The 121,918-nt window shown below is 52.3% G+C and overlaps 3 protein-coding genes across 20 annotated transcripts; 2 read left to right on the plus strand and 1 right to left on the minus strand.

Moving 5' to 3' along the window:
- The first annotated feature begins 969 nt into the window (after window positions 1-969).
- ARHGAP27 (Rho GTPase activating protein 27) lies at window positions 970-82,713 on the plus strand. Of its 4 annotated transcripts, XM_050935068.1 has the most exons (18): window positions 970-1,535; window positions 2,534-2,771; window positions 3,021-3,075; window positions 27,665-28,546; window positions 55,441-55,872; window positions 56,201-56,428; window positions 58,477-58,590; window positions 59,256-59,323; window positions 60,057-60,144; window positions 63,514-63,618; window positions 67,814-67,912; window positions 68,739-68,838; window positions 71,911-72,036; window positions 72,274-72,372; window positions 73,298-73,375; window positions 76,129-76,263; window positions 78,519-78,624; window positions 80,470-82,713. In XM_050935068.1, the coding sequence occupies exons 3-18, from the start codon at window positions 3,064-3,066 to the stop codon at window positions 80,645-80,647; spliced, it is 2,850 nt and encodes a 949-aa protein (XP_050791025.1). In that variant the 5' UTR covers window positions 970-1,535; window positions 2,534-2,771; window positions 3,021-3,063; the 3' UTR covers window positions 80,648-82,713. The 4 variants fall into 4 exon arrangements, with proteins under 4 accessions (XP_050791025.1, XP_050791024.1, XP_050791026.1 ...); XM_050935067.1 differs by lacking the exon at window positions 970-1,535 and having other exon boundaries at window positions 1,934-2,771; XM_050935069.1 differs by lacking the exons at window positions 970-1,535; window positions 3,021-3,075 and having other exon boundaries at window positions 1,934-2,771.
- Window positions 82,714-97,175: 14,462 nt separating this feature from the next.
- Window positions 97,176-115,794, plus strand: TMEM98 (transmembrane protein 98). 4 transcript variants are annotated; one of them, XM_050935094.1, is made up of 7 exons: window positions 97,176-97,463; window positions 105,537-105,742; window positions 107,404-107,535; window positions 110,090-110,123; window positions 110,827-110,942; window positions 111,735-111,794; window positions 115,328-115,794. In XM_050935094.1, the coding sequence occupies exons 2-7, from the start codon at window positions 105,561-105,563 to the stop codon at window positions 115,536-115,538; spliced, it is 735 nt and encodes a 244-aa protein (XP_050791051.1). In that variant the 5' UTR covers window positions 97,176-97,463; window positions 105,537-105,560; the 3' UTR covers window positions 115,539-115,794. The 4 variants fall into 4 exon arrangements, with proteins under 4 accessions (XP_050791051.1, XP_050791052.1, XP_050791054.1 ...); XM_050935095.1 differs by having other exon boundaries at window positions 97,176-97,394; XM_050935097.1 differs by lacking the exon at window positions 97,176-97,463 and adding an exon at window positions 99,352-99,435.
- Window positions 115,795-115,878: 84 nt separating this feature from the next.
- On the minus strand, window positions 115,879-120,262 carry LOC127040646 (uncharacterized). Of its 12 annotated transcripts, XM_050935090.1 has the most exons (8): window positions 119,632-120,045; window positions 119,174-119,255; window positions 118,965-119,134; window positions 118,039-118,286; window positions 117,792-117,900; window positions 117,636-117,719; window positions 116,934-117,025; window positions 115,879-116,670 (listed from the first exon to the last, which is right to left on the minus strand). In XM_050935090.1, the coding sequence occupies exons 5-8, from the start codon at window positions 117,806-117,808 to the stop codon at window positions 115,949-115,951; spliced, it is 915 nt and encodes a 304-aa protein (XP_050791047.1). In that variant the 5' UTR covers window positions 117,809-117,900; window positions 118,039-118,286; window positions 118,965-119,134; window positions 119,174-119,255; window positions 119,632-120,045; the 3' UTR covers window positions 115,879-115,948. The 12 variants fall into 12 exon arrangements, 3 of the variants coding, with proteins under 3 accessions (XP_050791047.1, XP_050791044.1, XP_050791045.1); XM_050935087.1 differs by lacking the exons at window positions 116,934-117,025; window positions 117,792-117,900; window positions 118,039-118,286; window positions 119,174-119,255 and adding exons at window positions 117,082-117,134; window positions 117,283-117,335 and having other exon boundaries at window positions 115,879-116,646; window positions 119,055-119,134; XR_007771486.1 differs by lacking the exons at window positions 115,879-116,670; window positions 116,934-117,025; window positions 118,039-118,286; window positions 119,174-119,255 and adding exons at window positions 117,038-117,134; window positions 117,283-117,335 and having other exon boundaries at window positions 117,636-117,900; window positions 119,037-119,134; window positions 119,677-120,045.
- Between the last annotated feature and the right edge of the window lie 1,656 nt (window positions 120,263-121,918).

The following is a 121,918-nucleotide window of genomic DNA, read 5'->3' on the forward strand; positions in this document are numbered from 1 at the left end:
TACATATCTAGGAAAACTTCCTAACTTCAGATACGACAGTAACACATGTAATCCAACAGAATCATAACACTCAACAGATCATGACTTCTCAAATGGTACCTCACAAGGCAAACTTTGTACAAAACACATCCTAATCCTATCACAGTGGTGACTCGGGGTGTCCAAGGTGCTATTTGAGGTACAGAGCATCACGTCCTCTCCTTGACACTGTAACAGCAGATTTCTCCTGCCTGTGATGGTCCTGCTGGAGGGCTAGTTTCTTCTGCAGAGTTTGAGGTGACTGGGAACCTGTTCAGTCAGCTTTAAATCGCCACAGGGAAAGTCTCCTGCTCTCTGTGCTCCTGCGTGTCTCTGAGCGCCGTGCTGGTTGTACTCGCTCAGGGATCAGCGCACGGGGATGCAATGAGAAACCCCCACCCCAGGTGAGAAAAGAGGCTGATCGGAGTTGGCTGGACAATGGAAATAACTTCCCACTGTTGTTGTTTTTTTAATTTGGTTTTGGGAAAAAAATCTTGACTCGGGACAAATGGCTTGTGGGAAGGAATGTCCTGTCCTCAGCCCTTCCTGCCCCGTGTCAGCTCGTCATTGCTCTGGTCCTGTCTCCCCAGCTGCCTCTGGGGCGGCCCTGCTAGAACTCTGCACTCTGCTGCCTGTGGGGCCCGTGGGGGACCAGGGCCAGCTGCCAGGGAGGGGGGGGAGCGGTCAGCTTAGAAGAACTAGGAGCCGTAGGCTGGAGGGGGACCTTGGGGAGCCTGCCCCTGCTAATGAACCTTCCAGTGAGTGGGACTGGTGCCTGGCTGGGTGATTCTGCACATGCAGCCTCATCCCTGCTGGCTCAGACACCCCCTTGTTTGAATGGCTTTACGTTCCCCCGAGTTCTGAGTCTGATGTCCCCATGCTGAGGCCGATCTGGCTGGGTTGGTGGGTTGCAGCGGCTTAGCCACTGCCGTGGCTTTGGAGTGGGTGGCGGGGAGTGCCCAGGGGTTGGGTCCTCAGTGCAACAGAGCAGTGGCCGTGGGTTGGGGGTGGCTGGAGAGGCCTTGTGGAACAGGGGAGGGATGGTTCCTGGCTCCTCTCTACCTGCACGTGGCTCTGGGGACGCTGCGCCTGGGTCACATGTTAAGTGCTGGGCACCAAGACATGGACGGGAATGCCGAGGCTGGAGGGAGAGGCCTGCCTGGAGCCTGCTGCTCTGGAGCGAGCCCCCACCTCCCTGCCACAGGCTTCCTGCAGCCGGAACCTCTTCCCACTGGAATGAAGGTGCTTCCTCTGCTCCTCCCCATGGCGGTTTCTTGGTTCCTCTACTGGGCCGTAAAGGGGCTCAGCTCAGGCAAAGCAAACTTAACCCCTTGTTTTCAAACCACTGGAAGCAGCCCAGCGTCCCCGTGCAGTGTTTGCAGCCCAGACCCTGCAGCATCCATCCTGCCTGGTGTGAGAGCTGGCCCGGTTCCTCGTTGCTCACATGGAGCGGAGGGCACAGGCAGAGAAACAGCATGAACGGTGCAGAGCGAACTGGACTTTCAGGTGGATCTGAGGTCAGCCAGTGCTTGTGTCTGTGGGAACCAGGGAGTGCTGGGCTGAATTCCAGGGCCACCGAGAGGATTCAAGGGGCCTGGGGCAAAGCAATTTCGGGGGCCCCTTCCATAAGAAAAAGTTGCAATACTATAGAATGCTATATTCTCGTGGGGGCCCCTGCAGGGCCTGGGGCCTGGAGCAAATTGCTCCACTTCCCCCCCTACCCCGCCAGCAGCCCTGCTGAATTCAGGCAAGCACCTTACTGGGAAGTTGGGGGCTGAGCCTCGCTGTCTAAATCAAACGACACAAAACAAGCCAATGAGGCATTCTGCTGTCCTTCCCTGGCCCTGCCCCCATCCCATGGGGTGGGGCTTCCTGCACATTCCAGCCCCTTCTCCTGGAGGTGGGAAGAGAGAAAATGGCACCAACTCCCCCCCTCACAGTTCAGCCCTGCACAAATCCCAGAGATATGGGACACAACTTGCTCCCCTGGGTGAACTCCTTCCCGACCAGCTCACCCCAGCCCCTGCCCCAGGAGAAGAGAGAAGCTGCAAGATGCCCAACACATGCCAGTAGGGGAAGCAGGAAGGGAAATTCTGGGAGTGGCTGTCCATTGCTGCAAAGGGCTTTTGTTTTCTCTGAGTTACCAGCAGTAAATGTATTGCATGCAGGAGAGGAGGATCAGAGCCATTTTCCCTGTAGTCTGGTGCTGTCCTCAGACCTCATTTCTAATGTGGCGTGATCAGTTCCAGTTGTGTCAGGAGCTGGAGAAAAACTTGTGCTCCTTAGCAGACAAGGGTCTGATGGGATGCAAAGGAAACCAGCTCTCTTGGGGCTGGCCGGTTTCAGTTTCCTAAGGAAGATCCAGTGCTGGGACGGGACAGGCACGCAGTGTGGTTACAGGAAGAATTTTCTGCACTGCTGTCATCTCCCCTGTTCTAACCTGCACATCCTCTTGATGTGAGGAAGTTGGTGAGAATCTCAGTTCTGTGAATTCGCTCTCTGTATTGTTCAACAGGAAACGAGGGAGTGAGCAGAAGGCAAGTTGAGACCAGCTTTAGTCACCAACACGCGCAGACAGAAACAAGTTTGCTGCGCCGCTCCTGCCACGGCAGGCGTAGGGGCCGTTGCAAGCTGCTCTCTAGCAGTCAGCAAAGCTGGCACCAGAGTGCCACGGAAATGCAGAAAATGGAAACTGGTGCAACACCACCATAGTGACCACGCGGGAGAGGAGCTAGCAAGATGTGAGCCTACAGGTAAATGCACCGGGCATTTCCAAGCGGGGCCGAGTGTTGAACAGCCGGGTTTCTGGATGACTCTCAGAAAGTTCTCGGGGTGGGAAGCTCTTTGCCAGAGCCTTGATTTCCCTCACGCTGTTGAAAGAGAATGCAAAGTCAGGAAGGGAGTGTAATCTTCAAGGCAGCTGGCCGGGATCAATAGCTGTTGGTGGAATTGAGCTGGAGTTCCTCTCAGACCTGGCGACTGGTTTCTCTTTCGTCCTACAGCTCCCATGAAAGAGTTTGACACACAGGTGCCAAATGAAGTCTGATGGTTTTCCAGGTCAGTAGTCATAAGCCACTGTATAATTACAGAATTGCAGAGCAGCAAATGCTAAACATTTCACCGCGGTTAGCAATTCCGATGGCTTCACAGATAATAATCTGACTTTACAATGGGGCATGCACATGAGTCTAGTCAGTGTTACCATGTTCGGGCGTATTTAGTCTTGGGCTGTATCTGGATCTGAGACACATGAGTGAATGGCAAGTGCTGTAGCAAACTGGTTTGGAGGCTGTGCTGCTGGGGGCTCTGGGTTTGATCCTAGAATTTTTAAAGGGTTGATGCTTGTGCTCAGCTCCCCAGCCATCAGGGCAATTGATGAGAGGCCTCCCCATTGGGCTGGCCTGGGAGCTTCACGTCAGGCACCAGGAGTGGGGTTTCCAAGGCTCCAATTGTGGGGCTGACATGGCTCCCCCTTTGAACCATTTCTGAAAATCCCAGACCCATCAGGAGACGTTCCCTGCTTTGGGGAAGGGCTTTTTGAAGGATTTTCTCCCCCAGTCCCCTGGGCTCACTGCACCGGTGTCCTGTGCAGTGTCAGGGCAGCCAGCAGGCTGGGGGGAAGCACGGAGGTGGGGGGGCGCAAATGTGGAGCCAGATCCTGCTTCTGCTGAGAAACTCCCTCCCAGTGACGGCAGCACTACAGGATTGTGCCTCTGAGCAGCAGGTGCACTGGAGCTGAGCTTCTGTGGATGGATAAATAGGCTCGCTGCCTGGGGAGCAGGGGGATGTTCTCCAGCCTAGCTCGTGGTGGAGCTCCGATGAGACGATTTAATGGTCCCTCTTGTCCCACTCCTTGGATCCACATTCAGCGGGGCTCCATTTGGTCCAAGCAGTCCCATGCCTGGAGCACGCCATGGTACCATCTCCTGCGGTATCTGGTGAAAGGGAGAATGCAGGGGGGAGCGGAGTAAAGGCAGCCCATCCTGAAGCATCCTGTGCATTTCTTATTGTTCTCCTTGTTGGAAGAAGATGCTAGCCTAGGCCCTGCTTGCCTGTCTGCCATTCCCGAGCTCCCCAAGGCAGAGAGACAACTAGAAACTAAATTACCTTGGAAAACCATCTCATGGACAGTGTGTGTCTAGCACAAACACTGCCAGGCTGGGTCAGACCTGAGGTGCCTCCCGCTCAGTGTCACCAAACACTGCAGAGAAAGGTGCAAGAACCCTGTAGTAGCAGATGGGGGGATAATCTTCCCTCTCATAGAATCGTAGAATATCAGGGTTGGAAGGAACCTCAGGCGGTCATCTAGTCCAATCAGGACCAATCCCCAAATAAGTCATGCATCCCCAACTAAATCATCCATGAGTTCTCCTGGGCTCTGATAGTCAGAGATTGCGTCTGAGTTTAAGCCAAGAGATTTAATACACTTCCCCAAATGTTAGTTAGTATTAACTATTCTAACTCTGCAAATTCTTATATGCAATCTCTTTTTTAATCTTGTTAAGCCTTTGGCCTGAACATCTTCCTGTGGCAGAGAGTTCCACAGTCTAATCTCATGTTGAGCATAAAAGATATTTCCTTTGATAGGGTTTGAATTTTAATGACATTTATTGTCCTCTTGCTCTCGTTTTTATGAGACAGGGAGAACAGATGCTCCAATCTCCCTTCTCTACCAGTCATTATGTACAGACTTTTATGATGTCCCCTCTTATTTGTCTCCTTTCTAACAAGCCTAACTGTTTCAGTCTCTCTGCACAGGGAGTTTTCCCAGGTACATGATCATTCTCTGAGCCCCTCCAGTTCTGCAGTTCCCCTTGTGAGATGGGCTGACCTGTGCAGCTCACAGCATCCATGCTCCCCAGAGAGCCATATCAAGCCATTAGGCTATCCCTTGTGTTATTCTCTATCCCACAGCTGATTCGGCTACACATCTTGCTGGCTTTCCTGGCAGCAGTCGAGAAGAACACGTCGCTTTATTGTGACTTGGCTCCTGTGGGAGGATGAAATGCTGTTTTCCTGTCATTATGTTATTGCCGCAGCACTCGGAGACCTCGGTCAGGGCCCGGGCCCCATTGTGCTAGGTGCTGGATGAATGCAGCGGGAGGCTGGGCTCTTTTATGACCCACATCCAAAGAACTAATCATTGTGTCAGCTCTGCAGCTCTCGCAGCCAGTTTGAGTCATTGCCTGATTTACACTGCTGCTGCTTCTCCCTCTCCTCCCTAGCGATGCCAAAGGGACATGCCGACAGTTCTGTAGCACACCAGGACCTTCTGGCACCAACCCAGCCCATGATGGGGGACAGGAAAAGGTCACCGAGCCACATTCCCCCATGCCCAGCTCCAGCTGCACCAAACAGCTGGGATCAGCAGAAACTGAACCTGTAGGCTCTGAGTACCCACCCAGAATATCAGGGTTGAAAGGGACCTCAGGAGGTATCTAGCCCAGCCCCCTGCTCAAAGCAGGACCAATCCCCAGACAGATTTTTGCCCCAGTTCCTTAAAGGCCCCTTGTCAGGGTTTCTTCCTCACTCTGAACTTTGGGGTACAGATGTGGGGACCTGCATGAAAAAAACCCTAAAGTTATTTTTACCAGTTCAGATTTAAAACTTCCCCAAGGCACAAATTCCTTCCTTGCCCTTGGTATCGCTGCCACCATCAAGTGATTTAAACAAACATTTAGGGAGGGCCACTTGGAGCCCTACCTCCCCCAAAATAGCCTCCCAAGCTCCTACACCCTCTTTCCTGGGAAAGCTTGAGAATAATATCCTAACCAACTGGTTACAAAATGAGCACAGATTAAACCCCCTAGGTCTTTAGGACACTGAAAAACAATTAGGTTTTTAAAAGATGTTTATTTAAAAAATAATAATAATAATAACCTTTGTAAAATTAGGATGGAAGATAACTTTACAGGGTAACAAAAAGATTTAAAACACTGGATTTTCCCTCTAGGCAAAACTTTAAAGTTACAAAAACAGGGATAAACCTTTCTCTTAGCATGGGAAAAATTCACAAGCTACAACAAAAGATAATTTAACACCTTTTTTTGCTATTACTTACTATTTTTGTAATATTAGATGCTTAGTTTAGATAAGGCTTAGGGAGATGTATTTTCCCTGTCCTGGTTCCTTGCTGACCTGGAGAGAACAAAGGAACCCAAAACAAAAACCTTCCCCCACAGATTTGAAAGTATCTTGTCCCCGTATTGGTCCTTTTTGGTCAGGTGCCAACCAGGTTATCTGAGCTTCTTAACCCTTTACAGGTAAAGGAAGGATTAACCCTTTAAAGGGTAAAGAGGGATTTTATGCTACCCTTAGCTGCATGTTTATGACACGCCCCCCAAATCACAGACCGTGCTGGACAGCCTTCTCCACACTGGCTGTGATTTCTTCCTGGAGCTCTAGGAATAAACAGAATTAATAAGACAGATGAACCTCTAGATACACTACTGATTATATAAAACCTAACAATAGTTTTTATATTTTAAGGATGATTTTAACCAGTTGATTTTGGGAAACTTTTATGGGAGAGTGCATCAGCCACTTTGTTAGAAGCGTCTGAAATGTGTTGTATTTCAAAATTAAAACTTTGGAGAGCTAAACTCCACCGAAGACTTTTTTTGTTATTGTTTTTGATGGTGTGAAGCCACTTTAGCGCAGCATGGTCAGTTTGCAGGTGGAAACGCTGTCCCCAAATGTATGGGCGTAGCTTCTTCAAAGAGTATACAATGGCGTAACGTTTTTTTTCACTGATTGAGCAGTGGCATTTTCTCTCAGACAGTGTTTTGCTGAGAAACACGACAGGATGGAATTTTTGATCCAGTCCTTCCTACATTAAAACTGCTCCCACAGCACGCTTGGATGCGTTTGTGGTTACTAGGAACGGTTTGTCAAAGTCTGGGGCCCTTAGCACGGGGTCAGACATGAGTGATTGCTCTGAGCTGGTTAAAGGCCTTTTGACACTCTTCAGTCCACTGAACTGCATTTGGCTGTGTCTTTCTGGTCAGGTCTGTCAGTGGGGCAGCGATTTGGCTGTGGTGCGGTTTAAATCGCCTGTAATATCCGGCCAAGCCTAAGAAGGATTGGACCTTTTTCTTTGACACTGGGACAGGCCACTTTTGGATAGCATCCACCTTGGCCTGTAGGAGGTTGATAGTTCCTTGACTCACCTGGTGTCCAAGGTAAATCACTTTGTTTAGGCCTATTTGACACTTTTTAGCCTTAACAGTTAGTTCTGCCTTTCTTATGCGCTTGAAGACTTTTTGCAGATGCTTCAGGTGTTTTGCCCATGAATTAGAAAAGATGGCCACATCATCAAGGTAGGCTGCTGCAGATTTTCCCAATTCTGCTAGGAGACTACCTACAAATTTTGGAAAGTGGCAAGTGCATTTTGCAGCCTGAAAGGGAGCACATTAAATTTATACAGCCCTGCATGGATGATGAAGGCTGACCTTTCCTTGGCAGATTCATCCAGCAGTACTTGCCAGTACCCCTTGGTTAAGTCTAAGGTGGAGATGAACTGGGCACATCCCCGTTTCTCAAATAGCTCATCTGTGCGTGGCATTGGATAGTTGTTTTGGGCGAGTTACAGCATTTAGCTTACGATAGTCCACGCAAAAGCGTATCTCCCCATCTGGCTTGGGAACTGGAACCACGGAAGATGCCCATGCACTGTTAGAGGGGCAGATTACACCCATTTGTAGCATGTCCTGGATTTCCCATTTTATAGCAGTTTTGGCTTGAGGAGACACCCGGTAGGGTGGGGTTCTAATTGGGCGAGCATTACGTGTGTCAATGGAGTGGTATGCCTGTTCGGCCCATCCTGGGGTGGCTGAGAACATCGGCGCGAAGCTAGGGCACAGCTTTTTGATCTGCTGTTGCTGCAGACGTCCAAGGGTCATGGAGAGGTTCACCTCTTCCACATCAACATTTTTCCTTTGTAGTAGAAACCTTCAGGCCATTCAGCGTCATCTCCTCCCTGGGCTGTAAACTGACAAACCTTTAACTCTCTGGAACAAAAGGGCTTTAGAGAATTAACATGGTACACCTTAGGCTTTAGGTTTGAGGTGGGGGATGCTATGAGATAATTAACAGCTTCCAGGCACTCTTGGACCATGAATGGCCCTTTTCACAATGCTTCCATCTTATGGGCCTGGAGCGCCTTCAAGATCATGACTTGGTCTCCTACTTTGAAGGAACGCTCTCTGACATGTTTCTCATACCAGGCCTTTTGCTCTTCCTGAGCATCTTTTAAGTTTTTTCTAGCAAGAGCTAAAGAGTTTTGGAGGGTGTCTTGTAGGTTGCTTACAAAGTCTAGAATGTTAGTTCCTGGAGAAGGCGTAAACCCCTTCCATTGCTGCTTCACCAACTGTAATGGCCCCTTAACCTTGTGACTATGCTCAAGCTCAAATGGTGAGAACCCTAAACTGGGATGTGGTACAGCCCTGTAGGCAAAGAGCAACTGCTGCAACACTAGGTCCCAATCACTGGAGTGCTCATTTACAAATTTACATATCATGACCCCCAAAGTTCCATTAAACTTCTCCACCAGGCCATTTGTTTGATGGTGGTAAGGAGTGGCCACCAAGTGGTTCACCCCATGAGCTTCCCACAGCCTTTTCATGGTCCTTGCCAGGAAATTAGTTCCTGAATCTGTAAGGATGTCGGAGGACCAACCTACCCTGGCAAAAATGTCTGTTAATGCCTGGCACACACTTTTAGCCCTGGTGTTGCTTAGAGCTATTGATTCCGGCCATCGGGTAGCAAAATCCATGAAAGTCAGTATGTACTGCTTTCCCCTGGGTGTCTTTTTTGGAAAAGGACACAGAATATCCACAGCTACTCGCTGAAATGGGACCTCAATTATGGGGAGTGGCTGGAGAGGGGCTTTGACCTGGTCTTGGGGTTTTCCCACTCTTTGGCACACCCCACCAGACTGGACATAGATAGAAACTTCCTTGCCCATTCCATCCAAGTGGAATGACTTCCCCAAACGGTCTTTGGTCCTGTTCACCCCAGCATGGCCACTAGGATGATCATGGGCGAAGCTCAAGAGCTTTACCCGGTACTTGGTTGGAACTACCAACTCTCTCTGAGGAGGCCAGTCCTCCTGGTGTCCACCAGAAAGAGTTTCCTTGTATAAAAGTCCTTGTTCTACAACAAACCGGGATTGGTTAGAAGAGCTGGGAGGTGGTGGGTTGCTTCGTGCCACTGTCCAAGCTTCCTGGAGGCTTTCGTCTGCTTCCTGCTCAGCCTGGAACCGTTCCCTTGATGCTGGAGATATCAGCTCCTCATTGGATTGTGGACTTGGGCTTGGTCCTTCTGGAAGCGATGCAGGGGATGGGGCTGTTTCCATTGACTGTGAACCGCTCTCCGCTGGTGCACTGTGTTGTGTTTCAGCTCCGGCTGAGCCCCTTGGGTAGGTTTATCTGCTGCTGCCAGTGAAGGCTCGTGGTGCCCTCTGGCGTTGGAGTTGTAGACGGGGTTGCAAGTGCTGGATTCAGTGCTGGGAATGGTTCTGGTGCTGGTTGCTCTGCCAGTTCTGATTTTTGAGACTGACTCTGTGCGACTGGATCCACTACTGCTGTCACAGACACTGGCGTGGGGTCTGGTTCCACCACCTCAGTCTGAGTCTCGGGTAACACAGACTGGACCCTTGTAGAAAGCGCAGGAACGGAGCTAGGTGTGAAGGTTTGCTTAGCCTGGCTGCGAGTGACCATTCCCACCCTCTTGGCTAGCTTCGCATGGTTGGCCAAGTCTTCCCCCAGTAGCATGGGAATTGGATAATCATCAGAGACTGCAAAAGTCCAATATTCCTGACCAGCCCTTGTACTGGACAGGCAACTTGGCTGTAGGCAAGTTTAGAGAGTTTTACATGGAGGGTTGAATCGTGACCTAGGTCTCTGGGTTGATGAATTTGGGTCTACTAAGGATTGGTGGATAGCTGACACCTGTGCTCCAGTGTTTCTCCACGTGCTAACCTTCTTCCCAGCCACACTTCCGTTTTCCCTTTGCTCTGAGGATATCTGAGAGGAATCTGGGCCTGGGGACCTTTGGTGTGATTCTGGTCTAATGAACTGCAGTCTGTTGGGGTTCTTGGGCAGTTGGCCTTTACATGCCCCAGCTCATTACATTTAAAACATCATCCAGCTGACTGGTCACTGGTAAAGGGTTTGGGGTTTTCCTTGGGACGTAGGTAGGGCCTTGAGCTGCCCCTGGTGGTAGGGTTTTGTTTCAGGTTTCCCCTTCTGATATTCCCTCCTGCTACTAGTGTTTTTTTCTTTTCTGCCACCTTCATCCATTTGGTTTCAATCTCCCCTGCCTTGATTAAAGTTTTGGGCTTCCCATCTGGGATGTACCTTTCTATTTCCTCAGGAACACCCTTTAAGAACTGATCCATTTGCATTAGGAAGGACAGATTTTCCAGAGATTTAACACTTGCTCCTGATATCCAGGCATCACAATTTTTTACAATGTGGTAGGCATGTCGGGAAAATGCCACATCTGGTTTCCCCTTCAGGGCTCTGAACCGCTGACGGGCATGCTCAGGTGTTAGCCCCATTCTAATTCTGGCCTTGTTTTTATAAAGTTCATAACTGTTCATGTGTTCCTTAGGCATTTCAACTGCCACCTCTGCGAAGGGTCCACTGAGCTGCGGCCTCAGCTCCACCATATACTGGTCTGTAGAGATGCCGTGCACAAGGCAGGCTCTTTCGAAATTTTTTAAGAAGGCCTCTGTATCATCGCCTGCCTTGTAGGTGGGGAATTTTTTGGAATGGGGAGCGGCACTGGGAGAAGGATTGTTAGAGTTATCTGGTAGACCCAGCTTAGCCCTTTCCAGATCTAAGCACTTCACCTCTAACTCGATATCCAAGCGTTTCGCCTCTGCCTCCAAGCGTTTCGTTTTCACCTCTGCCTCCAAGCATTTTGCCTGTTTCCTCTCCTTTGCATCCAACTCCAAACGCTTAAAGGCCATCTGTCTTTCATGTTTTTTCTGTCTCTCTTCAGCTTCCAATCTGGCTAATTCTGTTTTTTTCTGGATGTCACTTTCTGTCATCCTCGCCTTTCTACACTTAGCCTCGCTTAACCCGAGATCTAGAAAGGAAAAAAAAAAGAAAAACAGGTTGTGAATTCCCTTGCAGGACTTAACTACTCTGCTCTGAGGTAGAGAAAAAAACTCCAGCTGCTTTCAGCTACCAAAAAAAACACCTTCCTGGCTTTTAAGCAGTCAAAAGAAAAAATGTTTTTAAACTCCTCAGGCCTGTGCTTCCGGTTCAAAATTATCCCACCATGTCAGGGTTCCCTTCTCACTCTGAACTTTGGGGTACAGATGTGGGGACCTGCATGAAAACCCCCCTAAGCTTATTTTTACCAGTTCATGTTTACAACTTCCCCAAGGCACAAATTCCTTCCTTGCCCTTGGTATCACTGCCACCACCAAGTGATTTAAACAAACATTTAGGAAGGGCCACTTGGAGCCCTATTCCCCCAAAATATCCCCCCAAGCTCCTACACCCCCTTTCCTGAGGAGGCTTGAGAATAATATTCTAACCAATTGGTTACAAAATGAGTACAGATTAAACCTGGGTCTTTAAGACACTGAAAAACAATCAGGTTCTTAAAAGAAGTTTATTTACAAAAAAAAGATAAAAGAATCACCTCTGTAAAATTAGGATGGAAGATAATTCTACAGGGTAACAAAAAGATTTAAAACACAGAGGATTTCCCTTCTAGGCAAACTTTAAAGTTACAAAAACAGGAATAAACCTCCCTCTTAGCACAAGGAAAATTCACAAGCTACAACAAAAGATAATCTAACGCATTTTCTTGCTACTACTTACTATTTTTGTAATATTAGATGCTTAGTTCAGATATGGCTTAGGGAGATGTATTTTCCCTGCCCTGGTTTCTTGCTGACCTGGAGAGAACAAAGGAACCCAAAACAAAAACCTTCCCCCACAGATTTGAAAGTATCTTGTCCCCTTATTGGTCCTTTTGGTCAGGTGCCAACCAGGTTATCTGAGCTTCTTAACCCTTTACAGGTAAAGGAGGGATTAACCCTTTACAGGGTAAAGAGGGATTTTATGCTACCCTTAGCTGTATAAGCAGCAAAGAGTCCTGTGGCACCTTATAGACTAACAGAAGTTTTGGAGCATGAACTTTTGTGGGTGAATACCCACTTCGTCAGCCTCCGAGGTGCAGGGGGAGTGCTGGCTTAAAGCAAGGGCACTTAGGGATGCCACCTTTTTAACACTGACATCTAGTTGTAGGTGCCTCAATTTTGAGGGACCCAGCATCAGACACTTCCAGGATGACAGGGGGGTGGGCCAAGCACCTCCTGGCCAGACAGTGTTGAGAGCAACCCAGGGAGTCTCAAGTTGGTCTCCCAGGAACTGAGGCAACTTCTGGCCACTTCCCCAGGTCCTGTGCCAGGATTAGGTCCACATGCCCAGCTGAGTCACTGTAGCAGTTGAGGCCAGTCTCCAGGCCTGGCCCAGGCTCCTCCGATTCCTGAGGCCACCAGCCACGGACTGCCCCATTGTGGCTGTCTCCAGTAACACTCCTCCCAGGCATGCCCTAGACCCATCCCTTTGCCCGCACGGGGAGCAGGAAAGGTTGATGCAAGGTTGGGTCTGGCAGCCCTGTGCCATCTGGGAGGCACCAAGCCTCGTCCTGTGGCAGGGAGCTGCAGTGATCTGCTTCCCACAATGCCCCTTTCCCTGTGACGGTGAGCACATCAGGCACAGCTGTGAACTCCACTGCTCAGGGTCACAGAGCCTGGAGAGCACCTGCCCCCTGCTCTAAACCCCTGCCACCTCGTCCCGACTGCCCACTGAGGCGTGCACACCTAGCAGCTCCTCCTTGTTGGGTGCAACTGCCCAGCCGACCGTGCCAGCCCCAGGCACTAGATGCGCTCTGGCCTGGAGTAGGCAGGAGGTAATGGATCTCCAGGGCCTGTCGGGAGAAGGGGCTGTGCAGCCCAGCTCTGAAAGCCGTAGAAACAGCTTGCCTGGGGGTGCAGGAGAAGGGGTACAGCAGGGACTAGCAGCAGGGAGACCAACGACAGAGCTGGTGGTGCCCCCAGTTCCGCGTTTACACTGAGCTCCATGCCATACGGGCGGAGACCCCACCATGAACAGTGAGGAGAAGGAAAGGGGAGATGCAGCAGCGCACTCCAGCTGCCGCAAACCAGGGACCCATCTGAGACTCCGCCACGGTCTTGCCAGTGCCTCCAGATAAGCGCCAAGGAGCCTGATGCCCAGGAGGGGAACTTGGGTAAGATTGTGTGTGCGTTTCTCCTGATGATGTTTAAATGTAAAGACAGTGCCTGGCCCATCCTCACGCTAACAAGACACCAGCATCAACTTTTCCTTGTTCACTCAGATGAGAAGAGCTGGAGGCACAACAAACAGAGGTAGTGGAGGCATCTGCTTTTCCCCTGTATGGCCAGGTGGTGGGGGGCATGCGGAGCAGGAGGGTTAGGGACACGGCGGTGTCCCTTGAATCCTCACTTGATAATCGCTCTGTTCTGTTCATTCCCTCTGGGGCACCTGGCACTGGCCACTGTCGAAAGACAGGACAGTGGGCTAGATGGATCTTTGGTCTGACCCAGTGTGGCGGTTCTTACGTTATGTTCTCCTGAGAGATCTCAGTGACATTTCCACGGAGGTTTCTAGGGATGGCAGCCTTATTTCTTCCTCCACAGTAGGACATTTTCCCATGCCACTCTGCGGCAAGTTCAGCTGGCACCATTGCAGTGCACAGTCTAATGGCACATGTGCCCGGGACACTTCGGGCTCTGTGCCTTTGTTGCCCTCAGGAGTGAGATCAGCTAAAGCCACCAGCACCTGTGGAAAATAGCGCCAACATTCAGTGCCACTGCCCTGCACTCATACCCGTGCTACAGCCAATGACACTTTGTTTCATGCAACCAAAAATCCTCCTCCCCCCTTTCTATTAGTGGGCCGTCCGCACCGTGGCTGGGACTGGAGAGTGGTTCTGGGCAGATGCGCCCCAAAGCTGAAGTGTCAATAAGCATCTTATTAGGCACTAGAGGCAGGGAGTTCTGAAATGCGTCTGCCCCTTTCCGTTGTACCTGTAAATCCAGTGAGGCGTCTGTGTGTTTTCTCTGTGACTGCTGCCGTTGTGGCTTGAGCGAGCCCGCTCCAGGCCCACAGAATGCCTGACCCTGAGGAGGAGGAGGAAGAAGACTGGGGAGGACAACTGGAGGGCCATATTTCCATCAGCCTGGAGAAGGGAGGAGCAGAGAGGAGAGAGGCCCAGGAATCCCAGCAGGACAAGGGAAGGGAGATGCAGCAGGACATGATGTGGTAACAGAGCCATTGGCCATTGTTCTTGAAAATTCGTGGCGACTGGGGGAGGTCCCGGATGTTTGGGAAAAGACAAATATACTGCCCATCTTTTAAAAAGGGAAGAAAGAGAACCCAGGAAACTACAGACCGGTCAGCTTCACTTCAGTCCCCAGCAAAATCGTGGCGCGGGTCCTCAAGGAATCCATTTTGAAGCACTTGGAGGAGAGGAAGGTGATCAGGAACAGTCAACATGGATTCACCAAGGGCAAGTCATGCCTGACCAACCTGATTGCCTTCTCTGATGAGATAACTGGCTCCGTGAATATGGGAAAAGCAGTGGATGTGTCAAGTATCAGAGGGGTAGCCGTGTTAGTCTGGATCTGTAAAAGCAGCAAAGAGTCCTGTGGCACCTTATAGACTAACAGACATATTGGAGCATGAGCTTTCGTGGGTGAATACTCACTTTGTCGGATGCGTGTAGTGGAAATTTCCAGAGGCAGGTATATATATGCAAGCAAGAATCAGGCTGAAGATAACGAGGTTAGTTCAATCGGAGGATGAGGCCCTCTTCTAGCAGTTGAGGTGCGAACACCAAGGAAGGAGAAACTGCTTTTGTGGTTGGCAAGCCATTCACAGTCTTTGTTTAATCCTGAGCTGATGGTGTCAAATTTGCAGATGAACTGAAGCTCAGCAGTTTCTCTTTGGAGTCTGGTCCTGAAGTTTTTTTGCTGCAGGATGGCTACCTTTAAATCTGCTATTGTGTGTCCAGGGAGGTTGAAGTGTTCTTGTACAAGTTTTTGTATATTGCCATTCCTAATATCTGATTTGTTTCCATTTATCCTTTTACGCAGGGACTGTCCAGTTTGGCCAATGTACATAGCAGAGGGGCATTGCTGGCATATGATGGTATATATTACATTGGTGGACGTGCAGATGAATGAACCGGTGATGGTGTGGCTGATCTGGTTAGATCCTGTGATGGTGTTGCTGGTGTAGATATGTGGGCAAAGTTGGCATCAAGGTTTGTTGCATGGATTGGTTCCTGAGTTAGAGTTACTATGGTGCAGTGTGTAGTTACTGGTGAGAATATACTTCAGGTTGGCAGGTTGTCTGTGGGCGAGGACTGGCCTGCCACCTAAGGTCTGTGAAAGTGTGGGATCATTGTCCAGGGTGGATTGTAGATCCTTGATGATGCGTTGGAGGGATTTTAGCTGGGGACTATATATGATGGCCAGTGGAGTTCTGTTGGTTTCTTTCCTGGGCTTGTCTTGCAGTAGGAGGCTTCTGGGTACATGTCTGGCTCTGTTGATCTGTATCCTTATTTCCTTGTGTAGGTATTGTAGTTTTGAGAATGCTTGGTGAAGATTTTGTAGGTGTTGGTCTCTGTTTGAGGGGTTGGAGCAGATGCGGTTGTACCTCAGTGCTTGGCTGTAGACCATGGATCGTGTGGTGTGTCCGGGATGGAAGCTGGAGGCATGAAGGTAGGCATAGCAGTTGGTGGGTTTTCAGTATAGGGTGGTGTTAATGTGACCATCACTGATTTGCACCATGGTGTCTAGGAAGCGGACCTGCCGGCTAGATTGGTCCAGGTTGAGGTTCATGGTGGGGTGGAAGCTGTTGAAATCGTGGTGGAATTTTTCCAGAGTCTCCTTCTCATGGGTCCAGATGATGAAGATGTCATCAATGTAGCGTAGGTAGAGGAGGGACGTGAGTGGACGAGAGCTGAGGAAGCGTTGTTCCAGGTCAGCCATAAAAATGTTGGCATATTGTGGGGCCATGTGGGTGCCCATAGTGGTGCTACTGATCTGGAATTAGTTGTGTGTGAGGATAAAGGCACAGAGCTCAGCAACCAGTTGTGCTGTGGCATCATCAGGGATACTGTTCCTGCCAGCTTGTATTCCATCTGTGTGTGGGATGTTTGTGTAGAGAGCCTCTACATCCATGGTGGCTAGAATGGTGTTTTCTGGAAGGTGGATGTGATATATCTTGATTTTAGCAAAGCTTTTGATATGGTCTCTCACAGTATCCTTGCAAGCAAGTTAAAAAAGTATGGATTGGATGAATGCACTTAGGAAGGAAGAATCCCATGCACCGCTACAGGCTGGGGACCGACTGGCTAAGCAGCAGTTCTGCAGAAAAGGACTTGGAGATTACCGTGGATGAGAAGCTGGATATGAGTCAGCAGTGTGCCCTTTTTGCCAAGAAGGCCACCAGCATATTGGGATGCATTAGTAGGAGCATTGCCAGCAGATCGAGGGAAGTGATTATTCCCCTCTATTTGAGAGGCCACACGTGGATTACTGTGTCCAGTTTTGGTCCCCCCACTACAACAGGGATGTGGACAAATTGATTCATAGATTCATAGATTCTAGCGTCAGAAGGGACCAATGTGATCATCTAGTCCGACCCCCTGCACAAAGCAGGCCACAGAACCCTACCCATCCACTTCTATAACAAACCCCTAACCTATGCCTGAGTTATTGAAGTCTTCAAATTGTGGTCTGAAGACCTCAAGCTGCAGAGAATCCACCAGCAAGAGACCCATGCCCCACGCTGCAGGGGAAGGTGAAAAACCTCCAGGGCCTCTGCCAATCTGCCCTGGAGGAAAATTCCTTCCCGACCCCAATTATGGCAATTAGCTAAACCCTGAGCATGTGGGAAAGACTCACCAGCCAGCACTCAGGAAAGAATTCTCTGCAGTAACTCAGATCCCATCCCATCCAACATCCCATCACCAACCACTGGGCATACTTATCTGGCGATAATCAAAGATCAGTTGCCAAAATTAGGCTCTCCCATCATACCATCCCTTCCATAAACTTATCAAGCTTAATCTTAAAGCCAGATATGTCTTTTGCCCCCACTACTCCCCTTGGAAGGCTGTTCCAGAACTTCACTCCTCTAATGGTTAGAAACCTTCGTCTAATTTCAAGTCTAAACTTCCTAGTGTCCAGTTTATACCCATTCGTTCTTGTGTCTACATTGGTACTAAGCTTAAATAATTCCTCTCCCTCCCTAATATTAATCCCTCTGATATATTTATAAAGAGCAAGCATATCCCCCCTCAGCCTTCTTTTGGCTAGACTAAACAAGCCAAGCTCTTTGAGTCTCCTTTCATATGACAGGTTTTCCATTCCTCCGATCATCCTAGTAGCCCATCTCTGAACCTGTTCCAGTTTGAATTCATCCTTCTTAAACATGGGAGACCAGAACTGCACACAGTATTCCAGGTGAGGTCTCACCAGCGCCTTATATAACGGTACTAACACCTCCTTATCTTTGCTGGAAATACCTCGCCTAATGCATCCTAAAACCGCTTTAGCTTTTTTAACGGCCATATCACATTGGCGGCTCATAGTCATCCTGTCATCTACCAATACCCCAAGGTCCTTCTCCTCCTCTGTTGCTTCCAACTGATGTGTCCCCAATGTATATCTAAAATTCTTATTATTAATCCCTAAGTGCATGACCTTGCATTTTTCACTATTAAATTTCATCCTATTACTATTACTCCAGTTTACAAGGTCGTCCAGATCTTCCTGTATGATATCCCGGTCCTTCTCCGTGTTAGCAATACCTCCCAGCTTTGTGTCATCCGCGAACATTATTAGCACATTCCCGCTTTTTGTGCCAAGGTCAGTAATAAAAAGGTTAAATAAGATTGGTCCCAGAACCGATCCTTGAGGAACTCCACCAGTAACCTCTGCCAGCCTGACAGTTCACCCTTCAATACGACCCGTTGTAGTCTCCCCTTTAACCAGTTCCTTATCCACCTTTCAATTCTCATATTGATCACCATCTTTTCCTATTTAACTAATAATTCCGCATGTGGAACCGTGTCAAATGCCTTCCTGAAATCTAGGTAAATTAGGTCTACTGCATTTCCTTTGTCTAACTAGTCTGTCACCTTCTCAAAGAAGGAGATCAGGTTGGTTTGGCACGATCTACTTTTAGTAAAACCATGTTGTACTTTGTCCCAATTACCATTGACCTCAATGTCCTTAACTACTTTCTCCTTCAAAATTTTTTCCAAGACCTTACATACTACAGATGTCAAACTAACAGGCCTATAGTTACTCGGATCACTCTTTCTCCCTTTCTTAAAGATAGGAACTTGTAATAACCTTAGTCCCAGATTTGGACCTTAGCGTCCAAAATATGGGGGTTAGCATGAAAACCTCCAAGCTTAGTTACCAGCTTGGACCTGGTACCTGCTGCCACCACCCAAAAAATTAGAGTGTTTTGGGGCACTTTGGTCCCTCTGAAAAACCTTCCCTGGGGACCCCAAGACCCAAATCCCTTGAGTCTCACAACAAAGGGAAATAATCCTTTTTCCCTTCCCCCCTCCAGATGCTTCTGGAGAGATACACAGACATAAGCTCTGTGAAACTACACAGAGTGACTCCCCCTCTCTGTTTCCAGTCCTGGAAGCAAAAAGTACTTTCCTATTCCCCCAGAGGGAATGCAAAGTCAGGCTAGCAATCCAACACACAGATCTCCCCTTGACTTCTTCCTCCCACCAATTCCCTGGTGAGTACAGACTCAATTTTCCTGAAGTAAAGAAAACTCCAACAGGTCTTAAAAGAAAGCTTTATATAAAAAGAAAGAAAAATAAGTACAAATGTTCTCTCTGTATTAAGATGATACAACACAGGGTTAATTGCTTAAAAGAATATTGAATAAACAGCCTTATTCCAAAAGAATACAAATCAAAGCACTTCAGCACTTATATTCATGCAAATACCAAAGAAAAGAAACCATAGAACTTACTAGCTGATCTCTTTGTCCTTACACTTAGAAACAGAAGACTAGAAAGTAGAACTACTTCTTCAAAGCTCAGAGAAAGCAGGCAGACGGAAAACAAAGACTTCAGACACACAATTCCCTCCACCCAAAGTTGAAAAAAATCCGGTTTCCTGATTGGTCCTCTGGTCAGGTGCTTCAGGTGAAAGAGACATTAACCCTTAGCTATCTGTTTATGACAGAACTACGTTAGCAATTCTCCAGTCGTACGGTACAACCCCTGAGTTTACTGATTCATTAAAAATTCTCGCTAACGGGCTTGCAATTTCATGCGCCAGTTCCTTTAATATTCTCGGATGAAGATTGTCCGGGCCCTCTGATTTTGTCCCATTAAGCTGTTCAAGTATGGCTTCTACCTCAGATGTGGTAAGGTAGATATCTACCTCCATATCCTCATTCCCGTTTGTCATCCTTCCATTACCCCTAAGCTCCCCATTAGCCTTATTAAAGACTGAGGCAAAGTACTTATTTAGATATTGGGCCATGCCTAGGTTATCCTTAACCTCCTTTCCATCCTCAGTGTGTAGCGGTCCCACTTCTTCTTTCTTTGTTTTCTTCTTATTTATATGGCTATAGAACCTTTTACTATTGGTTTTAATTCCCTTCGCAAGGTTCAACTCTACTTGGCTTTTAGCCTTTCTCACTTTATCCCTACATGTTCTGACCTCACTAAGATAGCTTTCCTTGCTAATCCCACCCTTCTTCCACTCCTTGTAGGCTTTCTGCTTTTTCTTAATCACCTCTCTGAGATACTTGCTCATCCAGCTTGGTCTACAACTCCTCCTGGAGATAGTCCAGCAGAGAGCAACAAAAATTATTAGGAGGTTGGGGCACATGACTTAGGAGGAGAGGCTGAGGGAACTGGGGTAATTTAGTCTGCAGAAGAGAAGAGTCGGGGGGGATTTGATAGTAGCCTTCAACTACCTGAAGGGGGGTTCCAAAGAGGATGGAGCTCAGCTGTTCTCAAGTAACGGCAGATGACAGAACAAGGAGCAATTGTCTCAAGTTGCAGTGGGGGTGGTCTAGGTTGGATATTAGGAAACACTATTTTACTAGGAGGGTGGTGAAGCACTGGAATGGGTTACCTAGGGAGGTGGTGGAATCTCTATCCTGAGAGGATTTTAAGGCCTGTCTTGACAAATCCCCGGCTGGGATGATCTAGTAGGTGTTGGTCCTGCTTTGAGCAGGGGATTGGACTAGATGACCTCCTGAGATCTTCCATCTCTAATATTCTATGACACAATGGGGCTTCTCAGGGAGCAAGCCAAGTGGTGCAGACCCTGGTTGACCTACAGGTCCTTGCCGTCCTTGGAGAACTTCATGGTAGCAGCTCCCTACATCCCCCACCATATTATGTGGTGTCACAGGCTGCAGCAGTACCCTACCACACCCCGCTGAGGGACAGCAAAGAAAACCACAGCCTCATATACCTGACATGTGAGAAACGTGTGTGTGTGTGTGTGTGTGTGTAGCCACAGTGGACTACATTCACGTGCTGAACCACACAGAACTGTTTGTTGCCTTTCCAATTTTAAAGTCACGTTCTGTTCATTTATGTTAAAACTTTGTATTGCATCACCCGTTGCTCTTCCGCCCGGAGTTTGCCACTCAGTACATGTATATTTGTGGAGAATAAACTGCTCTGTATGACTTCACAGCACACATTCCAGAATGCAGGGTGGTACTGAGTGCACTCAGCCCTTGGACAGCAAGCACCGCATAATTAATAGCTTCAAGAAAACTCAGTCTATTTACCAATGTAGAGCAAGTTCTACACAGTTCCCAGCAGCACCTAAAGCTTCCAGCCCAGAGCACATGCCAGCACAGAACGCAACTGTGACCGACCATTGAAGTGCTCTTGTAAAGCCTCCTTCAGCCACGCAGCCAGTCCAGTCCTACTGTGTTGGAAGAAATATGGCTGCCAGTGTCATCCCTAGATTTCATCAAGAGTTCTCAGGAGAACATAACATACCAGTCCAGGACTAGCCGGTGCTCGTTTCTCAAGCCCAGAAGTGATACTCTGCTGCCAGCAGTTGCTCTGTGAACGCCACCCATAATCTGGAATTGTTTTTCACTGCTTCCCTCAGCAAACTGTCCTCCAAGAAACTGTCATGTTCCCCATTGTTGCAGTAAGTCCCACAGGTCTGCAAATACAGGGTGAGTCATTTCTACCCTACACCATAGTGCAAAAAAATTCCTCAAAGACATTGCACTGAATAGTGGTGCATGGCACACGGGGATACCTACCTGTGGTGCACCACACTTTGCATTGACACAAGCCCTTCTGCTCAGTACATGCAGTGTCGACGCAAGCAGCCAGGTAGGCATGTGCACGAGCAATATACTAACTACGGCAGCTGGACGCCGACGTCACTTGTGTTGACCAAAGTTTGTAGCATAGACACGGCCTAACATGGTGCCTTCATAGCCAAAGCTCATGTGCCCAGGTAACTGAGGGCTCTGTCCTGTGCTCTTTGGTTTCATTGGTCCAGGATGGGTACCGGCATAGAGCCTGTACATGAAAACAGGATGGCGAAGCAGCTCATTTAATATCAGAGACATGCACAGTTGACACACATCATCAGCACTGCCAGCCTCAGACACTCAGCCATCATGAATCAGGCCTGCAAATGTCATGAGATTGGTTTGAAGATCATAAGTGTTTAAAAAATAATACATTTGTGTCCTTTATGTATTTCTTCTGGTCTCTATGAGTCTTTAACAGGGCACATGGGCCCAGGGCCGCCCAGAGGATTCAGGGGGCCTGGGGTCTTCGGGAGCTGGGGTCCTTCCGCTCCGGGTCTTCAGGGCACTTCAGCGGCGGGTCCCGAAGCGAGTGAAGGACCCGCCACCGAACTGCTGCCGAAGACCCGGAGCGGAAGGAGCCCTCGCCACTGAATTACCACCAGAAGAAGCTCCGGGTCTTCGGCAGTGGGTCCTTCACTCGATCCGGGTGTGTTTGGCAGCACTGAAGGACCTGCTGCCGAAAACTCTCATGGGGGCCCCTGAAAACTCTCGTGGGGGCCCCTGCGGGGCTTGGGGCCTGGGGCAAATTGCCCCACTTGTCCCCCCTCTCCCCTGGGCGGCGCTGCATGGGCCATGTTTTCAAGCTTTTCTCCACAATCATGAGGGCTAAAAAGTCCTCTTTTTAAAAAACGGAGATTTCCCCCATAATCCCAGGAGTTGGGGCTTTAACACCAAACACCATGATACTCAAGATAAAAGTCACACGAGCTGGCAACCTCTGGATTTTGAGAGGAGGTAGTTACTGGTGAGGGGTAGTCATAGGCACTGACTGGGAAAAATTAGTGGGTGCTCTGCACTCACCGGCAGCCAAGCTCCCCGCCCCCCCCCCGCTGCTTCACCTCCTCCTCCACCTCCATCCCTAAGTGTGCTGCAACACTGCTCCTCCCTCCCTCCCTCCCAGCGCTTGCTGCCGCCAAACAGCTGTAACAAGCTACAGGAGGGATGGGGAAGGAGCAGGAACTTGGCACACTCAGCAGAAGATGCGGGGCTGGGGCAGGGATTTGGGGAAGGAGTCGAATGGGGCGGGAGTGGAGACTTTGGGAAAGGGGTTGGTGGAGTGGGGGGGAGTTGGGGCGGGGCCGAGGGTAGAGGGAAGTTGAACACCCACTAGTGCTATTAGAAGTCAGCGCCTATGGGTAGAGTTAAGGGGGTTTGGGCAGCTTGTTAAGAAGTTCAGTGCTCTAAGAGAGGAAGGATGATCCAGTGGTCACTAGCTGGACTCATATTTAGTTTGTGATCCACTATCACCCCCAGATCTCTTTCCCCAGTACTCCTTCCTAGGCAGTCATTTCCCATTTTGCATGTGTGTAACATTGTTCCTTCCGAAGTGGAGTACTTTGTATTTGTCCAAATTGGATTTCATCCTATTTACTTCAGACCATTTCTCCAGTTTGTCCAGATCATTTTGAATTTTAATCCTACCCTCCAAAGCACTTGCAACCCCAGCCAGCTTGATATTGTCCGCAAACTTTGTACTGTGCATGCTATTATCTAAATCATTGATGAAGATGTTGAGCAGAACCAGATCCAGAACCGATCCCTGCAGGACCCCACTCATTATGCCCTTCCAGCATGACTGTGAACCACTGATAACGATTCTCCGGTAACAGTTTTACAACTAGTTTTGCAGCCACCTTATAGTGGCTCCATCTAAGTTTTATTTCCCTAGTTTGTTTATGAGAAGGTCACGTGAGACTGTATCAAAAGCGTTACTAAAGTCAAGATATACCACATCTATCACTTCCCCCTTATCCACAAGGCTTGTTACCCTGTCAAAGAAACCTGTCAGGTTGGTTTGACACAATTTGCTCTTGAGAAATCCATGCTCTTATTTATCACCTTATTTTCTTCTAGGTGTTTGCAAACTGATTGCTTAGTTATTTGCTCCATTATGTTTCTGGGTACAGAAGTTCAGCCGACTGGTCTGTAATTCCCTGGATTGTCCTTATTTCCCTTTTTATAGCTTGTCACTAGATTTGCCCTTTTCCAGTCCTCTGGAATCTCCCCTATCTTCCATGATTTTGCGAAGATAACTGCTAATGGCTCAGATATCTCCTCAGTCAGCTCCTTGAGTATTCTGGGATGCATTTCATCAGGCCCTGGTGGCTTGAAGATATTTAACTCATCTAAGTAATTTTTAACTTGCTCTTTCCCTATTTTAGCCTCTGATCCTACCTCCTTTTCACTGGCATTCACTGTGTTAGATGTCCAATCACTGCTAATCTTTTTGTTGAAAACCAGAACCATTTCCACATATTCTGTTATTTTTCCCCCTCATTGAGTAAGGGACCTACCCTGTCCTGCATCCTCCTCTTGCTTCTAATGTAATCTAAAGGGTGGTGGGTTTGAGCACTGGCCTTCTAAACCCAGGGTTGTGAGTTCAGTCCCTGAGGGGGCCATTTAGGGATCTCAGCAAAAATCTGTCATGGGGTTGGTCTAGATTGACCCCCTGAGGTCCCTTCCAACCCAGATATTCTGTTTGTAGAATGTTTTCTTGTTACCCTTTATGTCTCTGGCTAGTTTAATCTCATTTTGTGCCTTAGCTTTCTAGTTTTGTCCCTACATACTTATGCTGGTTTTTTATATTCATCCTTTGGAATTTGATCTAGTTTCCACTCTTTGTAACTCTCGTTTGTTTGTTTGTTTTTGAGTTTCAGATTATTGAAGATCTCCTGGTGAAGCCAGGGTGGCTTCTGGCCAGACTTCCTGTCTTTCCTATGCAGTGGGATAGTTTGCTCTTGTACCTTTCATAAAAGTCTCTTTGAAAAACTGCCAAACCTCTTAAACTGTATTCTCCCATAGACTTGCTTCCCATAGGATCCTACCTACCAACTCCCTGAGTTTGCTAACCTCTGCCTTCTTGAAATCCATTTTCTTTATTGTGCTGTTTTTCCTCCTACCATTCCTTAGAATCATGAACTTTATCCTTTCATGATCACTTTCACCCAAGCTGCCTTCCACTTTCAAATTCTCAATCAGTTCCTCCCTATTTATCAAAAATCAAATCTAGACCAGTCTCTCCCCTAGTAGCTGTCTCCATCTTCTGAAATAAAAAATTGTCTCTAATACATTCCAGTAACTTGTTGTACAATCTGTGCCCTGCTGTGTTATTTTCCCAACAGATGACTGGGTAGTTGAAATCCCTCATCACCACCAAGTCCTGTGCTTTGGGTGATTTTGTTAGTTGTTTAAAAAAAGCCTCATTCACCTCTTCTCGCTGGTTAGGTGGTCTGTTGTAGACCCCCTGGCATGCCATCACCCTTGTTTTTAATCCGCTTTTATCCTTACCCAGAGACTTTCAACAAGTGTCTCCTATTTCCAAGTGTACGAATCTGTGATAACTAAGGCAACACCTCCTCCCTTTTTCCCTGAATGTCCTTCCTGAGCAAGTTGTATCGTTCTATACTAATATTCAAGTCATGCGTATTATCCCACCAGGTCTGTGATGCCAACTATGTCATAGTTGTGTTTATTAACTAGCATTTCTAATATACTGTGACGGGGCTCGCTCACTACATTGGCTGCCCTGTCTCACACCATCTCTGGGTACAGAGGGGGGCAGTTGCCAAGGGGAGGGCCCAGATCTGGCACATACAGAGCATCACAAGAAGGGGCCTACGGGGACGGCTTGCCAAGCACTTGGAGCTGGGGGAGACACAGCAGCCACACACACAGTTTACAGGGAACAACACGCAGAGGCAGAAACATAGATCAGTCCCCACAATGTTTCTGCTAGCCTCTGCCCCCTCTCTTCCTGGTCTACCACTCCTGGGTGGTGCTAGTAACAGCACCTTTACTTAAGGTTGCCTGATACTTCTCATTCTAAGACCCTGGTTTGGGTTGCTTATAACTTTGCCAAAGTTCAACAATTCTGGCTGAAATCTTCCAGGCTGGGGCTCGGGCTCAGGCTCCCACCACTGGTAGCTATGCCCCTGGTGGAGGGTGGGTTTTTTTGGGGAGAGCTCTCTCCCAGCACTACACAGCCACGAGGTAGCGCTTTAATGTTGCTAATGAAGACATACCCTAAGTTACTATCTTTGAGAAGATAACTGATTTTTTAGATGAAGGAAATGCAGTAGATCTAATCTACCTGGATATCAGTAAGGTATTTGATACAAATTTTACATGAGAACTTATTAGTTAAATTGGAGATGATGTGGATTAATATGAGAACTGAAAGGTGGACAAGGAGCTGGTTGAAGATGGGTTTGAGTCCAGTTCTGGGCACCGCATTTCAAGAAAGATGTGGAGAAATTGGAGAAGGTCCAGAGAAGAGCAACAAGAATGATTAAAGGTCTTGAGAACATGACCTATGAAGGAAGGCTGAAGGAATTGGGTTTGTTTAGTTTGGAAAAGAGAAGACTGAGAGGGGACATGATAGCAGTTTTCAGGTATCTAAAAGAGTGTCATCAGGAGGAGGGAGAAAACTTGTTCACCTTAGCCTCCAATGATAGAACAAGAAGCAATGGGCTTAAACTGCAGCAAGGGAGATTTAGGTTGGACATTAGCAAAAAGTTCCTAACTGTCAGGGTAGTTAAACACTGGAATAGATTGCCTAGGGAAGTTGTGGAATCTCCATCTCTGGAGATATTTAAGAGTAGGTTAGATAAATGTCTCTTAGGGGTGGTCTAGACAGTATTTGGTCCTGCCATGAGGGCAGGGGACTGGACTCAATGACCTCTCGAGGTCCCTTCCAGTCCTAGAGTCTATGAGTCTATGAGACTACAACGGGTCATACTAAAAGGTGAACTGTCAGGCTGAAGGGAGGTTACTAGTGGAGTTCCTCGGGGTCAGTCTTGGGACCAACCTTATTTAACATTTTTATTACTGAGCTTGGCACAAAAAGTGGGAGTGTGCTAATAAAATTTGCAGACGACACAATGTTGGGAGGTATTGCCAATAGGGAGGAGGACTGGAATATCATAGAAGAAAATCTGGATGACTTTGTAAACTGGAGTAATAGAAATGGAAGGATATTTAACAGTGCAAAGTCATGCATTTAGGGACTAACAATATGAATTTTTGCTATAAACTGGGGACTCATTAGTTGGAAATGACAAAGGAGGAGAAAGACCTGGGTGTATTGGTTGATCCCAGGATGACTATGAGTCATCAGTGTGATGCCGCTGTGAAAAGGCAAATGCAGTTCTGGGGTACATCAGGCGAGGTATTTCCAGTAGAGACAGGGAAGTGTTAGTACCATTATACGAGGCACTGGTGAGTCCTCATCTGGAACACCGTGTGCAGTTCTGGTCTCCCATGTTTAAGAAAGATGAATTCACACTGGAACAGGTGCAGAGAAGGTCTACTAGGATGATCCAAGGAATGGAAAACCTACCTTTAGGAGAGGAGACTCAAAGAGCTTGGCTTGGTTAGCCTAGCCAAATGAAGGCTATGGGGAGATCTGATCGCTCTCTTTATATGCATCAGAGGGATAAATACCAGGGAGAGAGAGAAGTTATTTAAGTGCCAGTGTGGACACAAGAATAAATGGCTATAAACTGGCCATCAACAAGTTTAGGTTTGAAACTAGGCGAAGGTTTCTAACCATCAGAGGAGTGAAGTTCTGAGCAGCCTCCCAAGGAGAGCAGTGGGGGCAAAAAACCCTAATTGGCTTCAAGACTGAGCTTGATAGGTTTATGGAGGGGATGGGATGACAGGACTGCCTACAATGGCAGGGGCCCATCAGTGACTGCCAGTAGCAAAGATCCCCAATGACTTGAGATGGGACACTAGATGGGGAAGGCTCTGAGTTACTACAGAGTCCTCCCTATGTGCGGCCCCATTGGCCTGACTGGAGCCAGTCCCCCAAATATAGAAGTCAGACTACACCTATGCTAGTTAATTCCCCTCCCTGTTACAAGGAGATGGTTGGGTTCCACTGAAATCAGGTCTTTTGGAGTAAAGAGGGTGACTGGAAAGAGACTGCATCAATGATCAGAGGGAAGCAGACTCTGGCAGGGCTAGCGGGTTGTAAACTTGTTCCCCTGCTTCGTGTCTTTCAGGCGGAGGAAACAGGAATTGTTCACAGGAAGCGACTCCACAGTGCAGGGATTTCTCAGCCAGACATGGAGCCGGCCAGTGCTCTGGAGGATGTGTACGTCCTAGTGGAGTACGAATTTGAGTATGTGGCTAAGGATGGGACGCTCATTTCCATAAAGCCCAACGAGCGGTACGTCCTGTTGAGAAGAACTAACGATCACTGGTGGCATGTTAAAAAAAGCAAGGACGCCCGTCCATTCTACATCCCGGCAAAGTATGTGAAGGAACTGCCCCCAGTCACCCGGCCCACCAGTGTGTTCGAGCTTCCTCCAGAAACCCCTGGACAGCTGGTCTCCAAGGATGCCTTGGAGACAATTGTCTTTCAGCCAGCCAGGGACCAGCCTTTGGCATATGAGTACAAATTCCTGAGTGCTGCTCAGCAGAAAGAGCAGCACAAAATGGATACCAATGAACCTGACACTGACTTGGGGGCTGGGTCCATGTGGTCAGGATCTGGAACTTTGGGGCCCGCTTGCAAAGACACCAGCTTCGAAGGCGAGACCCTGGCTCGAGCCATAGGAGAGGGGAAAGACTCCCCTCCAGTGCTGAGCTCATTTCACAACCCTCACCGCGCAAAGAGGAGCAGTCACTCTCCGGCGCTGCACATCCCCCCCATCGAGCACATGCGCCCGACGCAGTCCCTGGATGACCTGGCCAGGGTCACCCCTAACCCCCGACTAAGAGTCAGTCACACGGGGTCACGCAGGGCGGGGACCGCAGCGGGCGCTTTGCTTTCCCCGCAGCCTCTCAGCAAGAGCCAATCTGAGAACATTTATGAATCCATCAAGGACCTGGAGAGACAGGAGAAGGCAGGTACGCGGGCAGGGTCCAGCTGGCCAGCTCAGGTGAGTAGCACTGCTTCCTTCTGGGCCACAAAAGGGAACACAGGTGGGCAGTTAGCTGAGCTAGGGTGACCAGATGTCCCGATTTTATAGGGACAGTCCCAATTTTTGGGTCTTTTTCTTATATAGGCTCCTATTACCCCCCACCCCCTGTCCTGATTTTTCACATTTGCTGTCTGGACACCCTAAGCGGAGCAGACTGGGAGTCAGCACTCATGGGTTCCTAGGCTAACTCAGCCACCTCGGGCAAGTCTCTCCCCCCGTGTCCCCTACATCGGGGGCAAGGAATGTGCTGTTCATCTCATGACTAGTAAGCACCTGGAGCGCCTCAGAGAAAAGGCACTGCTGATGATCTAAGTGCTGCCGTGATCACACCTGCTTTGTGTGCTTCTGCAGGGCCATGAGGAAACCCTTGGAAGGGCTGGTCTGGGGACTTTAAGGGGCTTTTCTGGCTTTCATTTATTTTTTTCAGTCCTGTGTCTGGTCTGGTCTGTTTAAGGCCCAGTCCTGTAGCTTGTCCTATACAATCAGCGTCCCAGCTGGCGCGGCTGAATAGCTGAGGTGGAAGGACACAAGGTCGTGTTCTGCCTGCAGAGCTTGTACCTGGGGGGGCAGAATATCCTAGTATTTCCCTTCAGAATCTCCAAGGAGTGCTCTGCCATGGCAGGGTGCGACCCAGGCCAGCGAGGGGTTGTGTCAGCCCTGCCCTGCAACCTGGGGCGCCTCACAGTGCTTCGCTGCTGTAGCTCCCACCTGGGCCGCTCACAAACAGCCAAACAGTCTGCAGGTCACAGCCCGAGTGTCTGTCTGTAGCCACAGCCTGGTCCAGCCACTCTGGCCTCAGCAGCCTGTCTGTCTGCAAACACCAGCCACAGTCTGGCTTCCAGCAGCCTTGGTTACTACTCGCAGGGTGACCCCAACACTCCCTGTCCTGAATTCCTCCACCCACCCCAAAAAAGGCATGTTTTGTACTGGCCAGACCTCTCTTGGATATCCAGATATACTAGGTCTGTTGCTCCTCTAAGGAGATCAGTGTACTGGTCTGCCACCTTCAAAGGAGTTACCCGCTCAGTTCCCATCACTGGCTTCGCTTTAATTAAAGACTAAAACAGGTTGCTTGTCTCACACAGGGAGAGACTTGAATTGAGTGCAGGTCAGAAATGGTCACAAGAAAAACAAAGATAAACCGCTTCTGAAACTGAGCAAACTCGGCCTGGTTCGAGGTGAAGTCCCTTGCCACATGTGTCTCTTTGCACTGCTGACCCAGCTCTCAGGCCGAGATCTGCTCCCAAAGGCCACGGCTGCTTGATGTGTTGGCTGAGGTGAAAAGAGAGATGGGGAGGAAGAGAGCCTGGGGAGTGGGCTGCAGCTTCCCCTCACTTTTACAGTCTCCCTTGGATATGGCTTTTCTGGAGAGTGACCCCGGATAAAGTTCTTTCCAGCTGAGAGCAAGGAGGCATGGAGCTGGGGGGCAAGCAGAGCTGTTGTCCCTGCCCCCCTTCCTTGCCAAAGAACGGCCGCTTGGCAGCTGGTGGCCCATCAGCTCTGATGGCACCTGGCCAGAGGCGTCAGCTTGTGCTTTGTCTTTGAGAAACAGGTTCACCCCTCCCCAGACTCATCTGGTAAACACACCTCAGTCCTGATTTCATCACGTGGTCCTAACTTTGCATGTAATGTTGCTGCACACATTGCACTATGGTGTTACTGACCAGCGAGTTCTTAGTTTTCAAATGATACCTCCCAATAGCGGTGTAGCTAGGAGTGGAAATTGGGGTGTGCCCTGGTGGACGGGCAATGACAGACTGTGGTAGCTCAGCTTCTCCCCCGACGCCCTCTTCCTAGCCCTGGCGCCCCCAGGCAAAGGGCTTCACCTGCTGAGCTGGGCAGGCGCAGGGGGCAGCTCAGAAAATGGTAAGGCAGAGCTGCTGGTGCACAGCTTTCTGAAGGGCGGGCGCAGGGCTCCATCGTGCTCCCCCTTACACCTGTCTGCCCCCCCTCGCCCCCCAGAGACAGGGCTGCGGCTCCAGGAGGAGGGGGGACAAACAGGGGTAAGGGGTCCGAGGCTGGTGCCACAGCAGCCAGGGCTGGGAGCAAAGCCCCAAGCGTGTGGCCAGCAACAGAGCCCTGGGCATGGGGCTGGCAGGTGAGACCCCAGTTGTGGGGCCAGGAGTGGAACTAGGTAGCACTCCCTCCCCGCCCCACAAGGGGGCTGGCCCAGGCCCCAGTCACGCCCCGCTGAATGGTCCTCGTTCCACAGCCTGGGACATTCCCAGAGGTTGCTCCAATCTCACAGTCCCAAAACCAAGCAAAGTTAGATAGAAAATAATTTGAGTTCTGAGTCTTCCTACCCCTTTCACAGCAGCATTTCTACTGCCGGCGCCTCACATACACTAAGGCTGAGCGAACGTTGTGGGGGAACCTGAATTTCAGGCCCTGCCTGCCTTTCCAGCGCTGGAATTCGCAGCTGTGCTGTGACATGAATACTCTGGACGTTGCATTTAATGATTATTGTTTGGGAGGTTAGAGACGGCCCTGATCGGGTGTGACCTTTGGATACGTCACTTCCTTGCCCTGTGGCTCAGTTTCCCCATCTGTAGAGGGAGGTTAATGATACTTTCTGGCGCCTTTCCAAAGCACCTGGCAATCTCTGGGTGGAAGCCTCGGATGAGAGCCAGAATCCTCATGCTGCCTTGTTTAGTTATCAAATTCTCTCCTCCTCTCTGTGCTCACGTAGTGTCAAGGCACCAGCAGAGGCTGCTGTGACTCTAAGCATTCTGCAGCGGGGTCCCTTGGGCTACCGCTCCCCCTGTCCTGCCCTGGGAGCCTGGCTGCCTTTTCGGCTGCAGCTTGTAGCTCAGCAATTCAGCAAACATTCAATTCCAGAAACTGCTACGGCAGCTTCAAACTGCCCCGCTAGCTGCATTTTCTTCTCCACGCTCTTCCTCTCCTCTTAGTTCTTGAGGAAGTGGCTAGTAGCAGCTCCCAGGTCAGCTTCAGAAACTACCTCTGTGGCATCTCCCATGCGAAGCGTTCAGAGCAACAGCCAGGCCCCAAGCCGCAGGCGAGGGCCGTGAAAACTGTCCGATTTTTAATAAGACTGAACATTGGGTTCAGTTCCTTTGTCTCCTGGTTTCTGAGCTCACAAGCAGCTTGCGTGTCCCACTTTTCATGACAAGGCCAAGAGCTGGCACTCACTGTCCACCTAATGCTGAGATTCTGCAGAATCATCAGGCTCCACGAGCTGGTGATTTAGTAAAAAATACTAAATATTGTAGGACTGATAAAATCACCAGTAATTGGGGGACACTGGAGAACTAGGGGGACACCTTTTCAAAAGGCAAAGTGGAACACATGCAGGAGCGCACCCCCTCAATGGCCACACCCCCTGCTTCTCCTCTTCCCCTGAGCCCCCACCCCCTGGCCAGGGCAAAAACCGGAGCCAGGCCTGGGTAAGAGCCGCCCAAGGAGCCCAGGCCAGTGGGGAACCCTAGTTGCTCCACCTGCCCTGAGCAGAGTGCTGAAAGCAGGCCCCAGCCTGTGTCCCTGTCCCCTGGGGCGCACCACCCAGGGCACTTGGAGGCATAGACACTGACTCCATGGGTGCTCCAAAAAAATAGTGGGTGTTCAGCACCCACCAATCAGCTGTTCAGCGGCCCCCACTGATCGGTTGTTTGGTGGTGGGTGGGAGGGGGAAGATGTGGCATGCGGGTGGGGCACTCTTGGGGAGGGGGTGGAGTGGGAAGAGGTGGGGTGATGGTAGGGCCTTGGGGGAAGGGGCAGAGAGGGGGCTGGGGGGCATGGAGCACCCACCCAGAAAAATGGAAGTCGGCACCTGTGGGTGGAGAATCCGGGCTCCCCACAGCGGCCCTGGCTCCCTGGGCAGCTCTCACCACAGCCCGGCTCCAGCTTTCAGCCTGGCCAGGGGCAGGGCCTCAGTGGAGCCTCGTGATGAGGGGGGCTAAGGCCCACGTCAGCCCCCAACCTGAAGAGGCTGGTCCCACCCCTCGGCCTCGGGCAGGCACAAAGCAGCACCCCAGGAAATCCGGGACAAATGCTGTCCTGGAATCATTCAGCCTGAGACCAGAACTTGAACTCTGCATTTCGGGACTGTCCCACCCACTCAGGGACAGAGGGTGACCCTATATAGACACCCATTTTCCAGCGCTCCCCTTATAACCCTGTGCAGAGCTGCTCTGCAGCCCTTTTGCATCAGCTAGCCTGGCGTGAAGGGGCTGTGGGGAGGGGGTACCCCTCCCAGCACAGACACCCCCTAGGCCCAGGCATGGAACCAGGGCTGGGCTCCTTCCACAACTGGCCCAGGTGCTATGGGCATTTCAGGGATGAGCAGGGATGCCGGGGCAGGGAAGGAGCTGCACCCTCAGAGTCCTTGCACAGCTGCTGAATAGGGGACCACCCTCCCCTTTGTCCCAGTACCAGCCAGCGGATGGATCCAGATTGATTTCCAGTGGGTTGTACAGAGTAAGGACTCAGCCAGGCGTGGCTTAGGCCACAGAGTCTGCTGGGGACAGACTGGCCTATCTACTGTCAGCATAACAGTGCCCCCCGGTCTGGCGCTCGCCTGCCCCATCTGCTGCCCAAACGCCCAATTCCCAGCCTCCTGACGGAGCCAGCCAGGCTCCCAAGGAAGGGGGGGGGGGGCATCCTGCAGTGGCTGGGCCAGGGTGGTTGGGTTGTTGGACTCCACCCCCTGGGCTCGCTGGCCCTCTGGGCTGCCAGCTACAGCACATCAGCCTCTGGTGGCACTTGTGCCCTCTGCTTCTCTGCTCCTGCTAGAGGGCAGCCCCAGAGCGATGGCAGGAGCTGGCCTGGGGTGTGGCTGGATTCTTAGCGTGTTAGGACACATCTTCACTGGCAACGTTAAAGCGCTGCCGCGGCTTGTGTAGTCACGGCACGGTGCTGGGAGAGAGCTCTCCCAGCGCTCTAAAAAACCCACCTCCACGAAGGGAAGGGCTACCAGCGACATAGGTGGGTGCTCTGGGGCTGGAGCACCCACGGGGAAAAATTAGTGGGTGCTCTGCAGCAGCTGGAGCCCCGGACCCTTTAAATCACCACCGGAGCCCTGCTGCCACTACCCCAGGGCTCAGCTGCCAGTCCCAGGGCAGGGGACAGGCTCTCACTAGTGGGCCGCCAGGGCAGCGGCGGATTAGCCACTGGGACAACGGGGCCTGTGCCCAGGGCCAGGGTTACCTTAGCAGAAAGGGCTGGGAGCAGGGAGAAGCCCCTGGGTCTGAACTGAGGCCAGGGGAGCGGGTGGCTGAGGGCGGTGATTGGGGCTTTTCTGCTCCAGTCAGAGTAAAACCCATCAGCTTCTCCATGGGCACCGCCGCTCCAGAGCACAACTGCTGGGCCCTGCTGCCTCTTGTCCAGCCCCCCCACAGTAACAGAGTCCAGCCCTATGCCAGGGATCTCCTGCACTCAGTTTGCTGCAGCATCTGCACAAATATTCCCCAGGCCTAGGAATTAAGGGGTGCGTTGCACAAGGCTGCCTCAGCACCGAGCTCTTCCTGGTTCCCCAGCGTTTGGGTCGGGGGGCTCTGAGCCCTCAGAAGGGCGCAACCAGCAGAAGGCCCGTTGCGTGGCAGAGACCCTTCCTCACTCTAAAGGCTTAGGAAGTGAGTTACACCAGAGCTGTGGCTCCCTCGTAAGCCCTGCAAGAGTTTAGAAGTTGGGTTTGACTAGGGTGACCAGACAGCAAATGTGAAAAATCAGGATGGGGGTGGGGGGGTAATAGCAGCCCAAAAATCAGGACTGACCCTATAAGATCGGGCATCTGGTCACCCCAGGTTTGACCCTGAAAGCCCTAAGTGGCCTGGCGCCGACTCATGTGAAAGACCTCTCTCTCCGCAGCTCCAATCAGAGCAGGGGCAGCGGCGTGGAGCTGTAGGCTTTGGAACTCACTTGGTTAGAAATAGCTGCCATGCTGCCAGGCCGGGGGGACCTGAAAGGGCCTTGCCTTCTTCTGGGATATAGGTGCTTGTGGCAGATGTGTTGGTTCATGCTCGAGCGAGGTTTCGAGAGCACTGTTATTTCATGGGTGTGGATTACAGGCTATGTCCACACAGCAGCTGCAGGTGGTTGTGCGTGCACTAGCTGCGTGGCGTGGCAGCATGCATGGGCGGCACCTCGGGCTAGCCACCCGCATACAGCACCATCTGAGAGCCTAGGTACATACTCCGTTGGCCAGCCCATGCTGCGGCAGCCACGAGGCTGTTTTTAGCACGTTAGCTAAGTCAGAGCTAATGCACGTACGTCTACCAAAGCTAGACATTGTGGATGTGCCCTAGGGGTCGTCAGTTGTGTGTACAAATCTAAAGAAGTAAAAAATAGGGCACAAGAGGCTGCACTTGTGTATCTGCCTGCAGGAGAAAGTGTGGTGTGGAATTGCACTGGGAAATAGTTGGTGATTGTGTAACTAGACTGTCTCTGTATATGCACCAGGGCAGAGTTAGTGTGGCACAACTAGACTTCTCTTCGCCATTCCTCTTCATTTTAGCAACCTTCTTCGGGCAGCCTGGACGTTCCCTGAACCCAGGGGTTTGTTTATAGTGGAAGATGCGTAACACACATGGGGCTGTCATGCACTGCTCTTCTTAGGCCAGAATCGCTAGCAATAGATGGGGCACTTTTTATTTCTGTGACATTTCAGGCTGGAAGGTGAGTCTGCAAGGCATTCAGCAAACATGGCCGGCGGCCAAAACTTGGCAGGAAGCAACACGGTGAGGACTGACACCACACACAAAACACATTGACAGTAAGATGGTGAACTTTTTGCCTCTGCGTGTCTCAATTTTCACTACTGGATGTCACCGGTACTGAAGTACTGAGGTTGCCAAAGGCATGCCAGCCTGTTGTTCACCTGTTTGTACTGCAGATTACCCGCTCATGCCAGTTTTATCTTTTGCCTCACACCATTCATGTTCAGGCTTGTTATTTGGGCTATGTCTCTCTTTCTAAAAGACCTGCTAGGCCCTAATAGATACATGCACGTCGCCACTGAGCTGGAATGGTTGTAATTCCTGTTGGATTGTTTTAGTATTATAATGATATGTATTGTCATGCTAATCTCTGTGTTACGTGAAGGGCAATAAACTATACTGGGATAAGGCATCTTTCCCCAGTATAACTGTCCACACAACGGGATTTACTGGTCTGGTGTAGCAGCCGTGGTTATACTGGCTCCACATCTGGCCAAACCCAGTGTTGTAAAATTTCCCGGTTGGCATCACCCCTCCAGCTGGCAGCGCCGTGCAATGCTCTCCACTCACCCTCTTGCACTGGTGGCTTTGCATTGCGCTGTATTTACTCTTGGACATGCCCACCCTGCTAAGCCCACTGTTCTCATTGGCAGAGGACAAGGTTTTTGCCTAGTGCAGGTCAACATTTAACAAAACATTGTCCCTGGAAATGGGGCTCCATGGCAGCCCATCAGCTTGGATGGCATCTTTCTGAGGGGCAAGCAGTAGCGCCGCTGAAACGCTTTGACAATTTTGTGTTGGGTTTTCATTTTTTAGTACATTAAAAATTTTCAGTGTTTCAGTTTGGTTTGGGGATTTTCAAGGCTTTTTGCCCTACTTTTCCCACTGGAATGAGAACGGGGGAGGGTCAAGGGGAGGTAAATAGGTGTGATAAAATGGGCAAACGCATTTCACACATTTTTTATTGTTTCCAACTAGAAAGAGCCAAGATGTGGGGGGGTGGGGGTTCCCAGTGGAAAAGGGGGAAGAGCCTGGAAAATCCCCAAAACCCAATCAGAAAACCAATGGATTTTGTTTTGTTTCCAAAAATCCAAACAAAATACAGGTTAGCAGTACGTTTTCTTCTGACTTTTCCCAACTGAAGTGAAGCCAATGGTGCTGAAAAGTTCTGATAGTTCAACTTTTCATCTGGCATCAGGACAAAAAATGTGGGAATGTTACAATTTACTGCAGATGAAGATTCCATTTCTCAACCAGCTCCGGTTTATCCCTGTGGGTCGGAATGTTCTTTTGATGGTGGGCTCCATCCAGGTCCAGTGTGCGGTTCCATATGAGACCACACCATGGGGGTGGGGTTAGGAAGTAGCACTGGTGGGCCTTGAGAGACTGCAGGGGCAGGGGAGAGGGGCAATCACACCTTCATGCTTCTGGCTGTTCTGTGAGCTCTCAGGCATGGAGTGAAGCTCTGGCAGTGGGTGAGAAAGCAGAGACTATGAGGGGCAGTGGGGCACCAGAAGGGCTGTGCCCTATCAAGCTGCTCCTTGATGGGAGGAGGAGGAACGCCCCCCTGAGGTGCTGGGGAAATGAATCTTCTCCTCTCACTGGGGGAAGGAGACCAGTGGGTCTCTGTCCCAGACCAGCTTCTGAGGAGGCAGGAAGAACCCCCAGTGCAGGGAGGCTGCCATCTGTGATGACAGAGGATTGGAGGCACCTGGGACAGACAGGAGGGGTCTACACTGCAACTGAACACCGGCTAGTCAATTAACAGTGGTGTTGATGTTTGGGCTCAGGCTTGAACTGGGGCTCTGGGCCCCCGTGAGGGGGAAGGGTCCCCAAGGACTGGAGAAGGGCAAACATAATGCCTATCTTTACACGGGGGAACAAAGAGGAATTACAGACCAGTCAGCCTAATTTTGCTGCCTGGAAAGATACTGCAACAAATGACTAAGCAATCAGATTGTGAGCACCTCATGGCTAGTAGGGTGCTAAGGAACAGCCAGCATGGATTTGTCAAGGACACATCATGCCAGACCAACAGGGTAACTGGCCTAGTGGATGGGGGGAAGCAGTGGATGTGAGATAAGGCTTTTAACACCAACCCACATGACTCTCATAAACAAACCAGGGAGATGTGGTCTAGATGGAATCACTATAAGGTGGGTGCACAACTGGTTGAAAGACCGTACTCAGAACAGTTATCAATGGTTTGCTGTCAAACTGGGAGGGTACATCTAGTGGGGTCCCTTCTGGGGGTCAGTCCTGGCTCCAGGACTATTCAATATTTTCATTAATGACTTAGAGCGTGTGCTTATACAATCTGCAGGTAACACCAAGCTGGCAGGGGTTGTAAGCACTTTGGAGAAGAGGATTCGAATTCAAAATGACCTTGACAAATTGGAGAATTGGTCTGAAATCAACAAAATGAAATTCAGTAAAGACAAGTGCAAAATACTGCACTTTGGAAGGAAAAAGCACAGTCACAATTTCAAAATCCTGAATAACTGACTAGATGCTTGTGCTGCTGAAAACAATCGGGGGGTGACAGTGGCTCACAAATTGAACATGAACCAGCAGTGTGATGCAGCTGCAAAAAAGACTAATATGCTGGGTTGTATTAACAGGAATGTCAGGTGTAAGACCCGGGAGGTAATGGTCCTGCTCTGCTTGGCACTGGTGAGGTCTCAGCTGGAGAACTGTGTTCAGTTCTGGTTGCCACACTAGGAAAGATGTGGACAAAAATGACTGAAGGCTCAGAAAACCTTTGATGAAAGGTTAAAACAACTGGGCTTGTTTTGTCCTGACAAAAGACACCTGAGTGGGGATGTGATGACAGTCTTCCAGTGTGTTCAGGGCTGTTATAAAGAGGATGGTGACCAATTGTTTCCATCTCACTGAAGGTAGGACAAGGAGTGATGGGCTTGATCTGCAGCAAGGGAGATTTAGGTGAGATATTAGGAAAATCTTTGTGACTCTCAGGGTGGTTAAGCTCTGGAACAGGCTCTAGAGGTTGTGGAGTCCCTGTCACTGGTGGTTTTTAAGAACACGTTGGAGAAACCCCTGTCAGGGATGGTTGAGGTTTACTTGGTCCTGCCTCAGCATAGGAGGCTGGACCTGATGATCTCTCGAGGTCCCTTCCAGCCCCATACTTCTCTGATTCCAAGCGGAATGGGGTCCCCTAGATTTGTCCTACCTGCAGGAGGGGTATCTAATCCCTCAATCCTGAACTTAGTTCATCACACTGAAAATGTCCCCAGGGTGCACAGCCAATGCTGCCATGGTCCCCTGGGCCCCAGCATGCTGAGAGTTGCGGTCCTGGAAAATACCAGCAAATGCTAGCACATGTGTGGCAGCAGTCAGCCCACCAGTGCTTCAGCTAAGTGCACCACAGTCTCCCCAAATCAGGGCCTCACTGTTCATCTCAGAAAGGAGAAATGAGAGGGGACACGATAAAATAATGACTGGGCTCGAGAAGGGAGCCTGGGAGCTGCCGTTCTCCTCTCTCACAGCACAAGGACAAAGGACTGGTCAATGAAATTAGACGGTGGGAAATTCAAAACTGATACAAGAAAATGTTTTTTCCATACATAGTGTGATTAGACTGTGGAACTCTCTGCCACATGAGATTGCTGACTCCACGAACTTAACGAGATTCAGAAAGTGTTTGGACATTTCTGTAGATAAGACTATCCAGCCTTCCAGCATTATCATAATTAACAACCACAAGCTCTGGGAGGGAAATTAAACTGCCAGCTGCAGGGCTTCCATCAATCTCTGCCTAGCAGAGAACAGGATGAGACCTGTCAGGAGGGCAGATTATCCCACAGCTGCTACTGAAGGGTTCTCACACCAGCTGATGCTGGCCACTGTCAGTGACAGGACACTGGCCCAGCTGACCCTTGGCTCTGATCCAGTCTGGCCAGTCCTGTATTCCATGGCACTGGGTGATGTACAAACACCTACACAGCAACTGTCCCTGCCTTCAAGAGGCCTGGTCTACACTATGGGGTTAGGTCGAATTTAGCTGCGCTAGGTCAATTTAAAAATGACTCTGTCCACACAACCAAACCCATTCCGTCGACCTAAAGGGCTCTTAAAATCAACTTCTGTACTCCTCCCCGGCGAGGGGAATAGCACTAAAATCGACTTTGCTAGGTCGAATTTGGGGTAATGCGGATGCAAATCGACGGTATTGGCCTCCGGGCGCTATCCCAGAGTGCTCCATTGTGCTCCATTTCCTGTTTGGTCAGTGTGGCAAACTCGGCAGCACAGGTGACCATGCAGTACCCCCAAAATCATAGAGCGTAGAATGTTTCTATGCTCCCCCTATCATCTCCATCCCTAAGGTTATCACAGATTAGAAGGCTAAAAAACGCACTTGCGATGACATGTTTTCCGAGCTCATGCAGGCCTCCCGCACTGATAGGGCACAGCTTAATGCATGGAGGCAGGGCTGGCATTATGACTCACAGGGCCAGATTAGAATACTTGGCGGCAAGGTGTCCGCTCTGGATTTTCTGCGGCACCAAAGGACACACACACACCCCTGCCGCCAAAATGCCGCTGAAGCCCCCCAGAATGGCCCTCCCTCCACCGAAATGCCACCAAAGACCCCCGGAGTGGGACCCCCTTAGGCACAGGCGCAGGGCCCTCTTTGGCGCGGGGCCCTATTCCGGGGTATCAGGTGAATTGGCTTAAAGCCGGCCCTGCATGGGGGCATTCAGTGGCAGAGGCCAGGAAAGAATTAAGTGAGTGTGAAGAGCGGAGGCAGGACGCGATGCTGAGGCTAATGGGGGAGCAAACGGATATGGTGAAGCATCTGGTGGAGCTGCAGGAAAGCCAACAAGAGCATAGACCCCCAGTGCATCCACTGTATAACCGCCTACTCTCCTCCCCATGTTCCATAGCCTCCTCACCCAGACACCCCAGAACACGGGGGGGAGGCTCCAGGCACCCAGCCACTCCACTGCAGAGGATGGCCAAAGCAACAGAAGGCTGCCATTCAAACAGTTTGATTTTTAGCGTGGTTACAATAAGCAATGTGGCCTTGTCCTTCCCTCCTTCCCCACCCCACCCGGGCTACCTTGTACGTTATCTCATTTTTTAAAATTAATAAAGAAAGAATGCGTGGTTTCAAAATAATAGTTACCTTATTTTGAAGGGGGGAGCGTGGTTGGCTTACAGGGAATTAAAATCAACAAAGGGAGTGGGTTTGCATCAAGGAGAAACAGACACAACTGTCACACTGAAGCCTGGCCAGCCATGAAACTGGTTTTCAAAGCCTCTCTGATGCGCAGCGCGCCTTGCTGTGCTCTTCTAATTGCCCTGGTGTCTGGCACGAAACGATTCTCTGCCATTGCTTTCACGGGGGGAGGGATGACTGACGAAATTCCTTCTTGGGTGCTAGCTGGTGACTCTTGCCCACATGCTCAGGGTTTAGCTGATCGCCATATTTGGGGTCGGGAAGGAATTTTCCTCCAGGGCGGATTGGCAGGTGCCCTGGAGGTTTTTCGCCTTCCCCTGCAGCGTGGGGCACGGGTCGCTTGCTGGTGGTGTCTCTGCAGCTTGAGGTCTTCAAACCATTTTTGAGGATTTCAATAACTCGGTCCTGGGATAGGGGTTGTTATAAAATTGGATGGGTGGGGTTCTGTGGCCTGCCTTGTGCAGGAGGTCAGACTAGATGATCAGATTGGTCCCTTCTGACCTATGAGTCTATGAGAAATGTACCCAAAACCACCCGCAACAATGTTTTTGCCCCATCAGGCACTGGGTGCTTAACCCAGAATTCCAAGGGGCAGCGGAGACTGCGGGAACTGTGGGATAGCTACCCACAGTGCACCGCTCCATAAGTCGATGTTAGCCACGGTAGTGAGGACGCACTCCGATGACTTAATGCGCTTAATGTGGACGTACGCAATCAACTGTATAAAATTGATTTCTAAAAATCGTCTCTAAAATCGACCTAACTTCGTAGTGTAGACAGACCCTGAGAGCAGACAAGACAAAAAGCAGGAAGGGAAAGAGGATTGGAGATGGGGAGGGGGTGATTTTCCTAAAGTCACCCAGAAGGTCAGTGGCAGAGCTGGCATCTGGAATCAGATCTCTTGACTCCCTGGCTGGTGCCCTACCCCCTAGACCACACCTGACACAGCTGGTTATCCCATTAAATCGCCCCACTGGCTGCACTCCGGTGCAAAGGCTTTAGGCATTCTGCGCGCAGTGCTATAAATAGCACCAGGAGGCGGTGTGTGCCGCATGCCAGAGATGACTTGTCAGAGCCTCACCCCGCCAAGGCGATGGCTGGCACAGCCCTGCCAGCCACCCAGAGCCAGCGCGCCGACTTCCTTCCAACACCGACCGCGCGGCACGAAGCAGCATCTGCAGGAGCCAAGTGCTCCTCAGCCCCCTGCCGCGCTGGGCAGAGACCCATCCAGTCATCCCGCTCGCCCCGAGAGCCGGGACAGTCCCAACCATAGTGCCAGGAAGCGCGCTGCTTTTCTGGGACAGCTGGGGAACAGATCCTGTCAAAAACCCCATCGCACTACTTTTAATTTTGGGAACTGTGTAAAGCAGAACTAGAATCCGCATCGCTTTCCCCAGTGTCAGTGCTCCCCCACCAGCACTGGTCCCCGTGTCAGCGCTCCCCCAGTGCCACCCCTCCCCCCAGTGTCAGTGCTCCCCCACCAGCACCGGTCCCCGTGTCAGTGCTCCCCCAGTGCCACCCCTCCCCCCAGTGTCACCCCTCCCCCACCAGCACCGGTCCCCGTGTCAGCGCTCTCCCAGTGCCACCCCTCCCCCCAGTGTCAGTGCTCCCCCACCAGCACTGGTCCCTGTGTCAGCGCTCCCCCAGTGCCACCCCTCCCCCCAGTGTCAGTTCTCCCCCACCAGCACCGGTCCCCGTGTCAGTGCTCCCCCAGTGCCACCCCTCCCCCCCAGTGTCATCCCTCCCCCACCAGCACCGGTCCCCGTGTCAGCCCCTCCCCCCAGTGCCACCCCTCCCCCACCAGCACCGGTCCTGTGTCAGCACTCCCCCTAGTGCCACCCCTCCCTCCAGTGTCAGCGCTCTCCCCTGCACTGCTCCCCGCAGTGTCAGCCCTCCCCCTAGTGTCAGCACTCCCCTTTGCACATCTGAAATTAAATTAGCCAAATTAAAATAGACGCTCTTTGATTAAGGAACCATCCTGCTGCTGGATCTTGATTTAAGCCCAAAGCCCTCGTGTGCTCACACTGCTCACACACTTAAACAGTGGCAAGACGCGTAGTCCTTCCCCAACCCTGCCCTGCTCACCCCCTCCCCCCCCCCCCGCATCTTCAATATAGGTGACATGGTCTCATTTCTTTTTTAAAAAATCACCCCTAGGAGAAGCCAGAAGTGGAGACTTTTTCCCAAAAAGTGAAGAACTGGGAAAGATTTTAGCACCTACCGAATGAACTCTCTTTAGGCTGGGCCCGTTTAACAGCCCTATCACCCAGGTGAGCCGTGTGCTGCATGTGACACAGCCGCTGACGGCGTCGCTGGCCGCGTGACCCATCAGAGGCAGCGTTTTGAACTTTCATAGCTGACAGGCCAAGGATAGAAAACACCCCGCTTGGGAGCGGCAGGAAGTAGCCACTCATTGCAGGCAGCTAAAGGGATTTCAGGACCCACCAAGCACCTTTGCAATGGGGCAGATCTCTGGATACCGTCTGAGGATTAGCTAATATCCCCGACCTTCGGGGAGTTGTGCCACAGTCTGCCGAGGGTGAGGGGTCAGTTTCTAGCTGCTAGGAGCTGGGGCAAAGTCCTGCCCTTCCCTGGCTGGGAACTCCTTCCTCTGCCCTCTCCCACCCCACCCCACCCCAGTTCCCAGGCAGCAGGGGTGGGGGAATGTAGCATAGAGCCCAGAGGATCTCTGTGCAGGGAGGCAAGGCCAACTGCACCGCACCCTGGGTGGGGGGTTGTATTGGGTTTATCTTGGAACCGATCTGTTGGTCAGTGAGATGCTGCATGTGTGAGGGCTGGGGACCCCCACATCACTTAGTGGAGGGGGGCAGGGCTGAGATTGAGTTCGGTCAATATCAGCCCTCCCTCCCTGTGAGAAGCCCCATAACCATAACCCTCCCCCTGGGGCTGGGGTCTGCCCGTGCTCTAGAGGAGGTCCAGTCATGGCTTAACACGTTAACAACCTGCTGCAGCTCCAGCTGCAGCTCTAACCCGCATTAGCTGGTTCAGGTAACCCTCCTCGACCACTTGGATTCCCCGCTGCAACTGCCTTGTGTGCACTAGGGGTATCACATCACTTGTGTTAGCACGTGCCTGGCAGAAACATCTTGTTCTCCAGGGCAGACAAGCCTGCTTGGAGCTGTGATTAGGCATCGTGTTAGGAAATGTGAAAACAAGATTCAAAGTCTCAGGGCCAAGATCCTCATGGCCTCAGGTTTGGAGTTTCCAACCTGACACCCCTGAGAGGGGCCCTGTTTAAAGACAGGGGCCAGGCCCAGCCTTTGAAAGTCAAGCCCCTTTAATATGCCTCACATTCACTAGTCACTTCTGCAAACGTCCTGCTGAGCCCCTGCAGGCCAGGCTGTGTCCTCAAGGGGGTGGGGAATGGGGGAATTGAACTGAGGAGAGAGGTGCTGCTTGTTAATGCTTTGGACCCAAACTCCACTAGCAGGTGGGGCTGTGCCGAGAGTCCCCCTGCCTGCAGGCACAGAAATGCAGCAGGCTCTGCACACCAAGAACATGAGACAGACCCGATTTCCCCACCTCTCTGGATTTTACTGACCTGTCCTGGCTAGAACAGCCTCCTGACCCTGGCCTACAAGCAGATGGCCACAGACTCCAGAGCAGACAAACGTTACCTAGGGAAAGGTCCCTCAGGCTCCCTCCAAGGGCTTAGTCTCTGCACAGGTTGAGTTTGTTTAAGCCAGTCCTTTGTGATTAGTCAGAGCACTCCCCACCAGCTGGGAAGGGGCAACAGAAGGGTTAAACCCAAGGAGGACTAGCCCCTCCCTATGCAAATCAGGGTTTGTGTCTTACCTGATCCAGACCAGGATGTGTGAGCAAACGGAAGACACTGTAAGCAGGGCGGAGGGGTGGCTGTTGAATGCATTCACCATAGTGCCATGCAAGTGGGGATCAGAGCCCCAAGCAGCCAGGAGTCTCAGCCAGCCCCACTCACCTCACTGTGAGTATTTAGCAACCAGCCTTTTCTTACTGCTGCCCTATGGGGGTGTTCAGAGATTTACAGGAGTGGGGCACGGGTGCAGGATGGCTGGCTCTGAGCTGAGCCTCTCAAGAGGTGAGTGGGGTGGCACCCAACTGTATGGGCAAGGCAGGGCGGGTTCAGCTCGCTTGTGACTCATTTGCCCGCTTGTCACAGGCCAGGGCTGTTAGGGGCAGAATGTTCTCCTTTAACAGCTTTTCTGCAGCCTTGACGGAGGAAGCGTGGCAACATGAAATGCCTGCCCAGCCCCTCTCTTGTCAGCAAGACATGTCCAGGTACCAGCCCCTTGCCTAGGGATGGACTCTGGCCCCACCAGCTCAGAGGTCATTCAGCATGCTTAGAGGTCAATTGGTTGGGAAGGCAACAGTCAAGTCCGTTCCCAGTCTTCCCTGACTGTCGGTGTCTCTCTGTGGGACTATCTCCTCCATCCCTACCCCACTGACACCGACAGGAGCTGGGAAGCACATTTACACCCACCAGCACTGAAGGGGCAGATGCGGACATGCAGTTAGGGTGACCAGACAGCAAGTGTGAAAAATTGGGACCAGGGGTGGGGGGTGGGTGCGTGTAATAGGAGCTTATATAAGAAAAAGACACAAAAATTGGGACATCTGGTCACCCTAAGTACAGTGCGCACAGGGACATGCCTGTGAAAAGGAGAGGTGCATTCCTGACATCCATGCGTGCTTCATTGTGGTCCCAGAGTCCCCAGTTAAACCTGATTTTATAATCCAGTCCCTGTGATCTTGCAAAATCAAACCTAGCACCTGGGAATGTCACATACCAGGGCTCATCCCAAGGGGGAATCCCAGAAACCTTGAGCCAGCTGCAGAACAGCAAGGGTCCAAACATCCCCGTCACTCACCTAGGGTGTGACTTTGTGCCTACTTTTATTGCCAGAATAGTAACTCTGCTGCTGAGAGCCTGAACAACCTCTGGAAAAGTCCCTAGCTAAGAAGCAGGCCCTTCACAGGACCTGTGCAGGAATTCAGCATTCAAAGGGGTCTTCTCAAGAACACAGGGACACAGGAATCTGTTCACTTAAATACATAGTTTGAGGTATAAGAATGTCTCTCTTGCGCTTGTCATTGTACATGCCCCAGTTCCCATGTGTTGCACAGATTTTAACGTGTGCATCAGTCTGATTCTCTCCACTCACACCCCACACTTGGATGCAGTTGTAGCAAAACACTCTCAGGAGAATGTTGTTGTTTCCTTAAAAAAAGAAAACCAAACCCAAAGACATTCGAAATACCAAGGTGAGGGTCACTTCACCAGCTGTACCTAGGCATGGAAATGGGCTTCTCTCACCTTCGTGCTGGCTCAGTAGCATTAAGAGGAGAAGTAGCCAGATGTGTGTTTGTGGTCACTAAAAAGAGGATCCTGTGTGGTGGCTGGAGAAGGATCTTGTGTGTCTAATGGAGCTCAGGCTGCTGCTATGGGTCAGAGTTAAGGGCATGTCAGGGACCCTCACCAGGCAAATGGCTACTTTGGAGTACATTGCTTGTGTCAAGTAGGTTCAAGCAGTGGGATTGGCCCCCTCCTATTTATTATAGGTGCCCCCTTATGGGTTTTACACTAGCCTGAACTCCAGGGGAACACCGCATTTGTTTGGAATATAGCTGTGGAATTTCAAAATGGAACAGACTCATCAGGGCACCCTGCCCCCCGCAGCTGGCTCCAGAGTTACTGTGAGGCCAGGGCTGAATGACCCAGTAATTGCAATCCCCCATCCCACAGCTTCCCTGTGACTGCTGCTTCCAGAAAAGGGGGGTTGGAGAAAGACCCACTCCCATAACCCCAGGAGGAAAGGGGGGGCTTGGCAGCAGCCCCAGGAACTGGTGGGGGGAGGGGCATGTGGCACTTGAGATGGAAGGGTAACCCCAGAGTCACCCTGCCAGGAGAAGCAGCATGGAAGGGGGACCCTGGACCCCCCATTTCTCCTGGGCCAGGCAGAGGAGCAACAGCCTGGGTGGGAAGAGATCCCCAGACTCCTTTGGTCTGGAGGAGCGGTGACAGTGGGGCCCCTTCTCCTTGGTCCCGCTCAGCAGTGGCAGCTGTGAAAGGGCCGGTGGCTCCAGGGCAGGGGTCAGGCTAACTGGGGCACAGGGGTGCTTGCCTAAGGCCTGTGGTCTCACCCCGAGACCGCTCAGGCTCCCTCCTGCAAAGTAGGCCGGGGGCTTTGCTGGGCTGAGGGGAAGCCCTGGGGCCAAAGCCCCCCTCTGCTAGTGCTCAGTCCAGCATCTCTAGGGCTGGTGCCTCTACCCCTCCTTCGGGCACAGTTCTCACTGCCTGCTGCAGCTGCTCCTGCCCCAGCACTTTGTTCCTTTCCCTCCAGGCTCGTTACCTGGCCTCTATTGCTGTAATATCAGAGCACCTCTCTGTCTCCTCACGCCCCCCGCAGTGGCAGGGCCGGGAACCCCACTGCTCAGAGCGGGCTGAGGCGCCGACACGCTAAGTGACTCACCCAAGGAGTACGTGGCAGAGCAGAGAATTGAATCCTGGTCTCCCCTGTCCTAGGCCAAAGCCCTAACCACTAGGCCATCCTTCCTCCTCCATTGCTCCCGTCTCTCCTCACCCATCTCCCAGGGGCCTAGCCAGCTCACCCTCCGGCTCTTTCCTCAGCTGCTCCTTTCAGACCTCTGCTCTCCCCAGCCTTCACTCCTCAACAAGGGCAGCCAGGAGCAGCTGCTGGGTCTCACAGGGGGAGCAGCAGCAACAGCCATCACCACCGACCTCTTCCTCCTGTAGCGGCCCTCCCAGCAGAGCATACCCTGAGCTCCGCCCGTCAGCTCGGGGAGCAGCTGTCTTGCTCCCCAACATGGGGCTCTTGCTCCCCCCTTTCCCTGGAGCTACAGGTTTCCTTGCTGCCTCCAAGACCCTCTCCATCAGGCTGCATGTGCCTTCACTCTGGGGCCAGCCCCTCAGGCTCTGCCCCAGCCGCCATCCTAGCACTATTCCACCCACCGCTATCCCCTGCCAGCCCCCTGCCACCGCTTCTCCTCAGCCTCTTCTCTGCTCTCCTGCCGACCTCCTTCCCCCTCTTCCCAGCCTTCCTCCCACCTCCCCCATGGGCTCAGTGGGGCCAGCATGCACCGGAGGGAGGGCTGGAGAGCTCGGCTGGCTGGGCATTTGGTACAAACCCCAGGGGGCTCATTCCTTGGGGGTCCATGAGCCCGGACCAGAGGAGCAGGGCTTGTGGTTAAAACCCTGAGTGGCTCAGCTGTTCTCTCGGGCAGCCCAGCTCACCGGGGCCGCTCAGAGCAAACAGCAGCACAAGGGAGCCGAGTTCACGACACCCCAGTTATAACACACACGGCAGCCTAATATTCGTATACCCTAAGGGCACATGCCAGCTCCCGACAGCCCCTGTACCCTGCTGGGAGCCGCTTATCTCCCTCTCTTCCCTAGCTGTGCTTCTCCATCTGTGGGGAGAGCCCTGTTTATAAAGCACCCCAGGAGCCATCCTGCTGCAGGCAGTAGGATCAGCCTTCTAAAATGTCCGCCTGGCCTGGACCTGCCTTTCCCAGCCAGCCTGGTGAGAGTGCTGCCCCAAGCCCAGGCAGGCTAGGAATAAATGCCTCCTGATGGCCAGCGCTAGGCTCCAGCTGGCAGTTGGCCCACCACACGTGAGGGGCTATTTGGGGGGTTTGTTTTCTCTCCCTTCCTGGTGGCTGTGTTTTATAGGAGCAAACACAGGCCATATGGGAGCAGGGGAAGGTTTAGCCGGGGGTTAGGGGGCAAGGGAGGGGAGAGCAAAGGGGACCAACTAATTGGTCAGGCTGCCATGCCCCTCTGGAATGAAAAGCTGGGCCATGTTACTGAGGAGGTGGCATGGAGACAACAGGGGTTATCGTGGGTCACTTTTTCTGCTTCCCTCAGACCCAAATCACTGAACTAGGCAGTACTGGGTTGCCCTATGTGCTCAGTGCCCAGTCTGCATCGCTGCTTGGGGAACCTGCCCTGGTTGCTGTGCCTCCTGCCCAACTGGAGATACCTGGGGCCTCGTGCAGAAGTGCTGAGCACTCTCAGCTGTAGCTTAAAGCAGTGGGAGCTGTGAGTGCTCAGTGCCTCTGGAAAAACAGGCCCTTGGTGGCTATAGCTGAGCACCCAGGACCAAAGGCCCCTGAAATTCATGGATACTTTTGCAAACATTGGCCTTACTCTCCTTATGTCTCAGTGTACCCATCTGTAAAATGGAGGTAATGCTATCTCACCTTGTGTTGCTACGGTGAGTTCAGGACTGGTTTGCAGTACTCCATTCCTGCAGCCATGAGCACTGCAGAAAAGCCTAGGAGGAAATGAATAATTCTGAATTCAGTGCAGCGTTTGGAGGGTGTGCAGTAAACAAGGCCTGCATATTGAACGAGGAGCCTAAAAAGAAATAATGAACTGCTGTCTAATCCACTGGGCACCGAATGAACCCAGGGTCCTGTGGCGAAAATAATAGTCTGTGATTAAAAACTGCATCCTGATGCATGTGGGCCCAAATTAAGGTTGCATGGGCAACCTTTACTCTGGCATTTCCTGTCTTTTGAGCAACTGACTGTGCAACTTTGATATTCTTGTTAATGTAGAGTTTTGCTTATAGTTAAGGCTATGATTATGTCATAGTGGTCACGGAAGTCACAGAATCTGTAACTTCCATTGACCTCTGTGACATTTTCTGCCCCAGGACTGGAACTCCCAGTCAGCTCTCCAACAGATTCCAGTCCCTGCCCTGGTGGGAACCCCCTGCATCTGCCCAGAGGTGGGGGACCCCCCCCCAAGTGTCCACCTGCCTAGGAGGGCAAGGGGACCCCACAGCAGCCCAACCCCTGCAGGCAGGAGAACCCCAGAGCCAGGGCCGTCTCCAGGCCCCAGCGCACCAAGTGCGTACTTGGGGCAGCATGCCACGGGGGGCACTCTGCTGGTCACCGGGAGGGCGGCAGGCAGCTCCGGTGGACCTCCCGCAGGCGTGCCTGCAGAGGGTCCACTGATCCCGCTGCTCCGATGGAGCTTCTGCAGGCATGCCTGCGGGAGATCTACCGGAGCCGTGGGACCAGTGGACCCTCCTCAGGGACGCCTGCAGGAGGTCCACCGGGGCCGCGGGACCGGCGAGTGGCAGAGCGCCCCCCCACGGCGTGCCGTCGTGCTTGGGGCGGCGAAAGGGCTAGAGCCGGCCCTGCCCAGAGCTCCTACTCACCACAGTGGTACTGAATCCACCTCTCTATCTTATCAGGGATATTTTTAGTGAAAGTCAGGGACAAGTCACAGGCTTCCGTGAATTTTTGTTTATTGCCCATGACCTGTTCATGACTTTTACTAAAAATATCCGTGACAAAAACTTAGCCTTATTGATTATACATTATAACCATGCTTTATTTAACTACTTTGCCATTTCAGTGCCATGTGTCATCCAGGAATGGAATGATTTTAGATGCCATTCTAGATGCCTCTTTTTAGGGAGTCTGGAGAAACTGCAGAGTCTGAAGCTGGCTTGTTTGCAAGCATAGATCAGCTTTAGCATGTTAATGTCTTGAGAGTTTAGTCCAGGAGTCAGCCTGCATTTCTCCTCAGAATATTGTGTTCAAAGGTTCTCCTGCAGTGAGGCCTTTGTTTGGCTTAAATCTGGTTTCCCTGTCTTTGCTGCTTAGATGATGCCTTTTACGCTAATCCTGGCTGTCACTGCTGTGATTCTGTGTGTCAACGAAACAACACGGCAGCTATGAAATCTGCTTTCACCATTGCTAACAAAATGAACACCGCGCTTTCAGTATGAAGCTCTGGAGTGGCCTGTGTAGTTAGCTGGTCTGGCCCCAAGGACTTTGTGTGCTGTATTAGTTCTGTTCTATAAAACAACTGCAAGACTGCACCAAACCGTTTAAAAAAGAGATCTTAGCTGTCAGCTCTCTTTGAGGGCAAAACGATAAAAGATGCTTGGTGTTTCTAGGCCAAGTGGTTTGATGAACGGACTAATCCAAAAAAGATTGTGGTCCTGATTCAGTCTGGCCCTGAAGCACATGCTTAACCTGAAACATGTGAGTCACTGAATTTAGTGGGGCTATTCCCATGCTTAAGATTACGCGTGTGCTTAGGTGCCTTGCTGAGTCAGGCCTGAGGAAAGTTCTGCAAAAGTGAAAACCTCCAGCCACGTGGTACTTTTCCTCCCCCACTTTATTTCCCTGGGTGCACCCTCCAGGTTGCTGGGTGGAGAAGCTACAGATTTGTGCCTAAATTCTAATCGGAATTTGTTTGCCCTGTCTGCAGACTCAGGCAGATGTTGCTGGGCGGGTTGTCGCTCTGCCCATGTTTTACTCTGGAGTAGGTCTCCGGGTGTATTGAGCCACTCTCATGCCCCAGGAGATGCTGTTTCTGAAAATCAAAGGGAGAGCTCTTCAGTGGCTTTTGAGAACGTTCAGCGTTTGTAGCCAGTTGTTGCTGACCGGTAAATCAGAGAGCTGGTGTGAACTCATACCCGTGTACATGCTGCTCCTCTCAAAGAGGCACAATTGTTGGTTTCTTTTTTTAACCAAATCTCCACATTCGTGTGACACAAGATCGACTAACGCACACACTGAGTTTCCGATGGGAACTTTAACTCTCCACTGTCACACGGCTGGACTGTTGTAACCCGGCCTCCTGCCAGGCGCTGCTGGGAGTGCAGGAGGTCCAGTCCCCTGGAGAGGTTGGGTGGCGCACTGGGAACAGAGATGCTCCGGGTACTGAGCTTGTTGGTGGATTCCCGTGACCACTTGCATGTTCCAGGTGATGGAGGACTCCTTCAGGAGGGCTGCAACAGTCAACGAATGCCACCCCTGTTCCTAACCCAGCCCCTAAGGGCAGCCCCCTGAAGGGGTCAAGGGTAACTCGTTCTATGCAGCTCCCCAGACTAGTCTAGGGCCACGCCTCCTCCGGAAGCAATGCCCACGCACACACCCTGGCCTGCAGACCCAACCCATGGCCAGCTCTTTGGTCTGTGCTCTCGCTGCAGCCCGTCCATCCACGCTGTCCTGCTGTCACACCCTGCAGCTGCCCCCACGCCTCCTGTTCCCTGGCCGGCCACAGGCTGCTTCCTTGCCTGCCACCAGCTCCCTGCCACGGCTGGTGCCCCTGACCGCCCCATGGTAGCTCCTTTTCCTGTAGGGGTTATAGAGCCCTCGCAGACTGGATGCTGAGCTGGATAAAGGCGCCCTCAACTGGCTGCATCCTTTCCCTGCAGCTGAGCCAAGTGCATTACAGTATTTTTCAGTCCTTAATATGTGCTATATTCTTTGCCAGTCCCCGGATGGTGTTTGTCTCACTTTCCTCCTGGGAGGTGGGAATTTAACAGTCCTCTATGTAGACGAGAGACTTTTCTGGCTCTGGAGGGAATCTTCAGAAAAGCAAACTTTTGAAGGTGGATATTTAACAGCTCTTTCCCCTCGATCCAACCTAGTCTCAGAAGTTACTGCTCAGATTTTCGCCACCAGCGAGCCACTTTTAGAAGCGTGAACGCAGCCGCCAGGTTGCAAGAATATGAAAAATGTCAACAAATAACTAATTATGCATAATTTGAAACTAGTGTAACCACGGCAACCCTTCCGCCCCACAAACCCCAACAGGAAACGTGTGAAAGGCTCAGGCCCATATCAGGGCAGGTTTGGGGAAGTCTTTCTCCTCTCTCGATTGGTCTCCCGCTAGGGGCCAGTTCCCTTCGCTTTGCTGCTGTGACGCTCCTGCCTGCCAAAGCCCCCGCGCGCGCTCCTCTTCGTGGTCCCTGGGGCTGGAAGATGGACACCCATGCCCCTAAAGCGCTGCCCAGATCTCGGAGCCGGTTCTTGCGTTTGTTCAGCTCATCCCAGGTGCGGAAGGGTAGATCTTAGCCAGCAGGGAAGAGTAACTGTCGCTTGTGGGCTAAGCCGAGGGTGCAGCATCCTACCGCTCAGCCAGACAAGGCGACTGGAGCACTCGCAATACCCTGGAGTTGGCTTCAGTTGACAGGGGCTCAGGGAATCACACTCAGATTGTAAACGTGTCTTGACATGGCTGGGAGCTCTGCTGTAGGTCTGTGACAAAGGGTGACGGAGATGGGAATTGTGTTACTTTGTGGAAGGTTCAGTGAATCGACTCAGACACTGACGTTGCGTCTGTACATAGTTTGTCTCCATCACCGGTTTGGAAAGGAAGAGGAAGTAGGTAGCATGCTGGTAAATATAGCCAGCAACACTGATGCGGGGACTGTGGCAAATTGGGCCTGGAGAGGAACAGTATCCTGGGCCTAAAATAATTCAGAGAGTTCCAACTGGGCAGAATCAACCCAAGGTACAGAACGCCCAAGAGAGGGGAGAGGCTGGGAAAGCGGTGATTGCTATGGGAACCTTTGGTGGAGACCTTGTGGTCAGGGGCTGCTGTATCTCTAGGCAGCTGCCGCAGGTGGCAGATTTCTGGGAGAAGTGGGTGGGGTGCGTTGGTTATTTTGAGTGCTTGGCTGGTGAAATTTGCAGTGGTGCCTGAAGGACGGCAACAGTGTGGGGGAGAGGGTGGGCGACCAGGCCAACTCTGAGTGACTGGTGATGTGCCATGGTACAAGGGGTCATAGCACCACTCCAGCTGGCCCAGCTGCCTTTCCATCATGTGGGAGGGGTGGCTGGACCAAGATAAGGGGCAACACAGTTATACCTCCCAGCTTCAGTCAGGTGTCAAGGGGGCACCTGGGCCCCCTGGACCTCCCCCCTCCTTGTCACACCTCTGCTGAGTTCAAGTTCTCATATGTGGGGAGCAAAGATTCGGGCACCAAGGAGGGACGTCACACTGACGTTCTGCCTGGGGAGGCAGGTTGACTTGAGCAGTCTCCGAGTTTGGTCCAGCCAGCGGATGGGGACAGGGTGCCAGGTGGAAGAGGAGGTTTCTGTTCCTGGCTCTGGCTGTGCGAGTGCGAGCAAGTCACCTCCCTGCTCAGTGCCTCAGTTTCCTCGCCTGCCCTTTGGCTGGGTTCTCAACTGAGACTGCTAGCTCTGTGTGTGCACCATGGGAGATGGGCGTGAGACGCTGCGGGGCAATCAACTCTCGGTGTTTCTGGTGTTTCTGTGTGAAAACTTTGTACCCATTATAGCTCCAGTAACACGTACAATCATAGAACTGCAGAGATCACAAGGAGAAAACAACTGTCTGCGTCTTATCAGTTCATTTCCTTTGGGCATGTGACAGCAGGTTACCTGAAGCCAGTTAGTTTCCTGGTACAGTCAATAAGCCAGTCCTCCCTCTTGCTCAGATGACATTTAGAAACGCCACAGGGGTGTGGTGTGTTTGTATGCTTTATATGTTTGTAGTAGGAAAATTTTAAATTTCCTGCAATTGAAATGGGATTTATCAGAAAGTTGACACTGTTCTGAGGTTGTGCATTCCCTGACTTTCCAGAGAGAACTGGACATTTTTCATGTTCCATTAAATTGGGCCAAAATGTCCAAATGTGGATGATTAAATCTAGATATCTAAAGAAGCAGTCTGGTTTTCAGGCTTATTGGCACCAAAAAAGTGACCCTGCTTTAACTACAATTGTGCTGATTGGTTGGCTGGGTTTTTTTAAATCAATGTGGTGAAACCTGTACAAACGAAAAGGATGCTGGCCCCGCCTCAGTCTGTTGCCTGGGACCCATTGCTGGATTATCTGAGCACCTCACAATGCTCCCCTGCCCCTGCGAGGCGAGGCAGGGCAAGGCTATTCTCCCCTTGCTGCAGATAGGAGCTGAGAGAAATTACGTGACTTGTCCAAGATCACTCAGTCTGTGGCAGGGAAGAGAACTGAACTGAGCTTTCTCAAGCGAGGGCTCTAACCCCTTGGCCATCCTTCCTTGTCTGCCCCTCCCTTTCATGCAGAGGAACACAGCCCAATTACAGGAGCAGGTGCGGGGTTTTATTGTGTGCAATACACTGCTTTTACACAGCCTACCATGCCACTATTTTTAGACCTCAAGTGCAAGTGTAGCACGGTGTAGTTTTTGCCCTGTGTCCTCACAATAATGGATCTCTATCCAGCTGGATCTCTAGTGACTTTGTCGATGTTCCTTCTGTAGAAGGGGTTTTGTAGTGTCGTTATTTTGTCCCCAGATATGTACAAAGTATGTTGCCAGCAAAAAGAGCTCAGCGTGAAGGGGGTAGTCTGAGCTCCTCCACTGGCTGCAATGCCCCCCTGAGGGCAGTTGTGCTGAGCAGGGATAGCCAGACTGCAGCACTCTCTGGCAATGCCCTCTCCACCCTGGGGGGCCAGGAGAAGGTGACATAGAGCTTGTGATGCGCACTGGGGGGGCAGGGAGATGGAGGGCTGGCTGCGTGGCATGGCGTGGGAGACTGAATGAATGGCTTGGCAGTGGGGGGGCTGTGAGCAAAGGCTCCAAAACTGCGGTGTTGGGGCTTTCCTGGTGGGGCCTGGGAAGAGCCTGGTGCAGCAGTGGGGGAGGGAAGTGAAACCTAGCGTGCCCCCACGAGGACGTGTTACAGAGGTGAGTTCAGGGTTGGGGAGGCTGAGTTGCCAATGGTTACAATTCCATCATGAGTCTTGTGACGGTATGTGTTTCGTTTTTAAAGGCTCAGCTCCTGGAGTCATGTGAGATCTCAGTTCTCATTGACATCAGAGTGAGTTCCTAGGCGGAGAAAAGCTGGAAAATGTGACCCCCAAGGGCTCGAAGCCCAGAAGGTCCTTGGGCTACAGTATTTATTATCTTTTAAACTCATGACTTTTGGGGCCTGGCTCATGGGTTTGGGACACATGGGCTTAGCAGCTCTGGGAGGGAGCCTGGCCTGACAGTACAGTAATGTCCCTCTGGCGACCAGAGCCCTGCCTTGAGTTCCCAGACCCCCTGGCTCCATCAGCTGTTCTCCCCACCATGGCCAGCACATTTCTGATGTTCCAACCAGAATGCTCTCGCCATCCCTGCCCAGACCCCACCCACGCCATCTCCCGCCCAGTGCTGCCATCCCAAATCCAGCCTGACAGACTGTGGTCCTGATCTCTCCCCAGGCCTGCCAGGAGGAGGAGAACCCCACCCCAGTGTATGTGAACATACAGGAGCTCCGGCAGCAATCAGCAGCCACTGACCCCTCCCGACCCCAGCACTGCCCTAGCAGTGTCCTTGCGGACTGGGAGACCCATACGGACACGGGCAGCGGGCACTTGTTCTACTACAACTCAGTGACGGGCGAGACTACCTGGGATTCCCCGTTCGGGTGCCCAGAAGATGGAGTGAGTCCTGCTCCCTCTCCCTTGCTGTCTCTTGCCCCCAGTCCCGCTGCGGCTGAATGGGGCCAGTATGTGGATGACGCCAGCGGCCAGGTGTTTTTCTATAATTCGGTAACGGGTGAGACATCGTGGGAGCCGCCCCCGGCTGTGGACGAGCCCAGTGCCCAGGAGATGCAGCCTGCAACTGCACCATACAGACCCATGGACCAAAGGGTGAGCCACCAGGAGAAGCAGGAGTGAGAGAAAAGCGGGCTGGTCCAAGGGCAAGCCCAAGCCAGTAGCTCTGGGGAGCGCGGGGTGATGGCTGGGTTTGATGAAGTGCAGAATGGAACAGGGCCGACTGGGCAGGTAGATTCTTGGTGGTGGTCTGGGGAATAACCCAGGGACGTGTTGGGGATCTCCAGGATCCAGGAAACAGCAGGAGAATCCTGCTGGGTACTCTCCTCTCTGCGAGGGGGTCTGGGGAGCACACCCTGGTGGGGCACAGGGAGCATGGGGGAGGCGGAGGGGTGCGCAGAGGTGACCTCTCTTACGTTCTCAGCCACCAACTCCGGAAACAGACTATCCGGACCTGTCCCCCGAGGAGCTGGATGGTTACCCGGAGGAGGACTATTCGCCGGTGGGGTCCTATGAGCAGAGCACCTACCCTTACCTTCTGCCAGGGAGATCCCCCAGGCACTCGGCAGAGCTGAGCCCCTCTCCGGGCTGGTGCAGCCAGAACAACCCCGAGGGGCAAGCCTTCTACCCTGACCGTTTCGCCTCGGACACGGTACGGAGCGCGGCCCTGGCGAGGAGCTGGTGGGGGGAGGAAAGTCATTGGAGGGGGACGAGGGCCAGGCAGGGGTATGGGTTTGAAACGAGGAGGAAATGGAGCCTGATAGCTCTTGGAGAAGAAGTCAGGGTGGAAGTGGAGCAGAGGAGTGGGGACAGCACAGGGAAGGGGAAGATGATGTGTGCTGGAGACTCAATGTGCCCTTTTAATGATCTGGCAAGCCCCTGGGCTGCGGAGGGGCACCTGAGGGGAGAGGCCCAGAACAGACTGGCCCAGCATCCCTGCGGGGCACAGAGCTGTTCCCCACAGAAGATGGGGACAGTCCGTCCAAGCGCTGGATTTCCCCAGAGGTGCTCAGCGGTGAGGGGGTGGGAGCGAAGGAAGCGGGTGCTGGGGGGAGCCCAGGTGGACACCATGCAGGGCGGGGAGAGAGAGTTCAGCGGGCCTGGTGGGAGTGAAGGGGTGTCCATGCAGAGTGGTGGGGGTGGAGGCTGACAGGAGTCGGGGCAGTTCCCAGCATTAAAGGGCTGATGCTCAGGAGCTCAGGGCAGCAGGGCTGGGTGAGGAGAAGGCTCGATGTGGCGGGGAGGGGCTGGCGCCTTGGGCTCCTGATCTCAGGAGGGGCCTCTAGGCACAACTGGAAAACCCACAAATGACGTGACGAAAGCGCCAGCCCCAGGGTGTGGGGCCAAGCTGGAGGCAGCAGCATGAGAGGGGAAGGGGGACGGTCAGGCTTACAGGCAGTTGGGGGGCACTGTCAGGGTTGGGGATGGAGGAGGTGGGAGGGTGGACGTTCCCCACACACCCCGGGATGGAGGGCAGGAGCCGCGATCCCAAGGAATCAGCCGTGGCACAGGCTGGCGCTTGAGGGGGCAGGATCCAACAGCCGTCCAGCGCTGAGCCTGTTGTCGCTGCCACACGTGTGTTCATGGGTTTCCAGGCCAGAAGGGGCCATGTTGACCCTCCCATCCACCCTGCATGGCCCAGCCCAGAGACCCTCCCCCACCTTCCTGCAGCAATGCCAGAACTCCTGATGGAGCGAGAGCAGTGGTGGTGCCCCGAGGCCTTAGGCCACCTAGTCTGGGGCTCTGCCTAGCCTGGAGTTCTGAGCTGCGGCCACTGCCCCAGCACAAGCTCCATATTGCCCCAGGGCAGCCAGTCCGTGCTGTGGGATTGCAGCTGTGCCACCTCCCTGCAGGGACAGGGCCTATGACAGAGCTAGCAAGCAAAGTAACTCTGAGCCCCTTTAAATAGGCTCGCCAGGCAGAAAAAGCAGCTGTGCTCCATGAAAGCTTTGAGATAGAGCCAGCCCCTGCTCCTGGGGGGATACAAGGCTCCCTGCAAACACTCGCATTCGCCAGCCTAGGAAGGGGCTGTGCTCAGGGGAGCCTGCTCCACCCCAGCACTTTTCCGTAGTGTCTACATGGGGCCTGCTCAGCAGTGCTAGTGGCAGATACTTTTAAAGCAAACCCTCCTTCCCCTGCCAGGTGCCCGGCTTGTGGGGCCATATGGCTGGGACTCTGCATGGGGTTGGGCTGGAGAACGGGCTGGCCAGTGATATCAGGGTTTCTGCCTGCTAAGCTCAGGGCAGTCATATCTCACACCACAGGCTGTGCCCTGAGCCTTGCAGAAATTCTCACGCTGACCTCTGACTGAGCTATCGGGTACTGGCCACAGTGTGAAGAGAAAGGCCAGGTATGGTGGGTTTGCTTTGCCTGCTGCCACCTTTGGTCAGGGGATGATTCACTCCAGCCAGCAGAGTGATGCCAGAGGGCACAGAGGAGCTGCCAGGAAAGTGGAGGACAGCAGGGCACTGGTCTGGCATGTGGCAGATCTGGGTTCTGTTCCCAGCTCTACCCTGCTGGGTGACCTTGAGTAAGTCCTTGCTCCTCGGCTGCTTCTGTGCCCTCACCTCCCAACTTTGGTGTGTTCAGAGGAAATTCTCCACTATGCATGTACAGCTCCCAGCACAATGGGGTTTGCTGGCTGGGGCTCTCAGCCTTAGTGATAAATATGGTTTGTGACTAACTGGTATCTGCTTTCAGGTCTCTGTGCCAGGGGGTCACCGGAGAGCAAGCAGTGGGTCTAGCCAGGACAGCAGCCCCTTTGCCAGCTGGCACAGCTACATGCCAGCGATCCTCATCCAGAAAGAGGAGAAGGTGAGGGAGATGGCTGGGCCCATTTTGCTAATGGAGTCATGCTAGCTTCTTTGGATCTGTCAGCAGATCTGACTTTAACTTTGTCCTTTGGTGCCATTCCCCAACAAGTTCTGTTCACCTGCCTGGGTCCCGGGGGAGGAGTGGGGCACCCATATGGCCGGGGCTGGGCAGCTGTTCAGTTAGCCAAGCTGGCTAACTCAAGGGGTACTGTAGCTGTGGAGTGATTGTGACGATAAAGGACAGCTGCAGGGATCCCCTGACTCCTGACCCCACCCTGTCAGCGGGCAGCCGCTGAGCCTCGGGTCAGGGAGGTGCTGTAGCATGTGCCTGACTTGAAGCGCATGGGTCACTGCCTGGATTTCACTGGGCGTGCCTGGGTGGGCTTCCGACTAAGCGTCTGCTCCGAACACTTCCTGAAATAGGGCCCTGGGGCAAGTTATTTTCTGGGCGAGCTTGTGATCCAGACGCCCAACTGAAAACCCATGGGCGTTTCCAGGTGCTTACGGGCGAGGAGGGAGATGGCACCAGGGCAGGCCCTGTCCCCACTAGACTGGCGCCTGGTGGCCACTCCAGTTGTGGTACTGATGAGCAGCTGTTTGAAAGCTGGCTTCCCTTGGGGAATGCTCACGGGGCAAACGTACACCCTGACTTATCTTTGATTTCAGTTCAAAAGCCTGGACAAGGCTGGAGTTCTTTACCGGACAAAAACAGCTGATAAAGGAAAGCGATTACGGTAAGAGAGTCTCAGCGTGGCACGAAGTACCAGGACAACCTTCCCACTCGCTGGCTTTCCACAGAGCAGACAGTAATTCCCAGAGCTTTTAGAGAAACATCCGACCTGGATTTAAAAATGGTGTCAGTGATTCTCCATCATCCGGGACACCCCGAGGGCTTCAGTATCCCAGCTCACTGCTCTAGGGACTCAGTGCTGGCTGAAGAGGGTCCCATGGGCAGTCCTGGGCGTGCCAGAACCTAGAGCAGTTACCAGCTATTATGCAGGATGTCAAACGAGATTATAAAGGTCCCTTATGGCTTTGAAATGTATGCACCTGTTGTTGCAAACATTCACGTTTTGAGCAGAACTTGCCAGGAGCTCCCTGCCCCTAGCCTGAGCAGCCTGTGGTGGGATGCAGGGTTAGGTAGACAATGTTCATTTGGGTCTAACCTCCCCTCCTCGGTGGTAAGTGTTCCAGGCCGCCCAGCCTCGCAGACCAGCAAACTCAGCACTTCTCCCTGTGTACAGCTCCGAGCACGGGGAGGAGGATTTTTATGTAGGACTCCCGGACCAACCGGCAGTGAAGGAACCAGCGTCTCCTCAGGAAGTGAGGAGGCCTTTGATGGAAGGGGCTGTGCCGTGCGTAGGGCTTCCCCCCACTTTCCCTTCCTCAGCTGGCAGCATGGGAACAGGGTCCTGCCAGCGTAACCGGCATCTGGGTTTAATGTTTTCCTCATCATTCCTCCCCCAGGAAGAACTGGAGCTCATCCTGGACTGTCCTGGAGGGGGGCATCTTGACCTTTTTTAAGGAGTCAAAGCATTTGTCCTCCAGCAGCTTGGTGAGTTGCCAGCCTTTGGCTACTGTCCTTGCTAGGCCCAGGTTGGGAGCTGCTGACAGGCTGCAGGCTGCTCACCAGCACAACAATTTCCTGGCCCTTCCCTGTGCAGCCTCTGGCTTGTACCCTCCCTCCTTCATCACTCTGCAGGAGATGCTTCCCAGGTGCCAAGCAAGCTTTCTGCAAGGAGCAAAGTGACTCTGGGTCTGGCTGACTTGTTGCCCAACTGACCCTGAAAATAGTGGGACCGTAGAATCATAGAATATCAGGGTTGGAAGAGACCTCAGGAGGTCATCTAGTCCAACCCCCTGCTCAAAGCAGGACCAACCCCAACTAAATCATCCCAGCCAGGGCTTTGAAAGTTGATTGACCAGTCGAATCTCGCTCTGGAATCTGAAATTGGGTGATGTTCCCTAGAGTGTGTGGCTTGCATTCAAAAGCCCCCTGTTCATGTGGCTTCCAGACCCCTTCTAGGTACTGGATGCGAGTGGAGTGACTCAGCAAGGGAAGAGACAGAGCTGCTCTGCAAGGGCTGTTTTCCCCCTCCCGGATTAGCATTTATAATAAGAGACGCGAGTAAGTTACCACCAGCGACAAAGGAAACCCGAACTCCCTCAGTTAGCTTTCGAGCTGTGGTCAGAGCCGCTCAAAATAGGGAAGGCTGCTCACAGTACTGGTGTGCATTGTCACACAGCTCAGGGCTGGTGTGGGCTTGCAACACTTTTGGCGGCATTTTGCAGCAAAGGGAAGAGAATGGGGCGAGAGAAGAAATGTATCTACAAGGAGCTCCATGCCCCAAGCAGACCCCCAGCCAGATGCAGCAATGTTGACATCCATGCATAGTGCGGGGAGCTCTGTAGGGCCACATTCGTATTCCTGCAAACTCCGTCGCTGAGGCTCAACCAGCGTGGAGAGCTGTGCTCATGTGCTGGGGGAATTAATAAAAATGGTGCATCCGGGGAGCCCTTCAGGTCACTGAAGTGCCTGATGCAATTTCCTGACTGGTGGATGATGGGGGCTGGGATTTCAAAGGAACCTCAGGGAAGAAGGTGCCAAATCCCCACTGAAATCTAATGGGATCTGGGTCCCTAACTGCCTTAGGGCTTGTCTGCCTGGGGAAATTGAGCAGAAGAGCAATTGTGGAACAGAAATGGCTAACCCAGAAAAAGCCACTTTTCTTCCAGAAGAAGAGAGTCCGTACAGGGAGTTAATCAGAAATAAATATTGCTTTTGCAATTCAAACCCTCCCTTATTCGGATTAGTTCCCCGTGTATACTCGCTCAGTGGAAAATCCCAGTCCACGAGGTTGGAGCAGACAGACTCTTTAATCCCCTGTGGAATAGCAAAGAGCCTGGGTATTTCACTGATATTTTCCAGTGGAAAGCTGTGTTCTATTAGAAAAACCCAGCAAACCACACGCACACCAGAGCCCTGTCCCCTCGACACAAAACCGATAACCACGTGCCCAGTGCCAGCACTACTGACGTACCAGAGAGAGAAGCCAGGAAGGGATGTTCCTCGCCTTTAGGGGAGAATTCCGTGCTGGCCCCCAGCCCGTCACCCCCTCCTCACCCAGATTGCTTCAGAGGGGAGTTCTGCTCCCTCCGGTATTGAGGTCTAGGCTCCTTCAGGCACAGTCGGGGCAGCTCTAGGTATTCTGCCGCCCCAGGCACGCGCTTGGCATGCTGGTGCCTGGAGCCGCCCCTGGGCACAGTTATAGTGGAGATGCAGCTTCCATCAACAAAAGTTTATATCAGTTCAAAATAAGCTCTCCCAGCAAAAGGACTTTTTGGCCGGTATAACTGTCCACGCTAGGGTTTTTGCCAGGATTAGAATGTCATAAAAATATTGCATCCCTACCTGCTATTGCTATCCAGGCAAAAGTTTCTAGTGTTGCCCTAGTCTTAGAAATACTCGTGGCAATCTCGGTGTCCAATCCAGGGGAGGGTTGAATTACATTTTTAATTATGGCCATGAGCATCAGTGTAGAATTCCAAACTCCCCTCAGTGCACACAGATCTCCCAGTGACCTCAGTAGGAGGCACAAATGAAATAGTTAACAATGACAAGTCACTGAGCTTTACCCCAGCCCCTCTCCCTGATGTGATTACTAGGGGCCGGCAGAGTTCATTCTTCTCTGAGCTATTGTTTCAGGCATTCTGCAGACTCACTGGAAAGTTACACCCTGCTTATGCTGGGGTGGTTCACTCTGCAACCATGAGCAGCAGAAATATGGTTGTTTTGTTTTTAATGAAAGCTGAGATGCTGCAGAATGGGAGAGAGTTCTGGCACCTTTTGTGGCTTCATCCCAGGTCTTGTGATCTTTGATGTTTTCCTTAAAGCCCCAACTCCTGCAAACGTGATTAGGTGTAGGGTGACCAGATGTCCTGTTTTTAAAGGGACAGTCCAGTTTTTTGGGACTTTTTCTTATATAGTCACCTATTACCCCCCACCCCCTGTCCTGTTTTTTCACAGTTGCTATCTGGTCACCCTAAGTAGGTGAGAATTTCAGTTTTCAGTTTTAAAAAAAGAAGTTTCTACTCTCATGATTGTGTAGAAAAAACCTGGGAACACAACTCCAGATGGCTCCAGCACCCAGAGGCAAAGAAAACACCCCACAGTAGTAGTAGTATTATAAACTCATGGTTTTTAAGCCAATTCGGATGGTTTTTTGGAGCCTGACTCATGATCTTTGCCTTCTTTGCTGCAGGCCCAATCAACACTCTGAGCCACCAGGGTTTGAATCCTTTGGTCTACACCAATGGAATGAAACCGTATTAACCTCTGATGGGCTTGTTTTGGTACAACTGACTCTGGGTGAGGTGTCCTGCGAGAGGCACTCGGTGGCTGGGAGCCGAAAGGCCTAGATTCTAATCCCTACTCTGTGTTCCCATGGCATGGCCTGACTCCTGCTGGGCCTGTCCCCATTGGCTAGCACCCCTGATGGCCCATGGCCGTTGGAGTGTGGAGGGGCTGCCCTCTGCCAGCTCAGATGGAAGGAGGAGCTGATCGAGGGGCCTCTCATCCGGGTTCTAGCCACCTTGTGCTGGGTCTGGCACCGGGCTGCGTTCCCCTTCATACCTGCAGCCACGTTGCCTATAGAGAGAGACCTGTGTCCCTGGCAGCAACAACACCAGAGGGCTGATGGCAGGTGGGCAGGACAGCGCTGGCTGTACCTGCCTCGGTCCGCCCACTTCCAGCTCTGAGCCTGGTGAAAATGCCATGGACAGACATGGGACCCCTGCCCACATGGCTGGTTTTATAGCTCACATAGAGCAAACGTTCTCCACCCTGCGACAGCCTCGCTGCTCTGCTCCTCTGAACAGAGCCCAATGTCTCCCTGGGCGTGACCATCCTCTTTCCTTCCCCCAGAAACACCCTTCCATGCTGACCACACCCGAGCATACTGTGGATCTGCGGGGGGCTACTGTGTCCTGGGCTCCCAAAGAGAAATCCAGCAAGAAAAACGTTCTGGAGGTGAGTCCGCTCAATGCAGCACGGCTTTGGTGGTGTCCCCAGAGCTGCAGGGCCAGGTTGGGAAGAGATGTGTGGCCTTGGTAAAGAGGCTAAAACCACTGGAAACACCAAGGCCTGGTCCGTGTGCAAACTGGGTTAGTTAAACCCACGCAGACCATGTGTAGAGTCTTACTTGGCTTCAAGGGTGGTTTATTTTGGTTTAGCTGAGCCCTGTTCCTGCAGGGCCGGCTTTAGAATGTGTGGGGCCCGATTCAAAAGAGCTGCCACTGAAATGCCGCCGAAGACAGCGGCAGTGATTGAGCTGCCGCCGAAGATAGTGGTGGCAATTCGGCGGCAGCTCAATCAGTTGCCGCTGTTTCGGGCGGCACTTTGGCAGAGGGTGCGGGGCCCCTCTTACGGATGCTATGGGGCCCTCTTAGGTGCAGGGCCCGATTCCCAGGAATCGGGGGAATTGCCCTAAAGCCAGGCCCTGTGTTCCTGAATGACTTATGATTAGTCTGCATTACACAATCACCCCCGTGCCCCAGGCGACAGCTCTGCCAGCAAAGCCCCTGGTGTAGACGCAATGATGCTGACATGAGTGTTCGGGGAGGTGATGTAGCTATGCCAGCGGAAGAGCTCCATTTGCTACATATCCACCAGCGACTCTGCTGGAGTGGCAGTGTCAGCAAAGCACTGTAGTGTCGACAAGCCCTGAGGTAAGGCACTGCTAGGTCGGAATCTAAGGACACGTCTACACTACAGAGCCTTGGCCGGTATAGCTGTGCCAGCAGAACCCTCTAGTGTAGACACAGCATAAGACAACAGAAGTTCTTCTCCCAGCATAGCTACACCACCTCCCCAAATGCCGTTAGCTGTGGTGAGAGAAGCACTCTTTTGGGGGTATAGCTCTGTCTGCACCAGGGGTTGGCTGGCGTAGCCATGTCGGGAAGCGGGAGTGATTGTTTTAACACTCTTAAGCAGGGTCGGATTAATGCAGGGGCTTTAGGGGCTGCAGGCCAGGGCTTCAGGCTAAGGGGAGCCCCACCAAAATAAATCCATAATTATAGACAATTCAGTGGTCACCAACCCATCGATCGTGATCCTGGAGCCTCTGCTAGTCATTGTGATCTCCGGGATGCTAAAAGTCCAGCGGCGCAGCAGGGCTCAGGCAGGCTGCTTGCATGCCATGGCCCCACACCACACCTTGAAGTGACCGGCTGCTTGCACGTCTCTGCAGCCCCTGGCCGGGGGGGCAATGAACTGGCCAATGGGAGCTGCAAGGGTGGCGCTTGCGGGTGCAGGCAGAGCACGGAGACATGCTGTCCCCCTCCCCACAGGGGCGCACAGAGACGTGCCAGTGGCCAGCCACTTCTGGGAGCAGCATGGGGCTATGGCAGGCAGGCAGCTCAGCTTGCCTGAGCCCTGCTGCGCTGCTGGCCAGGAGCCACCTGTGGTAAGCGCCTCCCGGTCCGAGCCTGCACCTCACACCCCCTCCTGCACCCCAATCCCCTGCCGCAGGTCAGAATCCCCTCCTGCACCCAAACTCCCTCCCAGACTCTCCACCCCCTCCTGGACTCCAACCCCTGCCGCAGGTCAGAATCCCCTCCTGCACCCAAACTCCCTCCCAGACCCTCCACCCTCTCCTGCATCCCAATCCCCTGCCCCAGGTCAGAATCCCCTCCTGCAACAAACTCTCTCCCAGAAAACAACTAATATAACAGTTGTTCTAAGGTAAGGAGTCGGCTATTTTGAATTAACTTAACTATATTCTACGTGTTTTAAGACTAAACTGTAACCACAAAATGGCTTTATGTTAATTAAAAGGAAAGTTTAGTACAGCGTTAATAGCCTCGATGCCATAATTGTGATAATTTTAAATTAGGAAAAAGACATGTATACAGGGGCCCCACAAAACTAATAGCCCCAGGGCCACAGGAGAGTTAATCCAGCCCTGCTCCTAGCTGGCAAAGCTCAGCCAGCCAAACGCTGTACTGTAGACCAGGCCTTAGAATCAAGGAAATGCAGGGCTGAAAGGGATCTTGGGACGTCATCTACTCCCATGCCCCAGCACTGAGGCAGGATGAACTATACCAAGGCCTTATCTGACTGGTGCTAGAGTATCCACACACGGGCTGGCAGGGGTTTAACGGAACAGGTTTAAATTTACACCTGTAACTAAACTGGTTCGACTCTGTGTGGACAAGACCCCAGGAGGGTCCTGAGGCTTGGTGAGAACAGAGCCTCTGTGTGCGGGGCCGTGGTTAGTGCCCAAGAGCTGATGCCCCCTCTGGCTGGTGTGTTCTGGAGTCAGATAATCTCTGGCATGTGCACACAAAGCCCTCACACCTGTGTCTCTTTAGCGCCCTGCATGCTGGCTGCTTATTTGGCTGCTCTATGTGGGCTAACGGCCACTTCATGTTCCCTGTCGCGACTCCAGGCCTTGACTATGCACCCAGGTTGGCCTGGTGGAACTAAAATGTACAGGCCCCCTCCCACCCCAGTGTGGACACAGTTATCCTGAGATAAAGGCACTTCTCCTGGGATAGCCAGACCTGGCAGGATGGGGAATGAGCTATGCAGGTGTTGGGCACTGTTATTCCAGCGTAACTGCGGCCATGCTAGGGGTTGTACCAGTATAACTATAAGACGCATGGAGATCATATCCACAACGGACACAGTTACACCAATACGAGCACACCAGGCCTCCCTGGCCATTGCATAACCCTCCACTGGCTGCTTTTCAGCAAGCCCAGTGTATCTTTTAAATAAGACATGAGTGGCCAGGGGCCATGTGCTATTGCCGAGGGGCAGCCAGACTTCAGGGGAAAGGGAGAATTAAAAAGTGGTGTCTGCTTCCCCTGCTGAGCTCCGTCAGCAGGGCCCCTCTCTGCACACAGCAGGGCAGTACGGGCTGGCCCCCTTTGCCAGTGCAAACAGCAGGCTACTTTGGGACTGCCAGGACAGCCAAACCCTGGCTCTTTCGGGCTTTGCATTGGAAAGGAAACTGCCAGCCAGTAACTCTTCACGCCTGCACAACGGGACAGTGAATGGAACCAAGATGGGACATGATGTTTGTTTGGGCTGCAGCATTGAGCAAACCAAGCCGGGGGTTGGTTATCAGGGAACACTTCTACTGCAGTAGCACAGAGGGGTTGGCCAGCTAAGTCCCACCCTACTGGGGGCTGCGTATACGGAGCACATGGCAGCCCGCACCCAAGGAGCTCACAACAGGTGGATGAGACAGACCCGGGGCGAGGTGACGCACACTGGGATCACAATTCTAGCCAGTCAGGAGCAGCGATCACAACACCCCGCCTGCCTGGCCAGGTTGCGGACAGAGCTGGAAGACTCCTGCTGCAGAGACAGCTTAGAGATGCAACTAAATACAGGGGGAGACCTCAGTGCAGAGCCAGGGCTTAGTCTGTGGAGTCCAGAGCAAAGGATCCGCCCCTAGAAGCCAGGCATCTTTCCCTCAGGACCTGTGAGCACCAAAGACAACGGCTGAGCCTGGGGGGAGGGATAGCTCAGTGGTTTGAGCATTGGCCTGCTAAACTCAGGGTTGTGAGCTCAATCCTTGCAGGGGCCATTTAGGGATCTGGGGCAAAAATCTGTCTGGGGATTGGTTCTGCCCTGAGTAAGGGGTTGGACTAGATACCTCCTGAGGTCCCTTCCAGCTCTGAGATTCTATGTGGTCTGAGTCAATGGGAATTTGGGGGGCCCAAGGCAGGGGCAGCTCTAGGTATTTTGCCACCCCAAGCATGGCAGGCAGGCTGCCTTCAGCGGCACGCCTGCTGGAGGTCCCCAGTCCCACGGATTTGGTGGCACGCCTGCAGGAGGTCCCCGGTCCCACGGATTCGGCAGCACACCTGTGGGAGGTCGGCCAAAGCCGCGGGACTAGCGGACACTCCTGCCTGCCGCCCTCGCGGCGACCGGCAGAGTGCCCCCCATGGCTTGCCGCCCCAGGCACGCGCTTGGCGTGCTGGTGCCTGGAGCCACCCCTGGCCCAAGGAGCAGAGACCTGAGCTGTAAAATTCCACAGAAGTCAAGGCCAACAGCAGGGGCCCTGTCTCAGCCCAGCCCACTGGTGCCTGATCGCTGTTGTGCCATGGAAAGAAACTGCCCTTCTTCCCTTATGGACCCTCTGGAGGGCTGTCACATTGGGGGCTGCACAGCGCCTGTTTTACCCCAATAACTCCCATGCTGCTTCTTTCAGCTGAAGACCCGCGACGGTTCTGAGTTCTTGATCCAGCACGACTCTGAGCCCATTGTGGCCACGTGGCAGAAGACAATCGCTGACAACATCAGCAGGCTGGTGAGAGGGGCTTCTCTGGGCATTTTGTTAGAGCTCCTCCGAGGCACTGGCCCTGGCAGGAGCCTGAACCCAGAACCTCTGGGCCAACCAGCAGGAGCTCTGGGCTAAATTTCCAGGATCAGGTCCCTTTGTTCAGAAGACCTTTTACACAGTCCAGCCCCCAGATGGGGACAGAGACCCAGATAGGTGGGTTACACACCACGCCCCCATCCTCAGCACTGATGCTGGCCCTACCCTGACCCCCTTCTCCAGCCCAGCTCTCTGCTGAGCCTCACTTTCCCTTCTGTGCCCATCTTCTGCTCAGCTCTGTCCCCTCCTGGAGGTTTCGTCTTTAGGATCTGGCATCGGCACCCTGGGACCAGCTTTCTCACGAGATTCACAGCACTTTGGCTGCTAGAAACACCCTGCCAGCTGCTGTCTCCCTGGGAACGCAGCGCAGCGGGATTGGTGTCTTTCTTACCCCAACCTCAAAAAAAATTGAATTTTGAGCAAAGTTTCAGGTTGGCTCCTGCTGCGGTTGCATCCTCTGCACTGCAGTAGCCCCTAGGCCCCGGACCCCAGCGCACCAGGTGCGGCACAAACACAGAACAAAAGCCTGTCCCTGCCCCAAAGAGCTGACAGTCCAAGGATCTGTTGTGTCCAGACTGATTTGTGGCCCATCACTTGTGTGTGGGGGTGGGGGGAATTTTTGCATTATCCGCTGTCTCCCTCCCAACTTCCTCAGCCGTGTCTCGCAGGCTCCGGGAAAGCACCGCGCCTCCCACACCTCTGAGCTCCTTTGGGGCCTTGATGGGACAAAAGCGATCTGATGCCATGTCTCCCTCAGTCCACAGACTTTCCTACTCACGACGAGAACGGAAATGTTGGGGACTTTGGAGCCAAGGAGAGACTGGGAACCAACAAAGATGAAGACAAAAAGAATCCAGGTGAGTGGGTGAGATCTGAGCAGAGCCGGCTCCAGGCACCAGCTGAGCAAGCTGGTGCTTGGGGCGGCAAATTCCAAGGGGCGGCTTCCGTCCAAACCTTTTTTTTTTTTTTTTTTTTTAACGCTTCGCTGCTTCTGCTGTCCCTGCAGGTATTTTTCTTTTGGTTTGCTGCTCCTGCCACCCTGTAGGGGGCGACGGCGTGGAGGAGGGGAGCCGCTGGGAGCGGTGCCAGGTCTGCAGCAAGCCCGGCACGGCAGCCCATGTCCTTCCCTGCCTGCCCCCCGGAGCCCTCCCAGCAGGCGGCGCGGCGGCAGGGGCCGCATGGCGAGCGCCCCGCTTAAGGAAGCCCTGGCCGCCCCCTTCTCTCTCCCTCCCCTCCCCCCGCTAGCTGGGGTGTGCGCACCACTGCCCGGGGTCTGCAGGGCTGGGAGTCCCCCTGCACCCGCGCTCCCACTGCGCCGCAGGTATTTTTTTTCTTTGCGTTTTTTTTTTTCTTCCCTTCGCTGCTCCGGCTGGCCAGCAGGCAGGTTTGTTTCGTGCCCCCCTCCCAGCTCTTTCACTGCTCCAGCCGCCCGGCAGGTTTGTTCAGGCTCCCCCTCCCCTTTGCTGCTCCAGCCGAGTGGCAGGTTGTTCCCCCCCCCACCCTTTGCTGCTCCAGCCGGGTGGCAGGTTGTTCTCCCTCCTCCCCTTTGCTGCTCCAGCCGGGCAGCAGGTTGTTCCACCCCCCTTTGCTGCTCCAGCCGAGTGGCAGGTTGTTCCGCCCCCCTTTGCTGCTCCAGCCCGGTGGCAGATTGGTTTCCCGCACCCCCCTGCCCTTTGCTGCTCCAGCTGGCCGGAAGGTTGGGTTTTTTTGTTTGGGGCGGCAGAAAAGCCAGAGCCGGCCCTGGATCTGAGCAGCGCAGCCTGCTTGGGAACAGCCCAGGGGCCTGATCTGGCGCCACCTCCAGGCCGTTTGCCTGGGAGCTGCTGGTTGTGCTGCCGCGAGCTGAGCTCGCTGTCTGCTCAGCTCGGTCCAGGCAGAGCTGCATTAAGAGCTTCGTCGTTGCCGAAAACAGCAGCTGGCATTTGATAATTGTGTGCTGGAGAACTTGGGCTGGGTGAGACCTGATCTGGGAGAGCTGTCTAAGGTCACAAAAGTGCAGACAGACCAACCTATCCCTGAGAATGTCTATCACTCCAGACCAAGACCAGAGCCAAATCCGCCCATTGAAGGAGATTTGAAGCCTGCTAAATATGGCAGCAGGCTTTTTTTCTGGAACTGGTAAAATGGGACCGACAACTCTGTAGTAAGCTCTGTTCTTTGTGAATGTAAATTATCTTGTCCAATGTGTATTGGATGCAATCCTTAATGATTAAAAAACCCAGAATTCAAAAAAAAAAAAAAAAAAAAACCTACCCAATGTCCCTTGGTAAGGTGCAGCTGAGCAGCAGTGTGGATGCGCTAATGGCATGCAGCGAAGGCGGAGGGCCAGGTTCTGTGCTGGGACACAGCCCAGAAGGTGTGGGAGTGCTCACCACCTGGAGCCTGGGCCAAATGGCTCCTTGGGCAAGTTAGAGCAGCCTCTGCATAGAGCAGCCTTCATGCGGTGGCTCTGCAGCCCCTGATCTCTGGAACCCCAAGTTCTATGGCTGTTCCCAACCCCCACTTGCCCAGGCCTTGCAGTGGGGCAGTGTAGGGTGGTTGTAACTTGGAAAATTCTCCCCCTGCCTTGGAGACTTGCATACAGCCCATATGTACTGCCAGAGCAGGCTGCAGCATCGGTCCCACAGCATGCCCCGTGCTGCATTGCAGGGCAAGCTGGATGAAGGGCACAGATGGCAACACGAATGCCAGATGGGTCCCCCGCCTCCTCTGGCTGGTGTGCCCAAGGGCATGTCCTGTCATGGGAGCGGGACGAGGACGGGGTTCAGTGGGCAGGGATGGTGCTGGCACTTGGCAGCACCAGCCTTGGGGTGGTAACGTCCCCGCAACAGGACTCTCTCTAACATGGAGTTTTCTTTCTGGTGTATAGCAAAGAGGGGCAGTGCAGCTGGTCACCCCGGCAGACTGAGACCAGAGTGGGGAGCTGGCTGGGAGAGCGCCAGCCTCTTTCCAGTGTGGGGGGGCTGAGGTGGACTAGACAGAAAATTAGGGGGGCTGTGCAGAACTGCAGAAGTAAGGGTGGCAATGCCATACCATGCCACCCTTACTTCTGTGTAATGTTTGGCCTTCGCGCTGGGAGGGGACCTACCGGGAAGGCTAAGCCACATTTTGGGGTGGCTGTAGTCCCCCCCACCAGCACTGTCTCTGGGAGCTGGTCAGCTATGATGGCCGTGGGGTGGCGATGCAGAAGGATGGCACTAGTTAGGGGTTGGGGGAGGCTGCAAGAGGCAGTGAATGGGGGGTGATGGACAAGTCCATTTGCCAGGAGTTTGTGTCTCCCAGCAGGCAGGTGGGCAGAGAGAGAGAAGCCCATGTGTGGCACCTGCAGCTGGGCAAGGACATGCCCTTGGGGCACCCACCCCTGTTCATGGGACTCAGATCCCCAAGTGACAAGGGCCAGATTAGCACCCGAGGCAGGAACGAGCCCATGGAGCAGGGCCTGGGTGTTCATTCTGAAGGGCTCTGAGATCCCTGCTGCAATCTCCTGCGTTCAAAACCGGGGGCACTTCAGCAGAGAGATGTTGTGCAGACGCCACAGAGCTGGACTGTGCGTGCGTGAAATCCCCTGCTCCTCGGCCCTTGGTGCGAGGGATCGAGCTTCCCCCAGAGGAGAGCAGGAAATAGGGGACATCCTCTTCTTCCCCTGCTGCTGCACCCGCTGCCCAGAAACTCTCAGCCAATCCCCAGCTCTCCCTGTCTGGAGAGTCAGCGGGGGGAGCTCCAGGGAAAGGGCATCCCTAAGCCAGGGTGGCTGGGAGTGGAGGGGAAGTGCTCCTGCAGTTAGCTGTGCTACATCTGGGCATCCTGTCTGCAGCCTATCTGGGGTTGCTGGGGGAGATTCCTTGTCTGTGCCCAGAACGATGCCTATCTCCTCCCTGCTGGGGCCTCTCCTGGTCTCATGGTGAAACGCTCTTTCTTGTCTCCCACAGCCTCTGGGACGGCGGCCTATAGCCTGGGCTCCGAGAGCGACATCAGCAAAGTTCGGAACAGGCTGCGAAAGCTCCTCCAGAAACGGCCCCCTCTGCAGTTCCTGCGGGAGCGAGGGTACATTAAAGGTACAGGCTGGGCGGGGCGCTTTTGGGGATGCTTTCGGGGGCGGGTGCTTACGAGAAGAACAAACCCTTCTTCCTAGCCAGGAAACCCAAACCTTGCAGCCACAAGCAAAGCTTATCCCCCAGCACAGCTGTTTGGGGTCCCCAAACCGGCGATCCAGGGGGGCAAATCATCCTGATCCTCTGGCAGAGCCCCAAATTACCTGCCTAAATGTCTGGGTTTGTTGGTTTGTTTTTCAGACCAAGTGTTTGGCTGCTCCTTGCAAGCGCTGTGCGAGCGGGAGCACCGCACGGTACCGTGGTTTGTGCAGCAGTGCATCCAGACGGTGGAACACAGAGGTATCCTCTCCAAATCCTCCAGTAAAGAGCAGGGGGCGAGAGAGCCCCTAGCCAGCCCCTTCCATGCTCCAGGGCTCGCAGCCCTCAGGGAAGCACAGCCCTTTCTGCAGTGAGTAACCAGCCTTGACTGCACCATCTCTGGCACTGCAGCCCCTCCCAGCGTTAGCTGGTGCCCTCAGGCCTAGATGGGCTACAAGAAGGGGCTGCAGGCTCAGGGGTGGTTAGTTTCCCAAGAAGCATCCCACAAACTGACTAATGGAGCAGCTAATTGCTATTAGCCTCTGGCTTCTGAATTCTTCATCTTGAGGTTTGGTTCAGTCTGGGTTTGTAAAGCAAGCTGTTGGGCTGTGTCTGCATGTACCCTCCCACCTTAAAAAGTAGGCCCTAGGAGAAGCAGAACAGAAAGCAGCACAGCAGTTTCTAAACTGCTTTTCTTGACTCTCTCTTTCGAATCTGTGTGGCCCTGCCACCCTCTCGGTTTCTGCGGCAGCCGCTGCATCCCAATGCATTGCTCCCTCCCCCAAGGCAGGCTGCAAGTGTGAGCCATGTCTGGGGCATGGAGGGCCCCTGCTTCTCGAGTACCCCACTGCATTCCGCTTTGTAAGGAACAGGGCAGAGGCCCAAAAGAGCTTGGGGCCACACTTCCAAGTGTTTAGCACCTGCAGCCTGGGCCAGGTTTCCCAAGCAGGTCGGGTGCTGAGCACCCCTGGAAATGCAGCAGTAGGCACGAGCATTTGTGCAAATCTGTCACATCCTTTTGAGAGTGCTGGCCCTCCTAGCGCCTGTGGGGCATGACGCTCTCTGCACACTGGGCTTGCTTTATGTGTGAATCTCTGTCGCGGCGTCTCTCCAGCTCCTTGTTGGCATATTCCCATTGTCCAGCTGCGGGGTGACTAACTGATAGTTTTGGTCCCTGGTCTAATAGGTTTGGACATTGATGGACTTTATCGTATAAGTGGAAATCTGGCAACTATACAGAAACTGCGCTACAAAGTGGACCACGGTAGGCCTGCTTTCAGTGGGTTAGCTGAAGCTTTTTTACCATCTAACGTCTTTTAAATAAAACAAGCCTTTGACTTTTTAAAATCTTTTTCTCAATTAGAAAGGTGAGAAGATACAGAATCAGGTAAACTGGTAATGCTTTGAGAGCCTGTTGGTCATTTGTCACCAGAATAGCGTGTCCCTAAGGTAAAAAGGATGTTGAAAAATTGGAGAGAGTTCAGAGAAGAGTTACAAGGATCATTCGAGAACAGCTGGTTGGGAGTTTACCAATGAAACGGGAGAGCCCCTGGAGATCTCTCCACCAGTTCACTTTTTCCAGAATGAAAACATTCATTTCCCTTTCATGGAAACTGAAAATTTGAGTTTTCATTCCAGGTTGGAATTAACTTAAAAAAAAAAGTGTCAGAATTCCCCACCGAACAGAAATTCGAAGTTTTAACAGCTCTAGATTCAAAATCTGGAAACTTGCCTCATGGAGAGAGAGCTTCTTTAGCCTCTCTAACTAGCTTATGAAAGAGAAGGCTAAGAGAGGATTTTTTACTCCCAGCCTCCAAGGGCCGGCTCCCATTTAGACACCACAAGACATGGTCCCATTTTAGAAGAGCTCTGCCCATTGAGCTTCTCCCAAAAGGAGTGAAAGTTTCTGAGAGCCAAAGGCTCTTTAATCCTGCAGACAAAAGTACAGCAAGGTTCAGTGGGTGGAAGCTGAAGATAGAAAACCCCAACTGGAAATTGGGTGCCCATTGTTAACGGCAAAGGTAAATAAGCATTGGAACAACTGCCCTAAGGGTGCGATGGTTCCTCCTCGCTTGGAGTTTCTCTCTCTCTCTCTCTCTCTTGCTCAAGGAGAAGTTAACAGGCTCAGTGCAGGAATTTCTGATCATGTTACACAGGAGATCAGACTAGATCTTCATGGTCTCTTCTAGTCTTAAAAATCTGTGGCTGAGATCCTGTGCCCATTGAAGCCAATGGGACTTTTGGGACTGACTTCAGTGAGGGCAGGATTTTGCCCTATGAGTCTCTGTTGGTTGTAAGAACTGCCGAGTAGAATGTGGGATAGACTCTGGGCCCCACTCCTCAAAGCCCGTGTTTTGTTTGAACACACAAAGTGAGCCAGTCTCCACAGGGGGCTATGGGTGATCTGGCAGCAGTTTCCTGCCAACTGGATACTAAAGGGTTTTGCCAGACTAATATGGGAGAAGCAGCCTGTTCCTGCTCTATCCCCTTTTCTCTTCCTTCCCTCTTAGCTGCCCAAGGGTTATCATTTGAGGGGGAGGGAGGTGGTCCCTTAGTTGTCTCTTAGCAGAGCAGACGCACCTCATGAGCACTGTGGAACCAGCAGGACCCTCCTTCAGTTGGGTTTGTAAGAACTGGAGGAGAAATCAGTGTCAGGTATTGTAGCAGTGATGGTAGCAATAGCATCTCCCTGGCCCTGTTCATCTGGAGGTGAGTCGTGGATTGCAACAGCACCGAGAAGATCAGGACCCGACTGCACTAGGTGCTGCACAAACACAGAAAGAGGCACTTTGCCCACAACACTGACTGGGATCACTTAATCTATCATTGAATTGCAGCCACCTCTGGGGTAGAATTTGGTCACTTGCTTACTTGTACTACTGCCCAACAGTTTAGGGACAGGACGTGAAGAAGAAATTATCCAATTGAAACTCCATGAGGAATTTAAAGAGACAGTGTGATTACAGGAGCTAGCGATCCCTGTTAACCCTATTCCTCCTATCGAAAGAGCTGTGTGGCTAACACATGGTGGGAAGTTTGGTTTTATATCTCACTTGAAAAATGTAGCACTTCCGTAGCACAGCGCCCTTAACACACACTGATATTAGGAGAGTCCCGGCTCAGGGTGTATCTACACTGCAATCCAAGGTGGGAGTGCAACACTGGTAGACATAACTGTGCTTGCACAGTGAAGTACAGCCATGTAGATATGATGGCACAGGCTGTCTAAGCAGACCGGGGACCCTACGTACGGACTCGCATTGCTAGTCTCTGCTGAGCCTGTGCCATCGTGGTCACACTGATGTTTTTAGCCTTGCTAGTGCAGATAAAGCTGGAGTGTGTATGTTTACACATGTGGCAACAGCACCTCAGATGCAGTGTAGACGCACCCTCTGAGGGAAGTTGGCCTGCTAATGGATCACCAACATCCCCTGGAGTTTCTCTAGAGATCTCCTGTCCGAGTGCTGAGCAGACCCAGCCTGGCTTCATTTGAGAGCTGACGAGGTTGCAGGCAGTAAATTGTACATTTAATCCTCCTCTGTTGTTAAACTCTGTGAGGTCTCCAGTGATGCAGAGACAACTTCCAGGAAATGGGCTCCACCAGGGAGGGCCAGCATTCTACTCCTGTTTGGATTCACAGAGGTTAGGGCTGACCCCCTGCTAGCACAGGCCAGACACCCTCGCCCCATCACCCCATGTTGAGCCCAGTAACTTGTGTGTGGCTAAAGCATCTTCCAGTCTGAAGCTGCAGACATCAAGAGTCGAAGACTCTCCCCCTTCCTTCAGTAGCTCGATCCAATAGCTAAGCCCCTCGCTGGTAGAAATGTGTATCTGACACTTCCTTCCCCCTTTGGACCACCAAAGAGCACACTCACCTCTGTGCCCTGAGCTTGCACAAGTGTGTGCACATCAGGGCCCAGGACTGCCTGACTTGACGTAGATCCATACATGGCATGGAGCAAGCCCCTCCCACCCCAGTATCAGACATTGGCTAACCTACCTGCCTCCTTCCCGCAGATGAACATCTGGACCTGGATGATGGCCGGTGGGAGGATGTCCACGTCATCACGGGAGCTCTGAAGCTCTTCTTTCGGGAGTTGCCAGAGCCACTCTTCCCATTCAGCTACTTTGACAAATTCATCACTGCGATAAGTAAGGGACAAGAGAAGCCACGGCCTGTCTGACACCTGCAGTGTGGGTGGTGGCCAGCAGGGCTGTGCTCATTTGGATTTCCTGAGCCCCTTCACTCCACAATTCAGCCCCAAAGCCTGGCCCCATCTCCCCAGCCAAGACACGAGCAGACTCTGAAGGGATCTCTCCTATTATCATTAAGGGTACAGTTATGCTGTGGCTGGGAGATGTGATATCCAGTGTGAGTAGGTAGACATGCACTAGCTCTCTGTGAGATAACACCTAAAAATAGCAGCATGGACACAGAGGCATGAGTGGCAGCTCGGGCTAACATTCCCGATGGCTCCATGTCTAATTGGCAGCCGGTATCAAGTGGAGTGCCCCAAGGGTCAGTCCTGGGGCCAGTTTTGTTCAATATCTTCATTAATGATCTGGAGGATGGCGTGGGCAGCACTCTCAGCAAGTTTGCAGATGACACTAAACTAGGAGGAGTTGTAGATACGCTGGAAGGTAGAGATAGGATACAGGGGAACCCAGACAAAATAGAGGATTGAACCAAAATAAATCTGATGAGGTTCAACAAGGACAAGTGCAGAGTCCTGCACTTAGGATGGAAGAATCCCATGCACTGCTACAGATGAGGGACCGAATGGCTAGACAGCAGTTCTGCAGAAAAGGACCTAGGTGTTACAGTAGATGAGAAGCTGGATATGAGTCAACAGTGAGCCCTTGTTGCCAAGAAGGCTAATGGCATTTTGGGCTGTATAAATAGTATTGCCAGCAGATGAAGGGACGTGATCATTTCCCTCTATTCAGCATCTGGAGTACTGTGTCCAGATTTGGGCCCCACAGTACAAGAAGGATGTGGAAAAATTGGAAAGAGTCCAGCGAAGGGCAACAAAAATGATCAGGGGGCTGGTGCATATGACTTATGAGGAGAGGCTGAGGGAACTGGGATTGTTTAGTCTGCAGAAGAGAAGAGTGAGGGGAGATTTGATAGCTGCTTTCAACTACCTGAAAGGGGGTTTCAAAGAGGATGGATCTAGACTGTTCTCAGTGGTAGCAGATGATAGAACAAGGAGCAATGGTCTCACGTTGCAGTGGGGGAAGTTTAGGCTGGATATTAGGAAACACTATTTCACTAGTAGGGTGGTGAAGCACTGGAATGGGTTACCTAGGGAGGTGGTGGAATCTCCTTCCTTAGAGGTTTTTAAGGTCAGGCTTGACAAAGCCCTGGCTGGGATGATTTAGTTGGGAATTGGTCCTGCTTTGAGCAGGGGGTTGGACTAGATGACCTCCTGAGGTTTCTTCCAGCCCTGATATTCTATGATCCCCCCCAGGTACATACATGGGCAGCTAGCCCGAGCCACCACCCGTGCCAGCACAGTGAACCAGCTCTTTTTAGTGCGTGTGTGTACCTGAGCTGGGTGGGGAGTTACACCTGCCCCGTGTAGACACATGCTAAGACATCATGGGTTTTGACTGAGAATGCTGGTGCCCACTCAGCACAGACCGCTGTTCTGGACACTTGCCATTCTGAAAATGGCTCCGTATTATGGAGCCATCCAACCAGCTCTGCTTTCACAGCTGAGCTGTGATTTGTTGAGGAGGATGCATGAGAAGCACATGGAAGGTTAAAGCCTTCTGCAGTCTCTGTTTGAGGTACAAGGCCAGAGAGGTAGGCCTGGCTGGTTTGGATGTGGGCCAACAGACCCAGCCTGTGTTCCGTGCCTGGTGCCAGAGCCGTGGGCTGAGAGTCCAGGCAAGGTTTGAACTGCTGTTCATGGGAGTAGCTTGGTACAGTCACAGCCTTTCACTGGCTGCATGGCAAAGCTGGAGCCACACCAGAGATAAATGATTTCTGGCCCACAGGCTGTCCTGAACCAGGATGTAGCACCAGCCAACTTGGTTCCCTGGGGGAAGATGTGATTTCTATATCTAGCTACTTGTCAGACGGTCCCACCCCCTGTAATGTCTGAGCACAGCAAGAGCATGAGTGGATTTATCCTTGGAACTCTGAGAGGTGGTGGTGTCCCTGGGCAAATCACATAGGGGCAGATCCTCACCCGGTGGAAATCGCTATAGCTCCAGCAATTTCAATGGAGCTGTGACAACTTGCACCAGTCCCACATCTTTCCTCAAGGTCACATGGCCAGTCGGTGGCAGAGCCAGGCGACAGCCCAGATCTCCTGAGTCCTAGTCCAGGGTCTCCCGCCCCTGGCTCTGATGCCCAGTCCTGATGAGGTGGAATGACCTGGTTTTCCATCTGGTTGTAGAAATACATGACCAGGCGAAGCGCAGCAGGTGCATCCGTGACCTGGTGTGTTCCCTACCTGAGGTCAACCATGACACCATGAAGATTCTCTTCCAACACCTCTGCCGGTGAGTTCTTGCCCTGATACCCAGGTCTCTCTATGTGTACGGATCTTCGTGCTTTGATCTGCACAGTCCCCAGCCATTCATGTAATTCTCCTCTATGTCTGAACACGGCCATCAGGAGCAAGGGAGGCCAGAGATCACTGCTCCTGCCTGAGCACTAATCCTGCAAGTCTATGCCACTTCCTTTCCCTTGACTTTCATTAGCAGTGTTATGAGGTGCTCGTCCCAGCCCGTGCCATCCTGTACCATGGTGCTGGACTGGAGTAGGGGAGAGAAGGCAGCATGGTGCTCATAGCCGTAGGGGCCTGGTGCTACCCTTGGCAGGTATATTGGGGCAGATCTTCCAGGGTACGGTGCAGTCTGAGGAAGCCAAATCTAGTGGCAGGACCTTGGAAGGGGAGAAGAAAATTAAGTCACTGCTGGTTTCCTTTGTACCCATGTGCCTTTCCCTGCTAGTCTCCTCGGGGGAGGCGGGGGAGAATTTTCACCCCTGATCTTAGCCTTGGCTGCTGGAAGACCCTTCAAAACTCCCCTGGCCATGCCCCTTATAGGGTTCTTCCTCAGCTCAATTGTTGTGCTTGGAGCACCCTGTGGGACTCTGCAGACCGCTCCCACCCTTCTGGGTTTTAACAGCCTCTCCCGCTGCAGGATGCTCAGCCAGAGTTGGGTGGAAAGCAGGGGGAGGAGGGATTTTACTTAAAGCAAAAACAAAAAAAACAAATGTTGTAGCGAAATGTTCTGTGGAAAATGTTGATATTTTTCTTTTTCAATGAAAATTTGAATGGCAAAAAATTATGTTCAAAACCCAAAATATTTTGTGCCTCATTGAGTTATAATTTATGTTCCCTTTCTCTTCTGTAGGTAAGGGTCTACTTAAATCATGGAGAAATCACACATTTTTCGCACGTTTGTCATGGCATAAATAGCAAATTTTGCGGATGTGTCTACAAAATTTGCTATTTATGCCATGACCAACTCAAAAAATGTGATTTTCTCTGCAGCATTTCTCAAACTGGGAGTTCCAACCCAAGAGGGGGTTGCAAGCCCATTTTAGGGGGGTTGTGGTATTGCCACCCTTACTTCTGTGCTGCTGCTGGCGGCGACGCTGCCTTCAGAGATGGGAGCCCAGCCAGCAGCTGATGCTCTCTGGCCACCCAGCTCTTAAGGCAGCACACAAGCAAGGGCGACAATAGCCTACCATGCCACCCTTACTTCTGCCTGTTGCCAGCAGTGGCACTGCCTATAGTGTAGGGTAAAAAGCACACAAAAGACCAGATTTCAGGGAAAGACCAGATTTCACAGTCCGTGATGCCATTTTTATAGCCGCAAATTTGGTAGACTCCTGTCTATAGGCCAAGCTCCCTGGTTGGACTACATCTCCCACAATGCATCATGGTCTGCCCTCTTGAACAGAAGAGGCAGTACATATGGGAGGCCCTGGCTGTGATGCATCATGGGAGTTGTAGTCTGGTTGAGGAGCCTAGCAGCTGGAGGACAATGGGGTCTTGAGGCAACCAAATTACAACTCCTACAGACATCGCAGCAGAATTTTTGAATTGAAATATTTTGGTTTTCGGGCATTCACTTTTCTGTGGAAAGCAGACATGTCTGTGAAAAAATTCATTTAGTCAAAAACCCAACTTCCCATCAGAAAACAGTGGATGAGCCCTGGGATCACTGGGTTCCTTCCTTTGCTTGTTGAGCCCTGATCCCCTGGCACTGCCATGCTGTGCTGGATTCACGCCAGGCGTAGTTCTGGTCTCAGCCCATTCCTGTCAGGTGCAGCATTCATCAGAGTGAGAGACGCCCCTGGCAGTTCCCAATCACTGGCTGTCCTTCTCCCTCCAGCGTGATCGACTACAAGGAGCAGAACCGGATGTCTGTGCAAAGCGTGGCGATTGTGTTTGGGCCCACTCTCCTGAGACCAGAGACCGAGGAAGTAAACATGGCAATGCACATGGTCTTCCAAAACCAGATAGTGGAGCACATCTTAAATCAGTACAGCTACATCTTCCCAGACAGCTAAGCCGGGCGGCGAGCCAGAGCCAACAGTGAAAGCAAGGAGCAGAGTCCCTGGGCTGGACCATGGCGGCTGCTAGTGTGTGACACTGAATTGTCCCAGCCTGAACTACAGACAATGGTGGCGACAGTCCTTAATAAATTGGCAATGCTGATGCTGGACTGCAGCTGCCTAGGATGACTTTGTGCCATTGGCCACTGGAGCCATGTGACCAGTGCGCCTCCTTTAGAGATGGGAAAACAGAGTCAGAGAAAACAGGCACCAGATCGGTCATTCTGCAAAACACTCATGCTCACCAGGGTTGGTACCAGGCTGTTCCCCAGGAGAACGGCCCCAGGAGAGCACAGGGCCTCTGAGCTTTCGGCTGTCCAGCTGCTGAGAAGGGAGGGTCCTGCATAGGGCTGTGCACTTTCACTTCCCTACAAGTGAAAGTAACCCAGGCAGGTACTGGAGAAGGAGCTGGACAACCTACCAGATAGTGAAGTGGGGACAGCATGAGCTGTCCACCTCATGCCTGCACTCTTGGAACTGCCAGCAAGCCTCCCACACAGCTCTCACCACCCTCTGGGCCCTGGTGCTGCAGCATCCACCTCTGTGTGCCCGTCTGCCCCTCAGCCAAAGCAGCCCCTGGGACCCCTGACCAGAACAGCATGTTATGCACACCACGCTGCAGCGCCTCTGCTGGGCTCCAGCCCAGGTGTCACGCAGCCTCCCTCTCTGCATGCCTGAGCACCTGCAGCCAGTGGGGGATGACCCCTTAATGCCCCCGAGGTTGTTATAGTGCTGAGAAGCGAGACACAGGTTTTCAAAAGAGCTCAGCTTCCAGGGAGAGCAAGAGCAGCCTCCTCTGCCCCGTGGGAGTGGCCGAGCACTCCCCTAAGTGCCTTGCTCCCTCTTCCCCCCCCCCCCCCGCACAATGAGCAGCAATGTAGACACCCCCCTTTGAGCCCCGGTCTCCACAGTCCCACTCCAGGGCCATGTCCCCCCCAGCCTAGCCTGTGTTACTGAGATGGGAGTGGGCTCTGGTGCTAAGACAGCTTGGAGCCGGTGCATGCCAAGGAGGGGGCTGAAGTCAACCAACCAACCCGCCTTGAAAACTCCCCTTTTGTAATTAAAAGGAGCCCACCCGTCCCCTCGCAGCTCTCTCTCCTCCAGGGAAACCGCTCCAGTTCTGCAGGCTCCTGCCCACGCCTGAGTGAGGGGCTTAGTTCAAAGTCCTCTGGGCGCCTGCAGAGGCCCTGGGCCATGCATTTAAATGGCTCACTGGCTGTTTTAGGGCATTGCCTGGATCTGCTCTGGTCTCCCTGGAGCAGGATGCCCCTGGAATTGGCAGCGATGCCGCCACACAGGGCTGCCAACATTTCAAAGCATCAGACAGGGCCAACCTGTGCATGAGGCAGGGACCTGGAGCCTCTGAGCCCCACTGGGTCGGGTTCTGCGCTGCCATGGGGTGGGCAAGTATTTCTGAGCTGAATATCCATGAGCCTGGCTCCTTCTGCCTCCATTGCCCAGAGCATGTCCCCCATGGAGCAGGGCTCCCCCCAACTGCTGCCTCAGAACAAGGCCTGGACTTGTCTCCCACTCCCCCTGTCCTCTCAGGCCCCCTTCTCTCTCCCCCCACCTTTGTCACCCTAACATCTGCCCCCCTCCCAAGCCCCCCTTCAGCACCCATCCCGCACAGGCACAGCTGCCTTCCTCCCTATCGCCACTGGAGAATCATGGGAGTATGCAAGAATCATGTCCATTCACAGGCAAGTCCACAAGTCCTGTCCATGCCTTGTCTATTATTTGTGTTACAGTCGCGCCCTGTTCTACTAGGCCCTACACAAACACAGTGCAGGCAGGGCTAGTGGGGAAATGGCCGTTATTTTCTGTGAAACAAGTTCACAATGTGATAGATTTTTTTTGTCAAAATTTTGTTTCCATTGGAATCAAAACATAATTTGTTTGGTTGGGGGCTTTTTTGCACTCCTGTCACCCAAAAACACAAAAGGGGGGGATGCCCCAACAACACTGACAAGGTGGCGTTTTGGTTTGAATTAAAGTGAATGAAAGATTTTTTTTTATTTGAACTGAAGAGTTTTCATTGGCCAGCATCAGAGGATACCAGTTTTTTGAGTGTAAACGTGTGGATTGTTCAACAAGCTGCTTTTCATTGAGAAAACACTGTCACAATAATCTTCCAACCAGCTGCAATTCTCTGAGCCTGCCCCTGCCCCAAAGCGGTCACAGTGTGAACAGGAAGAGAAACAAAAGGGATTTGCCCAAGGTCATTGGCAGGGTCAGGAAGAGAAGCCAGGTCTCCGGAGTAGCAGCCTGCATGGAAGGCGGAGAGAGGAGCCCAGGGTGCAGGAGGGAAGAGATTGGAGGAGGCCCTCGAGAGTCAGTCTGCATGCACATGGCTGGAATGTCAGCTGCAGTTGCAGCAACTCAGCAACTAGTTCTCTTAAGTTTGATTTTAGAAAGCGGGAGTCCTCTCCTGTTATTACCCAGCATGAAGGACATGAAACAGGATCTAGTAAAATGGCATTGAGGTGAGTGTCAGTAGTCATGGGTGCTATGCCCAGCCAATAACAAAGTCACTTGTCCACTTTCTGCCCAAGGTCAGACTAGGTGATGATACTGATCCCTTTGGGCTGGACAAAGCCTGACTCTTTCTGCAGGAATTGCCCCCTGGCTCAAGGGCAAAGGCCTTTCTTTTGACAGTGGAGCTGCTGGTTCTCTTCCAAATGTCTGGTTTTGCATAGGAGTGAAATCTGGATCGCCTATTAGTTTGTCTGGCTGTTCCTGTGTTTAGCGTGGCTCCTGGTTTTACTGATTAGCCAGCCGGGGTTGAAACCTGGCCAAGTACACGGTGTGACATGGAGCAGAGTTTCTTTGGAAAGCAGGAAGCGAGCATGAGAATACCAGCCAAGGGCAGGGTGACGCCCAAGACCCAGTCAAGCAATATGGCACTGCCAAATGACAGCATTCCCCCAACCCACCTCCCCACCAACACACGCACAGAAGGAGTTTCTGTGATGCACGTGGATAGGTCCACAGCCCTTTTCTTTAGATGGAGCCATGGCAGGGCTGTCTGTGTGGAGGGCAATGTAGCTCAGCGGATAGGGTGTTGTAGTTCTAGCCCAGCTTTGCTGTCTCATCTTGGGCAAATCACAGCACTGCTTTGTGCCTCAGTTTCTCCATCTATAAAATTGGGCTAATAATAAAGGGCAAGATTTTTAAAGGCATTTAGGCACCCACATACCTTTAAAATCCTGGCCCAAAGCGCTTTGAAAGCTGAAGCCCAGCAGAAGGGAGAGAGCGCAATGCTCGCAGCGCCCCGGGTGAGAGTGAGTCTTGCAGCAGCTGGTCAAAAAGCAAAGGGGAAAAAAATCATGGAGAAAAAGTAAAATCCGTTTAGTTTCAGTTTGGGCATTTGATGTGTTTTGTGAATTATTTTTTTTTATTGGCAATTTGTGTTGAAATGTTTCACTGACCAGTTTTGAAATAAGGAAGTGTTTGGTCGGTTCAGCCCTGGGATGGGCTTTCCCTCCCCTCGGCCTCACTACCCAACACAAAGGGAAACATTGGCATTTGACAAAAATTCCTTTTGGAAAATTTTTCCTTTCAAAGCTAGAAAACAAGCAAAGGAAAACTGTTGATTAAAAAAGTTCACGAAAAACATCCCTGTAGAACAAAGAGGCTGGTGATGGGAACACCTTGGCCAGCTGCACCCAGCAAACGCCATGAGGTGGGTGTTTTAAAAATACAATTTGCCAAGGGGAAGTAAGACTGTCCAAAGCTGTGTCTGGGCTGGCGGAGGGGCAGTGCACATCACATGATCTGCCAGCAGGGGCGGCTCTAGACATTTCGCCGCCCGAAGCAGGGTGGCATACCATGGGGGGCACTCTGCCGGTCGCTGGTCCCGCGGCTTCGGTGGACCTCATGCAGGCGTGCCTGCTCCACCGAAGCCACAGGACCAGGACCCTCAGCAGGCACGCCTGCGGGAGGTCCACCAAAGCCCTGCCTGCCGCCCTCCCGGCGACTGGCAGAGCGCCCCCCGTGGCATGCCGCCCCAAGCACGCACTTGGCGTGCTGGGGCCTGGAGCCGCCCCGTCTGCCAGTATTAGCAACCAAGCAGGAAATCTGTAGAGAAAGCTTTGCGGAAGCTGCCTCTCTTCATCCTATATTATTAGCATGAGCACGTCTAACCCACTCTTCCTCAGTGTGGTGTTCTGGGAGCATTTGCCCAGGCAGAGAACAGCCCGTTCGCTGATATATCAGCCACATGAAGCAAGCATGTGGCCTGGGCTGCATCCTTAACATCAGTGTTAAATGCTAACTAGCTGAATTCAAGCATGGCTCTGAAACACCTGGATACAGTGAGGCCAGCTCGCTGACTGCCCCCAGGCGTAAGGGCTGGTGCATGAGGAGAACGGGGCTGAGGGACGGGATCTGCCAGTGAATGCTGATCCAAATTACGTGGGGGTCATTCATCGATTTAAAGGCCAGAACAGCTCACTGTGATGGTCAGTCTGACCCCTGCATAGCAGGGGCTGGAGAGCCTCTCCCAGGCCGTTCTGCAGCAAGCCCAGATGTTCAGGTTGCGCTAGAGAGCATTTTCCATCAGCCTCCTCTGAGGGCTCTGGAAATCAGGGCTGCCCAGAGAGGGGGCAAGTGGGGCCCTGGGTCCCACGGGGGCCCCCATGAGAATATAGTATCCTATACTATTGCAACATTTTTTTTTATGGAAAGGGCCCCTGAAATTGCTTTGCCCCAGGCCCCCTCAATCCTCTGGGCAGCCCTGACAAGAATATAGTATCCTATACTATTGCAACATTTTTTTTATGGAAAGGGCCCCCGAAATTGCTTTGTCCCAGGCCCCCTGGATCCTCTGGGCGGCCCTGCTGGAAATCCAAGGAAGCAGAAGGAGGGGGAGGGGGTAGGAGGAGCTGTGAGGCCCTGGGGTCCAGGGAAGGCTCAGCTGAAAGACGTTGCAGGGCCTTAGGAGGTCAGGTCCTGGCGGGGCCTCCGCTCGCCTCCCCTCTCTGCTCCCTGTGCCGCGGGAGCTGGAGGGATAAGCAGAGCGGGGCTCCGGCTGTATTTGCTGAGGCTGGAGGAGAGGCTGAGAACTAGCCCTGAGCTATGGGATGACGAGAAAGGGGCCGGGTGGGCCGAGGCCCAGGATTGCAGTGGGTGCTTGGCTGCTGTGGGCAGGGTCCCTGGCTGGAGCCCGGAGCAGTGACAGGCCCAGGTCCCTGCACTGGTGAAGTGGTGTGACCCCGGGGAAGGAGAGAAGGTTCTGAACCCTTTACAGGTAGAGCAAGCGGAGAACAGACCAAGAGGGATTTTATCGCTAACTGGCTGGCTGGGTCTCCACCAAAGGGCGCTATCCCCCCCCCCCTTATTTAGCACAGTTGCCATGGTAACAAGGCAGCTTGGTGAGGCACTGGTAGCGTCGTGCAGCACCACGTCCGGCGCCTGGAGAGTGATCCGGGATGCTGGAATCAGCTCACCACGGGGCCGTGACGCTGTGAATGTTGCTCAGTTACTGCGGAGGGAAAAGGCAACTGTAGCGAGGGGCTGTGGGAATTAGGGGTTAGGCTGCACCTCACATGTCTGGGCTGAAGTGACCAGCCAGCCCGGTGCCGGATGCTGAACCCTGGCTGGGCTGTGCTGGGAGCATGGCTGTGTGCGCAGCATCACACCGCGCCAGCTGGTGGCAGAAATGCAGTGACAGCCCAAGGCTGCTTAGCTTTGCTAGCGTTGCCCTACGATCAGTATGCGCTGTTACTTCCCCTGACTGCATGCCCAGCCTGCGCGGGAGCTGCCTGAGCACTGATTGAACGCTGCCTTGCAGCGTGTGTGTCATTCGCCGGTGTGCAAAGTCAGAGCCGGGGTGTCTAAAGCCCAGCTGGCCTGACCCAGGACCGGTCACCTGAGCACAACACATGGTAATAACGACCAGACATCAACATCCTGGGGAGCAGGAAGGTACCAGAAACCAGCAGGGTGACACCAGTGTGGAAATGGAGTGTGCAGGCTGTGGGGGGAGCTTGTAAAAATGTTGGCAACAACTAAAAAAAAAAAAAGACCAAATAAAGGAATTGAACTGCTTAGCCTGAAAACAATGGGCAATGGCAGTAGCCATCTTTACTAGGGGCAGCGTCACTCGCACGTGGTATGCTCAGGTGTGCTGGCGGGTGGCTGGCATGGAGCAGGCCCTCTTCCGCCCGCTGCCCTGAGTGCAGAGGGAGGGGTGTTGGGCTTGGAGCACTGGCAAACAAATTTCAGCTTGTCCATGAAGTGCTGCATGGCCTGGATTATGGAGCAACATCTCATGTCCCTCACTGAGATACAGGCAAGTACAGTGTCAATCCAGCCTTGTTTTATAAACACTAAAGCAGAGCAGTTGGGTAGCATATCTGCAGGCAGAGCTGGGCCCAGAACCCTGCCCGCAATGAAGAGAGCTAATACCCGCAGCCACTCAGACCCATGGAAAGGGCCACCTCTATGTGCATGTGTATGTAATTTGTAGCCACTGTTCTAACCACTAGGTACTAGTCCCGCCCGAGGGCCAGGAATGGAAGCCAGGAGTCCTACAGCTTTACAGCAGAGTTGTGCGAATCAGTGTCAGTCTCCCTCTACCGGCCACACTACAGTGTGGGTAATGGTCCTTTTGTTCACACGGGAGTGCTCTGTCCTGTGGTACCGCGTGGCCAAGATTCAAGGCCTGCCACTGAGCCCGTCCTTATGGCTGGATCTAGTGGCAGTTCTGGTTTTGCAGTTTACTTTTTAAAAAACCTGGACAATTTAATTGCCCCAGTGAGAAAGCCTCCCTTAAAGCAGCTTAACCATGGTACTAATTTGTGACTGATGGGCAGCATCAAGCCCATTGCAAGTTGTGGGATGCGGCAGCCATTTCCAGTCGAGGGAAATAGGAAATAGACTAGCAAAGATTGGGGGCAGGAGGAAACAGTCTTTAATAATTGTCTTTCATTCATTCTAACTCGTAAACTAACAGATTTATTTTAAAATGGCCGGAAATCAAACAGATTGTGCGCTGGCCATGTGAGGGCACATTGTATTCTGCTTACACAACAAAGGGCAACAAAAGTGTGACAAGAGTATGGCGATCAACAGATGGCTCAGGCAGTGGTGCTATAAGGAGGGCTTTGGGATGTACGGCCACTGGGAAGCATTCGTGAATAGAGGACTGTTCTCTCGGGATGGACTTCACCTGAGTAAGGAGGGAAATAGACTTCTAGGATGGAGGCTGGCACAACTGATTAAGAGAGCTTTAAACTAGGAATCGGTGGGAGATGGTTGGGAGATGTCCAGGTAATCTTCATGCCAGAATTTAACATTGAGAGGGAAGAAAACAAAATAAGAAAGGATACAGCCATGGGTAGGAGAATGGACAGAAGGAAGAAGGGTAGTGTAGATACCAGTCTAATAGGTGATACTGGTGCTAGAATGTCTGTGCCTAACCAGATAAAGAATGTCAGTGAAACCAAACGGCAAAAATTAAGATGTCTCTACACTAATGCGAGGAGCCTAGGTAACAAAATGGAGGAACTAGAGCTACTGGTGCAGGAAGTGAAACCGGTTATTATAGGGGTAACAGAAACATGGTGGAATAGTAGTCATGACTGGAGTACAGGTATTTGAAGGCTATGTGCTGTTTAGGAAATACAGAAATAAAGGCAAAGGTAGTGGAGTAGCATTTGTGACAGACCCAGACCAGTGGGGTACAGGAGTCTGGTAGAGGGCAAATATACTGGTCACTGGATGAGTAGTTTTCTGTTCCCTGAGTGACCAGAGCAGGGGCTGCACTAGAGTAATCAGGAACCTGCTAGAACCAATTAAGGCAGACAGGCTAATTAGATCACCTGCAGCCAATCAGGGCACCTTGGTTTAAAAAGGAGCTCACTCCTGTCAGGTGAGTGGGAGCCAGAGGAGAGGGAGTGTGTGAGAGGAGCTGGGAGTGAGAGGGTATGCTGCTGGAGGACTAAGTGTTATCAGACACCAGGAGGAAGGTCCTGTGGTCAGGATAAAGAAGGTGTTTGGAGGAGGCCATGGGGAAGTAGCCCAGGGAGTTGTAGCTGTCATGTAGCTGTTACAGGAGGCACTATAGACAGCTGCAATCCACAGGGCCCTGGGCTGGAACCCGGAGTAGAGGGCAGGCCCGGGTTCCCCCCAAACCTCCCAACTCCTGATCAGACACAGGAGAAGCTTGACTCAGACTGTGGGGAAGATCACTGAGGGGAGCAAATCTGCCAATGAGTGCAGGACCCACCAAGGTAGAGGAGGAACTTTGTGCCACATTGTATATCAATGATGAGGTTAACTGTAAAGAAATAAGTCATGGAATGGATAAGACAGAGTCTGTCTGGGCGAAAATCACATTGGGGAAGAAAGCTACTAGAGCCTCCCTGAGATAGTGCTTGGGGTGTGCTACAGACCGCCAGTATCTGATTTGGATATGGATAGAGACCTCTTTAATGTTTTTAATGAAATAAACACTAATGGGAATTGTGTGATCTTGGGAGACTTTAATTTACCAGATATAGACTGGAGGACAAGCCCTAGAAACAATAATAGGGCTCAGATTTTTCTGGATGTGATAGCTGATGGATTTCTTCACCAAGTAGTTGAAGAACCAACAAGAGGGGATGCCATTTTAGATTTGCTTTTGGTGAGTAGTCAGGACCTCATAGAAGAAATGGTTGTAGGGGACAACCTTGTTTTGAGTGATCATGAGCTAATTCAGTTCAAACTAGATGGAAGGATAAACAAAAATAGATCTGGGATTAGGGTTTTTTATTTCAAAAGGGCTAACTTTAAAGAATTAAGGAAACTAGTTAGGGAAGTGGATTGGACTGAAGAACTTGTGGATCTAAAAGGCGGAGGAGGTCTGGAATTACTTCAAGTCAAAGCTGCAGAAACTATCAGAAGCCTGCATCCCAAGAAAGGGGAAAAACTCATAGGCAGGAGTTGTAGACCAAGCTGGATGAACAAGCATCTCAGAGAGGTGATTAAGAAAAAGCAGAAAGCCTACAAGGAGTGGAAGATGGGAGGGATTAGCAAGGAAAGCTACCTTAGTGAGGTCAGAACATGTAGGGATAAAGTGAGAGGTCAAAAGCCATGTAGAGTTGGACCTTTCAAAGGGAATTGAAACCAATAGTAAAAGGTTCTGTAGCCATATAAATAAGAAGAAGTGGGACCGCTAAACACTGAGGATGGAATGGAGGTTAAGGATAATCTAGGCATGGCCCAACATCTAAACAAATACTTTGCCTCAATCTTTAACGAGGAGCTTAGGGATAATGGTAGGATGACAAATGGGAATGAGGATATGGAGGTAGATATTACCACATCCGAAGCAGAAGCCAAACTCAAACAGCTTAATGGGACAAAACTGGAGGGCCCAGATAATCTTCATCCAAGAATATTAAAGGAACTGGTACATGAAATTGCAAGCCCGTTAGCAAGAATTTTTAATTAATCAGTAAACTCAGGGGTTGTACCGTACGACTGGAGAATTGCTAACGTAGTTCCTATTTTAAAGAAAGGGGGGAAAAAAGTGATCCGAGTAGCTATAGGCCTGTTAGTTTGACATCGGTAGTATGTAAGGTCTTGGAAAAAAATTTGAAGTAGTTAAGGACATTGAGGTCAATGGTAATTGGGACAAAATACAACATGGTTTTACAAAAGGTAGATCGTGCCAAACCAACCTGATCTCTTTCTTTGAGAAGGTAACAGATTTTTTAGACAAAGGAAATGCAGTGGATTTAATTTACCTCGATTTCAGTAAGGCATTTGATACAGTTCCACATGGGGAATTATTAGTCAAATTGGAAAAGATGGGGATCAATATGAGAATTGAAAGGTGGATAAGGAACTGGTTAAAGGGGAGACTCCAATGGGTCATACTGAAAGGTGAACTGTCAGGCTGGAAGGAGGTTACTAGTGGAGTTCCTCAGGGATCAGTTTTGGGAACAATCTTATTTAATCTTTTTATTACTGACCTTGGCACAAAAAGTGGGAGTGTGCTAATAAAGTTTGCAGACAACACAAAGCTGGGAGGTATTGCTAACACAGAGAAGGACCGGGATAGATCTGGATGACCTTGTAAACTGGAGTAACAGTAACAGGATGAAATTTAATAGTGAAAAGTGCAAGGTCATGCACTTAGGGATTAATAACAAGAATTTTAGTTATAAACTGGGGACACATCAGCTGGAAAAAACAGAGGAGGAGAAGGACCTTGGGGTATTGGTAGATCACAGGATGACTATGAGCCACCAATGTGATATGGCCGTTAAAAAAGCTAATGCAGTTTTAGGATGCATCAGCCGAGGTATTTCCAGCAAAGATAAGGAGGTGTTAGTACCGTTTATACAAGGCACTGGTGAGACCTCATCTCGAATACTGTGTGCAGTTTGGTCTCCTATGTTTAAGAAGGATTAATTCAAACTGGAACAGGTTCAGAGATGGGCTACTAGGATGATCCGAGGAATGGAAAACCTGTCTTATGAAAGGAGACTCAAAGAGCTTGGCTTGTTTAGCCTAACCAAAAGAAGGTTGAGGGAGGATATGATTGCTCTTTATAAATATATCAGAGGGGTAAATATTAGGGAGAGAGAGGAATTATTTAAGCTTAGTACCAATGTAGACACAAGAACAAATGGATATAAACTGGACACTAGGAAGTTTAGACTTGAAATTAGACAAAGGTTTCTAACCATTAGAGGAGTGAAGTTCTGGAACAGCCTTCCAAGAGGAGTAGTGGGGGCAAAAGACATATCTGGCTTTAAGACTAAGCTTGATAAGTTTATAGAGGGATATGATGGGATAGCCTAATTTTGACAATTAATTTGGCAATTGATCTTTGATTATCAGCAGGTAAGTATGCCCAGTGGTATGTGATGGGATGTTAGATGAGTTGGGATCTGACTGTCATGGAGTGTGGGGAGTCCAGTCCTACACCCCTCTTCCTGGGACCCACAGTGACTCTCAGCCAGCCAGTAAAACAGAAGGTTTATTGGACAACAGGAACACAGGTTACAGCAGAGCTTGCAGGCACAGTCAGGACCCCTCCATCGAGTCCTTCTGGGCTTTCAGGGTGCTTGGATCCTAGCTAGGATACCCTGAATTCCGCCCATCCAGCCCCAAGCCCAAACTCAAACTGCTTCCCTCCTGCCACTCCCTTCCTTTGTCCCCCTTCCCGGGCAAAGGTGTTGACCTTTCCCCTCCCTTACCTAGCTCAGGTTACAGGCTCCGGTATCGTCCATCCCCTAAAGTCCTCCCCTGCTCTCCCATTCCCCACGCAGACAGCCCCTACTCCATCACACTGAATTAGAACAGAGAATTCTTTCCTGGGTGCTGGCTGGTGAGTCTTGCTCACATGGTCAGGGTTTAGCTGATTGCCATATCTGGGGTTGGGAAGGAGTTTTCCTCCAGGGCAGATTGGCAGAGGCCCTGGAGGTTTTTCGCCTTCCCCTGCAGCATGGGGCACGGGTCACTTGCTGGAGGATTCTCTGCAACTTGAAGTCCTCAAACCACAATTTGAGGACTTCAATAACTCAGACATAGGTTAGGGGGTTGTTACGGGAGTGGGTGGGTGAGATTCTGTGGCCTGCACTGTGCAGGAGGTCAGACTAGATGATCATAATGGTCTCTTCTGACCTTAAAGTCTATGAGTAAGCTCTGCTTGGAGTGAAAAACTGGCCTCAACATTACTCCACTTATATATATATATAAAGGCACCTGTGTAACAAATGAGCTGGAACAGGATGTGGATTATGGGTGGCAAAATTTGCAGATGAGGCATCATTATTTTGGTTAGTCACTACAGGCAGTCTCATAATGCCATTGCGTAAATCAACAAGATTCCCACCCAGGGATACTTGTGCAGCTCTAATCACACCTTATGGGAACATAGGAATGGCCATACTGGGTCAGACCAAAGGTCCATCTAGCCCAGTATCCTGTCTGCTGACACTGCCAATGCCAGGTAACCCAGAGAGAATGAACAGACCAAGTGATCCATCCCTTGCTCCCATTCCCAGCTTCTGGTAAACAGGCTAGGGACACCATCCCTACCCATCCTAGCTAATACCCATTGATGGCCCCATCCTCCATGAATGTATCTAGTTCTTTTTTTAACCCTGTTATAGTCTTGGCCTTCACAACATCCTCTGACAAGGAGTTCCACAGGTTGACTGTGCATTGTGTGAAGAAATACTTCCTTTTGTTTGTTTTAAACCTGCTGCCTATTAATTTCATTTGGTGACCCCTAGTTCTTGTGTTATGAGAAGGGGTAAATGACACTTCCTTATTTACTTTCTCCACACCAGTCATGATTTTATAGACCTCTATCTTATCCCTCCTTAGTCGTCTCTTTTCCTAGCTGAAAAGTCACAGTCTTTAATCTCTCCTCCTATAGCAGCTGTTCCATACCCCTAATCATTTTTGTTGCCCTTTTCTGTATCTTTTCCAATACCAATATACCTTTTTTGAAATGGGGTGACATGCAGTATTCAAGATGTGACCATACCCTGGATTTATATAGAGACAATATGATATTTTCTGTCTTATTATCTATTCCTTTCTTAATGATTCCAAACATTCTGTTCACTTTTTTGACTGCCGCTGTGCATTGAGTGGATGGTTTCAGTTTAGTATCCAAACTAATTAGTAACATGTCAGTACAGATATAGGGGCCGACTCTGTGGGTGCTCCGGGGCTGGAGCACCCACGGGCAAAAATTGGTGCATGCACCCACTGGCAGCCAAGCTCCCCGCCCCGTCCCAGCTCACCTCCGCCTCCTCCCCTGAGCATGCCGTCCCTGCTTCTCCTCCCAGCGCTTCCCGCTGCAAAACAAGCTGTGGGAGGGATGGAGGAGGAACGGGAATGCAGCGCGCTCAGGGAAGGAGGTGTGGAAGAGGTGGGGCCGAGGCGGGGATTTGGGGAGGGAATCCAATAGGGGCAGAGTTGGCACAGGGACTTTGGGGAAGGGATTAGAATGGGGGCAGGGCCAGTAGCACAGCTGGGGGGGAGCAAGGGAAGCGGCCGCTCCCACTGAGCAGAAAAGTGGCGCCTTTTTAATCTTTACTCACCCGGCGGCGCTCTGGGTCTTCTGCGGCGCTTTTACTCACCCGGTGGCGCTCCAAGTCCACTCTGGGTCTTCGGCGGTGGGTCCTTCAGCTGCTCCGAGTCAGTTGGGGGTTTTCTTTTTCTTTGCAGTGGGTGGCACCTGTTTTTATTTGTTCGCTCCTCCTGCTGTTAAAACCTGGCTTCGCCACTGGGTGGGGCAGGAGCGGAGTCAAGGTGGGGCCGGGGGCAGGGCACGAGCACCCACCGGTGCCAGGAAAAGTTAGCGCCTATGAGTACAGAAGTGGTAGATTGGGAGCATCTGGTCACCACTATCGTAGAAAGCCATGTTAAAACACATACTGTTTATTTGCACCTACTTTACCCAAGCATCGCTCTGAATCAGTGACCCGTCCTCTTCATTATTACCACATCCCCAATTTCTGTGTCATCTGCAAACTTTATCAGTGATTTTGTTTTCTTCCAGGTCATTAATAAAAACATTAAATAGTGTAGGGCCAATACCTACTCCTTGCAGACCATGCCCACTCAATAACCATTCCCTATTTACAGTTACATTTTGGGACCTATCAGTTAGCCAGTTTTTAATCCATTTAACGTGTGCCATGTTAATTTTATATCATTCTAGTTTTTTAATCAAACTATCATGCAGCACCAAGTCTAAGTCTATTACATCAATGCTATTACCTTTATCAACCAAACTTCTAATCTCATCAAAAAAAGATATCGAGTTAGTTTGACAGGATGTATTCGTCATGAACCCATGTTGATTTGCATTAATTCCATTACCCTTCCGAAGTTCTTTATTAATTGATCTCAGCCATTCTATTATCTTGACCAGGATTGAAGTCAGGCTGACAGGCCTATAGTTACCCAGGTCATCCCGTTTACCTTTTTAAAAACTGAGACACCATTAGCTGCCTTCCAATCTTCTGGAACATCTCTGGTGCTCCAAGACTTATTGAAAATCAGCGTTGACAGTTCAGCGAGCTCCTCAGCTAGCTCCTTTAAAACTCTTGGATGTAAGGTATCTGCAACTGCTGACTTAAAAATGTCTGATTTTAGTAGCATCTGTTTAACATGCTCCACAGCAGTGGTTCTTAACTTATTTACCATTATGGGTCACATATGCAGCTCCACAGGTGTGCACACGGGGTGTGCCGGGTGTGCCCATGCACACCCTAATGCCCACAGGCCAGATCTGGCTCCTCAGGGCTTTGGATCCGGCTGTGAGATTTGCCCCCCATGAGGCCGCAGGCCCCATGCAGCTCCCAGAAGTGGCAGGCACAGCACCACGTCCCTGGGGCCCCAGGGAGGGCAGAGGGCTTTGTGCGTTGCTCCAGGCACCTCCCCCCGCAGCTCCCATTGGCTGGGAACAGGGAACCGTGATCAATGGGAGCTTTGGGGGAGGTACCTGGAGGTGTGGTAAGGGCAGCGCATGGAGCCCTGTGCCCATCCCCAGGGGCCACGCAGGGACCTGGTGAGCAGTGGGGCCAGGGTAGGCAGGCAGGCAGGGAGCGCGCCGCTGCAGGTAAGTGGTGCTGGGCCAGACCCCGAACCCCTCCTGCACCCTGCCCCCCAACTGCCTGCCCTAAGCCCCTTGCCTGCACCTTGCACCCCTCCTGCATCCCAACTCCCTGTCCTGAACCTCCTGCTGCACACCTCCTGCACCCCAACTCCCTGTCCTGAGCCCCCTGCCTGCACCCCATACCCCAACCCCCTACCCTGAGCCCTCTCCTGCACCCCACCCCAACTCCCTGCCCTGAGACCCCTGCCACACCCTGCACCCCCACTCCCTGCCCTAAGTTCCCTGTCACACCCTGCACCCCTCCTGTACCCCAGCCCCCAGCCCTAAGCCCCCTGCCTGCACCTTGCACCTCAACCCCTAGCCCTGAGCCCCCGGCTGCACCCTGCACCCCTCCTGCACCCCAGCCCCCTGCCTTGAGCCCCCTCATACACCCTGCATCCCTCCTCTGCCCCAGTCCCTTGCCCTGAGCCCCTTCCTGCACACTACACCCCCTCCCACACCCCGAACTCCCTCCCGCAACCCAACCTTTATGATGTTCGCCTTTAAAAAAATAAATAAATAAAATTCCCTGGATGTGCGCCCTGATGAAATGTGCGTGCAGCTCTCTGTGTTATGTGGGCCTGTACCTATTGGGTTTCCGGGAAGTGGGCGGGCAGAAGCCCACCTACTGCTAAAGGATCCCCCCCCAGCCTAAGGGGAGGATCTGCAGGACCTCAAAAACCCAACTGATTTCGGGGGACAGCTAATAAAAGAACAGAGACAGGAGTGCGGTCAAAGGGTCATAAGAAGGGAGCCTGACGGGGACACCAAGCAGAGAACCCCAGCCAGAAAGAGGGTAGCATCACCATATGGTGATTCTGTGTTCTCTTGTCCCTAAATGTAGGTGACCTACGAAGCAATGGAGACTCAGGCCTGGAGTCTTTGCTGCTGAACAGTCTTTAGGCAGGATGATGGGATGACACCAAAACGAGCTCACAGTGGTTCTGGGATGTTTGGGAGCAGCAGGTCAGATTCTTCTCTGGCTTACGGGGTTTTACGTCACTAGAACTCTGACACCATTATATTTACTCCTGGTTTATGCTGCCATGAGGGAGAAGAGACTCGGGCCCAGGGAGTCACCAATGGCAATCTGGAAAGTGACATAAAAATGCCCTTATTTTAGCCAAGTTTCACAGCTTTCATATCTTTTCAAGCACCAAAACCAGGCCTGGGATAAGCTCCTTTCCCTGCAAAGTGGCTTGTGGGTCTACATTAATTATGACCATTCTCTGCTTTTCGGAGCTCTGCGTCTAGAGTTCCCTGGATTCCTTGGCACCTTAGCCCTCTTAGCTGGGACCCTGCTGCAGCCCTTCACGCGATCTGTGTCACCTGATGCAGAGGGTGAGGCTGAGGTCAAATGCTGGGTTTGCAGCCTTGAAGATGCCAAGCTCCAGGGATCCTGGTTCGTATCCCTCCTAATTTCAGTTGTCGCTGAGCCTCTTGCAGTAATCGAGTGACTGTCACTATCGGTTTTATGTTTGATGTTCCTGTGAGTGCAATGCATAGCTTACAGCCTGCCTGCGGGCCCTTGGTCTCTGTCTCAGTTCCCCAACTGTACAATAGGGATCACAGCCCTGCCTCCCTCACCGGGGGGTGTGATGAGAAAAACATGGAGGGGTTCTCAGCTCCCATGGTAATGGGGGCCAGCCAGGCAGACAGATGTGTATGGGGCAAACAGGAAGGTCATTCAATACAGAGATTCGAAGGTGACTTTGAGTGTTTGGATTTGGAGTTTCCTGCTGCGCTAGCCATGAAGCATCTGCCCAGTATTGTGGTTCTCCGTGTCTCCTAAGAGGGATCCCGGAATGCCTGTGCAGTGTGCGAGCAGCTGACCAGCAGAGAGCTCTCAGCCCCCAGTCGAGTCACTACCCTGTCAGGTTTGAGTCTGTTCAGTTTTACTCCTAGCGCACATAAGCACACCAGTCAGGAATGCACCCAAGCCAGAGCACACGGTGCGGATAACGGAGTGGGCACTTCTCCGCATGGAAGTAGCTGGGAGAGAGTCCATCTTGGTTGAGGGGAAAGCAAATTGTTTAACCAACGCTGGCAAGTTGGACCCTTTTGTCTGACACAAAATATTTCCAGGTAACTGCACAGTGATCCAGGACTGAGGGCAGCCGGCAGCCTTGCTTCCAAAGGGGAAGGATCAGTTTGGTATGTGATCTGCATTTTTCTTTCCAGGGCTGTGTTTGAGCTGGGCTTGCTAATGAGAACACATTTTAAGGAACTTTAATGCAACTTAGCTTTAATCCTTTAAAACAAACTATTCAGCAAGTAAATGGCTAACCCTGAGCACTGCTTTGTTTTCACTCTGTGAGCAGTTTGGTAGCAGAAAAGACATTCAAACTGTAGCATTAATCCTATTAAAGAACTCAAACATTCCTGGGGGAGGTTGCACTTTGTCGACTGCTCTTTTCCCTCCTGGGAGTTGTTAGAGAAGCCATCATGAAATCAAAATTCCTTTGCAATACGTTATAAATTCACCCGAAAGGCTAGGCTGTTCCTTCCTTCTTGTTGGGTTTCTAGCACAACTTTATAGGAAGGCTTTTGCTGATGATAGTGACAATCAATTTTTGTTGGGGGAAGGAGGGTGCTCTCTAAAATAAACTTAAAATGAGCTGAAGGCAGAGTATGGAGTTAATATGTGAGACATCCCTTTCTCAATACACTGAGAGAGAAATGTTTTGTGGGCCGGGTTCTCAGTGTAAATCAGCACAGTTGCCTTGTGGACGTGAATTAGTTTCCACCAGCTGAGGATCTGGTCTAGTATATTTAGAGCTTGGAGATCGGCTACAGTAAAACATGAAAATGATGGCTGATCTCGGGGGTTTATCTGCAGTCTATAGGTAGAATTCTGTTGGAATTCTACGTAGCCCCATTGTGTTCGCAGGATGGTGCAAAATGTGCCTGAATTACTGTCTGCAGCGATTTATCCGGGCTGCCAGACAAGAAACATGGTTCCACCATCTAAATGGGAATATTACAGAAGTGAAGGTAGACCACAAAAAACTTGCACCAGTAAGAGGGAGAGTGCATTCACCCCAAAGCTGGGAGGTGGGGTGAGGTCCAGCCCCAGGCAGGGGACCCTAACTAGACTCCCTTTTACCACACTGTTGTATGGCAAATGAGATGAGGGCCCAGTGCTGGGAAGCAGAATATGGCAAATAGCACAATGTAATTTCAATCAGAAAATGACACAGTCAAAAGTGACTGTCACATATTTAAGCAGGGAGGACACCAAATGTTACACCCAGAAATCTCAGCTGGGCCCAGAGCCCCACTGTGCTTAGGTGCAGAACAAACACATAGCAAGAGACAGTACAGGACAGTATTACAAGCTAAATAGACAAAGCATGGGAGGGGGAAACTGAGGCAAAGAAGGGTGAAGTGACTAACCTGAGGAGCCCAGATTAGACTCAGATTTCGGAAAGCCACTGGACCACACTGCCTGCAAGCATAGGTAAGCGCCTTAATGTGCAGACATTACAATGCAGCCTTGTACTGTGAACTCACTGTCTTAACTTTCCGTCCTGAATAGCCCTATTGACTCTCACCCTTAACACTGAGCTAGCTTTAAAAAAAACAAGGAATCGGGCATCTTCCCATGGTGCTTGTGAGCACAGCAGGAGCCCAGGGTTCAGGTCAGAATCGGCACTTGTGTTGAGATCTGCCTCGGCAGAAAGTTTTCTCCATTGTCTATTTCTTATTTCAGGATGGCCTGAATGGTTTCATGTTGCCACTACTGCCCTGGCTGCCAACATGGGCAGGGGTGTGCACAGGAATACAAATTTGGCCGCTTTTGGAGGGGCACTTTCTGTGCCCCCATGGTCAGAGGAGCTGGTTCTCCCACCCTGCCCTGTGGCCTCAGGGCTGGTGGAGCTTGCTCTCCCCCGGCAGCAGGAGGAATGTCATCTTCCGCCCCGGCCCAGGGCTGGAGGAGCTCGCTTTCCCTGCCCCGACCCTGGAGGAGTTCTGTGCCTCCACTGATTGGGTGGGCGCATGCCCCTACTTGCCACCCCGCGCACGCCCCTGAACATGGAACCATGCAGAGTGCTTTGTTAAACAGGCTCTGGATTCATTTGTTGGGGGTTTCTGGATTTCTCACCCAAATCAGTGAAAACAGCAGGTGAGTGTGAAAACCAGCTGTGCAGCCTGAAAGCTACTAGTGATACCAGCTTCTGCAAGGGGGCATTGATCTGCCTGGGACTGCTGGCAAGGAGGAGCTGACTGACTTGGACTCACAAGGGGCCAAAAATTATGAATTTAAAAAAAAAATAACAAGGGTTTTGTGGGGGGAGGGGTAGATTTGGCTTCTGGTGTTGGAGCACTGGAGGTGGGGGCATGTGTTCAGGTTTGCTCCACAACCAGGAGAGCTAGAAAAGTTCTTTCTTTGCAAGGAAAGTGTCTCTCGTGATCACCTGACTCCAGCAGCTGGGGCTTGAAAGAACACCAAATACTGACAATATAACCACATGGGGAGGGGGGCAATGCGGCCAGGAGAAAGCAAGTGGTGAGCTCCCAAAGGGAGGAAGTAGGGGCTGTGGGCCCTGCCAGGGACAGGCCAGAGGGAGCAGGTGTGGAGGCCGATGCAGCAGCAGGCCTGGACTCCCCACCATTCACTGCAGTGAGGGTGACAGGTTGGCAGAGGCGTGACGCTGCAGCCCCAGCCCTCCCAGCCAGGCAGCACCATCCCTGCTGGGTTTGCAGCAGCTGGGATATTAATCACTGGGGTAAAGGTCAGGCTGAGCTGTGAGTGTTTGCTCCATTTCCCCGGCCCTGCGGAAGTGCTGGAGGCTGGCTGGCGCTGCTCCTCGGCAGTCAGGTAGGAAAGCTCGGAGCTTTACTCCAGTTTATAGGATCGGACCATCCTTCTGAGCTCACCCTATGGCCCTCCTTGCTCTCCCCATCCCTGCCTGCCCAGGTCCCCCAGGGCAGAGACCCCGAGGGCAGACACCGGCCCTGCGAGAGCAGCAATAACGTGCTCTGCTCAAGGGCTCTGGGCTTGCAAACCAGATTGTCCCAGCTCAGCTTGGCAGCTGGCCGAGCTCCCTGCCCCTTTTGTGGGTCCCTGTGCCAGCAGGGCTGGGACTGGCTGCTCTCTGTGCAGTTTGGAGGGAACCCGCGGCACTCTGCACCTGGTGCTGTGGGGCTGGGCCTGGGTGTTCCACGGGCTGTCTGGGCCAGGCCTGGGTATCCCATGCTCCCTTTGCCGTCTAGGCCAGGCCTGGGTATCCCACAGTCCCTGGGCTGTCTGGGCCAGGCCTGGGTATCCCATGCTCCCTTTGCCGTCTAGGCCAGGCCTGGATGGGGTCTGGGTTACCAGATCTCGGTGCGGTCTGAGCCTGGACTGGGTCTGGGCACTCCTGGATCCCTCAGCTGTCTGGGCCCCTGTGTGAGTGTTGTTTTTATTCTAACTCTGTTAGAATAGTGAGCAGGGCTCTCCCTCATGCTGCACTCCCCCTCCCGGCTCCCCGGCATCCGTCTATACCTCTCAAGAACAGTGCACGTCCCCTCCCCGCCAGTCAGGGTGCTCAGGGATTGCCATACAGCGTGTGCTCATGGGGTCGGGGATCTGTGCTATCGGGCCCAAGCCAGGTTCAGACACTGACTGGGCTCTGTGTGCTTGAGGCCTGGCCCCAATACAGGTACTTCCATGGGCCTGTCCCAGGGTCTGCATGTTCCTGTGTCCCTGTGAAACAGGCCCAGTGCAGAGCGAAGGCTGAGGGATGTCAGACAGACAATAAAGATACACTAATAACACAGTCCTGATCTACCTGGGCTAACGACTCTGGGATCTTCCCCAGGCAAAGACCCGGGGCAATTTTCTGCAGCTTAGCAGATTCTAAACTAAGATTTTTGGAAAAGAAGCTGAAAACAAATCAACAACTAAAAAGAGGCCCCCTTGCAACTGCTCTGGGAGTCTCAAATAGCTGGGGCAGGGCCATGGCGACATACAGCAGAAATTGGACTGAGGGCAGCAGCAGACAGACATCTTTTAAGACACCCATGCATTGTGCAGCGGCAGTAAAAAAAGCAAACGGGATGTTAGGAATCATTAAAAAAGGGATAGCGAATAAGACAGAGAATATCTTATTGCTCTTATGGTACGCCCACATCTTGAATACTGCGTACAGATGTGGTCTCTTCGTCTCAAAAAAGATATACTGGCACTAGAAAAGGTTCAGAGAAGGGCACCTAAAATGATTAGGGGTTTGGAATGGGTCCCATATGAGGAGAGATTAAAGAGGCTAGGACTCTTCAGCTTGGAAAAGAGGAGACAAGGGGGGATATGATAGAGGTCTATAAAATCATGAATGAGTGGAGAAAGTGCATAAGGAAAAGTTATTTACTTCTTCCCAAAATATAAGAACTAGGGGCCACCAAATGAAATTAATGGGCAACAGGTTTAAAACAAATAAAAGGAAATTCTTCACACAGTGCACAGTCAGCCTGTGGAACTCCTTGCCTCAGGAGGCTGTGAAGGCTGGGACTATAACAGCATTTAAAAGAGAACCAGATAAATTCATGGAGGTTAAGTCCATTAATGGCTATTAGCCAGGAAGGGTAAGTAATGGTGTCCCTAGCCTCTGTTTGTCAGAGGGTGGAGATGGATGGCAGGAGAGAGATCACTTGATCATTACCTGTTAGGTTTACTCCTTCTGGGGCACCTGGCATTGCCCACTGTTGGTAGACAGATACTGGGCTGGATGGACCTTTGGTCTGATCCAGTATGTCCATTCTTGTGTTCTTAGGAAATGGAGTGGGGGTGGGAGATAGCCAGGACATGGTGAGGGAGAGGGACTGAGGTGATGAAGGCAGCTCCCCAAGTGTTCAGAAATCATGAGTCAGGCCCCAAAAGTTACAAGATTGGTTTAAAAATCATGAGATTTTAAAAAGCAACAAGTTCTGGCCAAGTCACCCACAAACAGAATGGACTGCAGTGCCAGGCGTCTCCTCACAGCGCCAGCATGACTGCTGTCCACAGCCGGCTGGCAATTCATTAGGCTGGCACTGATCCCGTGAAAACAACGTCATATGACCTTGGCGGACAGGTGTTTGTGAGTGAAAGCCGGCCAGGGGTCTAGAAACATCACCACCTCTGGCCTTGTCTCCCACTCTTCTCCTGAGCCTCTCTCCCCTCTGGCTTGTTCCATCACAATACAAGCGTGCTCAAGTCTCTCCCACCTTCAAAGAACCCACCCTGGACCCCATTTGCTCTCCACCTACCTTCCATCTGTATGCTCATTGAATCACTGTCTGGAGTGCCTCCTCCAGTCTCATGAAAGACCCTCTTCAACCTAGGGGCTGCCCTTGCACGCCACTGAAACTGTTATGCCAACGTCTTTAATTACCTCTTCCAAGGCAAAGCTCAGACCCTGTGCTCCATCCTCATCAGCTGCCTTTGACACCATCAACCATGAAATTTTGTCCTCCCTTGGCTGCCAGGGCTCTGTCCTCTCGTGGTTCTCTTCATACCTCTCTAATTGTTCCTTCCATGTGTCCTTCGGTGGATCCTCCTCATCACCTCTCCTTATTTCTGGGGGTTTCCACAGGGCTCCATCCTTGGTCCCACACTTTTTCTGTGGGCAGTCGCCCCTGCAAACAAATTCAGCAACTACCTTGGGGCTGGTGACTGACTCCCAGATCTGCCTCTCTGCTCCAGACCTGTCCCCTGCCCAAACTAAAATTTCTTCCTGTCTCTCTGATGGCTTCTAGTGGATGGCTAGACATCAGCCCAAGCTCAACATGGCTAAACTTGACTCTTAATCTTCCCCCCAGTTCTTCCCCAATACCTCCTTTCCCCATCACAGAAGACAGCACCACAATCCTGCCCATCACTCAGGCCTGGAAACTGGGCATCCCTTGAATCAGCCCTCTCTCTCTCCTCATATCAGTCTGTCTAAATCTTACCTGCTCTTTCTGCAGAACGTTTCTCAGCTCCGGCTTTCCCTATCCCCAGGGTTGGAGCTCTGGTGCAGGCTCCCATCCTATCGCATCCTGCTCACCATAACATCCTCTTGGCTCACCTTGGCGCGTGCCGTCCTGCCCCGCTCACGTCCATTCAGAATGCTGCTGCAGAGTTCATTTCTCTAATCTATTGCTGTGACCGCATCTCCTCCCTCATTGCATCCAGCACAAGCCGCTTGCCTTCGTTCAAGTCCCCAATCCCCACTGTACCTAGTGTCTCTCGTTCACTATCACAATGGCAACGCTTGCCTCTGAGCAGCCTAGGAGCCCAGCCTCCTTCGTCCCTGCTGCCCCTTGTACTTGGGAGGAGCCCCCCGAACACCTGCAAAGCCGCCTGATTGGCCAGGCCCTCCTCAAAACTCTCCTTTGCCATGATGCCTGCAAAAGACTTGACCTGCACTAGGCTGCCAGTGCTCTGGAACCACTGCCCTGCCTGCTGACCAGGATTGCCTCATTGTTCCCCTGTGCTCCCTTGTCTGTCTGTCTCCATCTGTTGCTTTGTATCTCATACTGAGATTTTCAGCCCCATAGGCAGAGACCATCTTGTGTACAGTGCCTGGCACAATTCCTGGGTGCTGCCAGAAAAATAACAGTCATGCTGGGGAAACGTGGGAAGTGGAGACCAGGCCTGAGGTGTCCAAGTGCGCACACAGGGCTGCTTCAGCGCATACAGGGCTCTGGGAACTGGGCCCTGGCACTCTGCTGGCACTGCTATGATTGTGCTGGTTATGCTAGGAGCGGGGCATCTCTGTGACTGGCTGGGGAAGAGTGACCTGAACCCGGAGTGTCCTAGCTAAGTGGTTTGTAACCAATGCTCCCACGAGGCAGTGTTTAGCCAGGTCACTGGGAGGTGCCCACAACCTGAGCTTCACCTGCACAGGCCGTGTGTCAGTGACAGGTAGTGTGGTCTAGAGGGTAGGCTCTGGCGTGGGAGTCAGGGAACCTGGCTTCTCTTTGTAGCTCTGTCGGTGACCTCGGGCAAGTCCTGGCCCTTTCAAGTGTCTGTTCTTTGGGGCAGGGGCTGTCTCAGGGGTGTTAGTACAGCGCCTGCACAATGGGGCTTGCACTCGGGTGAGGGCTGCAGGTGCCTCCACAGAATAAGTAATAACCATGCTTGTGTTACTCTGTTAGCTGCCGTGCTCAGTGTCCTGGGGCGAAGGTGGGCACCAGTCGCTCTGGCTCTGACTAGATCTCACAGGTCACCAGGTTCGACCCAGTTAGTCATAGAGTTTAAGGCCAGAAGGGGCCATCTGAACCTCCAGGCTGAGCCCCTGTGCAGCACCGGACACCAAATCCCACCCAGTTGCCTCTGCACTGAGTCCAATGATATGGATTAGACAAAAGCATTACGGCCCTCCAGAGAGTGACCTGCAGTGCACCACAGGCAGAGAATGGGGGCACCGAGGTGCCAGCATGCCAAGGCCTCTGCAGTGGCAGGGAATTGATTAGTGGAGTGTGAACAGATGATCTCAGTAGATGAACAATCCTCCACGCTACAGAGGAAGGCGAATCCCACCCCCACCCCAGGTCCTGCCAATCTGACCTGGGGGGAAATTCCTTCCCGAACCCGAAAAAGGTGATCAGTTAGACCCTGACCATGTGAGCAAGACACACCAGCCAGGCATGTGAGAGAGAGGATTCTCTGTACCATCTCAGAACCCATCTCCAGCAGCATCCATCTCTGATGCCTCAGAGGAAGGAAGAAAAAATAACCCAGACTGCATCAGGGGAAAGAGTTGCTTCCTGACCCCAGCAGGTGACAGGCTGAAGCCCTGAAGCATGAAATTGAGAACATAAGACATAGAACTGGAATTAACCCCCTGGGCGAATCCTAACCCCAGCCCCACACTATAGGCCACTGATCAGTTCCTGGCCAGCTGCTCTCCTCTCACTGTGTAGTTTGACCTGTCACATTAGAACTACCAAAAATGCTTCCAATTTTGACATTTCTATGAAGTTTGGAATTTTGAACACTTGAAAAATAAATGGGAAATTTGGGTGCAAATCCCTTTCTCCCCTGCCCCACTCATTTTTGGCCTGCTATAGATGGATCCTATCAAGTCATAAAGAGTTTGGAGTGTTCCATTCTGAAACTGGAAACAATGGGGGGAAAGTCTCAAAAATGGTTGTGAAATGTTTCCCTGACCAGCCGTCTCTCTACGGAGACATTTGCTTCTTTAAAGTTTTCTAGATCATCTGAGCAGCGATGGGTCCCGACACTTGCTCTCTGGGTGCTCACTCTGTGCTGCTTTGTTCCAGATAAAGCATTTCTGGAGGTGCCTCATGAGATGGAACTGCACATCTGACTGCACCCAGGAGAGCAGCTCGGCAGAAATGGAAACCGTGGTGATAGTTGCCATCGGCGTGCTGGCTACTATCTTCCTGGCGTCCTTCGTGGCACTTGTGGTGGTTTGCAGGCAGCGCTACTGCCGGCCTAAGGATCTCCTTACTCACTATGATACCAAGTAAGTGTCCAGCCCTCTCCTTCGCTCACACCAAATTAATAGGGAGGAAGCAAAAAGACTGATTGAGAAGCGGAATGAAGGGGGGAGCATGTGCAGATTTCAGAGCTGCTGGTACTGACAAATCCAGGCAGTGCTTGATGCACCGGAGATGCACTGCAGAACTTTCCACTACCAGGCCAGGTTGTCTGCCACCTCAACAGTCGCAGCCAGTCAGTGCCTCTGCCGACGGTGGCTGACAACTGACACAGAAATGGCAAGATAACTAAGGCAGAGAGCATGATGGCAGAGAAAAGCCTTGTCCTCATTAGAAAACTGTATGGCTTTGACTGCACTGCTGGACTAAGGCAGGGCACCCCGGGCTGCGGATGTGGTTACATGGAGATCAAAGTGCTTTACGAAGTGGGAAGGGGAATAGCTACAAGGCACCTTTATCCCAGTGTAACCACATCCAGGCCAGTGGGGTGCATTGCCTTAGGCCCGCGGTGCGCTCCCCCTAACCACCAGCATTATACAAACCTGGGGGTCGGCCAGGCCTAAGGAGTTAGAAACTCAGATCCCATTGAAAATTAGTTGGAGCAGAGTACCCATCTCCCTTACGCTCCTTTTAAACCAGCATAGATGGTTTCTTTGCATTTCCTGTCCCCACCCAGCAGGGACACAGCACAATTCTGCCCCAGGCGGAGGGGGAGAGAGAGAACAAACCACATGAGACAAATGTGCAGTCACATCACTTTGTGCATGACCGGAAGGTGCTCAGGTACTGGGATGATGAGGCACCTACACAGATTAGACTAACTTTTATGCGACAAGGAGAATATTCCCCAGTGGACGAGTTTGTGCGCACAGTGAGAACGACAGGCTGTCACCAGCACTGAGCACATGTTGAGGCAAGAATCTGAACTGACCACTGACCCCGTCCCACTCTGTCGGCTCACCCTGTGCAGACTCAGGGATGCTCAGTCAGTTCTGAGTGTCCCTGGTGGCAGTTATCCCCGGGGTAACAACAGAAAATCCAGATGGGTCAGTAATCATTGCTAACATTTCCAAGTGAGAATTTCTTGCAGAACCCGAAGGTCCACGCTCACCTGAGCCCTGCACCTTCGGACATCATTTACACCCAGGCAGCGTGCTGCGTGCCACCTTCTGAAACGCAGGACCCATGGGGGAGTCTTGGGTTGGGCCCCCAAAATCGCAGGTCACTTTTGAAAATCTTGGCCAGAAGCAGCTGAAAATAGAAGGCTCTAGCAGCTCAAATTCTGCGAAGCGTCCAAATGACTTGGAAGCCTACGTCCCATTTTCAAACGTGGCTCTCGTTGACAATGGGAATTAGGCACCTAAATGTCTTTGAGGCTCTGGGCCATAGGCACTCTTGGATATTGTCCCCCCAGGCTCTTTGGGCCAGACTTACAAAGATGGTCGGGGACCCAAAGCTGGAACTGGGAGCTGGGCAGGATTTTCAAAAGCACCTAGACAAGTTAGGTGCTAACTTGTATTGAAATCCATGGGGCTTGGGCACCAATCTGCCTGGGCACTGCCCCTAGGTGCCTAAAGTCCTTTGTAAATCTGGCCCTTGGGTGCTCCGAGAACGTGCCCCTTAGTTATTGCCATCACAACTGCCCCCCTGTGCCAAGTGCTGAATGACCCATTCCTGTTTGTTCCAGACCGATCGTCGACCTTATTGGGGCAATGGAGACGCAGTCGGAGCCCTCGGAGCTCGAGCTGGACGACGTTGTGATAACAAACCCCCACATTGAGGCTATTCTGGAGAATGAGGACTGGATCGAAGATGCTTCGTAAGAGTTTCAAAGCTGCCTCTTGGGTGATCTTTAAAATGGGCTCCATGCTCTGCCTGGTTACGTTCCAGAGCCTCCCTTGAGAGCGTGCTTTTATCTAGAGCAAAATCACTTGCTGTCGGCAGCGGGATGGTCTTGTGGAGCAGCCTTGACCTAGGCATCAGGAGACCCAGGTTCTAGCCCTAGCTCTCCTGGTGACCCCATCCCCCTTTGGCTGATTAGTGTGTAAACTCCTTGGGGTGGGGCCCAGTCCCCAGGCGCTGCTCTAATACAAAGCACAATCATTCAGGGCCCCATTGCCTAAAGGCAGAGCTCCGGTGCCTGCCTATCTGAGTCAGGAGTGCAGCCGGTGCCGCATGTGTCATCTGACAGTTGTGCAAACCCAGGTGTGTTTAGAGCCCTAATTTGCAACTCCAAACACTTGTGGTACAAATCCCTGGCCACAGTGTTTGTGGCCAGTGCAAAAATGGAAGCCAGGTGTGGAATCTCTAGCCCTGCTGCAGCCCTCTGGCTCGGTTCCAAGTGCTCCGAGCCATTGCTTGTCAGGGTGGCTGGTGGGGTTTGGTGTGAGGAACTTTCCTTGGCGTGTGCGTGATTCTGCTTCAAAACACAGATGCTAGAGGTGGAGGGTTAACAAGTTAGTAAAGATTCAGACTTGAAGGCCAGAAAGGACCCTCCTCTAGTCCAGCGTCCTGTCTAGCACAGAGAATCTGAGGTTAAGGCCAGAAGGGGCCACCAGGCTATCCCACTCAGGGGTTCCTGTGTCAGGTGCTAGACTCACCAGGGGACTTAAGCTCTGATCTGTCTCTTTAAGCATCTACATCCAACATCTGGGCACCGCTAACGCTCAGCTGCTACTTCTCCCTGGAGGCACCTTGATCCCCACAGGAGTCTCAGGCGACGTTTCCGTGATGGGGCCTGTAGCAGCAGAATCTGGTGCCATAGCTCTGCTGGCATAACCCTGTTGTGCAGACGCAGCCTGCAGCTCTGGAAGGGGGTTTTCCATCCACCTCCCCGAGCAACAGGAGCTAGGGGTTAGGTCGGCATAGCTCCGGTGCTTAGAGGCTGGATTTGTCCCACCCTTGAGTGCATGGATCTAATTGTTACGTGTAGACCAGCCCTGTGTTCCCGCCCGTCGGCATGCATTAAGCTGCCTGTGTCCTGACGTTGTCCCCTCGACTGACATGTGCCCCACCCCAAGCCTCAGCATGACTCTCAGATGAGCCGAGAGGTGCCCCTGCGGCAGGTGTGCTCGGAGCATGCCCACCCGCACGCAGACTGCTAAGAAGTAATGGAGAGCAGGATGCATGTGGCAGAAATACACAGCCCCAAGGGTGGGGCACTCACGGGGGATTGGGAGACCCATGTTTGTGCTCTGGTGCTGCCTGCCATGCAACAGGGATCTGAACCCCAGCACTCACCTGCCCTGTGCTAGAGAGTCCAGGGTGTGCTCCCTCCCTCTCGATGCATTTCGTTAGGTGTTCAGAAGGGAAGGGCTCCGACGGGAGAGACTGAGAGAACCTCACCCAGCATGTGCAATAGCCTGGCACTCCCCTGAAACGTGGCAGGGCTGAAAGCAAGGCAGGCAGCGCGGGGACTGGAAACGGGTCTGCACACTCCAGGGGAATGCACTGACCACCAGGGTCTCTTGCTGTCTCTGGTTTAGCATAAGAAAGGGCTGGCCTGGCTCAGGCACCCACTCCAGGGCAGCCAGGGTCCGCGCTGTGAATCTCGAGGGAAAGGAGGTGTCTCCCTCTGGCCTGTCAGCCAGACACCTACAGCCCAGAACTATAGGGATCATGGGTGCCCAAGTACCCTGGTGGATCTGATCCCTAAGCCCTGCCCCTGTCCTCTGCATCCACTCCCTGCTCTGCTGGCTGGCCACTGAGAATCCCAGTCTTAGGTGCTGAGCCCTCCCTGTACATTGTATGGGGCTGTGGATTCCACTGGATGGCAGGGCACCTCCGGCTGACGCTCCAGTGCTGAGCAGAGCAGCACCCGAAGGCCCTCAGCCCCATGCTCAGAACACCTCTGCTGGAAAGAGAGCTCCAGCCTTGGGTGAAAGACTCACGTGGGGGAGAACCCACCTCCTCCCTCAGCAGGCAGTTACATGACCAGCTGCACTGTAGCATAGACACTTGCTACAGTGACAGAGGTGGGGTTTCCACCCCCTCGAGAGGCACTGGCCAGGGAGGTAGAAGAATTCCACCGACGACTTAGCCGTGTCCATACTGGCCTTAGCACGGTTTAACTGCGTCTCTCAGGGGGTGAATTTTTCACATTGCTCAGCCATGGAGGCAGATTGACCTCAGTTTTAGGTGAGGACCAGGCCTTCCCACCCTGTTAGACAAGCGCACTCTGCTTCCAGCTGGATCGCGAAGGGCTTGGTTATGAAGTAACATTGTAATGATACCAGTGAGGTCCGTGATGAGTTCTACTCTGTGGAGCCCGTGGGAAATGCTTAGCTGATGAAGTTTCTGCCACAGGCTGGCGGACAGAAGAGCTGGTAACAAGACAGAGCTTTCCTAACCAAAGGCATTCGCTTTCTTCACAGGGGCCTGGTCTCTCACTGCATCGCTATTCTCAAGGTAAGTCCCCCACACAAACTGCCTCCCCTGTGTATTAACTCATGCTGCTGTGCAGGGAATCAGCGCTAGGAAATAAGTAAAGGGTCTGGAGGATTCTCCCAGAGGCTTCAGGCTGGACCCACACAGGAAATTTACACTCCCACGTGGCAGCTCTTAGGGAATCCACAGCCCCAGGCCGGGCCCCCAGGCTCCCTGTACGATGCATGGGCGGAGCAGGGCACCTAAGAATGGGCTTCTCAGAAGCCAGAAAGATGAGCAGGGAGCCACCTACACTAGATAGTAGGAAATGCTGAGGGGAGAGATGGGGCCTAAGACCTGCCCCCTAAGGGATTTGGGCACCCATCTCTCTGCTTGGGATTCTCAGCTGAGAGCTGTCTCCTGGGGCCAGCTCAGCCCAGCATAGTCACTGTGCCCTTATGCCCAGTACCTGCTGGTTAGCTCCCCTGAGATGTAGGAAACCCAGGCTGCAGTCTCCACTCTGCCTAGTTGGGAGCAGGGACTCCAACACAAATCTCCCCTCCCCCAAGGGGGTGGGAGTCCCACCAGCTCTCCTGTTGAAGTTGTTCTGTGTATGAAATCCATAAATAGTCATTGGCCTGAGAGCTGTGTCTCCCAGGGGAGCACCCTAACCACTAGCTCCCAAGTCCTTCTCTCTCTCGCTGGCCTCCAATGAGCCAAGCTGGTCACTTCTCTCTCTCAACAGATTTGTCATACTTTGACAGAGAAGCTCGTTGCAATGACAATGGGCTCTGGGGCCAGAATGAAATCTCCCGCAAGCCTGAGTGACATTATTGTGGTTGCAAAGCGGATCAGCCCCAGGTGAGTGCAGGGGATTGGCAGTCCATTTCGCCTGAGGGCGCACAGCTGCAACTTGATCTGCAGTTCCAAAGGCCAGGCAGCTCCTGGAAACATCAGGCATCTTCAATAACCCCTGAATGACGAATTCAGATTCTCAGTAGTGTGGACTCCAAACATCCAAACCTCATGTGAGTCCCAAATCTCATGAGATCTTAACAATAATAAATGGCTTTTTATTTGCTGTTTGGTCTCTGAGCCATTGGGGTCCCATTCCCAAGCCCTACTCCACAGCCACAGGGGCTAGAGCCTTCCTTGTGTGTGTGTGTGTTTTTTTTTAATGTAAGCTGAGAGTCTCACCTGATCACAGGAATCCAGGAGCTGGAGCTTTAAGAAAAAACACCAATTATCAATGAGACCGGGCAACACTGTGTGGCTCTTCCTGCCCAGCAGAGGGCTTGTCACTTTAAGGATCAAACCCAACACTTTGCGTTTCAGCCAGAAAGCTGGAAACCAGTGACATCTGTGACAGGGCTCAAGAACCAATTTCCCAGGGCTCAGCACCCACAATTGGGGTCAGATTCTCAGAAGAGCTCTGCTCCAGTTACACACCTCAATAAGTGTCTGGCGTGGCTGGGGATTGGCATATGAGTCTAAGAACCTGCAACGCTGGCCCTAGGTGCCTTCCTACGCTGCCAACGGGAGAGGTGCCGGGCTCTGAAATGTGCTCGCTAAGGGGAAAAACCAAACCACTACCAGGGCACTTGCAAAATACAGTGAGAAACAAGCAATGGTCGCTCTCTCTCTTCCCCCTAGGGTGGATGATGTTGTGAGGTCGATGTACCCGCCTCTGGATCCCAAGCTTCTGGATGCACGGTAAGCTCTGGGACACTGGCTCTTAGGGTGTCATTCTTTAGCCACAGGGGAACAGCATCAAGGGGCACATCCGCACGAGAATGCCCTGTAGCCCAGTGATGAGGGTACTGCCCAGGGGGGTGGTTGATTCCTGTTCAAATCCCTTCTCAGCAGGCAGAGCAGGACTTGAACTGGGGTCTCCCCCATATCCCAGGGGAGCAGCCTAATCCCTTGGCTAGAAGTGATGAGGGGGGTCTTCCTGCCAGCTCCCCTGCCCCTGCCATTTTACAGAAGTTCTTTAGGGCCCTGAGCAAGAAGCAAGCTCCGAGCACGCCTGCCGGCTTGGGTCCCACAAGAAGTTAGGCGGAGGGTCACCTGCCTTCCCCCAGTTCACACGTCGCACTGGGACGTGTGGACGCCAAGCGTGGGGCTGCAGCGCGTATGCACGCAGGCAGAAACGTGGGCAACGAGACAGCCTTGACTGCAAAAATGTGGTGCCCAAAGGGTTTAGGGGCTTACAGTGTTTGACAGCTGCTGAGCGGGGGGCTCACGAATCCCAGTTAGGCCTGATTCTGGGTCTCAGGTATCTACCGTGGCAGTTAGGGTGCCCACATCCTGTTGTGGACAAGCTCCCTAGTATTATATATTTTCCTACGTTGCTGCCTGGTGGAGTTTGCGCCTTGCTCTGGCACACACATTCCTTCCCAGCGCTCCAGGAGAAGCTAATGCTGTGGGAACGTGCTGTTTGCAGCCATCCTGAGGGCCCGATCCTGGCCTCGGTGCCTTTCCCAGGGCTTCCCCAAAGAGTGAGGAGCAGCTGGGAGTGAATTTGTGTGTGGGCTGTGGGAAGGTGCTCGTTTCCCGGGAGATCAGTAAGGTCTGCCACACCTGCATGCAGGGCTCTGGCATTGTTACCACGAGCCCACGGTCAGGGACAGTGCCTCACTCCGAGAGTCGCAGCTTGGCCCTTACCTCCCCCTTGCTCCAGGGAGATGTTTCCTGGGCCAGTCCCTCCCCTAGGGCAGGTGCTGGCTCTTCCAGCACAGCTGAGCCTGGGTTGGGGATGGAGTCCTAGCACCTGCCCACTCCTCTCCCACATGTGAGACCTGTATTGGCTGCGCTCTCTGGCCCACTGTGATGCAGGTAGTGCGCACAGTGTGATACAGGCTCTCTTTCACCTCCATAGCCCCTTGCGTGGGCGCAGGTGGAGATTTAATGACGGCCTAGGTGATCAGCTTGGGCTGTAGAGAAGGGGAACGATCCAGACACTTGATGGGTGCAGAGGGTCGTGGCCATACAGGCACCACCAGGATGGAAGCAGTGTCCTGGTGTAACCCACACTCATCCTGGGTGTGGGTTACACTGGCAGATAGGTACATCTCTGCACAGCCATCTGCAGCCAAGAGACTACTGCTGTCCTTTGGGCTACTGTCAGGAGCTGGGCCTAGCATGCTGGGTACAGAGGCAGCAGCGGCAGCCATCTTTACTAGAGGCATGCCACATCACTAGTGAGATAGCGGCCATCTTTGCTAAGGGCAGGAGCAGCTTCGAGCCCATGGGGCAGCTCCTAGCCCATTGTAACCACTGGGAGGGAGAGTTTAATGGCAAAGAGAAATGAACAGCATTGATGGCCTTGCTTAACTGCAACTAGTGTCCTCCAAGGTGCATTTGTCGCTCGTCTGCAGCGAGTTTAATTGTATGAAAGTGGGCAGGACACAGATGGGCCGTTTATTAGCAAAAGAGGTGGGAGAAGGTGAGATGCTGCAGATATTTATCTTCTTAGAGTTTATTGAAAATCTCTCCCCACTAATTCCATCTGTACACATAGATTCTGCACTGCACACTTGGGGAGGGTACCCTAGGTTCTGCTGCCTCCAGAACAAAGTGGTTAAAGAACAATAATTGTGACAGATGTGCCCAGGGGCTGACTGAGAATGGGGCTCAGTTTGCACAGGGCTGGCCAAATAGTCCCTGTGTTACGTGAAAACACAAAACAGCCTTAACACTGAAACATAAATGTGAGGATTCTCGGGGTACCCAGGACTGTGGGTCACTTTGTTACTCCTCTGCCTTCAGCAAGAGGAAAAATTACTTGAGCTTAACTGGGTGTCAGCTCCCTGACACCTCCAGTCTGTTGGCCCCCAAACCATCTCCCCAGGGCTGTGCCAGCCCATACTTTGCCTTGCCAGTTAACGAGAGGTGCACCCTGTCCTCTGAGCCCTTGGAAGTGTCCCCTGTAGTATCCAGCCCTTGTCCCCTGAGCTCTCACAGAATAGCAGCTTTGCTGCCTTCCAGGAACAGGGCACAAAAGCATGAATGATGCAAGTCAGGATCAGCGCCCCGTAGAACACGCAGCACTGGGACATCGTTATAGTGGAACCAACAACATGCTTATTAGCAAAGATGAGAGCTTAAAGCGCAAGTGAGCAAAGGTACTGGAAACCAAAGGCTCCCTCGAAAACCAAATCCAAATGCAACGTCTAAAGCCTAAACTTACCAGGCTATGCTCTGGCTAAGGCCATTTCTCGCACCCAAATGTCCATTGTGGCATTTCCCACTGGGGCAGGCCGGCATTCTGTTTTCATGACTGGAATAGGCCTGTCCAGTTCCTGCCTGGAGCGTCTCTTTGCCTTCAGCTTGTATCCCCAAAGGTCACTGTTTTTCCTCAGATACAGTCAACCCCCCTGTTGCTTGTTCCCTGGAGTGGTCTTCCTTGCTAATGTCCCATTCCTCTGTCCACTTCAGCTGTGACTGGGGCTTCCACTGTGCGAGCTCACAATGCTGAATTAGACTGAGATATGCCTCTGCCCTCCTGTCTGGAAAACACCTGCCTTCCGCTTTGGTTGGTGACAGATGTTAAAGCAGAGGGTCCGGGCCCATACCTCATTGCTGACACTGCAGCTGTGCAGCCATTGTACACCGAGATTAACGCCCACTCTGGCCTAGGGTCTCCCGGGACATCACTAATGGAGAAGTACCAGGCAAGCAGGATGCTGAGGCAGTGAGTTTTCCAGGCCTGCCAGGAGCTGCTATTACACCACAGTGAACACTTTGCCAGTTGGCTCCCATGGGCCTCTCTGTCCCAGCACAGGACTGCTGAGTTTATGCGGTGGCTGGCGCCTGGGCCATGACTGGGCCTCCGCTGTAGAATTACTAATACCCCTATATAATAATACCACCACATAGCTCCTGGGTCACTCTCAGAGTGTAGTACAATGGAAATTTGTACAATTATCCCTACTGTATAAAGGGGGAAACTGAGGTACGGAGCGGGGCAATGACTTGGCCAAGGTAACCCCACAGGCCAGTGGCAGAGTCAGGCCTAGCACCTAGGTCTCGTGTCCCAGTCCACTAAGCTGCCCACTGGGCCACACTGCCTCCTGCTGAGAGATTAATAAAGCTACTAGTTGTTAAAGCCCCTTTTTGGCATGTCCCGCCCCATCCCTGAGCAGTATCAGCGGGGAGGCTGCAGAGGCCAGACCTCCTGCCCAGGCACCGTGGTACAAAGGCCTGGTGTCCTCAAGCATTGTAACAGCATCCTGGTTGCCTTGCAGGACAACAGCCCTGCTGCTGTCAGTCAGCCACCTCGTCCTGGTGACCAGGAACGCCTGCCACCTAAGCGGTGGCATGGACTGGATCGACCAATCGCTGTCTGCTGCGGAGGAGCACATGACGGTGCTGCGCGAAGCTGCTCTGGCCACCGAGCCGGAGAGAAGCATCGCGGGGGGCGCGGAAAGCTTCCTGCAGGAGCAGTCTGCCATCTGACGCAGGTGGCACGGCCTGCCCTGGTGAGGGCTGACGCTCCACGTTCTCAGGGCATCCATGCTGCTGCTCGGTGCACTGAGGCGGTCAAATATTTGCATGAGCCATGCAGAGCTATTAGTATATTGACACTGAACTGTTACCAGAGGGTAGCTAAGGCAATGCGTTTCTGCCAGTCCCCTGCTGCTTTGTAGTTTGGTTGAAGTGCCCTGTGCATGGAACAGTGGGGCTCTGATTAATAAAATCCCATGAGAAATCAGACCATGGGAGGGGTTTCTTAAGCTGATACGGGAGGCTGCTCCTGTTTCTAAATCCACCCCAGGCTGAAGCTCAGTAAACTGTGGACCCTGTCCTGTGGCTGCTGCGGGCAGTCTGCAGAGCCTCAGCTGCTAGGAAGTTGCTGCAAAGCTGATTTAAGGGGTTTCCAAGGAAGATCCCCTGCCTGGTACGAGCGGGTTCCCCAGGCGCGGGGCTGGCACAATAGCCCTGCACCACCTCCTCCAGGCAGTCCCCAGCGTAAGGCCACCAGGGACAGGAGGAGGTGTGTTAACAGAGGGAGCAGGCATGCACGGGGCCCCTGCTAGTCTGCGGCAGTGGAGCAGCCCATGGGAGGCTGTTCCATGGCAACATAGGGTACCCCAACCAGACCAAGTGTCCTGAAGGAGCAATGGTGGCATAACGCTGCCCCACCCTCCACCCATCCCTCTCCCATGCTGCATCTCCTGAGAGGCACAGACTGGCCTTCTGGGTAACATGGAGCTTCTTATCAGCCCAGGGCAGCATTCCCTGGGGCCCAAGATAAAGCACGTTGGGACAAGCTCACCCGCTGGCTTGTCTGGGAGCTTGGAGAGCGTGGAGGAGGAGGGGCAGCAGGGTTCTGTAATATAATGCAAGAAAATGCTTATTGAAATCACTGAGTCTGTGGAGACAAAACCTGACAGATGCCGAGAGAGACACATAGACAGACCCAGAGACATAGCTAGCCACGACATACAAAGACAGACAGACCCAGAGACATAGCTAGCCACGACATACAGACAGACAGACCCAGAGACATAGCTAGCCACGACACACACACAGACAGACCCAGAGACATAGCTAGCCACGACATACACAGACAGACCCAGAGACATAGCTAGCCATGACATACACACAGACAGACCCAGAGACATAGCTAGCCACGACATACACACACAGACAGACCCAGAGACATAGCTAGCCACGACATACACACACAGACAGACCCAGAGACATAGCTAGCCACGACATACAGACAGACAGACCCAGAGACATGGCTAGCCACAACACACAGACAGACCCAGAGACGTAGCTAGCCACAACACACACACACACAGACCCAAAGACATAGCTAGCCATGACACAGACAGACAGACAGACCCAGAGACATAGCTAGCCACGACACACAGACAGACAGACCCAGAGACATAGCTAGCCACGACATACACAGACAGACAGACCCAGAGACATAGCTAGCCACGACATACACAGACAGACAAACCCAGAGACATAGCTAGCCACGACACACACACACAGACAGACCCAGAGACATAGCTAGCCACGACACACACACAGACAGACCTAGAGATATAGCTAGCCACGACACAGACAGACCCAGAGACGTAGCTAGCCACGACATACACAGACAGACCCAGAGACATAGCTAGCCATGACACAGACAGACAGACCCAGAGACATAGCTAGCCACGACACACACACACAGACAGACCCAGAGACATAGCTAGCCACGACATACACAGACAGACAGACCCAGAGACATAGCTAGCCACGACATACACAGACAGACAGACCCAGAGACATAGCTAGCCATGACACACAGACCGACAGACCCAGAGACATAGCTAGCCACGACACAGACAGACAGACCCAGAGACATAGCTAGCCACAACATACACACACAGACAGACCCAGAGACATAGCTAGCCACGACACACCCACAGACAGACCTAGAGATATAGCTAGCCACGACACAGACAGACCCAGAGACATAGCTAGCCACGACATACACAGACAGACCCAGAGACATAGCTAGCCATGACACAGACAGACAGACCCAGAGACATAGCTAGCCACGACACACAGACAGACAGACCCAGAGACATAGCTAGCCACGACATACACAGACAGACAGACCCAGAGACATAGCTAGCCATGACACACACACAGACAGACCCAGAGACATAGCTAGCCACGACACAGACAGACAGACCCAGAGACATAGCTAGCCACGACATACACAGACAGACCCAGAGACATAGCTAGCCACGACACACACACACAGACAGACCCAGAGACATAGCTAGCCACGACACACACACAGACAGACCTAGAGATATAGCTAGCCACGACATACACAGACAGACCCAGAGACACAGCTAGCCACGACATACACAAACAGACCCAGAGACACAGCTAGCCACGACATACACAGACAGACCCAGAGACACAGCTAGTCACGACATACACAGACAGACCCAGAGACATAGCTAGCCACAACACACACACAGACAGACCCAGAGACATAGCTAGCCACGACACAGACAGACAGACAGACCCAGAGACATAGCTAGCCACGACACACAGACAGACAGACCCAGAGACGTAGCTAGCCATGACACAGACAGACAGACAGACCCAGAGACATAGCTAGCCACGACACCCAGACAGACAGACCCAGAGACGTAGCTAGCCACGACACACAGACAGACAGACCTAGAGACATAGCTAGCCATGACACACAGACAGACCCAGAGACATAGCTAGCCACGACACACACACAGAGAGACCCAGAGACATAGCTAGCCACGACATACACAGACAGACCCTGAGACATAGCTAGCCATGACATACACAGACAGACCCAGAGACATAGCTAGCCACGACACACACACAGACAGACCCAGAGACATAGCTAGCCATGACATACACAGACAGACCCTGAGACATAGCTAGCCACGACACAGACAGACAGACCCAGAGACATAGCTAGCCATGACATTCACAGACAGACCCTGAGACATAGCTAGCCACGACACAGACAGACAGACCCAGAGACATAGCTAGCCATGACATACACAGACAGACCCTGAGACATAGCTAGCCACGACACAGACAGACAGACCCCGAGACATAGCTAGCCATGACATACACAGACAGACCCAGAGACATAGCTAGCCATGACACACACACAGACAGACCCAGAGACATAGCTAGCCATGACATACACAGACAGACCCAGAGACATAGCTAGCCACGACACAGAGAGACAGACCCAGAGACATAGCTAGCCACGACATACACAGACAGACCCAGAGACATAGCTAGCCACGACACAGACAGACAGACAGACAGACCCAGAGACATAACTAGCCACGACACACAGACATAGACAGACCCAGAGACATAGCTAGCCCCGACACACACACAGACAGACCCAGAGACATAGCTAGCCACGACACACACACAGACAGACCCAGAGACATAGCTAGCCACGACACACAGACAGACAGACCCAGAGACATAGCTAGCCACGACATACACAGACAGACAGACCCAGAGACCTAGCTAGCCATGACACACACACAGACAGACCCAGAGACATAGCTAGCCACGACATACACAGACAGACAGACCCAGAGACATAGCTAGCCACGACACAGACAGACAGACCCAGAGACATAGCTAGCCATGACACACAGACAGACCCAGAGACATAGCTAGCCACGATATACACAGACAGACCCAGAGACATAGCTAGCCACAACACACACACAGACAGACAGACCCAGAGACATAGCTAGCCACGACACACACACACAGACAGACCCAGAGACATAGCTAGCCACAACACACACAGACAGACAGACCCAGAGACATAGCTAGCCACAACATACACAGACAGACCCAGAGACATAGCTAGCCACAACATACACAGACAGACCCAGAGACATAGCTAGCCACGACACACACACACAGACAGACCCAGAGACATAGCTAGCCATGACATACACAGACAGACCCAGAGACATAGCTAGCCACGACACACACACAGACAGACCCAGAGACATAGCTAGCCATGACACAGACAGACAGACCCAGAGACATAGCTAGCCACGACACAGACAGACAGACCCAGAGACATAGCTAGCCATGACACACACACAGATAGACAGACCCAGAGACATAGCTAGCCACGACATACACAGACAGACCCAGAGACATAGCTAGCCACGACATACACAGACAGACAGACCCAGAGACATAGCTAGCCACGACACAGACAGACAGACCCAGAGACATAGCTAGCCACGACCTACACAGACAGACCCAGAGACATAGCTAGCCATGACATACACAGACAGACCCAGAGACATAGCTAGCCACGACATACACAGACAGACCCAGAGACATAGCTAGCCACGACACAGACAGACAGACAGACAGACCCAGAGACATAGCTAGACACGACACACAGACATAGACAGACCCAGAGACAAGAGATAGAAGCAGGCAGTGGGCGCTGCGCTGCACTGGTGAATCCCACTCCGCAAAGGGAAGCCGTGAGAGGCACTGAGCAGCCCAGGGCTGGAAGCCACGAAGCACAGAGACCCAGGCCCTGCCCACTTTATCAGCTCCCCTACAGCGAAGCGCAGCCTCTGCCACCTGCCCAAAGCTACTACGCCCATGTTCAAAATGGGGGGAGGGGTATGGCCCCCCCCTGGGGGTGTGGGGTCCCCTCATTAAAATCAGGCAACTGGCAGGGTGGGGAGCACATGGGAGGTTAATGGGGCACCTGCACCAGCAGGTTATGGGGGCACCATGCCAGCCCTGGTGGGTTATGGGGGCACCACACCAGCGGGTTATGGGGGCACCATGCCAGCTCTGGTGGGTTATGGGGGCACTGCACCAGCCCTGGTGGGTTATGGGGGCACCGTGCCAGCCCTGGCAGGTAATGGGGGCACCATGCCAGCAGGTTATGGGGGCACTGCACCAGCTCTGGTGGGTTATGGGGGCACCGCACCAGCCCTGGCAGGTAATGGGGGCACCGTGCCAGCAGGTTATGGGGGCACTGCACCAGCCCTGGCGGGTTATGGGGGCACCGCACCAGCCCTGGTGGGTTATGGGGGCACTGCACCAGGCCTGGTGGGTTATGGGGGCACTGTGCTAGCAGGTTATGGGGGCACCGCGCCAGCCCTGGCGGGTTATGGGGGCACCACGCCTGCTCTGTTTGGCTGGGCTGTGTTGTGTTATATTAGGGCTTGGTTACACTCGAAACTCCAAAGCGCTGCCACGAGAGTGCTCCCGTGGCCATGAGCAGCACCAGAGTTTCTGGCACCCTAGGCAGACTTCGGGAGGCAGCATATTGTGCGCTCCCCAGGGGGCGCGCAGGAGCTTCTGGTTCCGCTCCCATCGTGCCGTCCAAGAAGGACCCTCTGCCGAAATGCCGCAGGCAACAGCGGCAATCACTGAGCTGCTCAATTGCCTGCCGCTGTTTTCTGCGGCACGTTGGCAGAAGGTCCTTCTTCAGCAGCACGATGGGAGCGGAACTGGAAGCTCCTGGGTGCCCCGTGGGGAGCGCACAAGATGCCGCCCCCTGAATCCTGGCGCCTGAGGTGACCGCCTAGGGTCGCCTAATGGAAGCACCGGTCCTGCCCGTGGCAGCGCTTTGAAGTGTGAGTTTGGTCGCGGAGCCAGCGCTGGGGAGAGAGCTCTCCCAGCGCTGCAGGTACTCCACCTCCCCGTGGGGATTAGCTCCCAGCGCTGGAGCCGCACTCCGAGCGCTGGGGCACTGTTTACACTGGCACTTTGCAGCGCTGTAACTTGCTGCGCTCAGGGGGGTGTTTTTTTCACACCCCTGAGCAAGAAAGTTGCAGCGCTGTAAAGCACCGGTGTAGCCAAGGCCTTAGCAACCTGGGCTTTTCCCAGCCCTGCCTGGGCTGGTCAGCACATGGGGCCCTGCTCTGGGGGGGAAGCCAGAGGCCTGGTGCTGGAGCTGTGGTGTTCAGTGCTGCTCGCACTAGGGCCAAGCGTGACCTGCTGGGTGCACTGAGCTTAGCTGTTTGCAAAATAGGTGACTGACAGTCACCCTCCCATCCCGAGGCTCCAGCTCAGCAGTTACATTACTGCTTGGCTACATGCCACACTTGTCACAGCAGTGACTGGACTGCAGGGCTCCAGCCCAGCGGATGGAGCGGGAGCGGCACTCTCATCCTGTTCTCCTCCGGTCACATGAAAACAGGAGACTTTAGCTCTCAACGCTGCATCCCTCGTGACAAATTCTCAAGAGTTAGCACCACCAGGCAGCCGGCCCATTGCTGCCTAAAGCAGAGCCGCAGAGGTGCCCA

The sequence above is a fragment of the Gopherus flavomarginatus genome, chromosome 25 (genome assembly GCF_025201925.1).
Source record: "Gopherus flavomarginatus isolate rGopFla2 chromosome 25, rGopFla2.mat.asm, whole genome shotgun sequence".
NCBI classification, from domain to species: Eukaryota; Metazoa; Chordata; order Testudines; family Testudinidae; genus Gopherus; species Gopherus flavomarginatus.

What these genes read in the sequence shown, in the direction of transcription:
- TMEM98 (XM_050935094.1), top strand. Translation starts at nt 105,561, where the DNA reads ATGAGATGGAACTGCACATCTGACTGCACCCAGGAGAGCAGCTCGGCA. An exon ending in GCAAAGCGGATCAGCCCCAG is followed by an intron (nt 110,943 to 111,734) that starts GTGAGTGCAGGG and finishes TCTTCCCCCTAG; the next exon opens with GGTGGATGATGTTGTGAGGT. An exon ending in CCCAAGCTTCTGGATGCACG is followed by an intron (nt 111,795 to 115,327) that starts GTAAGCTCTGGG and finishes GTTGCCTTGCAG; the next exon opens with GACAACAGCCCTGCTGCTGT.
- LOC127040646 (XM_050935087.1), bottom strand. An exon ending in TGTGTGTCGTGGCTAGCTAT is followed by an intron (nt 117,720 to 119,054) that starts GTCTCTGGGTCT and finishes TGTCATGGCTAG; the next exon opens with CTATGTCTCTGGGTCTGTCT. An exon ending in GTGGCTAGCTATGTCTCTGG is followed by an intron (nt 117,135 to 117,282) that starts GTCTGTCTGTGT and finishes CTATATCTCTAG; the next exon opens with GTCTGTCTGTGTGTGTGTCG.
- ARHGAP27 (XM_050935068.1), top strand. An exon ending in ACAGACCCATGGACCAAAGG is followed by an intron (nt 55,873 to 56,200) that starts GTGAGCCACCAG and finishes TTACGTTCTCAG; the next exon opens with CCACCAACTCCGGAAACAGA. An exon ending in ATTTGTCCTCCAGCAGCTTG is followed by an intron (nt 60,145 to 63,513) that starts GTGAGTTGCCAG and finishes TCCTTCCCCCAG; the next exon opens with AAACACCCTTCCATGCTGAC.